At 37.7% G+C, this 144,179-nt stretch overlaps 10 protein-coding genes across 10 annotated transcripts in view; 3 read left to right on the top strand and 7 right to left on the bottom strand.

The window, feature by feature from the left end:
• The window catches only part of LOC134635959 (uncharacterized), a 4,191-nt gene extending 3,480 nt beyond the window's left edge, over positions 1 to 711 (top strand). The window contains exons 5-6 of the mRNA XM_063485664.1: positions 6 to 79; positions 567 to 711. Of these exons, the coding sequence (XP_063341734.1) occupies positions 6 to 79; positions 567 to 632 (140 nt within the window). The 3' untranslated portion in view covers positions 633 to 711. The remainder of the gene's footprint in view (positions 1 to 5; positions 80 to 566) is intronic.
• A 34,905-nt stretch (positions 712 to 35,616) lies between these two features.
• On the bottom strand, positions 35,617 to 41,655 carry LOC134633945 (uncharacterized). Its single transcript, XM_063483046.1, has 5 exons — positions 41,598 to 41,655; positions 36,724 to 37,044; positions 36,275 to 36,634; positions 36,024 to 36,118; positions 35,617 to 35,748 (listed from the first exon to the last, which is right to left on the bottom strand). The coding sequence occupies exons 1-5, from the start codon at positions 41,653 to 41,655 to the stop codon at positions 35,617 to 35,619; spliced, it is 966 nt and encodes a 321-aa protein (XP_063339116.1).
• A 6,403-nt stretch (positions 41,656 to 48,058) lies between these two features.
• On the top strand, positions 48,059 to 50,842 carry LOC134633928 (uncharacterized). Its single transcript, XM_065472123.1, has 3 exons — positions 48,059 to 48,464; positions 48,561 to 48,893; positions 50,811 to 50,842. Exons 1-3 carry the CDS (start codon positions 48,059 to 48,061, stop codon positions 50,840 to 50,842), a joined length of 771 nt encoding a protein of 256 aa, XP_065328195.1.
• Positions 50,843 to 59,726: 8,884 nt separating this feature from the next.
• LOC134633912 (uncharacterized) lies at positions 59,727 to 72,039 on the top strand. The gene is made up of 8 exons (XM_065472122.1): positions 59,727 to 59,808; positions 60,267 to 60,408; positions 64,644 to 64,654; positions 67,773 to 68,111; positions 68,211 to 68,549; positions 70,132 to 70,242; positions 71,424 to 71,497; positions 71,914 to 72,039. Exons 1-8 carry the CDS (start codon positions 59,727 to 59,729, stop codon positions 72,037 to 72,039), a joined length of 1,224 nt encoding a protein of 407 aa, XP_065328194.1.
• Positions 72,040 to 74,023: 1,984 nt separating this feature from the next.
• On the bottom strand, positions 74,024 to 75,731 carry LOC134633896 (signal-regulatory protein beta-2-like). Its single transcript, XM_063483043.1, has 5 exons — positions 75,689 to 75,731; positions 75,216 to 75,536; positions 74,770 to 75,126; positions 74,650 to 74,666; positions 74,024 to 74,122 (listed from the first exon to the last, which is right to left on the bottom strand). Exons 1-5 carry the CDS (start codon positions 75,729 to 75,731, stop codon positions 74,024 to 74,026), a joined length of 837 nt encoding a protein of 278 aa, XP_063339113.1.
• Positions 75,732 to 80,400: 4,669 nt separating this feature from the next.
• On the bottom strand, positions 80,401 to 82,974 carry LOC134633887 (signal-regulatory protein beta-2-like). The gene is made up of 4 exons (XM_065472120.1): positions 82,846 to 82,974; positions 82,247 to 82,520; positions 80,849 to 81,172; positions 80,401 to 80,774 (listed from the first exon to the last, which is right to left on the bottom strand). Exons 1-4 carry the CDS (start codon positions 82,972 to 82,974, stop codon positions 80,401 to 80,403), a joined length of 1,101 nt encoding a protein of 366 aa, XP_065328192.1.
• A 3,273-nt stretch (positions 82,975 to 86,247) lies between these two features.
• Positions 86,248 to 93,974, bottom strand: LOC134633877 (signal-regulatory protein beta-2-like). Its single transcript, XM_063483029.1, has 5 exons — positions 93,827 to 93,974; positions 92,287 to 92,490; positions 88,163 to 88,486; positions 87,746 to 88,087; positions 86,248 to 86,291 (listed from the first exon to the last, which is right to left on the bottom strand). Exons 1-5 carry the CDS (start codon positions 93,972 to 93,974, stop codon positions 86,248 to 86,250), a joined length of 1,062 nt encoding a protein of 353 aa, XP_063339099.1.
• Positions 93,975 to 106,954: 12,980 nt separating this feature from the next.
• Positions 106,955 to 109,282, bottom strand: LOC134633869 (uncharacterized). The gene is made up of 4 exons (XM_063483019.1): positions 109,195 to 109,282; positions 107,740 to 108,084; positions 107,298 to 107,654; positions 106,955 to 106,962 (listed from the first exon to the last, which is right to left on the bottom strand). The coding sequence occupies exons 1-4, from the start codon at positions 109,280 to 109,282 to the stop codon at positions 106,955 to 106,957; spliced, it is 798 nt and encodes a 265-aa protein (XP_063339089.1).
• A 2,553-nt stretch (positions 109,283 to 111,835) lies between these two features.
• Positions 111,836 to 127,674, bottom strand: LOC134633862 (uncharacterized). Its single transcript, XM_065472119.1, has 4 exons — positions 127,632 to 127,674; positions 127,160 to 127,489; positions 126,723 to 127,079; positions 111,836 to 111,942 (listed from the first exon to the last, which is right to left on the bottom strand). The coding sequence occupies exons 1-4, from the start codon at positions 127,672 to 127,674 to the stop codon at positions 111,836 to 111,838; spliced, it is 837 nt and encodes a 278-aa protein (XP_065328191.1).
• Positions 127,675 to 133,807: 6,133 nt separating this feature from the next.
• On the bottom strand, positions 133,808 to 134,791 carry LOC134633855 (signal-regulatory protein beta-2-like). The gene is made up of 3 exons (XM_063482992.1): positions 134,749 to 134,791; positions 134,262 to 134,591; positions 133,808 to 134,181 (listed from the first exon to the last, which is right to left on the bottom strand). The coding sequence occupies exons 1-3, from the start codon at positions 134,789 to 134,791 to the stop codon at positions 133,808 to 133,810; spliced, it is 747 nt and encodes a 248-aa protein (XP_063339062.1).
• Positions 134,792 to 144,179: the final 9,388 nt, after the last annotated feature.

The raw sequence follows: 144,179 nt of genomic DNA, 5'->3' as shown, positions 1-144,179 counted from the left end.
AACAGGAAAAGTTACAGCCTCCAATCAATCTCCAGTCAGCCAACAGGAGAGATCAACTGTGGATCAACTGAATAATGTGGTATATAAAATATTAGATTTTCAGACAAACACAGAACCAGTAAGCTTAAAATTTTCTTTAAGAAAAACACTTTTATCATGTGAAATACAAGCAAATTGTCAAATGAATCTGAAGCTGAAGTGTAAAATTACAGTGTAGTAATCGATCACCACTGGCATCCCAACAAAAGCTGTAAGAGAGGGGGTTGGATTGGACTGATGAGTCAACAAGAATTGAACTTTGACACAGAGAGACACTCGTTAATTTTCAATTTTCAACTATACTCTTTGTTTTTTTTTTTTCATTTTCCATTTTTTAAAATTTAACACTAAAAAAGTACTTTGGTTATTGTTATTAATTTATATGGTTATTCTTATAGGAAGCAGAGTTTGTGAGGTATTTGCAGTTAATTGTGACTATGTTCTGTGTGTTTTTAACCGTATAATGTAAACAGTAACCAGGCTTGAAATTGGTTGTTCAATTACAGTTTGCTCTTACTAATTTGCAGGAGGGTGAAGAAGCGGGAGTAAACTATGCGGCACTTGATTTTCCCTCAAGAACAGCTAAAAGATGAAAGAATAACAGGGAGTTACCGGATGACACAGCATATACTCTGGAATAAGAGACTACTAGTAAATCTCTTTCCCCTTTGAAGAAGATATATATATATATTACATATTTACTGTGTTAATATTGTATGCATGCAATATTGATTAACCACTCAAATGGATAAATACCAATAAATAATCTGCTGTCATTAAAACTCTTATTCCTGTCTATGTTATATGTACCTCATGTGTTCATGATTCATGTATTTGACAAAGACAAGTCACAGTTTATTGTTTTTATTCCTTATTTCAACTTCACAGAAATGATGCTTTAGAGCAGGGGTCTCAAACTCAAATGAGCCGCGGGCCACTTCTGGCACTGTCATCTCATTGGAGGGCCACTTTAAAGTGGCCACTTAAAGGGCCATGCCTGTAACACTCTGCCGTCGTATTAAATCATTTTTCGTATAATAATTAAAAAAAAAATTCTTCACATCAATATGTGGGCCGCAAGTAGAGGTGACGTGGGCCGCAAATGGCACGTGGGCCGCGAGTTTGAGACCCCTGCTTTAGAGTAAAACAAAGCTCATGTTTCCTGAACCTATACTTTTAAATTTAAGTTTACCAATACACATAATACACATAAACACGTAATCATATTACTAATTATATTAAATTATAAAAAAAACAAAACAGAAAGCAGTCACAGGCATGGGATCTGTAACCCAATGTGAGGTTTATTTTAAAATTCAGGACATGCTCAACATTTCCTTTAGCATTCAACTCAACATTTAAGAGAACACACTGTCCTCAGCAAACTCTGCCCTTCTTACTCTTGTTTCTCTAGCAGAAAAATTCAGTGCAGCATAGTTTATATCATCATCAGCTTCAGTCTGTGTAGTAACAAAAAGCATATAAAAAAGTAGTTTAGATGAAGATACAAAAGTCTTTAGACATATTTAAACTAAATTAAAGCATCATTTTCATTACTTACTGGTTGGTGTAAGTTGTCAGTTTGTACTTTCGATACAGCATTTCCTATTCCTGAAATAAAAAAAATATTATCATGATAAATATATGATAGTGAAATACACTTAATGAGACATTTCCTTCTCAATTTACTGCAGTTACTGAAGTTCCACAAAGATATGATACCCACTCTGGAGCATAATCCATTAAAAATTATCATCAGTCTGTTCAATAATTTTTTCCTCATGATTTTAAAGTTGAACTGGTTTTATGTTTTTAAAATACATGAATGTTAAACCACTGTTAACGCTTACCTTTACATTTTTTACATACCCTTCGGTTGCAGATGAAGAAAACGTTTCCAATAACAGAAACGGCCAAACAGGCTATTAATATTGTCATTTGAATAAATACTGGTTGTGTTGTTTGCTCTACAAAACAAACAAAGAAATCAGTTCTTAAAAACATGTTTTGAGTATAACTTCCAGTACGGGAGACAAAATCAGGTACAGGTACCTTGAATATTAAGTATAGTTCCATTTCCAGATATTATTTCCCCACATGTGGCCACAGCACAGTAGTAAGTCCCAGCATCAGAGGAGCTGACATTCTTAGAAAAGCGATAAACACATCTTTTCTGAGGGTTAGATCTGTTCTCATATTCATTATCTCTTTTTCTATCAGTGTAGATGATGTTTGGATGAGATCCCGCTCTGAACCAGAAAACATTATGATCTTCTGGACATGTCTTGTTTTCTGACTCAGAGAAGACTGAACACTCGAGAGTCGCTGTGTCTCCTGAATAGACTGGATTTGATTCCATCTGCTTTTGGACAACGATATAGTTTGATGACATCTGAGTGTTTCCTGTGTAATACAAAACACAAAAACATTATTCAAAACATGCTCAGAGATTTTTAAAATGTTTGTAAAAGTAGAACAGTTGAATACCTTTTACTAACAAATACATCCCACTCCATTCACTACTAACACTACTGCCTTGCTCACAGTGATAGTAGCCCTCATCTTCTTGGACTGTCTTCACAATAGTCAGGTTGCCAAAATTTTTATCAATTTTTGCCTCAAATCTTGATTCAGGAAACTCTGAAGTATACACAGGATGTTGGGTACCATAAAATGTAACACCTAATTTAAGAGTATCTCCGACACTCTGCTTGTACCACTGGACTCTACTGCTGATCTCTTTAGTACTTCTAGCACATGTTAAAGTTGCTGCTTCACCAAGATGAGCGGTTTTCACTGGAACCAGAGAATCTGAGTGAAAACAAAACATAGAAAAATAAAAATCACGAGGGGAAAATATTCCAATATTCCAATGTGTGTTATTACACACACACGCACACACACACACACACACACACAAATCTATTCAACATAAATAATTATATTTCAGACATGTGATCAGAATAAAAAATAAATAAGTCTTTACAGCCTTGATGGAGAAAAACCAAGACCATCCATAATATGACCATCTTGACACTGCTCCTTGTTGAGGCATTTCAGTAGGTTTAAGAGGTGACATGTGCTTGTTTGTTAGACCATCTGATTGGTTGAAGCATCTGATTGGTTAACAGAGAACAGACTTAAAAGTACACTTCCTGTCACACTGATCTTAACATTTTTTGCCTCTTTTTCATCTTCTTCTGCAGTGTTTCAGATGTCTGTCTGATAGTAGTTCATGTCGTCAGATGTTAAGCACAGGAACAGCAAATGGCAATTCTACTCCGGGTTGTAATATGTGCTGCAAGAAATACCTCAAATACATCAAACTCTGCACTACAGAGGAAGTTTACTATCTGTATGTTTCATTGGTGCGGGGCAATAACATTTTGTTCGTCATAAGATCTGAAGAGCAGGATGAACAAATACTAAATGGTTTAGCTTCTTCAAAAAACACAGTTAATGTGCAATTTGTGGACGAATTTACATGAGAAGCAGCAGCAGATATTTTGGTTAATATCATATAAATTATCCCTATGGTGGAGCTATAGGTAAAGCCAGAATCATGCCAAGTGCAAGATCTCAACCATCACATGCCTGGACAACAGCAACACCCATGTTAGGATGCTCTCCCTTTAATACAGTATTGCCACACAGACTGGTTTCAAAGCAGAGCAACCTGGGCCTCAACAGCTCGCTTTGCACTAGGATACCAGACCTCTTTAACAATAGACCCTAGAACATCAGTATGTTCTGGGGTCAGTAGAGATGAAATTAACTTTTCTATTGTCAAAGACAGTTTTTCTTTAATCAGGCTCTGTGCAAATTTTCCGTTAAGTAAGTGACTGACATGCAATTCAATATTACCATAATTTTTTTTTAACCTCATTGACTCCAGCATTTACAAGGTTAATACTGAGGTGGCAAAATATGCATACAGGCTAAAATTCAGTTCAATTCAGTCCAAATTAATGTTATTTATGTAGCACCAACTGACAACAACAGTCCAAAAAAGAGAAAATATCAGTGAGAAATGGTTCTGTGGAGGAAATGACTGACTTGTTTGATTTCAAAGTGGAACTTGCTTTAGGATTTTCATGTAGCAATTTATAATAATGTTGCAGTAGTAAGTAAGTAAGCAAGTAAGCATTAGCAAGGTATTAGTAAGTGCTTATTGATAATTTATAAAGTGTTACTCATCTTTAGTATATAATTTATAACTACAGATATAAATGTTTATTTTTGTTTAACAACCCCATATATAATGTGTTCATAGTATCATTTATAAAGTCTAAATAAGTGATGTATTTATAAGCACATTTATCTATATGATGATTAAGATATAACCTCATTGCTTGTGAGTGTGTTAATAGAGGTTTTATTAATACTTATTTCATAGGGTAAATTATGGTTATTTCAGTCAGTTACTAATTGTTAGTTAAGTATTTCGTGCGAGTTCATATAAAGTGAGGACTGTTTGTCCCTTATAAAGCATTTATTAATGAAAACAAAAGTATCTCAAAAACCAGCTATCTTTACAGCAGAAAAATGATGCAGACAAAACAAACAGAGATACAGAACGTACTAATTTATTACCAGATGTAAACATTAACCACCTGGGTTTTACAGAATACTAACTTTGTAAGAGGGGTTTAAGCAAGTTCACTTATCGAGTTCACTTAATTTTCCTCTTTCCTTTCACTCTTTAACATTTTTAGCTTCTTTATTACACTTTTTGAATTGGTTACATACTGTTTGGTTTACTGCTTTCTCACACTGATTACGTCTATCTTTCAGAGTAGATGGTTCTTGGCTGACATTTATTTGATGTCAATTTTCAGGTTTGAAAAAAAGAACACATTACACTAACCTGGACATGAATTGTTGTGAGAGTTAAAGTGTCTCATGGGAAGATTTGGATTTGATTCTATTGGCTGCTGGAAAGTGTAGTTTGTTGTGCACTTTTTCTTTACACTTTCTGTCATATTGGTCTCATCCTGAGCTTTTTCTGAGTCTGTGTCCAAGTGCGCAATAGTATGGTAATATAAGGATTGTAACCATTGTTACCTATATAATCACAATTCCAAAGTTGGGAAGCAGTGTTAAATATAGATAGGAACAAATGCAAATATTTGCATATCTCAGAATCCCATGTTAAGGTGACAATAAAACAAAGAAAACACAATGGTTGTGCCATTTTAACATATGCTTAAGTTTAGTACATGTTTAATATGATGTCAGCAACACATCTCAAAAAAGTTGGGATAACAGAAGGATAAAACACTAGATGGTACTATAAAGAAACAGCTGGAGGAACATTTAGCAACTAATTACCTTAAATGGCATGAGGGCGACCACACAGTGGATATAAAAAGTACATCAGAGAGGTAGAGCTTCTCAGAAGTAAAGATGAGCAGAGGTTCAATAAACCTGCAAAAAATAAGTAAACGGATAGTGCATTAAAGAAATGAAGACGCGAGTGCAAGCAAGGTGGAGTGAGTGGAGTGGAGTGGAATTGCCACAGAAGGATAGCAGCAAAAGTAAAAGTCAAAGTTTACATGACTGGCAGTGAGCCCTGCTTTAATGTATGGTTTGAGACTTAGTAAGGGAGGCAAACTGATTCACTTGTGGAGAGCAGGGACTGTGCATGTTGTGAAGGAGAGCATGTAGCAGGTTGGTGTGACAAAGGAGGATGCTTAGAATGGGATGAGATAGAGGCAGATGATCACAATCACAAGGTCTTTTTTATTAATTTTAATTAGTGACAACTGACAGACTGACAAATTATTTTTATTGATATTTATACATCATAGAAAGATTTAAGTTAAAAGACGTATCAAAATATAACAACAACAACAATATTAATAATAATAATAATAATAATAGTAATAATAATACATCGTATTATAATTGTAACTTTTTTCTTTAATAATCACTGGGGAATTACATTTAAAGGATTTAATAACTCATCAGCAGGTGGCAACAGAGTATTTTTCATCATATCATTAACATGTGGGGCCTGCAAGGTTCCTGCTCCTCCTATCAGTGCATCTGAAACTAAATGACTTAATCTCAGGCAATAAAACCAGTCATCATTACTTTTATGAATTTTAACTTTAGCACTTCAACAGTTTTTGTAGTACTTGTAGTGCGTGGCTAACTGTGGTGTTACTTTGTGTTCCACCACTCAGTAGAAGATTGTGCAAATTAAATTAGATTTTGTACGTGTTGTCTGTTGACCTTAATAACGTCGACCATTCATAATGAAACAAAGTGCTAAAAAGTTTTGGCTCATGCGTTCTGCTGTCACATCCACTCTCTGATCAGCTTCTTGTAAAAAGTCTTTAGTTCATGTTTCACAAGCAGTGAGAAACGAATGATGCATGGAAAATTCAGCGGTGGTTATCTGGTGTGAATCCACAGGGGGGATTTTTTTTTCTCTCTTGCTTTTTTATTTTTAGTTTCTGTGTAGGGGGCTAATGTATTTCTATCCTTTTTCACAAGGCATGCCAGATAAAAATAAGAAGGTTTTAAACAATAGCAGTTTGCAGCATATCAAGCACTTGATAAGAACTGTTGTTCAATGAGAATTTCCATTTCAACAATGTGGTTTCCTTAATTAGTCACAGGTCTCGCCTTAATGTTTGTAGAAAGTCTCGGGGGCTGAAACAGCTGATCTTCCCCTCACGCACCTCTTTTTCTGACCTTAATGCAGTCTGTGACTCAATATAGTGAGCTCAACACAATAGCTAAAAACATAAGTATGCTTAAGAAAACAAAACAGCATCTGTTGATATTTGGATTTCAACAAAACTACACTGATACAATGCAATGCTTCCAGTGTTGCATTTGTAACTGAATTGTGCCTACCCCAATTAGTTTTTTTCAGAAAGGAAGTCATCAGAGGTGCAAACAGCCAAAGGGAGGATAGCCTCTTAGCCATCGTGTCTGAGCATTCTTTTAATGCACCTTATTCCCCATCCTCGGGGTGCTATTTAGTACTATTTTGTCAAAGATGCTGGTGTGGCTAATTTATGTACGAAGTGTGTTTCTGCTGCAATAAAAAATAAAAGAGGTTAGGCTATCTGTCATGTATAATATCTGTCATGTCTTTCTTTTCAGTCACATGCAAATCACCTGGTGGTCTGCAAACTTCTTTCTGAGATACTGATGACATTTAATTTGACCTTTGATCAAATAAGCCTTAAGTGCTACATATTTAACATCATGAGTGCATGAAAGATTTTACCTGACGAAAGTCGACTATTACATTTTAAAATGTAAGCACAGGTGTGTGGCGTTTGTGTGACTGAAAATAATTACTTTTGTACGACTCTGCATAAAATTGAACGAGACATGGCCATGATCAGGAAGGCAGATCAGAAAACGGTCTTGTTAATGGTTTAAGTTTTAAAAAGCCAGCGAAGGCTTCTTGTGAACCAGCTGCATATTCTGTTGATAACAAAATTCATGAACATTCTGAGTAAACAGGTTTGACGGGATGTCGGAAACAGAGAAGTGGCCAGCCACAGCCTGAATCTCACAGTTCAGCTGCCACATGTGGCTTTCAGTATTCTTTTACAGACACCGTCACCGTACACATACCACAATTCTTTGAAATAAAAAAGTACAAGACTTGTTGATTCAGTCAAACTATTTCTGCGCTGTTGCATGCTCACTAGCCAGTGTTAACTAGTTTACATGCACCTAACTAGTGCAATGCTTATTTTTTTCCACACATAAACAGCTCTTGTTTATGCAGCTGTCGTGGAAATTTGTCAACTCTTAGAAGTCCTTTACAGTCTTGATTAAGCAATGATAACACAAATGGAACAATAGATCCAGATCTGAGTGACTTCCTTTGTCTGTGCAACTGGTTTAGTATTCTTCTAAATGCCATAGTCTGAGTGTGTGGGGGGTGTTTGTCATGAGTTTTCTGGTTGTTAGCTACAGCTAGTTTTTGTTATTGTTTCTTTGGTCTTGCATTGCGATCTCTGTTATTATTGTTTTTCTGTTTAACGATCACTGATGTTTTGGTATTTAGTGGCCTAGTTACCTTCGTGTTTTCTTTAGTTTTCCTTTCCTTATTTCCCTAACTGTGTCCCATTCCCCCGATTGGACTTCAAGGAATTAAACTTCTGCCTCTCCTGCTCCTTTGTCAGATTTTTTGTGTGTGTTTTTTTTCAAGGTGCAGCATTACCAACTCCTCCAGCTCACACAGAGGCATTCTCAATCCAGTCAAAAAAGGCTTTCCAGCATGTTTGAGAGTGGGGCATCCTCCAGGAATATCTCATCAAGAAGGTGCCCAGAGGGGAGTCACGTCAGATGCATGAACCATGTCACATGCCTCCTTTCGACATTAAACAGTAGTGGCTTTAATCCTGAATGACTGAACTCATTACCCAATGTCTAAAGGGGAGCCAGCCAATCTTGAAGTGCTGCTTTTATCTTTGATCTCTTTCTTTCGATCACTACCAAGAACTTGTAACCACATTTGAGCGTAGGATTATAGATCGACAAGTAAATTGACAGCTTCTATTTTACATTCAGCTCTCTCTCAAACTCAGCAGACAGGAAAAATGTCTGCATTGGCCTCAATCCATCTTTGACCATGTCTACAAATTCTGTCCGTCAAAATTGCAGACAGAATCTTTAACAAAGGGGGGAATCCAACAGCCACCAGGAATTCCTTTGACTTTTTTCCAGGAAGGAACACCAAGCTCTGTTTGTGTGTTTACAAGGACCTTCTTCAAGCCTTCTCTCTCTGTAAAATACAGGTTGGCAGACATCTGTGGAATTCTATTTATTCTAAAGGTCACTCGTAAGGAAAAACACAATCATGAGTAAATTGTTTAATTTCTTAGGCATAGGTGTTCATTGCCAATCAGGCAATTACATTCTTCAAACATAAATTCAATAACCCATGCAAATAAAAATGAGCAGTCATGTGTACAAAGAAGCCATAAGACACACTACGGCAGATTCATGCTTTTGGATAATTCTGCTTTCAAAGCAGTGAAAACACAGCAGAAATCCCTAAAAAGTTATAGCGCTGCCAATCAGTAATCTATGTGAATGATGTCATTTCCTTGTTACCCAGAAGCTGAAGCCCTCAGCTACAAATGCTACAGCCAAGCTACCAGTATTACAGCCAGTCTTGAACCACAAATTGCTGAGTATTTTCAGTGTGGCTTCACAAATGATGAAATCCTTGTGTTATTAGCTGAATCACATGGCATTACTATCAGCGAACGTACTCTTGAAAGCACCAATTTGTTGCGATCTGGTTTTGAGTGCGCATTCCTCTGAAAATTATGTCATTCACGTAGATTACTGATTGGCAGAGCTAACTCGAAATTTCGAATTAATTTTCTCATAATTTCTAGTTAATAAGTCAAAATTTTGAGAAAGATAACTTGAAATTTCGAGTTATGGATACTGTTTTTGTGTGGCGGAAAAACGGGCTTCCATAAAATGGTGAAGCCTCTGCACTCCTGTCCCATTATCTGTTTTACACTATCACATATCTTTTATGATAAAAAAAATTATCAGAAACTAAATGGTAGAAACACACATCATTTCTAAGAAAAGGAAATGTAGTTTTGGGATTTTTGTAGTCAAATGTGTAAACTTAATTACTTAATTAGTTAATACAAAATATGAACAAGAAAATAAAGTCATTATACTATATGAGTGGTCACTTTCAAAGCAGCAACGCCACAGGCTATGTGACAGGTTCAGTTTACTGTGTTAACCACTGTTTAAAACTGTATTTATTTATGATTTATTTGTTGTGTTTGCTACACAGCAAACACTTGTTGTTTGCCAAAGCCATCCAATGGGTCATTTAGAGTCTTTCCAGGGTTGGCTTTCCTCCAGGCTTATGTTTGACATCCCTGGCTGGTCGGAAGTGGTGAGGCCTACCCCCCAACTCATATGTTAATTTTTCACTCTGTTTTTCAGAAAGTTTAATCTTTTCTGTTGTTCTGATGTAAAGTGATTGATTTGTACAATGACATTTTTGTATTTAGTCAAAATGAGTTTTTGAATTTTTTAAAAAGTATTTCAACTGTCTCCCTGAAATTTCACACATAGATGCTTTAAATTAAGTTACCTTTTTCTCTTGTAAGCTAAGTCACCTATGACTAATACTGTTTCCGTGTCTGGCTCGTAGACAGTAAATAGCTTTACTGTCTGGGTCAACTTTGCTAGCGAGAGACAGAGAGAGGCGTTGAAAGGCTGCTCCAATGGAACTTTGTTTCAGAGGCGGCTAACGCAGTGTACAGTTGAGTCTTAACAGCTTACTTACAACTGGGCTCGTCAGGCACTCTTTTTGGCTGCAGTGGTTATTATTATATTTACATGCTTTCATCTTCTGTTTCTCATCAGTAGCATCTCATACTTTTTGAATCTCCTTTTTCTCCCTCCCTCCCTCCCGCTCACACACACACACACACACACACACACACACACACACACACACACACACGCACGCACACACACACACACACACACACACACACACAATGGGAGGGGCAGTCCCACATATTCTCCCTGCAGCACAGAATACGCTGCCCATGAGGCTACATTCTTAAAGGGCTATGCCTGTAGCGCTCTGCTCATATTGACTTAATATTAAATCATTTTTTAATAATAATTTTTAAAAATATTTCCTCACTTCAATATGCGGGCCACACATAGAGGTGACGTGGGCCGTGAGTGGTGCGTGGGCCGCGAGTTTGAGACCCCCGATCTAAGTTAAAACAGATTTCTCGAAAATACTGAAAGTGTGCTAAAACATTGCCCCCACCACAACAAAGACTCTTGTTCAATAGGTTTCAGTTCACTACGTATTTGTTTGTGAGTGGGAGTCTGCTAAGCTTTGATTGCGCAACACGTTTGATTTAGTACATCTGGAGTGACGACACAATCTCAAGACCGGTAGTGCAAAACAGTTTAATCCAGTGATTTTTGTTCCCTTTTTTGTGAACATAAACTTTAACATATTAATTTGTGTCAGTGCACATATTTGTATACACTACATTTTTTTCTATCCAGTTGATAGCATGACTAATAAATTACATAAAGAAAGAACGATTAGTTTCTTTGATGTTTCAAAGTACATTGTGTGAGTTTTCTTCTTCCGCACTGTAGGATGTACGATTGTATACAATGTAAAACTGAATATTACAATCTTATGTAATATTTTAGACTGCGTGATGATTATACCTCTTTAAATTGCTTTGTCTTCAATTCAGTTTACTTCAGTTGAATTTTCTTTATACAGCGCCAAATCACACCAACAGTTACCTCAATGCACTTTATTATCTTTATTTTTTCTTCAGCTCTGAGCAAAATGAATGAGGTTCTGTGTTAAATGTCTTCGACTGAGGCTAACCTTAGAGATGGTGTGACTCTATCATGCAATATCTTTAGGGATGATGTGCTGCTTACTGGTGTAAATTGAATCTTGGATATATTACTCAAATAATTGTCTGAGGAAAGTTTGACTAAATATCACTTCAGGGACGGTTTAAAATAAGAAAAAGGTTCAAAGCCACAAAAGTGGGTAAGGTGTATTCTCTTACTACAAGAGATGTAAGCAAAGAAGTTGTTTTCTTGTTGTTCTAATGCCACAGTAAATTATACCCAGATCATTCAAGTTTGATTGATCTTATATAAACTGTTTTCAATTTTTAGCCTACATGAGTTGATGATTTCACAGGTGGCATTTGGCTGAGTCTGTGACATTTGCCCTCTTTGTTCTTTCTCTGTATTTCTGTGTTTTCTTCTCATTTCCTGTGGTGTTCTCTGTTACATAAAGGCACCTGCGTTTCAGCTGCTCACGTTGTCTTATGCAGTTTACATGCTGATTTTTGTTGTGAGGTTGATGGAGAAATATGCCGACTGCAGGCTTTTTGTCATAAGCTGCAGTATGTAGCACAGTTTTTTAAAACTGTTTTGAAGTTGTGCTAAGTAAAAGATTCATGGATCCATAAAAAAATGGCAAATTTTATCACAGAGATATAGCACATCTAGGAGATGGAGTCAGTGAAGTTGTTGCAGTCCTGAATGTTTTCGATTTGAGCTTTTTCTGAAAAGATTCCTTACTTCCTAAGAACAAACTTAAAAATGCTTCTGTACGCTGAAAACTGTCAACATATATGACACTGACATGGTCTGTGCTGGTCAGGCAGACCAGAAATAAATGTCAACACCAATATACTATCATTCAAAAAAGAATCTTTTATTCCCCTTTGTGCTGTATGTGCTGTACGTGGATTTGACCCAGAAGCTGACTCAATAAACAGACTGATTTACTAATCAAGAAAAGTTTATTTAATTTAGGGACATGTGAGTGAGAGTCAGTCAGGTGTTGAAGCCACTGCAAACACAGGGAAAGAGGGGTTAGTGTAAGGCAGAGAGTAACTGACAGGCGATGAATCGTGGCAAAGTGAATGCTTACTTGCCAGGAAGATGGAACCGGTGACAGGAGTTTTTTAATTATTTCAGCTTCACAAATTGTTTACTTTAGAATAAAGCCAAAACTTAGCTACATGGTGTGAATTGTAAGAACTTGTAGGGTGTTACTTGTGGGATTCTCCAGTATGATGATGGCAGATGTTTCATGTCCTGTTTCCACTGTTCTTTCTACTGTCTTGAGTTTCTGAACCTATACTTTGACATTGATTTTGAAGTGCTATTAAATTTAACTCTAAAGTATCCTTACAATGACTTGGAGCTTTGTCACAACATGGAAAAATGGTAACATATTAAGATTTTGTGCTTAGTCTGGTGCAAAGAAGGTTTCAAAACACAAGCAAAATTCAGATTCTGCAGAGTGATTTTTGCGAGGTTCTTAATTATTATTTTGGCAGGATTCTCATTTTCGGTCTTTCTTCTGATTAATAGATAGTGTTATATGCACATGCAGTGCATGTTTGTTGCACAATCTGTTTAGCAATGCACTGTCATTGTAGAACTTATTACGTTTTTCTATTTGTACTCACTACAACTAAATATCTTCTTCTATCTACAGCTAATATCTTGCAGTTCAAGATATTATAAAAAATAAAATAAAAAATAAACTGAATTGAACAACAGGTGAATCCTATACATTCAAACTGCCTGGATTGTTATGATAATTTGGAGGACAAAGTTTTGGATAAAAGTTTTATTATAGTCTCTGTGGAGGTATGGCAATGTTTCTTTTTCAACATTACAAGAATGACTGTGTTTCAGTCTTAAAATAATAAAACACAGCATACAGAACCAGAAAAAAGAAGTTTCTTATAAAAAGAAGTTCTTGGGTCTCTCTTTATGTTTACATTTGCAACTGATCTGCAGAGTGACATTACTCTGCAGTTTTGTTTGTCTGAAACAAGTCCCTCTTGTAAATGAGACACTGAGTCTCAATAGGACTACCTGTATAAAAAAAGGTTAAATTAATAATTAAAAATTGAAAATGCACTTACATTAAGACAATTTCAAAGCAAAATAACTAATATGTTTCCCTTTCCTACACTTTCATACAAATAAACACTAGATCCAATTCCAGTTTAATTTTTTTGTTTTTCTCAGAGTGGGGGGCTGTGGGTGCCAAAGAGTGACAAACAACAGGCCCATAACTTAATTTAAGGTTTATTTTAATATTAAGGAGATGCTCAACAATGTCATATTCATCAGCATTAACTCAACATTTATGAGAAAACAGTGTCCTCGGTATACTCTCTTGTCCTTCTTCCTCGTGTTTTTCTTTCAGAGAAACTGAGTGCAGCGTAGTTTATTTCATCATCAGCTTCAGTCTGTGTAGTAACAGAAAGAGTATACAAAAAGTATACATAAACAGTACACAAACATGTAGAAGATGATGTGGAACTGTGCATACATATTTAACCCAAACAAAATCTGTTTGATTACTTACTGGTTGGTACAAGTTGTCAGTTTGTACTTCTGTTGTATCACTTTTTATTTCTAAGATAAACAAAATAATAACAATAAATATATGATAGTGAAATGCACTTAATGTGACATTTCTCCTCCTCTGATTTTTTTTTTTTTTTTTTACAAAAATCTTACTTACATAAACGTATCATTCAAGTGAAGTGATAAGTTAAGTTAATGAGAAGTTAGATTGTTTAATGAGTTACACAAAGAAATAACAACCATTATGGAGAGCATAAACATTAACAATTTGTACAATGGTTGCCTCCTTACAGTTTTACAGCAAACTTGTTTTTATGATATTACACATAAATGTTAAGCTACTGACAACACTTACCTTTACATTTTTTGCATACTCTTCGGTTGCAGATGAAGAAAAGATTTCCAATGACCGAAATGGCGAAACAGGTTATTAATATTATCATTTGAATAAATACCAGTCGTGTTGTTTTCTCTACAAAACAAACAAAAAAGGTCTTATCACTAATCTTGATATGAGCATGTTTTAAGTACAAACTGAAAAGTACTTTAGACAAAATCAGGCACAGATACCTTGAACATCCAATTTAGTTCCATTTCCAAATAATATCTCCCCACATGTGGCCACAGCACAGTAGTAAGTCCCAGCATCAGATGAGCTGACCTTCTTAGAGAAGCGATAAACACATCCATCCTGAACGTCAGTTCTTTTCTCACATTGATCAGTTTTATTTCCATCAGTGTAGATGATGTTTGGAAGAGATTTATTAGATCCATCTCTGAACCAGAAAACATTATGATGTCCTGAACATGTGTTTTTCTCAGAATTTGTCAAAACTGAACACTGAAGAGTTGCTGTGTCTCCTGGACGGAGTGGATTTGATTCTATTGGCTGCTGTAAAACAATATAGTTTGATGTCCTTTCAGTGTTTCCTGTGTAATACAAAATGTAATACAAATAAATTATTCACCACATTCTCAGAGGCATTTAAAAATTTTGCAAAAGTTAGTCAGTTCATTACCTTTTACTAACAAATATGTCCCACTCCATTCAAATTTAATCCAGGTGTCTATTCCACAGTGATACATTCCCTCATCCTCTTGGACTACATTCCAAATGGTCAGGTTGCTAAAATCTTTACTATTATGTGCAGAAAATCTTGATTCAGGAAACTCTGAAGAAGGTTTTGTAGTTCCATAAAGTGACACTAATAATTGAAGAGTATCCCCGACTCTCTGCTTGTACCACTGAACCTTTCTGCTGCTGAGCTCTTCATTTGGTAAATCACATATTAATGTTGTTGTTTCACCAACATGAACTGTTTTCACTGGAACCAGAGAATCTGCGGTAAAAGAAAACGTTTAGTTTTTATGTCATTATCTCTCTTATTATCTCTATGTCTATCTATATATGAATCTATTCAACATAAACATAAATAATACGTTCATGTTTGGTCAGATAGCCAGATAAAACAAAAAAACAAACAAAAACAAATCCCCCTTACTTCCTTGATGAAGAAAAAGCAATGTAATCCATAAGACGACCATCTTGACACTGCGCATTGGGGTTTTTCAGTTAGTTAACAAGGGGAAATGAGCACACTGGGTTAGACCATAAAATGCATCCGATTGGTTAACACAGAAAAGACTTAAAATACACTTCCTGTCACATTGGTCTCTCTTCAGCATTTTCTAACACATATTATAATTTTTCTCATTATTTACTGTTAATTTTTGACTATTTCTGTCTGATTATAATTCATGTTCTCAAGTGTTCAGAACAGAAAACATAAAAGGCATGACTTCTACGACTGGTTGTGGTGTGTACTGCAAGAAATACCTAAAATACATCAAACTCTGCACTTCAAAAGAAATTTGCAAGCTGTATGTTTCATTGGTGAGGCGCCATGACATTTTGTTCTTCAGAAGAGCTGAAGAGCAGACTGAACAGCAATGCATGGTTTAGCTTCTTGAAAAAACAAAACTAATGTGTAATTTGTGGAGCAAAACCGAACACATTTCTCAAAAAAAAAAAATCATCCCAAAAAGATTTTTTTTAACACTTTCGATTGTCTTATTTAAAATAAACAGGATATTTGATCTCTTGGTTCTGATAGCATCAATATATGGACTCACAAATGTTAGCTGATTCCCTGGAGAAGATTGCCAAAATAATCAAAATGGACGTGAGGAGCAGTTTGCCTCTGAAATACTAAGAATCAAAACCAAAACCAAAAAACTGATTACAACATTGAGTGGGGACCCAGGAGAAACAGAAGTCCATACATTTTATTTGTTACTGTCAGCTGAGATGGAGGTCACCACTTTATGATGCCAGGAGGACCAAATTATCGGCAAAAAAAAAGGGGGGGAACAAAATTAGGTATAATATCATGAATGAGGGAAGCATTGTTGGAGCTCCCAAAATACCAACCAACTTTGATGCAGAGATATAAATGATAGTTAAGGCTCAGTCCACCACCCAAAGGTTTAGAGAAGTATCACCTGTAAAAAATGGCAATCAACAGGGAGGCATGGAAGTATAGGCACAATTTCTTACCCCCTCTCATAGTAGGCAAATCCAATGTGGCAAACAGTTCAGGCCATCTCCAGGAAGTCATGCAATGAGGTGAGTAAGATTGGTAAGGGAATAGCCATTAACTTGATTCTTTCAAACCACAAATTCAAATGGATTTAGTTATCTATAATTGGTTTTGCAGTGCTCTGTTTTGAAGCCTTAACCTTGGCATTTTGTCTTCCACCATGGCAGTCTTCTGGAGCCAGAAGTCACCACATTTGGATGACAGGCTGGATTGCTACAGTAAGTATAGCATACCAATCAGATACTGGGTGGATTTAGTCTACTCAAAGATTGCAATTTTCATATTTCTGTCTTGGTTTCTTTTGTTTAGCCCACTTGACCTAAACATGACTGATTTGATACTTTTATCTACTATTATCTATCTATCTGCAGAACCAATAGTCTAATCAGTTTTCCTTCTTTCTCTCTTCTTTCTCTTTTTTTAATATCAGCAGTATAAAAAGAACTTGAAAGCAAATTAGGACAAATCCCTAAAGCACATTTGGTATTTCTGCATCATGAACTGAATACATCTAGATTTCCATGGCAATTCAACATGTACATTTTACACATTATACAACATTTTGTGTAATGTGTAACTGCATAGGATCATCTTTATTTACTAATGGAAAACATTTTTAAGCTAAAGTAATAGCACAATACACTACAGTCACTGCTCATATTATCAGTTGCACCTGTTTAATTCAAGTTATTGTTAGCGTTTTATATGCATGCGTCCATGCATGTGCATATGTAGCTCCTTAACCGTAGTATCTAGTCAGGAAATCAATGATTAGATACTTTGATTTGAGTATTTCAGGAGCTACTGATTGTTAAGACCCGGCTCTGCTACAGGACAGGGGAGCCCCACACAAGGAGACACAAAGGAGACCAGTTAAGGCACACTTTTATTCACAGAAAAAGAACTTAGAACTAAAAAACCGGCAAATAACCAACACAAAAATAACAATAACATGATACAACATAATAAAAATAACAGGTTCACGTACGAGTAGAAAACAAACAAACAAAAACAATCAAACAAATTCCACACCTCAAATAGAGTTTCACAAGAAAGACAGAAGCATGTGAGGTAAACTGCACACTCAGTTCAAAGCAGCCCCCGAATAAATGTTCAACAGCCATTTGTAGAGCACAGGTGAGTTCAATCAGTGGCTGATTGGTCCCTTTTCCCGGAGATGCCACCAACGGGTCCCCAGCCAGCCAATTTCTGTGGGTCCTGGCACGCTTGGATTTCCTTGAAGGAAGGCCAGCTCACTTCCCCCGAGGCTGTAACATTGATCAACTTGGAGTTTTCCAGTTTAACCATCTCAGCCATGATAATATACATGTACAAATGTTAGATAGTCATACATAATTTAATTCAAATCAATTTTATTTATACAGTGCTAAATAACAACAACAGCTGCCTCAAGGTGCTTGTTGAATTTAAAAGCACTATTTATGATTTTAAAATGAAAAGTAACTTATATGTGTACTACATATGATCCTTGTCTCTAGCCACATACTTAAAACGTGATTAGGAGGAGTGGCAAAGACCATCTCGGCCATTGTATTCATGATGGGGGGCAACATGGTGGTTTCCAGAAATCAACACGTAGTCCTATGGATTTTTAATGTATTCATTCTTAGTTTATAAGAATACAATTTGTTGGAAGACATAATTACACACTGATCAATGTATATTCATAAGTATGATATTCTTTTATTCTTTAAATAACCCAAAACAAATTTGCTTACTGTACTTTTAAGACAGGTTCTGTGCAAACACCAAGTAAGCGACTGAGAAATAATTTAAATTTTCAAACTGCAAACAGTGTAACTGTAAATTATGAGCAGCAGACAATGATTTCTCATGATAATCTATCTATACAGTCACCTCAGTCTGTCAGTTACTAAATTAACAGCTTTGCAAGACAGCTAATTTCCCTCTTCAACATAGCAGTCCAGTAAAGTATACGACTCTACTGCAATCCATTGTTTAGTCTCTCCTCCAGTCTTCCACACACTTGTGAACAAACGGTTCTCCACCTGGAGAATACATTTTTCTCCAACCTGGAGTCAGCATTTGACCCCTTTTCAGCCGAAAAGCAGGGCCTCAAACTTTGGGGTACCAGTTCTTTATGAGTGTTTGGTCAGTTAAAGCAAAGTGCAATCTAAAAATATACACTGATAAAACATATCAAAGTAAACACAATCTCAGAATCTCTACCAGAATGCCTTTCTGTTCTTTAAAGAATTGCATGTAGCCTGTTTGCAACCTTCCTGTATATTACTGACATCTTTTGGTGACAGCTGCTTATTGTCTTTGAAAGTCAGTTTGGCCCCAATCCACTGGAATCTATATTTTCTGAGATTTTAATGGGGATTTTCATGTCTCATTATCAAAGGTTAGAGCTTGGTAAGCTGACAGGCATTTGCACATACATTTTTGATAACACTGTGCATTTTGACATGCGACTGACAAAAGATTCGGGTGGTAGTAAAACTACCTTTTGTCATAAAACAGCTGTGTGCAGGCAGGATAGGACCAAAACTGTGACGGTCCTAGGTTGGTGACCCAGTGTTTTTTGTACTTTTAGTTTTTGATTCCATTATGGTTGATCACGGTGTTTTGGTTTCTTTATCAGTATATCTAGCTCCTTAGCTCTTTAGCATTTCCTTTCATCTCTTTAGCATTTAGCATTTTCTAGTTTTAGGTTTTGTTATGTGGCTTCCCGTGTTCTGTGTTTACTGTTTTACTTTGAAGGTCCATGTCTTGTATTTTGTTTGGCTTCCTCCCTGTCTCGTCATGTTTAATTAGGTTCAGCCGCGTCTCCCTTCTGTGTGCAGTTTCCTCCTGTGCTCGTCGTTGGTCCGTCTGCGTTTCCCTGCTTATCATCCCGTGTTTCCACACGGCTTGCCTCGCAAACAGTGACAAAAACACAGACTTACTGAGGTGAAACAAAAACTCAAAAAACAAAACAAAAAAGCCCACAGCTTTATTTGCTGAACGAATTAACAGTTCAAAACTAAACTGGGAAATCTAAAGAACTGATCACACTAGGAAATAGATGGAGAATCACACACAACTATCAGGGACTGAGGGAGATGCTGACATAAATACACACAAAGATAAGGAGGAAATGAGAACATACGAGGAGCACAGCTGACATGAATAATCATAATGAGACAGGGGGAGCAAAACTAAACAGAACAAACATGGAAACATGAGACCTTCACAGGAAAAAGGATAAAACAGGAAACAGAGGAACATGATGCACGAGTGGAGGAGAGGCAGATGAGAGGGAGTGAGGGAGTACGAGGGAGAGAGCAGGAAACATAGATCAACATGATGGAATAAAACACGGGGGAGGTGAAACAAGGCACAAGAACTCATACAACTGTAAACACAGACACACAGCGGGAGACAGAGGCAGTGGCGTGTCTAGAGAATTTTTGTTGGGGGGGCCGGGTAGGGGCACAGATTTGGAGAAGGGTGGCAGATGTAATTGGCAGATAATGTTAAAAAAAACAACAACCGTTAACCATAATTCAATAACCCTATAAACCTAATAACCGAATGCGCTTTTGACTCTTATTAGAATGAGGTTTTAACCACTACGGTGCAAAGTTTTTAGATATTGCGTTGATGAAGTACAAGAGATACAATCAGTGCTCTGTCAGTGTTTACTCAGCATTCAAGGACAGCAATATTTGCATAGTATTTTTACTGACATATAGTGCACATATGTTTTGGGCAAAAAGATTTTTGAATATTAAAATGCGAACATTTTTAACATACAATTGGCAAATTAGCCAATGCAAAACTCTATCTGCCTATTAAAAAAAGAAGATAATCTTATTACAAACTGGTGTTTGTTTTGAAACAGAAAAAAGGGGGGAAACAAATGAAAAGATTAACATTTGAAGGAAACCTGAAAGCAAGTAAATACTTTCTATGCTGCCTCATGGTAAACTTTGGTAATATTGATGTATAAAGAACAATACTGGCTGATGATGAAATACAGTCAGCTGGCATGGTGACACTGCCAGTATTAACCTGCAGTGCTGGACTGGGACAAAAAATCGGGCATTTTGACTACAGACCGGCCCCCCAGGTATTAAAGCCATAAAGCTTTGAATGAAAACAGACGCTGTTGTGACAGTGATGTACACTGTCTTGTTGGTATATGTGTGATTTCTATACATTTTACGTCAGATAAAAACTTTTTTTTGCAAGATTCAGACAATTATTTAATAAAAGCGAGATATTTTAAATGAGAATAAGTAAGAAAAGTATTTCTTTGTGCCCCCCTTTCCCTGTTAATGTCCTACCCGGCATACTAGAGCCGCCCCTGCACAGTTACCAGCTGTCAGCTACTTAGAAAAGGATCCTGGTGTTATTTGTCTGTCAGAAACAGTTCATAACTTCAGCTCATTCATGTCACCTAAAAGGTAAACCTGTTTCTCCATCACCTGTTCAGCTCTGATGATTCAGTAAGGACATCTCCTGGTTTCATCTGCATGTTTCCCTCTCACCACATATCCAAACCGACATCATGACCAGCAGCTTTACAGCTGTGGCTCCAGCAAACATCAGCTGATACTAGAAATTAATATTAAATAAATTCTAACAACAGCTGATCAAGCTTAAACGTGCTGCTGTTGTTTAGTGCGACATCCGCTGGTTTCCTCTTTCTGGCGCAAAGTGGGAGATGAACAAACAAGAGAGAAAAGCCGATCAGCTGATCATTGATCAGTTTCATGATTGAAGTAGAAACAGGAGAGGGAGGGGAGAGAATGAGAGAAGAAGAGGCAGCTGTGCAGCAAAGACAGAATAACTCCAGCTTTGTGTCTTTTTTTCATTCTAGCTGAAGTCAAACTGCGTCTCTTCTCAGCTCAACACGAAACGCGTAATATTTTCTCTGAATGAGGGACCATTCCATTTTTTTAGGAGCCATTGGCAACTCTACTAACTAACCTTATGAATAAAATAAAGTCCACTATCAGTAACATCATAGCACCCACCCAGCTGTATAGAAACTCCGTCATGCTAGCTAGCACGCAGTACGAGTTATTGTAACTGTCTGTAAAAAGCACAAAGAAAATAAACTCCACCTAAACTTGGTTTATATCTGACCCAGATAGACTGCAGGTCATAAATTCTTACCTGAAGTTCAGTTCACCTGACACTCGGACCGGCAGCCGCCTCGGGTCTCTCCACCTGCCTCCCCTTTCCCTCATCCACCTGCTGGCCTCTGTGGAAGCTCCGCCACAGCCACCACCAAACAACTGACTTATTTTTACACATCGGCCAGCATCTGGCCAATCCACCACCTTTCATTGTTCATGCCGTTACAAAAATTTTTTTTAAAAAAAGTCATCAGCCCACCGGGTAAATGCCTGGTATGCCCGATGGCCAGTCTAGCTATGTTAACCTGTTAATCTTTCTCCGAAAAATTGTTTTCTGCGGTGCCTCTTTCGTGCTTGGCTCTCCTACCTTTGCTAACATGATGCTCATAGCGCAGAAGCCGATGCTGCATTCACGTACACTCGGATATCTGAGCTTCACTGTGAAAACATAATCGTACATTTCATATTTCATTGAATTTTATTGTTTTAGCTTCGGGGTGGCCAGTCTGGTTGTGGGGGTGGCCTGTGCCCCCCCAGGCCACCCCGCTGGACACGCCACAGGACAGAGGGTAAGGACACAAGAGGAAATCTAATAAACAAATCTAAACAGACCAACCCAGGTCTTATAGAATAAACCCCAGACTAACACAGCGGACCTAAACATAAAAAGTAATACAAAATGACAAAAGACACAAGAAAACTCAAAACACTGGGTAAACTGAGCCAGGACTATGACACCTTTGGCTCTGAAAGAGATGACAACGGACTGTTGAACTGCTAAAATCCTATATCGGACAAACAAAGGTCAACATTTTTAAGGCCAGATGTTTACAAACTTAAAAGAACAGGGGATGCTACTCAGTGGTGTATGCATGGCCCTGGGTTTATGAGGTTTGGAAAGCATTGCATGAAGTGTTATTTACATGTTATTTACTTTTTACACAGTGTCCCAATTTTTTCAGAACTGGAAAGACTTTAAGTTTGGAGTTATATTTTGTCCACACATGTGAGTAAATGAATGATTCAGAATGAGGGGTCAAAATTGTCCCTGTACACATGAAGAGGATTTACTGGGACCTGGTGGTTTATCAGACTTGTTGGGTCAAGTCAAATTCTGCAAACATGAACTGGTGTGTACCAGTAGCGGAAGATTTTATCAATTTAATGGGAAAGTGCCGGGTGATATCAAATCAAATAGTTACTTCTGAGCTTAAAATGAGCTAAGAACTATTTTAAGAAGCTTAAAATAAGTCAAGTGAAGTTTCTGTCCATGTCATGGGCAATGTCCTGCAGTATAAAAATGCATTTTCATACTATATAAAGAAACACATGAAATGGGTGACAGAAACAGTTGTGGTACCAAAAGTCTAAAATTTAATCCCATTCAAAACCAGCCCAGAAGATGCACTGTGAAAAACAAGTTAAAAACAACAACAAAATATCAAGATAAAAACCCTAAATTGGCACATTTTTGCTAACATACCTGTGAATGAATAAACAGTAAAGAGAATCTTTTACCCCCTAACGTCTTCCTTTCATTCATTTGTTTAACTGACAGATTGACTCATGAATATTGGTATGGACTTTTTATAGGATATTTGTACAATGTAGAAAGATTAGGTAAAAAATAACTTTTTCAATTTATGCAAAATATAGTAGCATTTGTTTTCTTAAATATTCACTAGGGAATTACATTACATTACATTACCAGCAGGTGGCAACAGAGCCTTTGCCACCACATTCAAACTGTATGGCCTCCAATGCTCCTGCTCCTCTTCTCACTGCAGCTGAAACTAAATGACATAACTCAGTTATGCTGTGAAACAGCACTAACATTCATCATTACTTTAATGTATCCATTTTAATTGTAGAACCAGTTTTTATGGTAATAGCAGGGTTAAGTGTGGGCTCACTATGTGGTTTGGTTTTGACTCTAGAAGACAGACAACAAACATACAAAACCTAACATAGCTTATCTAATAACTTTATAACTTTGACTATTTACAATGTAAACAATTGCTAAACAAATTAGTGTTCAATTACAGTTTGCAGGGGATTGGTGGGTTAACATTTCTGACAAATACTGCGCCACATCCACTGTCTGATTAGCTACCTGTAAAAAAAGGGGAAAAACAGAGTTTTAATTATCTACTTCTTTGTTTACTTCTTTGTTATGATATTACATTAAATGTAATATCATAAATAAGTAACTAATAGACAAGTAATTTATACGTGATGTTTCACAAGCAGTGAGAAACAAACAATGCATGGAAAATTCAGCAGTGATGTGGTTTTCTGGTGTGAATCCATAGAGGGTATTTATTTTTCTCTCTCTGACAATTTTTAGTTCCGTTCATGGGGGGCTTTGCAAACCTTTTCTTGCCAGGAAAGTCAGATGAAAATAAACACTTTAAATACCATACGTTTTCAGTGTATCATGCAAATGCGTGCTCTTTGATACGAAAGCTGTTCTATGAGATTTTCCACTGCTGCATTGTGGTTTCCTTTATTATTTGTTCAGGGAAGGAAAGGTGTTGCTTAGTTACTGGTCTCATCTTAAAAGGTGTAAGGGACTGAAGCAGCTAATCTGCCCCTCACACACCTCTTTTTCTGACATTTATGCATGCTGTCACTAATATGGTAAGCTTAACACAATTGCTGAAAACATTAGTACACTTTGAGAAAAAAAACACTATCTTTTGATGTCAGGATTTTAAAAATCTAAATTGATACAAAGCAATGCTTACATATTCATAACTGAATTGTGCCTGTCCTAATTAATGGTTATAATATGTTATCAGAGAAGAAAACATCAGTAGAAGAGCCATCAGACAGGATAGTTTATTCATCCTTTCTGAACATTCCTTTAATACATCTTATTCTTATCCCTAGGATGCCATATCATTTTGTCAAAGCTACTGGTGTAGATACAAGTTGCATATAAAGTGTCCGTGTGTGCTGTGTGTGGCATGTGATACACCTTTGTAAGGCATAATTCAGTATCTTTTAGTGCACAATCTTTTCTTATCGTCAGCCTGGCTGCAGGTAGTGCCTACACTTATTCAACAAGTCAAAATGAAACATAGTCCTGACAGGGGAAGGCTTCTTGTGAAAAAGCTACAGATCCTGTTGATAGCAAAATTTATGTGCGTAGTGAGTAAACAGGTTTGGCAGGCCACTGCAAGCAGACAAGTATCCAGCCACAGTCTGTATCTCACAGTTCAGTGGCCACATGCGGCTTTGCTTGTTCTTTCACAGTACAAGTTAATTTGGGTAAACTATGATTGCACAGCTCATGTCATCTTGTGCACCTAACAAGTGCAATGTTTTCTTTTCCCCACAGAAACAGTTCTCAAATATATGCAGATGTCAAAATTTATGAATTGTTAGAATTCTTGTAGAGTCTTGATTAAGCAATCCTTGGGTGTCTTGAAAGGTGCTTTCAAATAAAATTATTATTATTATTATTATTATTATTATTATTATTATTATTATTATTGTTGTTGTTGTTGTTGTTGTTATATTAACATTATCTAGTTGTGTCAGTGTATCCATCCCTCCATCCACCCATTTGTCCTGTAAATTACACACCAATGTAGATAGAATATTTAATTTGCTAGTGTTCCCTATGGACTTTATGAGTGGTGCACAATTCTTATACTTCTAAACCTAAAAAAAGACGTAAGAGAAAAGAAGAGAAAAGAATTCTGATATCCCAGAATTAATTAATTTATTTACTGAGTTGCTTGACCTACCCTGCTAATTTGCCCAGGCGTCCTCTCACAGTGACATGTTTTCGGCACTTGCCAGTGACCTGGGCTAGATGCATAAGCACTTTTAGGAGTGCCTTTCTAGGATAGTGCTCTATAACTGTTTAAGTATTATATAGTTAACATAGATAGCACTGTAGATAGATCGATTCCTGTTGTTTGTATTATTATTCACTCAGTTTTATTCATTCATTTATTTATTTTTCTTCATTCACATTTCTAACCAAGCACTCCATCTCACACACAACACACACTGGATTAATCCTAATAAACCAAACCAGTTTGTCTTGTGTCTGTAATAGCTGTGTGTCCAAGACACAATTATTACTATTGTTGTTCAATAAGTTAAAATTAAGTCATGAATGTTGAAATGAATGACACGCGCTGTACTTGATTATTATGTACAGTTTGTCCAAAAGTTTAACAAACTCAGACAGGTCTTGTTTGGTGAAAAAACTAAAGTTGAGATTGTTTGTTTTTCTTTCTTTTTTCCTTTTTCTTCTTCAAAGTCACACAGTACTGAACAAAAGCATCACAGGTGTTGAAAACCTATAAAGTCGTTCTTCAGCTTACATATGTTGGTCACCTCACAGGTGTCATTTTGATGCCTTTGTCAGCTTTGCTATGTTTTTTTTTCTCTATATTTTTCCGTGTGTGTGTTTTCTTCTCATTTCCTGTGGTGCAGTCTGTCACATAGAGGCGCCTGCTTTTCATAGCTGCTCATGTTGTCTTGCACAGTTCAGACGGTGATTTTTCTTGCACCTATATCAGAGATAGTGTGTGGTTGATAGATGTTATCAGTTATCAAGTAAATTGCTATCACAATGTGGCTTATACAGTTTGTGCTACTGCAACTTTACAGCTGGGCTTCAGTCTGTAGTGTTAGTGAGGTACAGCTTAAGAAGTCACACATTTAAAACATATTCCTTCAGTAGATAATATGCCTGGTGCTTAAAGGTTACTGTATTAATATTACTGCTGACCATGTAATGCATTTAGTATGAGTTATGATTTAGTCATGTTAAAGGAGAGCCGCCTTTGTGACGCTGAAAAGTCTGACTTTAAGTTCAACACATCTTATAACAGAACCCATTAATCTTTATTCACAGTATGCCCCTCGGTTGTGTAATGAAGAGAACGTGTGGTTGAGGCTGATGACAAAAAATGCTGTTTGCAGCCATTTCACCATAAGCTGTAGTGTGAGGCAGATTTTCTAATTGTTCTGGAAGTGGTGGAAAGTTAAATTTTAATAGATGCAAAAAATTATGAATGTCTTGAATGATTTTTTCCATCCTGGAAAGTTGAACCTCAGGAATGAACTAAAGAAATCCCAGAGACATTTTCCATTTATTATGATAATGGTGTTTACACTTCTTTGTGAAGCTCTGTGAAATATTCACTGTGATTTTGTGATAACCTTATTTATATTTTATTTTAAATGAAGACGCTTTAGTATACAGTACTAATAATATTCACTATATTACTGTATGTTTTACTGTACTGATTTAACCAACCTTAAAAACTTTTGACTCTGTTCATTCTGCAAACCTCAGGTGGGTTATTTTTGCATCTGCCAATAAATATTTGTAACTGCCTGAATTACCAATTAAATACAAAATGAAATAAGCTCATATCTTAATCACCATATACATAAATGTGCATAAAATACTTTTTTAATTGCTTATTTAGACTTTATAATGGTACCGCAACCTTATTATATATTAGCTCATTAAGGATAAATGTTTATTTTTACATTTATAAATTACATTTTAAGGCAGGTTAGCTTGTTCAATGATGAGGTTTAATGGATATGAATTTCAAATTTCTCTGCGCCATGGGCCATCTGTCCACTCTAACCTCCTCTGGGTGCTCCTGATATGATCTTAAGCTGTCCTTCATGACAAGGGCCATTCAAGAGTAATCCTAGATAGTAAAGGATGAAGCTGTTTGATTAAAAAGTTCCATTTTTGGATGTAATCAGTGATTACTGTTGGCCCAGATGAAATATCCATGAACACACAGTGTGCTCCAACCAACTCATGGCTGTCTTTAATCTGTCTCAAGCACATGCTTCTCTCTTGTGTATTCCACCATGTTGCGCCAACAGGTAGAAACAAGCAACTGAACTGAAAAAGGTGAATCCCATACACATAAAATTGAAAACCATCACAATTTTAAATTCAAGTTTAGACTGAAAGTGAGATGAAAAGAGGCTGCACGTTTTTTAATTGTACTGAATGTTTCTCATTAGAGCTCTGTCACCACTAATGAGCAACAACATACGTAGATATGCACACAGATAGGATGGAGAAGCAATATGTCAAGTCAAGCAACGTTTATTTAAGATTAAAATTAAAGGACCAGAAGATCTGTTGATAGATGACAATGTGTGAAGAACTTACAAAGGGGTCAAGTTTGGTTAACAGGTTTTATCACGCAAGAAAAATAAAATCACTCTTCTATTATGCAACAAGGGCAAACGGTGCCAGACAGTCAGATTTGTGTTCATAAATTTTAATAATTTCAGCATTAATGACAAATGTGCCTTGAGGTGACTGTTGTGATTTGTCCCAAAATAAATAAAATATAATTAAATTGAATAAAGACTGATTACAGTACACATGGAATTTCTTTTTCACAGACATCATTATTATAGTCATAAAACTTTGCAATTTCGTACATAGTATTTATATTATTATAATTATAATTATATTATTATTAATACTTTTTATATTATTATTATAAATTTATGCAGGTATTAAGCATCTAAAGAATAAATATCTCCTCTTAAAATTGTTCTGCATTGCTTCTTTAGGCTGCTGTGGGCATCTGTCAGGTCACATCCATTGTGTGATTTCAGTAATGGCCATTTTCAACATAATTACTTTGATGTGTTTAGAACTTAGAGGATATTTTTGTTTTTCTTGGGCTTCATTAAAGCCAAGACATAAAAATAAGAAATAAGATTTAAAAAATGCAATATTCAGTCAGACATACAGCAATGTTGCAGTTCAGCTCTGATCTACATGGATATGCAAATTTACATACACAACTACAACAAAACTAAAATCTTATTAACTATAAGCAGTCATGCTTTTGATCACCTATTCAAGGCCAAAGGCCTTCACAGCTTTGTAGATCTCATGCTTCTCCACCACCTTTGGCTCTTTCATTTCACATCTGTCAGCTTTCATCGTGGTAAAGACAACAGCAGAAAACATCCATGTGTCCTTATTCTGGGAAATGGGGAAAGAAAAAAAAATATTGGAAAGATATATATATATTATTATATATAATATATTGGATAAAAGATTCATATTTCTGAGAATATTGCTGTCATTAAGTACTTTACCTGTTGTGTTTTCTGACCACAAAAGTTTTTCTGCTGGACAAGTGCTTGATTACAGAATAGACAGATGACAATAAATACAAATGTAAGATTTTTTAACTTTTGATCTATAGCGAACTGTGAGTAACTTTTCTAACTATTATATATTTAACTATTATATATTATATATTTAATATATTTAATTATATATTTTCTTTTAAGTGATTACCTTTGTGATGACCATTGTTGTTTCTTTTGAATGTGTAAATGAAGACAGCTATAACAATCAGAATTATACCCAAAACAGCACACAGCAGAAAAATAACTGTACTTCCTGGCTGTGACGAGGGAGTGTATCCTGAAACAATATTAAAAGTTACAACAAAAAAAAGTTAGAGGTTGCTAAAATAAAAAGATGTTTGATGTTACCTCAAAGTTATAAAAATTGTATTAATTAATTGTCACTGTACATACTGGCACTTAAATATTATATAATTTACATATTATATGGATTAATTTAAAAATCAATGGTACAGGTACCTTGAATATTAAGTATAGTTCCATTTCCAGATATTATTTCCCCACATGTGGCCACAGCACAGTAGTAAGTCCATGCATCAGAGGAGCTGACCTTCTTAGAAAAGCGATAAACACATCTTTTCTGAGGGTTAGATCTGTTCTCATATTCATTATGTCTTTTCCTGTCAGTGTAGATGATGTTTGGATAAGATCCAGCTCTGAACCAGAAAACATTAGGATCTTGTGGACATGTCTTGTTTTCTGACTCAGAGAAGACTGAACACTCGAGAGTCGCTGTGTCTCCTGAATAGACTGGATTTGATTCCATCTGCTTGTGGACAACGATATAGTTTGATGAGCTCTGAGTGTTTCTTGTGTAATAAAAAACACAAAGACATTCTTTAAAACATGCTCAGAGAATTTTAAAATGTTTGTAAAAGTCGAACAGTTGAATACCTTTTACTAACAAATACATCCCACTCCATTCACTACTAACACTACTGCCTTGCTCACAGTGATAGTAGCCCTCATCTTCTTGGACTGTCTTCACAATAGTCAGGTTGCCAAAGTTTTTATCAAGTTTTGCCTCAAATCTCGATTCAGAAAACTCTGAAGTATACACAGGTTGTGGAGTTCCATAAAATGTAACACCTAATTTAAGAGTATCCCCGACACTCTGCTTGTACCACTGGACTCTACTGCTGATCTCTTTAGTACTTCTAGCACATGTTAAAGTTGCTGCTTCACCAAGATGAGCGGTTTTCACTGGAACCAGAGAATCTGAGTTAAAACAAAACATAGAAAAATAAAATCACGAGGTGAAAAAAATTAAAAATTGAAAAATACTCTTGTTATTGTATATAAACACAAATCTGTTCAACATAAATAATTATATTTCAGACATATAATCAAAAAAAAGCGCTTACAGCCTTGATGGAGAAAAACCAATGCCGCCCATAATATGACCATCTTGACACTGCTCTCTGTTGTGGTGTTTCAGCAGGTCTAAGAGGAGAACTGTACATGTTGGGTTAGACTATAAAATGTATTTGATTGGTTAGCACAGAACAGACTTAAAAGCACACTTCCTTTCACTCTGCACTTTAGAGAAAATTTGCAACCTGCATGTTTCATTGGTGCAGGGCCATGACATGTTGTTCTTCAGAAGAGCAGGGTGAACAAATAGTTTAGCTTCTTCAAAGACAGAACTAATGTGTAAGTTGTAGAGCACAGAAAAAGTAATAAATTTCTATCCATCCACATTGGTTACCTCAGCTTTATTAAGAAGAAATGCCAGACATCTTTATCGATAATCTGCAGCATTTCCAGCATTAATACTAAGGTGTGTCTCCTACGTTCAACTCATGCTTCAGTGGGAAATCTATGACATAACGTCCAACATAACCTGAAGTGCACCTGCCAAAAAATGTAACTACAGGTCAATGCAATGTGCAGCTGGACTGTAAACCCCTGTTGATTTTTTCTGTGCATTTCCAGCTAGTTTTTCACTCCATTCTGTGGATTTATCAGTGAAAAAATAACAATCATTCCATCAATACTTGGAATAATAATCATAGCATTAATATAAGGAAAAGGAGGACTAGGACAAATGTCAGCAGACTCCTGAAAGAAGATTGTTGAAATTTTTTGTACCCATAGAGGAAATTTTTGCAGTTTGATGGCAGAGTGTCAGGTCAAATCACCTTCTTTATAACAGTCTTAAAATATTAAGTAATAATAGAGCCATTGCAGGGGGTGGGGGTGTGAAGTAATAAAAAATAAAATAAAATTTAAAAAAAGAACGCGTAGACACTGCTAGCATAATGGACAGGTTTTCGCCGGGGCGCCCACACAAATGCAAAGCAGAGGATGAAGCGTTGCCAAATACTAGAAAATATGGTGAAGCATATCTTGCCTTTGGCTTCATCTGCACAACTGCCAAGGTAGGTCTCCCCGACAGAATTACTTTCCCCTGTGTCGGGAGCGAGACTCCAAATCACGGACAAACAGTATCCCACATTCTTGATTTTTAGTTCACAAACACTTCTTGTAATGACTAACTACTCCTGACACTTTGGAGATGTTAGCTCTTTATACAGTAAAGTTACAGTGGGATACAAATAATATCAGGCTGATCCTGCCACAATTTCTTCCCCTGGTTCAAATCACGGACAAACAGTATCCCACTTTGGCTTTGGGATCTTAGGCGCGTTGCTGCGCACCGTCTGTCCCGTCTGTGAATGCAGAACAAGCGCTCACAAAGCAGCAGTTCGGGGATGACTTCAAACACATGGGTCCTCTGTCAGACTATAGGAAAACCCGGACATTTTCATTAATCTCATCAAAAAATCCTCCTGGACGCTCCGGACAGAACGTGAAAAGTGGACATGTCCGGGGAAAAGAGGACGGTTGGTCACCCTAAATTATGACAACTGCTGCGAGTACATAAACAAGTACATAAACATCTAGAATAAAACCCTAAATTGGCACAATTTTGCTGACAGACCTTAGAATGAATAAACAGTACATAGAATCTGTAAACTCAAAATGTCTTCATTTATTATTCATTCATTGGTTTAACTGATAGAGTGACACATTTGTATGGATGTATATTGTACAATGACTTTAGCTCACTTATGCTGTAAGACAGCACCAAATAAGAGTATTCATCATTTCTTTTATCTATCCATTATAATTGTAGAACCAGTTTTTTTGGTAGTAGCAGGAGTAATGTTAATGAGGTAAAATCATAAACAAGTAACTTATACAAAAGTAATTTATGGCTGATTCCTTGCTTTTTGTTTCACAAGCTGTGCGAAACAAATGATGCGTGGAAAATTCAGCAGTGATGTCGTTACCTGGTTTGAATCCGTACAGGATTTTTTTTCTCTTTTTCTTTCGTATTCATAACTGAACTGTGCCTGCCCAAATTTATTGGTTTGAGAATCTATCAGAGAGGAAGCATTAGTAGAACAGGCATATAAGGTGTCTCATACCTAGGGTGCCATTTAATATCATATTCTAAAAGCTACTGGTGCAGACGTTGCATACAAAGTGTCCTTGTATGCTATGTGTGGCATGTTGCATATGTGCTGTGACACACATTTGTTAAGGCATACGTGAGAGAGGACTGTCCACGTCTTTTGAGTTAAACTATTGTATTTGATCTTTTTGTAACCGCAACCTAGCTGTGGGTAGTGCCTGCACCTAATCAGCAAGTCGAAATGAAAGTCCTAACACTGTGAACAGGCTACACATCCTGTTGATAATATAATACTTGTGTTCGGAGTAAACAGGTTTGCAGAGAAGTAGCTAGCCGCAGCCTGTATCTCACAGTTCAGCTGCCACATGTGGCTTTGCTTGTTCTTTCACAGGCACTAACGGCAAATACCACAGCACTTTGAAATGAAAAAGGATAAGTCGATTCGGTTAAACTACACTTGCACGGTTGTATGTGCACTGGCCATTCTTAGCTTTTTAATGTGCTCCTAACAAGTGCAACATTTGGATCAGACATATGACATATGGTGCTCTCTGTTCTCTTTGTATTATCATAGGGTGCTTACATTAAAATATAAAGTGCATTTAGGCAACTGTTGTTGTGATTTGACACTGTGTTAACAAATCTGAATTGAATTGAATTGAATCAAATTGAATTGAGGCAACCAGATATCCCTGTCTTTCAGCCATCTCCTCCTAGGTCCTTTGGGTTATTCAATGGTTTATTTGTGGCTTGTTCCAGTGCATCCTGCGAACGCTTGAGTCTGAAAGCTGGGCAAAATGTCGTACTCTATCTGAGCTGTCTGCAGTTTTTGTGGCACGAGACGGGTTTTGTTCTTCTACGTGAGGCTGCTGAAATTGGTGACTGACTTTGCCATGAGAGGTTTGCTTGTGCTTTAAAAGTGTTTAGTTGGCTGATACATATCACTGTAATATTTACACAAATGCCTGGACCTGGTTTCAATGTCAGTGGTTTTGATGTTACAGTTAATGAGCGTAAAAGAGGACACCACTTGTGTGGCAGGATCTTTTACCATTTCCTTTCATCATTTTTCACCTCTCAGGAAATTGCTTAGTAAGCTAAGGCTTCTTCTAATGCATGTACTTAACTACAATATCATGTCAGATGAAAACAAAATAAAAAACAAAACCGTCAATTGTTAGTATGAAATTAGTGTCAGACTAATTTCAGCCTTTTAAATCTCGTAAACAGGTAAACAAAAAACAGCTGAGGACAAAAGAGACATAAAAACCACTTTAAAATTATTATTATTGTTGTTGTTATTTATCTTATTTTATGCAGACACTAAAGATTTTTTTTGCTTTTTTGTTTTCTTAGCTTTAGAGCATCCAGAAATTTGGGAACAGAATATCAAAGAATACCTTGTAAAGACCAATCAAGGGCTGTTTTACTGACTTTATAATAGTCATTGTGAAAGTATTCCCCTTCATACTAATATTGACTTTTTCATTAATGGAAAATCCACATGTCTGAGCATAACACATGCTCTGGATGACTCATTTTTTGCAGAGCTCACAAGCTGTAGCTGTGAGACTGACAGAAGAATATCCGTCTCTCTGCAACATCCAAATTGACAAGTTGACTATAATATTTTTTTTTTCATATAACCATTGTGTCATATTGTCAGTATATTAAGTTGTTGTATATTATATTCTGTGCCATAAAAATATGTATATGCCTGTAAACTCTACATGAAGTATAAAAGTCTATTATCAGACATTACTGTTACCTTTATAGTTGTATTTATTGTTATTGTGCTTTTGCACCAGTGTCTATTATTATTGTATATAATATATTAGACAGACTATGTTAACATGACAATGTGTCAAATGTGGAACAAGTGATACCCTGTGAAAACTTTTTGAATGCTGTATATATAATTATTACAACTTACAATTAACACAGGCATAGACAGAGGTGCGAGAAGCATCAGTGTCTGTCTTTATTGTTATTATTATTTATAATAAATTAGACAAACTATGTAGTGCTATGAATCCTTGCCTTGCTGATTGGGGGTGAACACATCCCCCTCCTCCCCCCTGATGCCCCAATTTTAACAACAACAGATAACTAACTGAACATCCCAGCACAATCGGCCAAAAGACAGCTTTGTCAGCACCAATAATGAGCAACAATTTTTAACAATAAAAATTTTCAGAACACTGATGAGATGAAGGACCAATATGGGCTTTGCACACCTTTTAATTAAAAGAAAAAAAACCAGAACTGTTAGAACTGATAGCAGTGTTGGATGAAGCTAAAAAGGGAAGAGTCAAGTTTGGTTAAAAAGTTTTAGCATGCAAGAAAAAGGAAAATGCTTGTCTCTCATCTATCAATAATATGCAGTGTAACACAATCAGATTTTCTTCCAGCAATTTTTATTTCAACATAAACACTGATTACAGTACATAAAGATTGTCTTTAACACAGACACCATGATAAAACGTTACCATTTCATTAATAGTTTTATATTATTACAATCTCTATGCAGGTATTTTAATGTTGTTGGTTTTTTTTCAACAGTGGAAGACTAAATGTGTTTCAATCTCAAAATACCTTTTCTACATAATATTCAAATTCTGTATCCATTGAAGTGTTAACAGATTTCTTCTTTAGGCTGTAAGCTATATGTTTACAACACAGTTGTTTGATTTCAGAAATTTCACACCAATTGTTATGTGGCAAAAGATGAAACGTTTTTATGCAAATCAGAGATAGTCAAGCAGAAAAGTTAAAAAAAAGAGCTGATCTGAGTCAAATTTGAGGGGTGAATCAGAATCAGAATGAGAATACTTTATTAATCCCTAAGGAAATTGTGTGGGCTACTGGCTACAAATTTTCCTGGGTTATGAATATCACCCTAAAAATGTAATAATATTTACATTAATACTTTACAACAACCTTTCAGTAAATTACACAAATGTTAATTAAAAAGAAAATAAAACACTTAGTAATGGGAAATGTGAGGTATGAAGGCAGGGGAATGATGTTGGCACCCATTTAATCACACCCATGGTGAAATTATGTCAATTTTTAACATAATTGCTTTGATGTGTTTAGAAGATTTATTTTTTTATTTATTTGGGCTTCATTAAAGACAGCACATAAGATTGTAAATAAGACAAAGAAAAGCAACTGACATTCTTGATAAGACTACACTAGGAATCTTGCAGCTTAGATGTGTATGCAAATTTATTTGTACAGAACTACAGCAGAATTTCAACATATGAACGCATATTATCTATAAGATGAAAAAATCCCATACTGTAGATTGTTTCATGCCAAGCAACAGTAAGTAGATCTAATCCAGCCCAAAAGCTTTCACAGCTGTGTAGATCTGCTGCTTCTCTGCTGCCTTTGCATCCTTTTTGTTGCAAATATCAGCTTTCATCACGGCAAAGACAACAGCAGAAAACATCTGTGTGTCCTTAATCTGGGAAATGTAAATGGAAAATATTCAAAAATGTCAAAATTCTTAACCTTTAATATTTATTTTTAATTTTCATATTTGTGAGAACAATTGTAGCATTTCATACTTTACCTGTTGTCTTTTCTGATCACTAAGGTTTTTTTGCAGGACAGGAGCTTGATGATAGTACAGAAAGACAACAAGTTAATATCAATTTAAGAATGTTTTATTTTGTTTATAGTGAACTGTGAGTAACTTCAATTACCTTTGTGATCAGTGTTGTTGTTTTTTTTGGTTACGTAAATGAGGGCAGCAGTAACAATGAGATTTATACACATGACAGCACAAAGCACAAAAACAACTGTACTGGCTGTCTGTGATGACGCACTGCTTTCTGGAACAATAGTAAAAGTGAGAAAACAAAATTAGAGTTGCCTAATAGTAAGATTACAGTAGTTATGAAATAAAAATTTGTATTAATTACTGGTACTTAAATATAAATATTATCTGATTCATGTATATTATATGCCGTGGTTTAAAAATCAGATACCTTGAATATGCAATGTAGTTCCATTTCCAAATAATATCTCCCCACATGTGGCCACAGCACAGTAGTAAGTCCCAGCATCAGTGGAGTTGACCTTCTTGGAGAAGCGATAAACACATCCATCCTGAACGTCAGTTCTTTTCTCACATTGATCAGTTTTATTTCCATCAGTGTAGATGATGTTTGGAAGAGATTTATTAGATCCATCTCTGAACCACAAAACATTATGATCTCCTGAACATGTGTTTTTCTCAGAAATTTTCAGAACTGAACAGTGAAGAGTTGCTGTGTCTCCTGGACGGAGTGGATCTGATTCTGTTGGCTGCTGTAAAACAATATAGTTTGATGTCCTTTCAGTGTTTCCTGTGTAATACAAAATGTTATACAAATAAATTATTCACCACATTCTCAGAGGCATTTAAAAATTTTGTAAAAGTTGGTCAGTTTATTACCTTTTACTAACAAATATGTCCCACTCCATTCAAATTTAATCCAGGTGTCTATTCCACAGTGATACATTCCCTCATCCTCTTGGACTACATTCCAAATGGTCAGGTTGCTAAAATCTTTACTATTATGTGCAGAAAATCTTGATTCAGGAAACTCTGAAGAAGGTTTTGTAGTTCCATAAAATGACACTATTAATTTAAGAGTATCCCCGACTCTCTGCTTGTACCACTGAACCTTTCTGCTGCTGAGCTCTTCATTTGGTAAATCACATATTATAGTTGCTGTTTCACCAACATAAACTGTTTTCACTGGAACCAGAGAATCTGTGGTAAAAGAAAACATTTAGTTTTTATGTCATTATCTTTATGTCTACACAATTTATATGAATCTATTCAACATAAATAATGCATTCAGTTTGGTGGGATAGCCAGATAAAACAAAAAACAAACAAACAAAAACAAATCCCCCTTACTTCCTTGATGAAGAAAAAGCAATGTAATCCATAAGACGACCATCTTGACACTGCGCCTTGGGCTTTTCAGTAAGTTAAGAAGGGGAAATGAGCACACTGGGTTAGACCATAAAATGTGTCCGATTGGTTAACACAGAAAAGACTTAAAATACACTTCCTGTGACACTAATTTCATCTTGATCTTTTTCTAAAACATATGATCTTTTTTCATCTCCTGTTACAATGTTTGTTCACTTCCTTTTTTTGACTCTCTATGTATGGTTTAATATGTACTGCAAAAACTGCCTAAAACACCACAAGTTCTGCAGTTTAGGGAAATGATGATTTATTTTCTTCAAAACCAGAACTAATGTGTAATTTGTGGTGCAAATTACGTATGAAAATTACATAGCAAACCAAACTGACTCTGTTCAGACTGTATCTTTTCTTTGCACTACTTCCAAGCACTTTGTAACTTGTTATCAAATGTGTGCCTTTGTGTTTTATTGGTATTTTGCATATATTCCTCTTGATTGTATATATTTCTCCTGTTTGCTATTTATTCCTGTTGTCTACTATTTAGATTTTATTCTGGGACAGCTGGTATGGAGCACCCACAATTTTGTTGTACATGTACAATGACAATAAATGGCTATTCTATTCTATTCTATTCTATTCTATTCTATTCTATTCTATTCTATTTTGTCTTGCGAGAACTAGAGTACAGTGAACACTGAAAAGTTCCTATGTCTCTTGAACAGACAGAATTTGATTCTATCAACTGTTGGATATCAGTGCAGTTTGATGTCACACACACTGACTGTGGCACTGAGATGGACAGCAGAGTGAAGGCAAAAGGACCAACAAGTGCTCAGCATCTCTGGCAACTCCTTCAAGACTGTTGGAAAACCATTTCAGTTGACTACCTTATGAAGCTCATCGAGAGAATGCCAAGCGTGTGCAAAGCAGTAATCAATTCAAAGGGTGGCTAGTTTGAAGAATCTAAAATATAAAACATGTCTTTGATATATTTCACACTTTTTTGTTTACTATGACTATTTACATTTGCAATATAAATACTCATGTAAATAAAATAAAATAAAAAACATTAAATGAGGTGTGTCCAAACTTTTGACTGGGAGTGTATAAGTTTTAATTTAAGTAATCACATTTCTAAAGGTACTACTGATATAGAATTCCCACCAGAGCTCATTAACAACCCATCCAATCCACGCATGCAATGAAAACAAACTATAGATGTATACTAGAAAAAGTTTTATTTCCTGCGAAAATGGTGAGTGAATGCCATGTAGCGGAAATGTCGCTGACATGTAGCTGAAAACAGCTGAAGAAGGAACTATCTGCTGAAAAGAGGTGAAGAAGGTGAACTGTCTGCTAAATACGGCTTTATTTGAAAGGGTACACTGAAGAGAGTCAAGAAAGCAGAGGGAGAGAGAGCAGGGAAGACATGTGGCAATGGCCATGGGTATGATTCGAACCTGCGCCGCCTGCTCTCAGGGTGCCTACTCATCTCAGGAGGCAAACTGGTACTCATCCCAGAGAGAGATATGACGTAATATAAAAAAAGACAAAGTAAAACAGGGAGTAACGGGAACACACACACAGAGGCGCAGACAGACACACCGAGACATGACTGGGGAAATATAGATAACATGACAGGGAACACAGAATGAAACATGTGGGAAGCAAGTCTCAAGAACTCACAACAAAGATAATCACAGCCACACAGAGGGAGACATAGAGGGCAAAGACACAAGGGGGAAATACTAAATAATCAAAATCTAAACAGGAACAACCTAGGCACTAGAAAATCAACTTAAGACTACCAAAGAGGACTTAAACATGAAACATAATACAAAATGACATCAAAACAAGAGAAAATTCAAAACACTGGGTCAAATGACTCGGGATCGTGACATCTGCCACTTGTAAACAAAGCTTCTCTGCCTGGAGAAAAATTCTTCTCCAATCAGCATTCATGACACTTACTTTAAATTTAACTATGCACCTGTCTTTCTCCTTGGAAATGCCTTTGTGCACCCCACCTTCTCCATATTTCCTCCTCTCATCATTCAAGCTCCATTCACGCCACCTTTATCTCCACCACCAGCGTCTCGGCTCGGTCCTGCTCCAATCGCTCTCACAGCTGGGGTTCCGTTCTGCCGAGATGGGCCATCGGAGTCTAAGAGCCAAGCATCTATCAACACTCTGTTCATTAATAAATCATGTTCATTCTTTCCAATGACCTCTCCTTATTGAAATGACAGTTGGCTATTGTCTTTGAAAGCCAGATTGATGCCGAGCCACTGGAATGTATATTTTTTGTATTTTTAATGAGAATTTCCATATTTCATTGCCAAAGGCTGGTGCTTGGCAAGCTGAGAGGATTTTGGAAAACCCTGTGCTCTCTGACAGGAGGCTGACTAAAAACTGGCTCTGAAACATATGACAAAGAAGGCCCAGGACTGTTGAACAGCTATTGGACACTAATGGGGCAACTTTCACCAAGTCCAGCAACTGGTCTCTTCAAATCCCAAACAATTATGAACTGTTGTTAAAAGAAGAGGCGATGCTACTCAGTGGTAAAATGTCCCATACTGTTTTTATATACATTTTACACAGTGTCCCACATTTTTTAAAACTATGGTATACACGTATCAGACTGTGAGACTGAAAACATCAATTTGGATAAATGAAAAACACTACATCCAGATGGACAGAATGCACTTTCTGGCATTACCATTTGTTAAATTTACTTTTAATGTGACATATTTTTATCACTAGAGAATGTAAATAATAATAATAAAGGCAGTTGAATTTCATTTGAGGAGGATGAGATGGTATCGTAGTGATAAGATGGTTATAACCTCAGGGAAGGAACTGATTTAAGATTTAAAGGCTGAAGTCATATATTGTCCACACATGTCAGTAAAAATAGGATTAAAAATTCGTGACCAAAATAGTCGTAGGACACATGGAGAAGAGTGACTGGGGCCTGGTGGTATAGCATATATCATGTTTGGTTCCTTCTGCCCACATAAGTGGGCTTTACAAATTTTACGAATAGGTATGGTATGGTGGTATTTACGAATAGAGGACAATTGTACAATGACAATGACAATGTAGTTGCAGAGTACCAGGTCATCTTTATATTACTATTTTTAATGTAGTGTAAAAATGCATTTACATTTTGCATAGAAAGAAACACAAAAAACAAGAAACAGAAGCAGCGGTGGTCTTTATTTATTAATCATTTACTGGTTTAACTGACAGATTGACAAATGCATGTTTTTTTTTATTTTCATAATCTAATATTTTTTTACAAAGCAGAAAGATTTACATGAAAGTATAATCTTTCATTTTGGCAATATATTTTGTAATAGCAATTGTTTTCTTCAAGAATCACTGTGGAATAACATTAAAAGAATGAAAAACTTACCAGCAGGTGGCAACAGAGCATTTGTCACCTTGCTGGGCCTAGATGCTCCTGCTCTTCTTCTCAATGCAACTGAAAAGTATTTCAACTAATTTATGATTCTTTTAAACAAGCAGCAAATAAGAGCTGTCACTTTTATCTATCATCTATCAGCACTTATAGCTATCCATTTTAATTGTAGCAGCAGTTTTTGTGGTAGTAGTAGGTCTAATTGTGCTGCTACTTTGTATAAAAGATAAGAAAGTGCTGAACAAATTAGTGTTCAGTTGAAAAAGAACTGCAGGGAATTGATAGGGAAACATTTCTGACATCCACCCCCCTGTGGGGGAATGCTGTTTTCTTTGCTTCTTCCTGTCTTGTCTTTCAGGTTCTGGGTGACACAGTTGAGGAGCATTAAGGCACATTAGCCATAGGATCAAAACGGCCGTGTCTGAACCCCACCCGGTGCAAGGCTTGCGCTACGGCGGCTCGAGCAACAGGCTGTTAGCGACGGACGGGCTCTTAAAGGCTAAGAGGATTTTGCGGACCTTTTAGCGACTGTGTGGTTTTTGTGTGATTACGCTCCTTCCCATGCTATTGTGAGTCTCCCCCCCGATTACGTCCTTCTCTTTCCCCTCAGTCTACGTCCATTCTTGTTCATAGTCCCGTTACCTACTGCATTGACTGTTGTAATTCTCTTTTGCATGGTCTGTTACGTTTCCCTAAAAGGGTCCAGGCGATGAAGGTAGAGTAACAAAGAGTGTCCGGGTCAGAAAAAGGAGACAGAGGCAAACTGGTTAAATTAAAGAGTTTTATTAAAGTTTCTATCAAATACTAACTAAAAGAGACGGACAAGCCGCTAACACCATTTAAAGAAACAAACAAAACTCAACAAAACTGAAAAGTAAGCCAGAAAAGGATAAATTGCCAAACACTCCTCTCCACCAAGTAGGAGCAGAAAGCACAGCTCACTAGCTGCAACCACTCACATGGCTCTCTGGCCCAGAGCTCACCTTTCTTCTTTCCATATTCCATAGACTGTAACATGGTCTCTCCCCAAAATCCCTCCATAAGCTTAAACTTGTTTAAAGCTCTGTTGCTTACATTATTACCAAATCACCCCTGTTCTTCAGGAACTTCACTGGTTCCCTGTGGAATTCCAGATAATATACAAAACATCTTCTGCTCACCTTCATGGTCCTTCATAACCTTGCTCCTCCTTACCTTTCTGACCTGTTAAGCACTACCTCTTCTGCCCGCTCACTCTTCTTCTTCTATCCAGCTTGCTGTGTCTTCTTTCCGCCTCACCACCATGGGAAGCAGAGCTTTCAGTTGCTCTGCTCCCAGGCTGTGGAACTCTCTACCCCCAGATATAAGAAACACTGGTTCTCTCCCCCAGTTTAAATCCCAAATCAAAACCCATCTGTTCAAATCCTCATATTCACTGGGAACATATTATTTGTTTATTTTATCTTGTGTTTTTGTGTTTTTTATTGTTTTTAATTTTGTCGTTGTTCTATTATGTGTTTTATTCTATTGTTAAGTGTCCTTGGGTGTCTTGAAAGGTGCTTTTAAATAAAATTTATTATTATTATTAATATTATTATTATTATCCAGCTGTCTGTATGTTTGCATTGACTTTGTTTAATGGTAGTAAAATCATAAACAAGTAACTTATAAATAAGTAATTTATATTTGATTCTCTGGTTGATGTTTCACAAGCAATGAGAAACAAAGCTTCCAGGACATCAGGTAAACACTTGAGCTCATTATTTGTTTAGAGAACAAAATGTCCATTGTGTAAGGGGCTGAAACAGCTTATCTGCCCCTCACAAGCCAATGTTTATGATCTTTATGCATTCTTTTACATAATATAGTAAGCTTAACACAATGGCTGAAAGCAATAGTACACTCACAGAAACAAAACAGTATCTGTGACGCTACTAGTGCTGTATTCATAACTGAATTGTGCCTGCCCTTAATTAGTAGTTTTGAGAAGCCATAAGACAGAGAGCCATTAGTAGTGCAAAAAGCCACCAAGATAGACAGGATAGCCTCTTAATCATTCCTTTAATACACCTTATTCTCATCCCCAGGGTTCCAATCCATAGTTTTGATGTGGCGTCAGAGATACTGGCACATTCTAGGAAAACAGTATTGTATCTTCGAGTTCAACTTAGCCACAATGCCAGATAGCTGCAGATAGCTGAACTCTCCTAACCCTGCTTTATAGACCACATTGCACTAATCCCAGCTTCTCTACAACAATCCAACTGCAGGAATGATTTACCTGACCTTGGAAAACTACTCGGTCAGCTTTATTGTCATGACACAAAATTAATGTGATGCAGTAATTTAATACTACTGGAGCTTTTCAAGCCCTACACTGTAAATGTCCAATTCAACAAAATGTAAGATTTACATGTGTTAGTTTGTTTAAGATAACTATGAAAGCTATAGGTATAGAAACTCATGTTTGCTTTAATGACAACAATTTCTTGCTCTTCACCTCCCACATGGTGGCATTATTTACCCATCGTAAATACATGTATCTGTCCATATTTTGACACATTTTTAAAAGCATAAGGGAGAGAAGTCAGTCACATGTGTTTCCACTGAAACTACAATCTTTTCTCACCCTCAACCTCGTTGTGTGTAGTGCCTTCACCTAACTGACAAGCCAAAGTGAAACCGACCTACCCCTAACCCCAACACCTCTAGTATCCTAATGAGAACTTACCAGGTTGGTTAAAGGTGGCTGTTATCAGTGGAAAATGTAGATCAGACTGGATGATCAGAGCACCAGTGCTAAAGAACACCTTGTACCCATTAGGGACACAGGAGGTGCCTGACAAAGCAGCATTATGCAGTGTGTTTGGATGAGAATGCACTTCCAGTTATTTTCCTAAGATTAATTTAGAGCCTATTTTAAAGGCTCAAAAAGGTTAGCTTAACCTTTAAATATTGTGAGAGTAGTTTATACATACAATGAAGCGTATTGTGTTCAATTGGTTTCACTTAAATTTTGTATGTAAATCAGATACAGTTTATTTTAATCAAATCTATGACTGGTGGGTCTGAAGATTATTTTTTAATCCTAAATCCTCAAAATTTTAACTCACAGAAGTTGACTAAAATGCTTGTACAACTGTAGTTGTAAGGGGGTTGTTTAATTGAAAATATATATTTTTGTACAACTCCATATTAATTTCAACAAAACAAGACTAGCTCCAACATATCCTGATGATAACAAAATTCACGGGGTGGCTGTAGCTCAGGTGGTAGAGCAATTCACCTACTAATCAGAAGGTTGGTAGTTTGATCCCCCTCTGCTCCAGTCTGCATGCCAAATATCCTTGGGCAAGATACTAACCCCTAAGTTGCTCTCTGATGCATCTCTTAGAGTATGAAGATGTTTGTGAATGTTAGAGTTAACGCACTTTTTGGAAACGGGTGAATGAGGCAAGTTGTGTAAAGTGTTTATAGTAGAAAAGCATTATATACTTTAAGAACCAGTCCATTTACCCAATGCATTTTGAGCAAACAGGTTTGGTGGGGTGTCGGAAAGTAAGCTTATTAATGTAAGCTAGTTCATATTGTAACAGTCACAATGGTGTGGTGCCTCTCTAATGTAACATACAGTGGCTTGTATTCGGCCCCCTTGAACTTTCCCACATTTTGTCACATTACAGCCACAAACATGAATCAGTTTTATTGGAATTCCACGTGAAAGACCAATACAAAGTGGTGTACACGTGAGAAGTGGAACAAAAATCATACATGATTCCAAACATTTTTTTACAAATAAATAACTGCAAAGTGGGGTGTGCGTAATTATTCAGCCCCTTTTGGTCTGAGTGCAGTCAGTTGCCCATAGACATTGCCTGATGAGTGCTAATGACTAAATAGAGTGCACCTGTGTGTAATCTAATGTCAGTACAAATACAGCTGCTCTGTGACGGCCTCAGAGGTTGTCTAAGAGAATATTAGGAGTAACAACACCATGAAGTCCAAAGAACACACCAGACAGGTCAGGGATAAAGTTATTGAGAAATTTAAAGCAGGCTTAGGCTACAAAAAGATTTCCCAAGCCTTGAACATCCCACGGAGCACTGTTCAAGCGATCATTCACAAATGGAAGGAGTATGGCACAACTGTGAACCTACCAAGACAAGGTCGTCCACCTAAACTCACAGGCCGAACAAGGAGAGCGCTGATCAGAAATGCAGCCAAGAGGCCCATGGTGACTCTGGACGAGCTGCAGAGATCTACAGCTCAGGTGGGGGAATCTGTCCATAGGACAACTATTAGTCGTGCACTGCACAAAGTTGGCCTTTATGGAAGAGTGGCAAGAAGAAAGCCATTGTTAACAGAAAACCATAAGAAGTCCCGTTTGCAGTTTGCCACAAGCCATGTGGGGGACACAGCAAACATGTGGAAGAAGGTGCTCTGGTCAGATGAGACCAAAAGGGAACTTTTTGGCCAAAATGCAAAACGCTGTGTGTGGCGGAAAACTAACACTGCACATCACTCTGAACACACCATCCCCACTGTCAAATATGGTGGTGGCAGCATCATGCTCTGGGGGTGCTTCTCTTCAGCAGGGACAGGGAAGCTGGTAGGAGTTGATGGGAAGATGGATGGAGCCAAATACAGGGCAATCTTGGAAGAAAACCTCTTGGAGTCTGCAAAAGACTTGAGACTGGGGTGGAGGCTCACCTTCCAGCAGGACAACGACCCTAAACATAAAACCAGGGCAACAATGGAATGGTCTAAAACAAAACATATCCATGTGTTAGAATGGCCCAGTTATACCCTAAAAGACTGGCAGCTGTAATTGCAGCAAAAGGTGGTTCTACAAAGTATTGACTCAGGGGGCTGAATAATTACGCACACCCCACTTTGCAGTTATTTATTTGTAAAAAATGTTTGGAATCATGTATGATTTTCGTTCCACTTCTCACGTGTACACCACTTTGTATTGGTCTTTCACGTGGAATTCCAATAAAATTGATTCATGTTTGTGGCTGTAATGTGACAAAATGTTGAAAAGTTCAAGGGGGCCGAATACTTTTGCAAGCCACTGTAAGTTGTGGGTTTATGATGTCATTAGTATGCGCCACTGCCCTCTCTGTGATTTATGGGAGCAACGTACTTGCACGCGAATACATGGAGAGAGACAGAATTTATATGTTTTACCTCTCCAGAAACCTTTGCAACGTTACAGGTTGTATGAACACTGTCTGTCATGTTTGATAAGCAGCAGCCGTTCAACCGGGCCTTGTAAGGTCGATGAAGAGAATGTGCATTAAAGGATACGCTGTGGAATTCCCAATACCAGTGTGATCGTGTATTCTTCCTATTATCCTGCTAAGGTTTCTGCCGCCTCCTCTAAATCACTGAACACAACCCAACGCTACAACATGCATCTAATGAGTGGGGTGTTCATTGTTTCCACACATAAACAGTTCATGTATGTGCCGCTGTCAAAATTTGAGACTTCTTTGAATTTTTGTAGATTCTTGATTGAGCAATAAAAAAACCCCAAACAAACATATGCAACAATAAGCCAGTGACACCCACGTGTAAGTGATTTTCCTCCCTACCATGTGCTAATCCCTATTTCTAAAAAGTAATTACTGGTTTGGCTTGTAAATAAGTGTAAGTAAGTTTTTATGCCACTTATCCAGGTTTATATTGCATAGAAGAAGTCTAAATAGAGACAAGCAGTCCTCCCTCTCCTCAGCCAAGTCCTCCAGCTCATCAGGAGGACACAGATGCATTCCCAAACCACTTGAAAGAGAAAATCTCTCCAGAGATTCAGAGTCCCGATTCTTGCCCACGGTGTCCTCCCAGTAGGAAATGCCTGAAACATCTCACCCAGGAGGTGTTCAAGAGGGAGTGAAGTCAGATGCCTGAACCACCTCAACAGGCTCTTTTTAGTGTAGAACATTGGCAGCTCTACTCCAAGCCCCTCCTAAATGGTCAAGGTCCTGACCCTGTCTACAATCTCATTCATTTGGAGCTTGCGAACATATATGAGGGCAGCAACATAGACTGACCAGTAAATTTACAGCTTCGCTTTCACACTGAGCTTTGCCTTCACCACAGCAGACCAATAGAGTTTCTGCATCGCTGAATATGTGGCCCTGGTTTATCTCTCAATCTCCTGCTCCATTATCCCTTTACTCATGAACTCAATATTTTAAACTTCCCCACTTGGGGCAGCAACTTGTCTCAGATCCAGAATGGGTTATTTGTGGATCAGGTTTTTTCCAGTGCATCCTGTGAATGCTTGAGTTTGAAGGCTGGGCAAAATGTTTTTGAGCAGTTTTTGTGGTACTGCTAAATAAACTGGGGCTAGTGTATCTTCTAGATGAGGCTGCTGCAATTGTTGACTGCCTTTGCCATGAGGGGTTTGCTTGGGCTACAGCAGTTTTTAGTTGGCTGGTATGTATCACAGTAATATTTCCACTAGTGCAAGGGCCTGGTTTCAGTGTCAGTGGCTTTAATGTTGTGGTTGATGAGTGTAAAAGAGGACACCGCTTGTGTGGCGGGCTCTTATTGAGAATTGCTCAATAAGCTAAGGCTTCTTCTAATGCATGTTCTTGTCTGCAATGTAATGTTAGATGAAAAACAAAACAAAAATATTGTCAGTTGTTTGTCATTGATGTTTTGAGGGTCTCGGATTAATTTCAGCCTTTAAAACCTCTGATCAAAGAATTGATAAAACTTCTTGCTCAACTGTCATTTTCAAGTACTGAATTTGATGTTTGTCTAGATGAGATGGTCTTTAAAAAGACTCAGAATACAAGGTTTTTCTTTATCACTACCAAAATCAAAGTATTCAGATCACTTTTGCAATTTTTAAGAGAGGAAGAAATCAAGAGATTTAGTGGAGAATAGACTATCGTGAAATCATGCATTGCGTTACAATTTTTGGAGTAATTACAATCCTCAATGAAATGTAATACTACAGGCCAAATCTATAACTGTAGGAATTAGTAGCTATTGCTTTGCTTTAATGATAAAACATTAACTAACACAATTTGAAATTGTATCTCAATGTATATATATTTTTAACCTATATCTATGTACAATTTAGGTTTTAAAATACAGATTATGTTGGAGAATGATCAGTGAAAACAAACTGTACAGCCAAGTTTCACTGTAAATGGTTTGTAAAATTTTACAGGAAGTGGATTTTCTGTGTTTCAGCCAATGACTGTAATTTCCACTTTGTACCCCCTGATTATCTTGTGACCAAGTCTTCCTTTGAGTTGGAAGACATCAGTCGTGCAAGAGAAGGCTGAGGTACCACAATGATCAGAAGGCTGGTTTCTTTGATTCTTCTAAGTACATTGTGTGAGTTTACTTCTGCACTGAAACATGTGACACTGTTATATAGAGTTGAGTAATATTTGTTAAATTTAAGGTGCTTTGTCCTGTCATGTTCGAGTCTAACCAATACCATGTTTTTTTTTTTGTTTGTTTGTTTGTTTGTTTTTTAGCTTTGACCCAAGAGAATGAGGGTCCTTTCCAGAGCTCTATAACTGTGGCTAAACTTGGAGATAATGTGACTCTGACATGTAGTATCCCTAGGGATGATGTTGGGTTGTCTTACTGGTATAAGCTGAATTTTGGATACATGATTGAAACAATTGCCTCAGGAAGTTTTGACAAAATATCACTTAAGGGACAATTTACCAACTCAAGATTCAGTGCCACAAAAGTGGGTAGTATGTATTCTCTTACCATAAGAAATGCAAGCAAAGAAGATGAAGCAACATACTTATGCCAAGGAGGAACGGCATACATAATGGAATTTTTTAATAGCACGCTTTTAGTAGTGAATGGTAATGTATTTTAATTTGACTGTTTTTGTCATATCTGCTTCTAAACCCAAATAATTACAGTTAATGCTATTTCGTGTCTTTTTGTGATTCACACAGATACAAAAACGCTGCAGAAATCTGTCACCGTGAAACAAACTTCAGATGTGGAGTCAATACATTTGGGAGATACAATGACTCTGCAGTGTTCACTTTTCTCTGAAAATGACACAGATCAGTGTCCAGGTGAAGACAAAGTGCACTGGTTTAAAGGTGCATCAGAATCCCATCCAGGCATCATTTACCACGGCAGTCTCAGAAATAAAGAGGACAGGAGATGTGACTACAGTCTGTCCAAAACTATAACAAACTCATCTGATGCTGGGATGTACTACTGTGCTGTGGTCACATGTGGACAGATCCTGTTTGGTGAAGGAACTGTGGTGGAGATAGGTATGTATATTTTTTAAAATTACTTTGCCTTATTATATAGAGGTCTTAAATGGTCACGCTTCTAATTGCCTAAAATCTTTTGCTGATTTTTTTCCTACATGTTAATTCACTTGATTGGAACTGTTTTTATGCTTCAGATAATCATTTGACAGGACTTAAAAATATCTGTAATTCTTATATTATGTATTAATGTAAATGTAATATTTGATTTGCTACTGTTATCTGTGGACTTGTGGACTTAAATGGCATACAACTCTTAAACTTCTAAACCTAAAAAAAAAAGCCCAGAATTAATTTCTCAATCCTTTCAAAATCTATCATAAAGCATTTCATGGCTCACAGAGACTGACTTAAAATGTTATTAGTAAGTGAAATCCACTTATGGTAAAAACTATTCAGTGTTTCTTTCATGACATTTGATAATATTTTCTGTTTACAAATTATAAATGAGAATGAAAGAATTTAGTGCATTTTGTTTTCTGATTTTAGGACAAAAGTGGGACCCAGTTGTCATTGTGCTCGGCGTGCTGCTGGCTCTCTGTGTGATTGTGATCACAGTTCTTATTTTATCCAGACACTGAAGGTTTTTGTTGCTTTGCGTTCTTAAATTTAGAACATCCAGGATTTTTGGAACCAGAATATCAAAGAAAACATTGTAGACAACAAATTTTAATCCAAGGGCTGTTGTATTGAATTAATAAAACTGATTATGAAATTATTCCTTTTTATACTAATATTGGCATGCTTTATTAATGAAAACATATAAAAGGCCCATGTTATAGCATAATACATCTGGTGGACTGGTTTTTGTTTACTCACTGTAGCTGTGAGACTAACAGTAGGATATTTGACTAACTGTAACATACAAAATGACAACTCTCGCAAAACACCTTGAATCAGCTGTTGTTTTTTTATTTAGCACCAAAAATTTCAATTAAAATTGAATTGATTTGAATTAATTTGGTCATAAAAAACATTGTATCATATTGTTAATGCATTTAGTTATTCTATGCTATATTCTGTGTTACATCTCCTTTGATGAATAAAGTCTATCCAAATTATAAAAGTCTACCTGTCTGTTCTCATATAACAACACAGTGTGTTTGCACATCTCAAAGTGAATAGTACTATTACCTATATTTTTGTGTTTATTGCTATTGTACTTTTGCACCAATCGCTGTCTTTATTGTTATGAATGTATATGATAGATTATGCAGCAAATTTATTTTCTTCTGCCATGTTGAACACCAGTCTTTACTACTACTACTTACTTTCTACTTACTACTCCTCATACATGTTATATTTCTGTATTTTATTTTTAATAAGTTAGCAAAAATTTCAAGCAAACCTTTTTCATTTTGTCATTATGGGGTGTTGTGTGAAGAAATTTGAGGTGAAAAATGAATTTAATTCATTTTGGAATGAGACCTAACCCTAACATAACAAGTAAAGTGCTGTGAAAATCGAGTTTTATTGTCAACCCATAAATTATATAGTGGGACAAAATATCGTCCTCCTGGATCAAAGGTGAAAACTGTAAAAAAAAAAGAAAAGAAAAAAAAATCAAATATACATATATGCAGAAATAAGATAAACTAAGAAGAATTACAACAGTATTCTACTTGAATAGAAATAGAGTAAGAATAGAAAGGAATGAGAATGAAAATAAATAAATACAGCTCACACAGCACATACAGGGAGCACGTTGTCGTAGTCATTAGCAATGTCACCTCACAGGAACAAATCCACCGACTGTGCTGAATTTGCATGTTATCCCCGTGTTTGCGTGGCTGCTCTCCTGGTACTCCAGCTTCCTCCGACAGTCCAAAGACATGCAGTTAGTGGGGAGAAGTTAATTGATATTTCTAAATTGAATAGGTGTGAATCTGAGTGTGAATGGTTTACTGTCTCTTTTAGAGATGGGCCAGAATCCCTTCCAGGCACTATGACAGTATCAGAAATAAAGAGGAAGAGACATGTGACTACAGTCTTTCCAAATCATCTAATGCTAAAACCATACTACTGTGCTTTGCTCACATATGGAGAAATCCTGTTTGGTGAAAAAAACTGAAGTCGGAATTAATATATTTTTAAATTCATATTTTAATCTTTGTTTATCTGTACTGATTACTGCTGTATTGATTTCTGTGAATAGAGGTCTTCACATGGTAGGTTCAGGCTTTTAAAGGTTATATGAGTTAGATCAGCTTAATGTGTTCACAGCCCGAAGTGTCACAGTGGTTGGAAACTTACATACTAGGTCTGTGAAGGTTCTCAGTCATCCAGGTCATCTAGTCAAAGGAGTTTGCAAAGAAACGCGTCTGGACTTCTTTAAGTTGCTTGAAGACGTTTCACCTCTCATCCGAGAAGCTTCTTCAGTTCTAAGGTCAAATGGCCGAGAGTCCCAGATTTAAACCCAGTGGGAGTATCCCCCCAAAGAGGGACAAAGGACCCCCTGGTGATCCTCTAATCACATGAGCAAAATGTTCACATTTTGGACAGAGAGGACAGATGGTTTGAAAGAGGAGTGAAAGAGGCCATCTATGTCCACTGTGAGCGACCATCTTTGAACAGAGGCGGTGGTTTACGACACCAACTGTCTGCCATCTATAATCCAGTTTTGAGTTCCCTCCCCAGACGCCTTAATGCCCACTCACATCCTGGGCCATCTGACCTCAGGAATTCACATGACAGGGTGGGGCCAGGTTTCACAATGAGCTCACCCAAAACCCTGGCTGATTAGGTCCCACACCCGCTTTCACACCTTGGCTCATGTGATTAGAGGATCACCAGGGGGTCCTTTGTCCCTCTTTGGGGGGATAATCCCACTGGGTTTAAATCTGGGACTCTCGGCCATTTGACCTTAGAACTGAAGAAGCTTCTCGGATGAGAGGTGAAACGTCTTCAAGCAACTTAAAGAAGTCCAGACGCTTTTCTTTGCAAACTCCTTTGACAAACTTACATACTACTTCTTCACTTTACAGACTACAGTTTTTTTGGTTATTTCATATGTGCCTTTTTGCTTCCTCTGTCACCTTTGGTCTGTTTTATCCTCTGTACTTTTCTTTGTTTGTGTTTTCTCCTCATTTCCTGTGGTGTCATGCACCTGCATTTTAGCTGCTCACGTTGTCTTGCACAGCTTAGATGGCAAATGTTGTTGTCACAGATAATGGGTGGCTGATTATGGTTATCAACTTTCTCTGCTAACTCAGACTTTCTGTTTCAAGCTCTGTCACATCATTTAATTCTTGTTATTTATAAAAGAGATTTAGTTGTATTAGAACCAAACATAAAAATGATTTTACTTTTCTGCATCACCAACTGAATACAAACACATTTCAGGCTTAATGTGACACATACAGTTTGTGCTGCTGCACGGCTGGGCTGCAGTCGATAGTGTTAGTAAGGTACAGCTTAATAACTTCAAAATTCATATTCTTTTAGTATGTAATCTTTCTGGCGCTCAAAGATTACTGAATATAAATTAAAATAAACAAATTAATAAATAATATTAAAAATTGATATAACTACTGACTATGTATGGATTTTGATGAGTCACCATGGTCATTTAACCATGTAACAGGAGAGCCACCTTTGTGACACTGAAAACTGTGACTTCAAGCTCAAAATATTTTGTAACATAACTCATTAATCTTTCTTCATATTATGCCCCTCTGTTGTGTAATGAACAAAGTGTAGTTGAGGTTGATTAGAGAAAATGTTCTCAGCAGTCTTTCATCATAAACTGTAGTGTGAGAGAGATTTTTTTTTTAAAATTGTTACTGAAGTGGTGCAAATTCAAATTTAAATAGATGCAAAAAGTTTTTTCTGACCTAAACCTAAACTGGCTGGACACTGAAAACCATTATTTTGAATCAAAGTTGAAAAAAGCTGCTCAGTCTGTAATTAAATGTGTCTTCTTCTATTCAGCATGGAAATAAAAGAATGAGAAATTTTGAAGAGAATTTTAATTAACAGAGAAGTAAACATGATCAGCAGGTAGTCCAGCTGAAACTCCAGGCAACTAACTGAACATCACAGGAAGCACAATCAGCCAACAGGCGGCGTTGCCAGCACCACTAATGATCAACAATTTTTCACAATAAAAGCATTCAGAACGCTGATGGGATGGAGGATAAATATGTTAAGCCAAATGGTGGTTTGTTCACCTTTTTAATCAACAGACAAGGAAAACTGTCGATTTCACAGGTGTCGTACAACATTAAAGAGGGAAGACTCAAGTTTGGTTTACAAGTTTTAGCATAAAAACGCATGATATTCTCTCATCTTGCAAGGATATGCAGTGTAACACAATCAAATTTGCTTCCAACAATTTTTATCCATCCATCCATCCATCCATCCATCCGTCTTCTTCTACTTATCTGGGTCTGGGTCGCTGGGGCAGCAGCCTAAACAGAGACGCCCAAACCTTCCTCTCCTCAGCCACGTCCTCTGTCTTGTCCAGGGGAACACCAAGGCGTTCCCAGACCAGTCGAGAGATATAATCTCTCCAGCTTGAACATAAACACTGATTACAGTACATAAAGAATTTATTCATCACAGACTTCATGATGAAATTCTGTGATTTCAAGCATAGTTTTATATTTTTATAGTCTCTATGCAGGTATTTTAATGTTGTTGTTGTTTTTTTAACCTTGAAAGAATAAATATATTTAAATACCTTTTCTACATAATATTCAGATTCAGAGTCAATACAAGGTTTTAACAGATGTTTTCTTTAGGCTGCTCTTGGTTCTAACACAACACAGAACGCTATGTGTACAAAGTTCAAAAACGTTTATGCAGAGACTATCTGCTACACTATCAGAGACAGTCTAAAAAAATGTGCTGGTCTGAGATGAAATTACCCTTCAATCAAATCTGTGGGGTGAGTTTACTGGTTAAACATTTTCAATGTGAGTTGATATCACCCTGAAAATGGAATATTACTTAAACACTCTGCCTGTACCAGTACCACTGCTCCTTCTTGGGGGTTTTCAGTAAGTTAAGTTGGTGAACTGAGCGTGTTGGGTTAGATCATGAAAGGAATTTGATTGGTTAACACAGAAGACACTCAAAAGTACACTCCCTGTGTACACTCCCTGTGTACACTCCCTGTGTACACTCCCTGTGTACACTCCCTAATCTCATCTGTTTCTAAAGCATATTATCTTTTTATTCTCTTTGTTCACTTTTCATTTTTGATTGTCTATGTCTGGTTTAGTATTGCAAGAAATGCATCAAATACCTCAAGCTCTGCACTTTAGAGGAATGTTGAGTTTAAGGGCCATGGCATTTTGTTCTTTAGCAGTGTTGAGGTGCAGGTTGAACCCATGTTGCATGATTTTGCTTCTTCAAAAACCAGAACTAATGTGTAATTTGGGATGCAAATTACATAGGAAACCAGCAGCAGATTTTCCACTAAAAATAACCCACATCAACCCCATGGTAGAGCTAGAAGAAAACCAAGAATAATGGCAAGTAAAAGATTTTAGCTATGATTGTTTTATTTCGTTCATGAAATGTCTCATCACAAATCTTAAAATGAGAAATAATTTGTGTCATTATGATGATAATCATGAAATTAAGGACAGGATTTCATAACACGCTGCACCAGTGCAAAACTGTGTCAAAAAAATACAATCAGTATTTGCACAGTGTCAAGACTCCGTGTGGAAACTTTCTTTTTCAAAGTTCCTCAGCAGTTGACGGAAACAACTATTTGGGATTTCCTAACCTGGACGTGTGAGCATGCATCAAGACATTTAGTAATGCGTGTACAGTACCGTGCAAAAGTCTTGAGCAGCAGTTCCTGTCTTTATATTTCTCTGGGAAATATAGTACATAAAGCAAAAACAGTTTGGACAATTCTGATGAGCTTGAACATGAATATTTGATATAATCAACTTTATTCTTATATTGTTTTTCTTCTTCTTTCTTGTATATTGCTTTCTTTATTTTCACACCTTTATGGTTTTGCTACCTAATTTCATTGTGCAAGCAACTGTACATTGACAATAAATCATCCATATCTGACAGCCATTTTCTGCAATCATTTAATTTTCTCCAAATTGTCTCCTAATATGGATGAATACTGGCTCTACTCCAAACCCATCCCACATTCCCAAGCTCTTTACCCTATTTCTGAAGCTGACACCAGCTTTAGAAACAGGGTCACTTGCAGGTTCTTTCTGTTGAGCTTCTGATGCAGGTGGAAGGCAACAGAAAATCCAAACTCGCCGCACTGATGACCATTTCTCTGCAGTACATTCTCAGTGTCCAGGTTGAAAAATGCAACATTAGAGGTCTGGGATTGCATAGACATAGGTTATGACACACATTTTAGTTAACAAAATATTTACTTTGCTTTTTTTAACTGCAATGTTTAGATGACAGGTTTTTTTTACATAGGAAATAAGAATGTTTAAATTTGTATCAGATTTATTTATCTTTTGGTTGTTTCAAAAGTCTCAGGAAGCCCCTGCAGCTGGGCAAAAGATCTATTATTCTACATGGGCCCCTGCTCAGCCATTATGTTTTAGAATGAGATGCTGTTAAATTCTATTTGAGGAGGATGAGATGGCGTGCTAGAGATGAGATGGTTGTAACCTCAAGGAAGAAACTGGGAAGTGTTTTTAAAATCTGGAGTTAAATTTGTTAGAAAATGCATTAAAAACAAGTGCAATAAAAATGGCCCCAGCACACATGGAGAGGAGTGGCTGGTGGTTTATTGATTTCACACCGATGTCAAGTAGGCTTCTACATCGTTTCTTTGCCATTGCCATGTAAGATGACATGAGATAACTGCTCCATTAAAAACAGGCAGCAACAAACATCTAGACAAAAACCTTTAATGGACTCAATTTTAGTAGCTGACCTTAGAGTAAATAAACAGTAAAAAGTTAAAAACCACTTACTTCAAAATCTCTGTATTTCCTTTTTATTCAGTCAAAATCTCTTCTTTTATTAGTTACATTTCATTTATATTTCAGTATAGTATATTTAATAGTTTAAAATAATAGCTGTATTGATTTTTTAAATAATACTTGTACAGTGTAGAAATATTTAATTAAATTACCAATAAGTCACCAGCAGATGGCAACAGAGCATTTGTCACAACTTAGTCAACATGTTGGGCCTGCAGTGACTTCAGCTCAGTCATCCTTTAAGACTGCAGCAAATAAGAGCAGTCATCATTACTGTTATACACCCATTTTACTCAATAATGAGAGCTAATGTAACAGCAGTTTTTATTGTAGTAACATGACTAATTATGGCCTTTGATCCCTATCCAGAAGATAGAAATAAAATATATTTAAAATTTAATTCTAAAATAATTTATACAATTGACCTTAATAACTTAAACCATTTATAATGAAAAAAAAAAGGCTAAACAAATATGTGTTCAGTTGAAAAATCAACATTGCAGGGAACTGGTCAGCTAAAATGTCTTATACATATTATGTTGTTGCTTTGAGTGAATTCTGTTGCATCATATCCATATCAGCTTCCTTTTATTAACAAAAAAAGAATACAGAGAGTTTTATTTTCAATCTGACTGTTTGCATTGAGTTCATTTTATGTAAAAAACATAAATAAGTAACTTAGAATAGGTAATTTATTCATAATACTTTAGCTGATGTTTCACAGGCAGTGAGTGGAAAAATCAGCAGTAATGTGGTTGCGTGTTGTGAATCCACAAGGGGTATTTTTTTCTCTCTTGCTTTCTATTTTTAGTTCCTGTGCTGGGGCTAACTTTAAACTTGTTTCCGCAAGGCAACTCAAGTTAAAGCAAATATTTTGTGCACTAGCAACTCGTAGCATATCATGTTAGCACTTGACATGTGATATGACAACTGTTCTGTAAGAATTTCCATTGCAGCAATGTGGTTTCCTTCATAATTTGTTTAGAAAAAGCAATGCACTGCTTAGTCATGCAACATAGTTATGTTGTAAGGTATGTTATGCACAGCGTCCACAAACATTAGTATATTAAATAACTGATTAGTGCCTATCTTGAAGTTTTGAGATGCCAACAGACAGGAAGCCATCAGTTGTGCAAATCGCCATCTGATATTATAGTCCCTTAGTACTAGCTATATCTTATTCTTATCTCTGGGGTGCCAATTAGTATTTGTCAAAGCTACTAGAATGGCTAATTTGCATACAAAGCGTCATGTGGCATGTGTACTGCAAGGCCCATTTGGTATGGCATATGTGAGGGAGGTCAGTTGCACGTGTTTTAACTCAAACTATAATATTTCACTAACTTTAATCTAGCTGCATATAGTGCCTATAATTTATCTGGAACTTGAAGTGAAACACAAATTCTTAACAGAAATAACCCTAACCACCAATGAGGACGTTGCAGGTTTGGTAAATGTGGCTGTTATCAGTGGCCATGACTGGAGGGTCAGAGCACCAGTGCTAAAGAACACATTGCACACAATAGGAAAACACAGCTGGTACCTGACAACATCATATAATCAGTATGAATTTGGAACCAGCTGAATGGCTCAGAAAGTATAGCTTAACCTTTGAACACTGTAGTATTTTCCTTTTCTTAGTATGAATTGGGTTAAAGGTTTTTGCCAAAACCCTTTTGCTTATCAAAACCAAGAATCTACAAGCAGAGTATTTTGATCCCCCTCACCCACCTCATAAGAAACCAGACAACATTCATTGTGGTTTCTAATATCTGTCTTCACTCCTCAATCACACCCAAGTTGCCTGGTGGTCTGCAAATCTCTTCTGACCTTTGATCGATTAAATTTATATGTTACATATTTAACATGATCACATTTTAACTCTCAAAAACCTGACTGAAATTATTTTAATTTCAATCTTTAGCACAGCTGTACTTGTGTGGAGTTTGTGATTGAAAGTAGTTCTTTTTGTACAACTCTGCATTAATGCATTAATTAAACAATGTCCAGTACAGCAGATCTGAAAACTATCAGGTTAACAGTTACAGCTAAAAATAGCTTGCGGAGGCTTGTTTTCAGTGAGCTACATATCCTGTTGATACCAAAATTCATATGCGTTCTGAGTAAACAGGTTTTGGCGGGGTGTCGGAAGCGGAGAAGTAGCCAGCCACAGCCTGCATCGCACAGTTTAGCCGCCACATGTGGCTTTGCTTGTTCTCTGACAGACACTGACGTACCTATACCACAGTGCTTTGAAATGAAAGTACAAGAGCCTTGTTGATTTTGTCAAACTGTATCTGCACAGTTGCATGTGCATTGGTCATCGTTAACTAGTTTACAAACATCAAGTGAGAGCAATGTTCTCCACACATAAAAAAATCCTATTTATGCAGATGTCATGCAAAAATTTGTGAATTCTGCAGAGTCCTGATTAAACAACAATAAAACATATGTAACATCTGAATGATGTCCTTTATCTGTGTAACAGGGTTCACACTCTTCAGAATTGCACGTATACATGTCATAGTGGGTTTTTGTTGGGTTACTTAGAGTTTTATGGATGTTTCTCATTGTTATCTAAAGATATTTTTTAATTGTTTCTATGTTTTTGCATTTCTGTTCTGTTCATATGTTTGTATTCTGCTTTCAGTTAACTCATTTTCCGGTATTTATTAGATCGGCCTGCTTTGTGTTGTCTTATTGTCAAGTCTCTCCTAGATGTTTCCAATTTGAAATACTTCTTGATTTATTTTGTAGTTAAAAGTCTCCTGTGTTTTGCTTTCACTATGTGTCTTTGTCCTTAATTAGTGTCACATATATTTCTCTGTGCATCAGAATGATTGGAGGCAAATTGTGACTGTACAGGTGACTCACCAGCCTGGTTCCTTAACTGAGTGACTGGGTTCTGTGGTTAATCTACCCACTGCACCTTTTGCTTGAAGTCTTCAGTTGTCCTTCAATGTACATATTAAACAAATATGTAGGACTGCTTTCTTTCATATGCACAATATCTCTAAAATAAAAACATTTCCTTTCTCAGAGTGACACTGAAAAAGTAGTTCATGCAAATATTACTTCCAGGCTGGACTCCTGTAATTCATTATTATCGGGAAGTCCTAAAAACTCCCTGAAAAGCCTTCAGTTAATCCAAAATGCTGCAGCAAGAGTACTGACAGGGACTAGAAAGAGAGAGCATATTTCTCCTGCATTGGCTTCCCTTCATTGCTCCCCATTAAATCCAGAATTGAATTCAAAATCCTGCTCCTCACATAAAAGGTCTTAAATAATCAGGCCCCATCTTATCTTAATGACCTCATAGTACCATATCAACCCTATTAGAGCACTTCACACTACAGCACTTTGTTAGTAGACCTCTATGTGTTGAATCATACTTGTTATTAATCTCTGGCTCTCTTCCACAGCATGTCTTTTATCCTGTCTTCCTTCTCTTACCCCAACCTGTCACAGCAGATGGCCACCCCTCCCTGAGCCCCGTTCTGCAGGAGGTTTCTTCCTTCCCACTCCCCAAAGTGCTTGTTCATAGGGGGTCATATGATTGTTGGGTTTTTCTCTGTATGTATTATTATAGGGTCTACCTTACACTATAAAGCACTTTGAGGTGACTGTTGTTGTGATTTGGCGCTATATAAATAAAATTGATTAGTGCGCATGGGTCAACCAGCATGCAGCCTATTGCAGTTGCTCCTGCTTTTTATCTTTAGTTTAGCTTTTTTCTTATTTATTCTTTTTTTCTTTACTTGTATTTTCATCTGTTTTAATAACTTTCCTTCAATTATGTGGATTGAGAGAGTTTTTGTTCTGCTTGTAGCCGTGAAAATGTTACTTTTATTCAGGAATGGGACCATGGCACAACTCCTACATTCTACATGGGCTGTTTACGCGATCGATGCACCAGGATATTCCCGACGACAACGCATCCGTGGAAGGCTTCTCCACTGTTCGGGCGGACAGGGACAGTACCGCAAGCGGTAAGCAGAAAGGAGGGGGACTTGCTGTTCTTGTTAACTACCGGTGGTGTAACCCTGCACACAAGACAATCAAAGAAAGGATTTGCTGCCCGGACATTGAACTGTGCACTGTTGGACTCAGGCCTTATTATTTGCCCAGGGAATTTACTCATCCCCTCCATGAATGCTACCTTATCATGGTGCAGGGGTTTGTGTGTCCCAGGGATCCCAGGGGCTATGTTGTCCCCGGCTACCAAGACTGGCAATTGGGACATGAAACGTCACCTCTCTGGTGGGGAAGGAGCCTGAGTTAGTGTGTGAGGTTGAGAGGTAGCAGCCAGATATAGTTGGGCTCACCTCAATGCACGGCTGGGGCTCTGGAACCAGTCTCCTGGAGAGGGGCTGGACTGTCTCAGAATCTGGGGTGGGTATCCTTGTACCCCCCGTGCTTGCTGCCTGTATTTTGGGGTTTGTCCCAGTCAACGAGTGGGTTTGTTCCCTGCGCCACCGGGTCGGGGAATGGGTGAATGCACCTAGTGGCGGTTCAGAGTACCCAGCCTTCTTGGAGTCCCTCAGTGGGGTACTGGAGGGTGCTCCACCTGAGGACTCTGTTGTCCTACTGTGAGAAAGTTGAAGGCCCTGCCTCCCATACTACTTTTAAATATCTTAGGAACCACAAGTACACCAGCAGTCTAAGAGCGAAGTGCTCTATAGGGGTGATTTGGTACTATAAGGTCATTAAGATAAGATGGGGCCTGATTATTCTAGACCAGGAGTCCCCAACTCCAGGCCTCGAGGGGCGGTGTCCTGCAGTTTTTAGATGTGTCAGTGATCCAACACAGCTGATTCAAATGGCTAAATTACCTCCTCAACATGTCTTGCAGTTCTCCAGAGGCCTGGTAATGAACTAATCATTTGATTCAGGTGTGTAGACCCAGGGTGATATCTAAAACCTGCAGGACACTGGCCCTTGAGGCCAGGAGTTGGGGACCCCTGTTCTAGACCTTGTGTGTGAGGAGACGGATTTTTAAATTCAGTTCTGGATTTAACAGGAAGCCAATGAAGAGAAGCCAGCATAGGAGAAATATGCTTTCTCTTTCTAGTCCCTGTTAGTACTCGCAGAGTTTTTAGAGCATCCTGATAAAAATGAATTAGAATAGTCCAGCCTTGAAGTAATAAATGCATGAACTAGTATTTCAGCATCACGCTAAGACAGAATGTGTGCTGGATGTGTCCTATATATTTGTTTATTATGCACATTAAAGGACATATCATGGTCAAAAACTACCAATAACCTCAGCTTTATCTGAATTTAAAAGCAGAAAATTAGGCATTATCAAGATCTTTATGTCTTGAAGATGTTCCTGCAGTACACTGCAGTTCAACTAATTGGTGTGTGTTATCTGGCTTCATGGATAGATGCATTTGGGTGCTATCTGGGTAACAGTGAATATATATGCTGTCACGATATGGGTGATTGGCTGGAAATTCCCACCAGGTTCCTGAGTTTCCTTGGCAGGACTGTCATCTCTTCAGCAGTTCCACTCACCGGAAGCTGATCTGAGGCAATCAGGCTCGAGAGATTTAAACTCTATGCTGACGTTCCATCACTGGCAGTTTGTCAACTACTCCAAGTTGGTAATCGGCTGTCCATGCTCCATGTTCTCGTTGCCACCTGCTTTACTTACCTTGTTTTCTTGTACCATAGCTCTCCTGGACTCTCCACGACTCTTACATTTGGCTTCAGGCACTCATGGCACTGTTACATTCTATCTCCAATTGTTTCCAGCTACTGTCAAGTTCAACCAGTGCTAGATCAATAAACATTGTTAAACACTCTGCCGCCTCCGCTTTGGGTTTCTGCGTTTGGCTTCAGTTCTGGTAACAGCCTTTTTGGCCATTGTGACATAAGTTATGTCCTCAAATGATACTGAGTCTATTAGATAGATGTGATTCAAACCACATTCAAACTACTGCCATATTGAAGGCCTGTGGTACATAGCTGATAAATAGAGATTGACGCAATGATCAGTGGTGTGACTTCCTTTTGCAGTCTTGTGGGGATGCGGTATAAAAGACTGATGGTTTGGAGGAAGTTAACTCAGAAATTCAGAAACTCAACTGGAGAAAAAGCAAATATCCTAAAGCCTGCTCTTTCAGTCAACTCATTCTCTCTCACTCTGGGTAGCTTCCACATTTTAACCATCGTGTTTTTTTTTCATACATTCAAAATCCATGTATTACTAATACCTGACATTTTCACACCTCAGTACATGTTTAGTTAAATAAAATAGGAATTTGAATTCCGTTGTTGTCATGGTTTGCGGGAGGCAGACCGAATGAAGAATGAGTGGAGGACCCAAGTGCGGACACTGACAAGGAGACGGAATTAACTTTAACGAAAAATGAGCCTTTATTTGGGGCTGATACTTGAGCATACAAAAATAAAGCAAACAGGCGTATGTCTGTGAAGGTTCTCAGTCATCCAGGTCATCGTAGTCTAAGGAGCTTGGAAAGAAAAGCGTCTGGACTTCTTTAAGTTGCTTGAAGATATTTCACCTCTCATCCAAGAAGCTTCTTCAGTTCTAAGGTCAAATGGCCGAGAGTCCCAGATTTAAACCCAGTGGGATTATCCCCCCAAAGAGGGACAAAGGACCCCCTGGTGATCCTCTAATCACATGAGCCAAGGTGTGAAAGCGGGTGTGGGACCTAATCAGCCAGGGTTTCGGGTGAGCTCATTGTGAAAACTGGCCCCACCCTATCATGTGAATTCCTGAGGTCAGATGGCCCAGAATGTGAGTGGGCATTAAGGCATCTGGGAAGGGATCTCAAAACTGGATTATAGATGGCAGACAATTGGTGTCGTAAACCACCGCCTCTGTTCAAAGATGGTCGCTCACAGTGGACATAGATGGCCTCTTTCACTCCTCTTTCAAACCATCTGTCCTCTCTGTCCAAAATGTGAACATTGGCATCCTCGAAGGAGTGACCTTTATCCTTAAGATGCAGATGGACTGCTGAGTCTTGTCCTGTGGAGGTGGCTCTTCTATGTTGTGCCATGCGCTTATGAAGTGGCTGTTTGGTCTCTCCAATGTAGAGGTCTGGGCATTCCTCGCTGCACTGTACAGCATACACCACGTTGTTAAGTCTGTGTTTTGGAGTGTGTTGCTGGGTCTGAAGTACACTGGGATGTCGTGCTTGGAGAAAACTCTCCTGAGTTTCTCTGATACACCGGCTACATAGGGGATGACAATGTTGTTGCGTCTGTCTTTCTTATCCTCCCTCGCTGGTGTCTGATCTCCTTTTCTGTGCATCTTTGCTGACTTCATGAATGCCCAGTTAGGATAACCGCAGTGCTTCCTTTACGTGTGTGTGTTCCTTCTTTTTTCCCTCAGGCTTAGAGGGAACATGTTCTGCCCGGTGGTGTAGGGTCCTGATTACTCCAAGTTTGTGTTCCAGAGGGTGATGGGAGTCAAAGAGGAGGTACTGGTCCGTGTGTGTGGGCTTCCGGTAAACTTCAATGCAAACAGGCTGCGACCAAACTAAGACAACTATGAATAAACTGTGACAAGACTAGAGAGACTATGAAAGCTATGAACACTGATAATACTATGAAACATGAAGGGACACTATGAAGTCTAAAACTAGACATGGGGGAGGGAACACAGACGACACCACACTGAACACAGGAAGATGGAGGGCTTAAATACACACACAAGGTGACCAGGGGAAGTGGAGACACATGAGGAAACAGCTGACTAGAATGAACATAATGACGCCACAGTAGAAGTGAAAACTAAGTACATAGAACATGGACATAAGACTTCCAAATAAACAGGAAACATTGTGAGACACAGACATGACAGAAATTTGACAACAAGCACCACAGAGACATGAAACATGACAGGTAGACATGAAACAGGGAGACTTAGAACAGGGGAGAAGACACAAAAAGATCTACAAAGCAAAGAACTAACACAGCAACCTAGGCATTGTAGCACTTAATAAGGTAAACTAAACTGAAACTAGAACACAAGTGGAAAACAAAATACAATAAAACTCAAACACTGGGTCACATGACCCAATACTGTGACAGTTGTGTGTGAACTCTTCTTTGTCTGCTGCCAGACTGAGCCAAACTATTTACACTTGCATATAACTACAGGGTTTTTATCCTGTATTTATCAAACAAAACAAAACAAAACTTTTTACTGTCCCTTTTCTTGCATTTTAATTATATTGATTTATTCTTATGAAACAAGTTATGTATATTAAAAGGAGATGCCACATCCTCATACAGTGTTGGGAAGGTTACTTTTAAAATGTATTCCACTACAGATTACAGAATACATGCCCCAAAATGTATTTTGTAACGTATTCCGTTACGTTACTCAATGAGTGTAACGTATTCTGAATACTTTGGATTACTTAATATATTATCATGCTTTTTACAACTACATGAATGTACTATTGCTGTGTGATTTATTACTATTACTGAAGGTGTGGCTCCGAACCGTAGTAAAGGGACCTCTGGCTAATATGTCGGGTTCCGTGTCAGGCTCGTAGCTGAAAAATAGCTTTACTTTGTTGTCTGGGTCAACTTTGCTTGCGAGAGACAGAAAGGTGAGAGACAGAGAGAGGCGTTGAAAGGCTGCTCCAACGGAACTTATTGTTTCGGAGGAAAACACGAACACAGTGTACAGTCAAGTCTTAATAGCTTACTTACAACTCAGCTCTTCAGGCACTCTTCTTGGCTGCAGTGGTTATTATTATATTTACATGCTTCCATCTCCTGTTTCTGCTCGGTGACAGCTCTACTTTTCTACTCTCATTTTTCTCCCTCCTTGCGCTCACAGACAAATAAGGGGTATGGCAGTCCCTGCAGCATGGACTACACTGCCCATGAGGCTACATTCTTTAGGGTAGCGTTCTGCCTTTTGCCTTCATATTAAATCATTTTTTAAAATATTTCTTCACGTCATTATGAGACGCGAGACTGAGATACAGGCATTAGGGCCTCTTAATGCGTGTTTTTTGGGGGTTTCCACCGGCGTGGAATTACCAAAAATAGAGAGGGTATAGCCCAACATATGAAACAGGAAAATACCGCCGTGTATTATACATATTGTGGCGAGCTCAGACAAGGAGGAGACAGAGGTGTCATTTAGTCTTGCTTCCCCGAGTTGCCAGGGAGCACAGCCGTTTATTTTCCAACAGAAACGCACTGCCGGTAACCCAACTGCTCGACATAGCTTAGCACAACAACAGCAACAACAACAAGAAGGCGCTCTCTCACCCAGGAAACACACAGTCGCAGAGAGAGAGAGAGAGAGCGCGTCAACCTGTAACCATGGCAACCGTAACGCTGACGCCTGGAACAACAGAACATAGCTGTCAAACAAAACCCAAACAGTCCTGACCCGCCACAATATGAAACAGGAAAATACCGCCGTGTAGTCCATTTATTTCAACAAAGTAACTGTATTCTAAATACCACCTTTTTAAACGGTAACTGTAACGGAATACAGTTACTCATATTTTGTACTTTAAATACGTAACGGCGGTACATGTATTCCGTTACTCCCCATCACTGTCCTCATATTCATTGTGTTTTTTATGTTTTGTTGCTTTGCTGGTCTAAGACAGTCAGCAGGCATATTTTTTATTGCATAATTTTGTTTTGTTCCATACAGTAATAAATAAATAAATAAATAAAGTGTCATAGTTTCATTATTTATGTAACCTGTAGTGTCTCATGTCTCATTTCCTGAGATTAGAGGATTACCATTCTGCTCTGAAGTGGTAAAGCCCACCAACCAGCATGCTTACAGTGAACTTTAATCATCAAAGCATGAGTTTAGCTAATTGATCTCCTTTTGCTGCAAAGAAGAACTTTAATATCATAAGCCACGTTTATTTCTCACTCTTTATTTCAAACGTTTATTTATTTTAAACGTTTATTTCTCACTCTTTATTTCAGTTTCATTCAAAGGTTCATCTTGTATGTATTTCGGCCATAAAGCAAGTGATTTGCACTATGGAAATATTTTAGTCAATATGTGGTGCAGGTTTTGAATTATCCCAAAAGTTTATAAATTAAAATCAAACTAACATCCACACATAGCTTGAAAGGGTAAAAGGTACAAACTTTATTCATTTCGTATACAAAAGCTAAGTTACAAGAGTTAAAACAGGATTCTTGAAAATACTGAAATTGTACCAAAAACCACCCAAAACAAAACAAAAACCAAAGACAAACACCACACCGAAAAGTTTTTTTTCAGTATTTTACTTCATTACATATTTGTTTTTGAGTGGGAGTCCAGTAGCGTCAGTAACCTCAGTAGATAACTACACTGACAACAAAGTCTCAAAGCACTCAGTATTATACAAAATTTAATCCAGTGATTCATGTTCTTGGACAAGAGTTGGCAGTTAAACTGAGTCATGTAAACGATGAATTTTACACCTTCATTTATATTGCTTTAATATTAAGCTTTGCTTTATTTGAGTGGATTTAGAAAAAAATAAATAAAACAAAAGCTGCTTAGAGAAAGATCATAACATGTTGTGTATGTGAAGTTATTTCTTGAGACCGAAGTTAATGGTTAGCTTACTGAATGTATGAAAAAATTACTGTGACATGAATTGCCATGAAACAACGGCAGCATAGAGGGAAATAAAATGTAGGTTTGCTATAATGTTATACTTTCTTTGCACAATTGATAGCAAGATTATTAATTCATGCATATAACGGACAGAAAAAGTTTAGCTGGGCTGTGTGACTGAGACAGAGAGTTGCAGGAAGCAAACAGCCACACTGCAGATAAAAGTTGAGAAAAGTGCCAATGAGTTTTGCTTACACGCATTCTGATCCCCGCAAAAACAAAAAGTAAAGCATTATAGATCTATTGTACTGCTTTACTCAATGAGAGGAGTGCTGTTTTTTTTTCTTATTACAGATAGACAACTCAGGCTTTGCTGTTGTTTCAGATGCTTAAACAAAACATATAAAAAATGACTTAAACAAAGTTAATCTTTTTAGGGAACAAACCTTCTAATAGGGTATTTACATCTTACATGTGTGCAGTATTGTAGCTACATCTGAAAGCAACTATCCAGTTGAGTTTGTCAGTCATAGCGAATGCAAAGAGGATCTGTTGTTGGGCAATGACCAACCTAACTTTGTTTGATTGATCATTATTTATTTAGTTGTGGCTCTCTGCATTTTTTAAGTCTGGATACTAAATTTAAATCCAAAATCTGTAATGTGGGTAAAAGGATGGTTTTACTTGCATGGTTGGTATGTAAATTATGGAAAGTGTAAGGTCAACTTTAGGGTGTGAGATGAGATATAAGACGAAGGGGAAAAAAACTGTCAGTTGTTGTTCATTGGTGTTTGAGGGTGTGAGGATAATCATAGTCTCCTAAATCTTTGTTCAAATGATTGGTAAAACTATCTGCTCAAAATTTTTGTGGTTATCCTATGTGGATTGTACATCATAAACAAACTAAAACACAATTTTGTTTTGAATACAACTGTTTTTCCATGTATATATAATTCAGGTTTTCAAATACAGATTATGTTACTGTTCCTGGAGAATTAGCTTTGAAAACAAACAGTGCAGCCTAGATTCACTGTAAAATATTACAGGAAGTGCATTTTCTGTGTTTCAGCCAATCACTGCGATTTCCACTTTCTAAACCTTGATCATCTTGTGTTTAAATCTTCTTTTGAGTGGGAAGACATCAGTTGTGCAAGAGAAGGTTGAGGTACCACAATGATCGGAAGACTGGTTCCTTTGATTCTTCTAAGTATATTGTGTGAGTTTACTTTTTCTGTACTGTGGGATGTAGCATTGTAAACCATATAAGACAAACTGTACAAGGCTCTGTAATATTTTAGACTACATAATGATTATATATATTTTTAAGTATTTTGTCCTATCATGTTCTAACTGCTACTGTTGGTTTCTTTTCTTCAGCTTTGATTGAAATGAGTGAGATTCCTCAGCAGATGTCTTTACATGTGGCTAAACTTGGAGATAATGTGAATCTGACATGTGTGAAAGATAATGCAGAGTTTTCTTACTGGTATAAGTTGAATTTTGGACATATGCTTGAAACTGTCACTAAAGGAACTTATGAAAAAATATCCCTCAATGGACAATTTAACAACTCAAGATTCAATGCCACAAAAGTAGGTCATGTGCATTCTCTTATCATAAGAAATGTAAGCAAAGAAGATGAAGCAACTTACCTTTGTCAAGCAGGATCGGTATATGAAATGGAATTTATAAATGGCACAATTTTGGCAGTGAATGGTAAAGTATATTTATTTTATTGTTTGTTTTTATATATCTGTGTCAAAATCAAAACAAATAGAGTTAATACCAAGACATGTCTTTTTGTGAATCACACAGATCCTAAAACTCAACATAAATTTGTCACCGTGAAACAAACTCCAGATGTGGAGTCAGTCAAGCTGGGTGATACAATGACTCTGCAGTGTTCACTTCTCTCTAAGACCAAGAATGTCACAGATCAGTGTCCAGGGGAAGACAAAGTGCACTGGTTTAAAGGTGGATCAGAATCCCATCCAGATATCATTTACCACGGCAATGTCAGAAATAAAGAGGATGGGAAATGTGACTACAGTCTGTCCAAAACTATAACAAAGTCATCTGATGCTGGGACGTACTACTGTGCTGTGGTCACATGCAGTGAGATCCTGTTTGGTGAAGGAACAAAAGTGGTGACAAGTATGTTTTTAAAGGCTTACTTAAAATATTATTATTTATAGTGATCACTGTTGCCTGTATTTCTGTGAATATATACTAGAGGTCTTCACATGGTAGTTTAAGGCCTCTAAAACAGTGACTCTACCTAGATTAGCTTGAAATACATTATATAAACATACAATGTTCTTAAAGCTTACAGCCCACAGTGGTTGGAGACCGGTGACCATTTTACAGCCTATTTGTGTTTGTCATATTGCAGGTGCCATTTGGCTGCCTTTGTTGCTTTTTCTGTCTTTGTTCTTTTTCTGTTCTTCTATGTGTATGTTTTCTACTCATTTCCTGCAGTGTTTTCTGTCAGATGAAGGGCCCTGCATTTCAGCTGTCCATATTGTTATATGCATTTAGTTTAGATGGTTGTGTTGTAACTATGTAAAGCTAGTGAACACTTAGAATGCAATACAATCCAAAAATACAATGCTTGATAAGAAAATGCCACCTAAAGAATACAGACAAATTAGTATTAGTGCTTTTTTTTTATAAACCCTATCAGAGAACTGTGAAACCATACCTGGAACAGCTAAATAATAATGTGTTGATCTTCAGTACAGGGTTGCACTATGAAGCAAGTTAACCATAGCCAGGCCTTCTTTGTGATAGCTGGATTTGAGAAAACCTAAAATCTAGTCAGAGATAACAAGTATCATGTTCAGCTTTTTCTGTTAACCTAGATTTAACCTCTGCACAATTACACAAAGGGGACAAAATGAAAAAAAAAAATGAATTTAGCACTACCTACTCCAACATTATTAGACAAATGAGAAAAAAAGGAATGTAATACTTAACAAATGTAAATGATAATTTTCTTTTACCTGAGCTCTATTAGCTCTAATTGCAGTTATGTAAAAACACTTAGAATCAGACAAACGCAAGACAAAACATAAAAATAAGTCAGATATTTTCTGCATCATCAAACAAATGCAAGTGAACTCCGGTGACAATGTCATACATGCAGTACTACTTTAACTTTACAGTTTAGTGGTGTTATTATGATACGGCCTAACAAGGTACATATGAATAAAATGTGTTCTCTCAGTTGATAATCTTTCTTGCTCTTAAAGCTCACTGTAAATAAAATAATTAGCTAAAATATTGGACTTTCAGCTTTGCTTTCAAAATGAAACTAATATAACCTGCTACAGACAAGATTGTGTGTTCATTGTATGTTACCGTGGTGATAAAGTCAAGTCAAAAGACACCTCTCTTTCTGATGCTGAAAAGTCTTACTTTGAGCTCAACATAATTCATTATCCATGACTCTTGGATTGCAATACACTCTGTTGTGTAGTTAAAAAAAAGTGCAGCTGAGGCTGATGAGAAAAAACATTGTCTGTAGGCTTCTTCATAAACTACGAGGAGATAATGATTTTATTTATTCATTGTTATTAACATGGTAATGAGTAAAATATTAGTAATTAATATAAATCAATAAAAGCCATCTACATGAAATTTACTTGGGACTAACAGTGAGTCATGTAGATGTGCGCTATTACACAATTACATAAATGGGATGTAAAGTGTCTGCTGGGATGTTTTCTCGTTCCAGACGAGTTCCCGCTCAGTGCTGTGCTTGTGACACTGCTGATCTTCTCTGTGCTTGTAAATTTTGTTCTGATTCTGTCCAGAAAACAGAAGCCAACTTGCGAACAGTCCAAAGGTACAGTGATGCATGACATTTGCATTACATCACATTTGTGTGTATATACATTAATAGTATAACATTAGTATACAGTAATAGTTACCTTGCTAGTACTGGTTGCCTTTAGAACTGCCTTAATGTTTCACATCACAAATTCAACAAGGTTTTAGACTCAACGTGTGAACAGATGTTCACATGTAAATAAAGGGTAAAATATAATCTGGGGCCTGGAACTTGCCATTTCGATGCAGTCCCCAGCGTCTTGAAGGAAAGCAATACAATACCCAAATACGACCAGCACCCACCATGTAGAACTGCAGTCCTTGCTGTACTCTGGACCCAGTAATGCATGGCGTGATTCATTTCAGTCAGAATTAGAATTATTATCTACTGCATGGATCTATCAGACCTGCCGTGTGAGTCCTTACATACCTGTGTCACCAAACTTTAAGTGGCGACTCTCTGGATGAGTCACAAAAGAAGATGACTCAAAAGTTAATGACTCACAAGTTGTTTCAAACTGCTTTCATTCGCATGACAGTGACTCCAGTAGACTTAAGCAGCCATTTCAGGAGACAGATTTTAATCTAATAGTTTATTTCAGAAGTGTTAAAGCAAGAGTTTAACAGTATGAATCTACAGGTGCAAGCTCAATAAAGAGAGATCACTACAAGGAATTGAAAATGATTTATTGATATGCAGAATTCAGTTAAACTATTTGGCGATTAGACTCTGATGCCCCATTGCAGCAGAATGAAACGCTGGTGGTGGAGATGAAGACAGAGGCTTGGATGAAACCTCAGTAACATGAGAGAGGCAGGGATAGGTAGGAGGTGGGTTGCACAAAGGTGTTTGAAAGACAGATTAACAGTGAGATTTAATGTACGCGGAGTGGAGGCAGAATGGCCTGAAGAAGGCGGACAGAAAGATGATTGGACCAGACCAGTGATGTCAGCATTGGAACAATGGTAGTGTGGGAAAGTAGAAGCGATGTAAAGCATAAATTAGCCAGCAAATACCCAGGAAGCAAACATACGTGTGACTACAGAGCTTCCTTATAAGTTTCTATGAATGAAGCTGTTTTTAGAGCAAATTAATGCCCTATCCAGTATTACTATAATCGTGATAATTAGGTTCTTGGATCTGACCTAAAAGGCTTAAAAAATAAATCACTCTTAATGTTTTCTTTTTATGAACAGGAGGAGAAACCGTCTCCACTCAGCCTCCAATCAATGAACAGGATAGATCAACTGCAGATCAACTGAGTAATGTGGTACATATTGTAAATATTGCAAAAAGCATGACTAGTTGATGATAATAATGTTAGCATCCTACACTGGACAGATGCCATGGGTGACAAAGTCAATGCAGACTCTTAGGACTGAAACACACAGATCAATAAGCTTCTCTATGAGAAAACCAAAACATACTGAGATACAGGCAAAACTACAGGGTAGTAATCAATTTTACCTGACCTCCTTTCAAAAAGTTTTTAAAAGTAAACTGTGGGAGATTTAGTAAAGTTTAGTTATGAAAAAAGTTTGATTGGGCCTCAGTATCACACTTCACTTTCAATTTCAAACTATGACTATGTTCTGTGAGTTTAATATAATTTGTAAAACTGTTTTAAAATGGTTATTAAATTCCAATTCTGTTTTCTATCTTCTAATTTCTGTTAATAATCTGCAGGAGGGTGAAGAAGTAGGAGTAAACTATGCGGCGCTGGACTTCTCCTTAAGAAAAGCTAAAAAATGGAAGAATAAGCGGGAGCAACCAGATGACAGCATATATTCTGGCATGACAGACTACCAGTAGAATGCTCTCCTCATCAAGAATGAATATTTAACAATTTTCGTGCTGATATATTATTGTTAGTAGCACTGCAAAATAGATTAGGCTAGAGATGGGATGTGTTTTGTAATGCTGGCTATTTAAATCAAAAATATATATGTTAAGATTATGTGGATCTTTATATTATGTACTATCAGATTTGAGTTGAGTAACATATCAAACTGAAATAAATATCAATCATAATTTAGTGTCATTAAAGAGTGAATTTTATATTCTTCTGTATGTTTTATGAGACACTTTAAATATACATACCATTGACAAGCACATGACATTCCACAAGAGGGTATGCTTTAGATTAAAACCAAGACTTAGCTAGATGGTGTGACTACTTGTAGGGTGTTACTTACGGGATTCTGCAGGATGATTGTGGCAAATGCTAAAGGTTCTCTTTTCAAATTTATTTTCCCCTGTTATTGAACCTAAACTGTACCTTGACACTGATTATGAAGTGATACTAAATTTAAGTTTGACGTATCCTTAATAGGGATTGCAGCTTCAATGTAAGATGTAAAACATGATAGCTTATTAAGATAAAGTAAAGTTTGTTGTTTCAAAACATAAACAACAATCAGATTCTGCAGACTGATGATTGCTTGGTCTTTATTTAATATTTTGGCAGACTCTGTACTGGTTAACAGATAGCTTTGCTAGCACTATCTAGTGCATGTTGGTTGCAAGGCAAGCAAGCAGATAGCAGTGTGCAAAATGTGCATTTTATCAAACTGTTGATGAAATAGCTTACAACACATTTATAAAATGATAATATAAACAAACACTGAAATGAAGCAACATGTGAATCCCATACACTCGATCATTTTCTAATAGTGGTTTTCATTGTTTTTTCTCAGTCTGTTTCCCCAGGCATGTCTCCATCTGTTTGGTACCTCTGTGCCTTGCCTCTGTAGTCAGTTATGTCTCTGTTTATTCTCTTTTTGTCTTTGTCAAGTCTGTATGTCTCACGCTGTGTTAGTTTCCTATTTTAGTTTGAAAGTCTCTTGTCCTGCATGTGTTACATTTAGTTTTGCTTCCCCTGTCATTAGTCTGACTTCGTTTAGCTGTAATTTGTTTTTCCCAGCTATGTTCCATGTTTGTAATTGCCTCATGTGTGTATTTAAGAACTCCATTTCCCCCTGTTCTTTGTCACGTCATTCAATCAAGGGATGCTGTGTGGCAGGTAGAGAGGGGACCCAAATGCAGAACTTTGCAAACAAACATGAACTTAAAACATAGCACTGGCAAACATAACAAAACATAAAGCACAGTTAACTGGAGTAGGCTGACTGAAATGCTAACATTGACTGATAGAGCATATGCAACATGAAGGATATGATGACGGCATGGTAAATGGTAAATGGCCTGTATTTGTATAGTGCTTTACTACTGCTAGTCCCTATGGACCCCAAAGCGCTTTACACTACATTCAGTCATCCACCCATTCACACGCACATTCACACACGGGACATGACAAAGATCTGAGGAAACTAAGGATACGCTTAACTAAGAACAAGAAAATGCAACTCAAAACAGTCGAGTGAAGATCCAGGACAGTGACAGAAGGTGAAATAAGCACATAGATGTGTATTTATTCTGAAAGAACTCTTGTGCAAAGTAATTAAACATCCCAACACCAGCCCCAGCCCTTAAAATAAAACTGACCACCCCAAATAACACCTGATGCCTGTAGTGTGAACTAAAGTGTCATAGGCACTAAATGTAATCTTTTTCTAACTGTGAAAACCAAGGCAGCCATTTTTCACAGATAAAAAACTACTGATGTCACAAGTACAACAAATACTGACAGCACAAATTGTATTAGTGATGAAGCAAACTTATGACAAAGACTGAAACTAACAATACCAAAAAGTCACAAACATAGACTCTGTAACAGCATGTCAGGTTTATTTTCAAGGACATACTCAATATGTTGATACTTCATCAACATCGGCATTTAGGAGTAGACACTAGTCTCAGTAAACTCCCTCTTCCTTCTTCCTCTGGTTTTTCGTTCAGAGAAATTCAGTGCAGCGTAGTTTATATCAGCTTCAGTCTGTGTTATAATAAGAATACACAAACATAGTTTAGATTGTGATGAGGAACTCTTTAGACATATTTGAACTGAACAGCTGTAATTTCTATTACTTACTGATTGGAACAAATTGTCGGTTTGGACTTCTGTTATAGCACTTTCGTATCCTTAAAATATACATTGTAACAATAAATTATAACAGTGAAATGCACTAAAGGTGATATTACCTTGTGAATTTATTGTTACAAAAATTTCACTCATAGACATAGATACATGCATTAAACAAATTCAGGTACACAAAGTAAAGACAGTCACTGTGGGGAAGGAGGTGTCGTACAGATTCATTAACAATTAATTAACAAAAATTTACCTTATGGTGTTATAGGAGAACTCATTTAAAGATTTTGTTTATAAAATGCATGAATCTTTATCTTCAGATAACACTTACCTTTACTTCTCTTACATACGCTTCGTCTGCAGATGAGGAAAACGTTTCCAATGATTGAAATGGCCAAACAGGTTATTAATATTGCCATTTGAATAAATACGAGTTGTGTTGTTCGCTCTACAAAAAAGAACACAAAAATTACATTCTTAAAAAGTCTTATAACTTATCTTGATATTAACATAGTTTAGTATAAATTCTAGCAAATAAAACAAAATCATACCAAGTTCAACTGTAGTTCCATTTCCCAATAATATCTCCCCACATGTGGCCACAGCACAGTAGTAAGTCCCAGCATCAGAGGAGCTGACATTCTTAGAGAAGCGATAAACACATCTATCCTGATGTTCAGATGTTTTCTCACATTGATCAGTTCTATTTTCATGAGTGTAGAGGATGTTTGGATGAGATGTATTAGATCCAGCTCTGAACCAGAAAACATTATGATCTCCCGGACATGTCTTATTCTCAGAATCAGAGAGAACTGAACACTGAAGAGTCACTGTGTCTCCTGGACGCACTGGATTTGATTCTATCTGCGGTTGTACAACAATATAGTTTGATGTCCTTTGAGTCTTTCCTGCATAATATAAAATGTATTACAATGACATTCTTCAAAAAAATGTCAAAATACATTAAAAAGTTTGTAAAAGTTGTTCTGTTTATTACCTTTAACTAACAAATATGTCCCACTCCATTCAAGATTATGCCATGCTGTCATTCCACAATGATAAATTCCCTCATCCTCTTGGATTGTCTCCAGAATAGTCAGTTTGCTAAAATTGTTGGCATTTTGTGCAGAAAATCTTGATTTCAAAAACGCAGAACCATACACAGGTTCTGTATCTCGATATAGTGTCACAATTAATTCAAGTGTATCCCCAACACTCTGCCTGTACCAGTATACTTTACTCCTGATCTCTTTGGGTATATCACATTTTAAGGTTGCTGGTTCACCAAGTTGAACCATTTTCACTGGAACCAGAGCATCTGAGGTCAAACAAAATGAAGAAAGAAAAAATGTTGTATTAGATAAAAATGTTAAAAAATATTAATAATATAATTATCAATAAATCCTGACAAATCTATTCAACATAAATTATCAAGTTTAAGATTTATGTACAGAATGAATTAGCACTTACTTCCATGATGAAGAAGAAGTAATATCATCCATAACACCACCATCTTGACACTGCTCCTGCTCGGGGTTTTTTAGTAAGTTAAGTTGGTGAAAGGAGCATGTTGGGTTGGACCATAAAAGAAATCTGATTGGTTAACACGGAAGAGACTCAAAAGTAAACTTCCTGTCACTCTGGTCTCATTTTGAGCTTTTTAAAAACACATCTTCTCTTTTCATCTTCTGTTGCAAGGTTTCACATTGTTCACTTTTTATGTTTGACTGTCTCTGTTTGATTTTAATTTTAAATCTTAAGCACAGAAACAGCAAATGGCAATTCTGCTCTTGGTTGCAATATGCACTGCAAGAAATACCTCAAATACATCAAACTCTGCACTTCAGAGGAAATTTGAAAGCAGAATGTTTCATTGCTAAGAGGTCATAACATCTTGTTTTTCAGAAGACGTGAACAGCAACCTGAAACAATGCTGCATGGTTTTACATCTTCGGAAAACAGAACAAATGAGTATTTTATTTATTCACATAGGAAACTACCTAGAAGCAGATATTTCAGCAAAAGTCACCCACATTAACCACATGTCCAGAATAAGAGCAACATTTTAGTTGTGACTGTCAGTGGACTGAAAGTAGTCAAAGTGCAATCAAAGTGCTTTTTTACTGCAAGCCAATCCAAGCCATCCAATCATACACACATTCATACAAGTTCTTTTCTCAACACCTAAGCAGCATGATGAACATTTGTGGACACATTCACATTGGGAGAAACCAGGGGGTCAGTATCTTCATGAAAAATACTTCAACATGCAAAATAGATTAGCTGGGGAATGAATTACTAAGCTTTTGATTGGTAGAAGACTCACTTTTTTTCCTGAGCCACAGCCACCCCAATCTGAGGATTGTCTCATTCAAAATAAGCAGACTTTATTATTTCAAGACAGGGTAGTAATAAGGAAATGTTGCACAAAAATATTAAACATACATCCCAGCATATATCAAGGCTGAGCACTGGGGGTCGGTGTGCATCTGTGATGAGACTCACAAGAGACTGAGATGCTTATAAAGCTGACTCTGACTCTCCTCTCACCACTGTGAAATTACCTATGCTATAGGATCATTATTATATGCATGTGTTTATTATGGGCAAACACAGGCAGCAGAAGTAAGTATAGGAGCAAATTATTCTGCAGTTGATCATCTCAGCACATAGGTTTTCTTCACTAATCACCTTAGGCAGTGTAGAAGATTCAGACTTTAATGTGAATAAAACTTTTATTAAAACATTTATGAAAAGGATTCAAATCATTAAAAGGGGACAGTCAACTCCTACGCTGTCGAGTTTGAAAATAAAACAAAATCAATGTCATCAGTGTCTTGACACAACATTTTCACATTAGTAGATATGAGAAATCACTTGGTTGACCAGATGTTTTAAGTTGAACCAGTTACTTTATAAAATACACCCACTTGATATGAAACTGTTTATTTTAATCTGGTCCAATTGCTTTTTTAAATGTATTAAAAAGTGATTGAGCATCTTTCTCTTTGCCTCTTTGCACTTGGCTACAAACAGCCCCAGTGTGAGCTGGAGGTCACTGCTTGATGAGGACATAAGAAGCCACATCATCTGCAAAAACAAAAACCTTCTTCCTCTTGTCTGCCTTTAGAAATTATGTCCTTAAAATTATGAAAACACTCATTGACAGAAGGGGAGCTGTGAATGATCTGGATCTGGCCTGAAAACTGTCTTGATATCACACATTCTCAATGCACCCAACCCAGGCCAAGTACTATGAAGTCATGTTTAATGAAAGAGTACAGATGAAAGTCAGAACCCACACCCAAAGGTTATAGCATTTAACACAGCTGATCACATGGCAGGTTATCTCAGCTGTATTGAAATTCAAACAAAGTATCATAAAAATGATTTAAATTGCTTTGAATATGGGATGGTTATTGATGCCGCATGGGCTGGTTTGTGTTTTGAAGAAACTGCTGATCTACTAGGATTTTTCCTGCACAACCATGCCTAATATCTAGTGAGAAGCAGTTCTGTGGGAAACAATGCCTTCCTGATGCCACATTGCAATAGATGGGGTACAGCAACAGAATACCACGCTAGGTGCCATTCCTGTCAGGTAAGAACAAGAAAGAGTTTCACAGAATCATCAAAATCTGATGATAACAGATTCGAAAACATTGCCCAGTCAGAGTAATCTCAATTTCCACTTCAACATTCAGCTGGCAGTCTTAATTTGCTGTAAATAACACAAGAGTATTGCTCTATTCTGCCTTGTTTCAACAATCCAGCCTGTTGGTAGTATGTTGATGTGGGGATATTTCCCTGGCAAACTCTAGGGCTTAGTACCAATTAAATATAGTTTGAAATGCCACAGTTCCTTTATGACGACAGCGTTTCCATTTTCTGATGACTACTTTGATTAGGAAGCACACACAATGTCACAAAACTTATATAAACTCTAACTGATTACTGGAATATAAAAAATGAGTTCCCTGCACTCAGTGAAGTCAACCAATTAAACCAGATCTCATTCCAATACAGTACCTTGGGATGTGGTGGAATGGGAGATTTGCATTTAAGCGTTGCAGCTGTTTTTCAGCAACTTCATGATGTTATCATGTTAATATGGACCAAGATCACAGAGGAAAGTTTCCAGCACCTTGTTAAAGCTATGTCCAGTGTTGGGAAGGTCACTTTTAAAATGTATTCCACTACAGATTACACAATACAATGAGAGTAATGTATTATGAATACTTTGGACTACTTATATTATATATTATCATGCATTTTAAAACTACATGAATGTACTATTGCTGTGTGATTTATTACTATTACTGAAAGTTACTCACCATACCAATACCTATTAGATTTTTAAATCTTAATATAAAATGAGTAACAGCACTTTTTGCAGCGATCTCGTATAGAAAGCTATTCCGCGCGTATATAAAACAAGTCCGCGGCTCCGAACTGTAGTAAAGGGACCTCTGGCTAATACGTCGGGTTCCGTGTCGGGCTCATAGCTGAAAACTATAGTTTTTTACTTTGCTGTCAGGGTCAACAGAGACAGAGAGAGGCGTCGAAAGGCTGCTCCAAATTAGTGTTTCGGAGGAACGAACACAGTGTACAGTCGAGTCTTAATAGCTTACTTACAACTGGGCTCGTCAGGCACTCTTTTTGGCTGCAGTGGTTATTATTATATTTACATACTTCTCCCATTTCTGGTCAGTGACAACTCTTACTGAGCCCATGAGGCTACATTCTTTAGGGCTATGCCTGTAACACTCTGCCTATTGCCTTCATATTAAATCATTTTTTCAATAATAATTAAAAAAAATATTTCTTCACGTCATTATGTGGGCCGCAAGTAGAGGTGACATGGGCCGCGAGATTGAGACCCAGGCATTAGAGCCTCCTATTGGCTGTTTTGTTTGGGTTTCCAGAGGGCATAGCCTAACATATAAAACAGGAAAAGACCGCCATGTAATCCATTTACTTCAACAAAGTAACTGTATTCTGAATACCACTTTTTTTAAATGGTAACTGTAACTGAATACAGTCCCCAACACTGGCTATGTCATAATGAATTATTGCATTTGACCCACTACTGGTTAGGTTTATGTAATAAAGTATTTGTTGAGTGTATGCAGATATTTTCTTATGTTTTTATATTCTGTCAAATGTTTCTCAAACATAGTCTCAATTTCCACACACTATCAGAATTTTTAAATTTGCACAAAAAAGAGCTTTAACCTGTTTTTCCTTCTCTTGTTTGAAGTCACAAAATAGCAGAAACAACTAGATACCATTGACCAAACATATAAAACATTGGAGGAATTAAAGCAACATTTATTAATTCAAAATTTCAAAAAGACAAGGACTACATACAGTTTAAAGTTTTGCCCTCAGATATGCAATAAATCTAAGTTACAGGCTTTGAGAGCCCAAATGGTGGAGCAAACAAATTGCCAACAGTTAAGATGTAATGGAAACAAAACTAAACAAAATGCCAAAGTCTTAAATATAAGGTCAATAACAGAATATGAGGTTCCTTTTAAAATTCAGGAAATGCTCAACATTGTCATGAAGTTCAACATTTAACTTGAGAGTAGACGCTGTCCTCAGCAAACTCTCTCTTCCGCCTTCCTCTTGTTTTTCTTTCAGAGAAATTAATTGAGGCGTAGTTTAGTTCTTCATCAGCTTCACCCTGCTTTATAATTAAACCATGAGCAAAAACTGTAATAAAGAACTGTTAAAACAATATATTAACTAACAATATTTGTTATTACTTACAGTTTGGTGCAATTTGTCATTTTGTGCTCCTGACATAGCACTTTCTGTTCCTGTAAATATGACAGTATGTCACAAATGCACTTAATGTGGCATTCGTTTCTGAATTTGTCTGACATGTACATATAGAATATATATTTATTTTCCATTTTCCAAATGCAATGAGATCATTTTTGCCTTTAAGAAAGACTTTAACTTCTATAACACTTACCTTTATATGGTTTCCATAATCTTTGGTAGAAGATGAGGAAAACATTTCCAATGACAGAAATGGACAAGAACACTAATAAGGTCATTTGGATAGATACTGATTGTGTTGTTTGTTCTGGAAAATAAAAACAAATAAATCTTCTTAAAACGTCTTATGCCTCATTTTAGAATAACATGTTATTGTGTAATAATTCCAGTACTTAATTCATAATCATACCAAGTTCCACTGAAGTTCCATTTCCAAATAATATCTCCCCACATGTGGCCACAGCGCAGTAGTAAGTCCCAGCATCAAAAGCGCTGATATTTTTAGAGAAGTGATAAACACAGTTTTTCTGAGTCTCTGATCTTTTCTCACATTCATTTTTTCTATTTCCATCAGAGTAGATGATGTTTGGGTGAGATTTTTGTGATCCTGCTCTGAACCAAAAGACATTATAATCTCCTGGACATGCCTCATTCTGAGACTCAGAGAGGACTGAACACTCAAGAGTCACTGTGTCTCCTGTACGGACCGGTTTTGATGCTGTCGGCTGCTGGACAACAGAGTAGTTTGATGTCCTCTGAATGTTTCCTTTATAATACAAAACACAAACATTCTTCAAAGCATGCTCAGAAAATATTTGATAAATTAGGGTGCAAAATTACCTTTTACTAACAGGTATGTCCCACTCCATTCAGCATTAATCCACTCTGTGATTCCACAGTGATAGATTCCCTCATCCTCTTGGATTGTCTTCAGAATGATCAAGTTGCTAAAATTTTTATCATTATTTACATTAAATCTTGAATTTGAAAATTCAGGACCATATTCCGGTGGTGTATTTTTATACAGTGCCAATATTAATTTAAGAGTTTCTCCAATGTTCTGCTTGTACCAGTAGATTGCTTTGCTGCTCAGCTCTTTCGGTAAAGCACAGGTTAAGGTTGCCGGTTCACCAAGTTGAACTATGTTCACTGGCACCAGAGAGTCTGAGTTAAAACAAAACACAGAAAAGCAAAATTTTGCTTTTTAAATTGTTATCATTTCAAAAATATTATTGTTATTATCTATAACTCTACACATATATATTTTACAATAAAAACATATATCAGATTTATGAACAGAAAAAAGTAGCCCTTACATCCTTGATGAAGAAATAGCCATATCATCCATAACCCCACCATCTTGATACTACTCCTTTTTAGGAACCTCATTGCTATTTCTGTGAGTGAAGGAAGTGAGATGAGTGACTGGGTAAGACCATCTATGCATATGATTGCTCTGATTGGTTAAAACATAATAGATTCAAAAGTACACTTCCTGTCACATTGATCTCAACCAGAGGTTTTTCTTTTTCATCTTCTATTGCAGTTGTTCAGATTGTTCAGTTTTCATATTTATATTCAAGTTTGTGATTGTAAGTCATGTTCGCAAACAATAAGCATGGATACATGGATAATAATTCTTGGTACATACGACAATATATACCTCAGATATGTAACACTTCATAACATTTTGTATTTTTGAGTAAATTTGCAATGTTTCTTTGGTGGGAAGGTCATGAAATTTCTTCCTTGGAAGAGTTGAAAAGCAGACTGAACCAACAGAATAATAAGTGCAAGATTTTATTTGTGATTATTTTTTTGATAATTAAAATATCCAGGCTCTTTTTCTATTAGTTACTTCTAGGTACACCCTTAATCAGAGATCATAGGTATCATGATGGTAGTTATGAAATCAAATTTATTGTCAAAAGGTTTTCTTTTTCATTCCCTGCTCAAACTACCATCAGGTTCCTTACCTCCATTTTTTTCTGGGGGAGTACTGAGGTGTATCTTTAAGACTGACTAAGGCTCACCACAGTCCATTTGTTTGTCTCCTCCACTATTTCTCCACTTCCAAACAAGAGTTGCTCCACCTGAGACAGCAACTCTTCAGAACTTCAGAAGGAGGAAGTCTATGCTACAGCCCATGAGTATCAAAGGGGAGTGCCTGGAAAGGGTGTCCAGTTTCAAGTTCCTGGGTGTGCACATAGACATAGACCTCCAATGGAGCTCAAATACCTTGGCAGTTGTAAAGAACACCCAACAGCTTCTCCACTTTCTGAGAATCCTCAGAAAAATGGACCTGAAGTCGGGGCTGCTGATTGTCTTCTACTGTCGCTCCATTGAAAGTTTGCTGACACACTGCATCTGTGTATGGTTCTCCAGCTGCACCATGGCACACAAAAAGGCACTTCAGAGGGTCATTAATATGGCCCAAAATATCATGGGACACCCTCTTCCCTCCATCAAGGACCTGTACATCACTCACTGTCTCAAGAGGGCACGCAGCATCCTGCAGGATTTCAAACACCCAGGACACCGGGTGTTAAGCTGCTGCTGTCTGGCACGAGATTCAGTTTGCTGAGGTCGCGCATAAACAGACTCAAGGACAGCTTTTACAGGGCAATAGCCCTAATCAATGCTAACAGACACCAAAGCACTCAAAAACAAGAGGAGGGCCTTCCGAGCAGGCAATAGAGAGGAGGTGAGAATGGGTCTATGGCGTTATTAAAGGGAAAGATCAGAGAGGCTAAGGAAAATTACAAGAGAAAGCAGGAGTGAAAACTCCAGCAGGAGAGCATGAGAGTGGTGTGGAGTAGGTAGTTGGGTGCCGTGACCAGTAGCGGTTTTAGATACGGGCGACACGGGCGGTTGCCCGGGGCGGCATCGTGGTGGGGGGCGGCACCACGGCCATCGGCCAAAAAAAAATGCTCGTACTCATGCTCCCCCGACGTCAGCCAGCGCATATTGGGAATGGCATAGGCACTGATCGGTTTTCTATCGCCCATTTGCTGGGAGTAAGGGCGCCCTCCGTTTGCGAGGTGCGCCTGCTGCTTGCGGCGCAGGGAGGAGAGGGCGGGGCGGCGGGGGATTCTCTGGCTGGCTGGAGCAGCATCTAATAACCAACTCGCAAAATAAAACAAAAATAAAACAAACCAACAACACGAAAACACCAGACATCATCATACAGACTTATAATTTGTACCGATGTTTTTTTCGAAATTCTGTACACGAAAAGTGAGCGCGAGAGCCCTCGGTGCGCCTGCTCGCTGCTGAATTCAAAGTAAACTTTATTGTCATCTCCGCTACATACAGTCCAGTATATAGAGAGACGAGACGACGAGGCTTCAGTTACAGCAGTGCAAGTAAACAAACAATATATATAAGAAGAGTAAGAAAATAAATATACACTTTAGGACTCGGGGTAAAGGGATCAATAACAATTTAACATTTATAATTTACAGTTTGATGATTTAAAGTCTCACACACATCCCGTCGAAAGGGGAGGGGGCCTGCTGCTTCCAAATAGAGCACATTTCATTCATAATGTTGTAAATCCAAGCCCATTATGTATTCATGATTTAAATCCTGGGTTGTGTGAAATCTCAGAAATACACCTTAGACAAAGTGAATCTGTGAACGAAGGTGTAGGTCTGTTAGGTTATGTTGTGGTGATCCTCGAGTTGAGAGATGGGTGTTCATACTGGAGTGCAAAATTAAAACCAATGGAAGATGGACAAGAAAAGTTCAAAGCCATCAGGTGCTCAGTTTAGAAAAAAGAGAAAAGAAGAGGAGGAGAAACAAGCAAAAGATACAGGTAAGCAGATGTGTCATTGGATAATGGCAGGTTAACCTGAAACAATCAGAATCAGAATACTTTATTAATCCCTAAGGAAATTATGTGGGTTACAGTTACTCCAAGAAGAAATAGTAAAAATAGCAACAGTAACAGACTAAACTCCAAACAATACTTTATGTTACAGATTTTAATATTAATTAGTCAGTGTCAATTGTTGATTTGTCCTGTTCTCATTGTATGACGAATTATGATGGCTGTTTGGTAGCCGTTTGCATACCATGCATACTCTCTCTCTCGTCATATGTGTGTGTGTGTGTACAACAGTTTTTTCTTAATGTACAATCCTTAATATGTTTTGTGTGTGTGTGTGTGTGTGGGGGGGGGGGGGGGGGGGGGGCGCGTCAGAGGGAGTGTTCGCCCAGGGCGCCAAACAGGCTAGGACCGCCACTGGCCGTGACACCCCTCCCCCAACTATTTCTTTTACTCACGACCAGATGCAAAGACAAATGAGAAGACTCCACTCAGGCAAGTCTGCTGGACCGTACAGGATGTGTCCTCAAGGCCTGTGCAGCCCAGCCTTATGGAGTCTTTAATAAACTGTTCAAGTTGAGTCTGAGTCTGCAGAGGGTCCCATTACAGTGGAAGACATCATGCCTCGTTCCTGTACCAAAGATGCCACGTCCCAGTGGCTCCAGCGTTTGAAGCCTGTCGCACTGACTTTCCACGTCATGAAGACCCTGGAAAGAGTCATCCTTGACCAGCTTCCAACCTATTGTCAGGCCGCATCAGTATCCCCTTCAGTTTGATTACCAGCTTACCAGAGCTGAGGACGCCATCGTCTACCTGGTCAGTTGTGTCTATGCCCATCTGGACCAGCCAGCGAGTACAGTGAGGGTCATGTTTTCAATAACATCAGGCTGACCCTCCTGGGTGATAAGCCCACAGCAATGCAGGTGGATGCCTCTCTGGTGTCCTGGGTTGTTGATTACCTCACAGGAAGACCACAATATGTGCGTCTTCAACATTGTGTGTCTGACAAGGTTATCAGCAACACAGGCGCACCACAAGGGACCGTCCTCCCCCTTTCTTCTTCAACCTCTACACCACAGACTTCAGCCACTGCACAGAGACCTGCCATCCTCAGAAGTTTTCTGATGACTCTGTGGTGGTTGGATGCATCAGTGAGGGTGATGAGATGGAGTACCTGGCTGCGGTTGAGGCCTTTGTAAATGGTGCAAGCAAAATCATCTGCAGCTCAACGTGATAAAGACCAAAGAATTGAAATTGGACTTTAAGAGGACCAAACCTGTGATGCCTGTTTCAATCCAGTGAGTCAATGTTGACACTGTGGTGGACTACAAATACCGCGGAGTACACATGACAATGCCCAATATTTTTTATGAGTCTGTTGTGGCTATTCCCATCCTCTATGCTGTTGCATCCTGGGGTAGCAGGTTGAGTCAATAAACTGATCTACAAGGCCAGTAATGTTGTGAGGACGGAGCTGGACTCCCCTAAGGTGGTGTAGGAGAGGCGGATGTAGTCCGAAAAAAGAACAATGCTGGACAATACCTCCCACCCACTCCATTACGTGCTGGTAGGTCACAGGAGTACGTTCAGTGAGAGACTGAGATTAACCAAATGCACCACTAATCTCTCTGTACAACTCCTCCATCTAATGCACAGTACACCGTGCAATAGTTACACATTTTTGGACATGCTCTGTAGTAAAATTAACAAAGTTTTACAGTTGTCAACCATATATATTTCACCTCTATAATATACTGGATATTTATGATTGAGCTATTTTTATATATTAGAGTTATTTCTTATATTTCTTAACTTTGTAAATATTGTGTTATTTAATCTAATCCAGTCTGTTACAGCTATTGTCTTGGAGCAACTGTAACCACATAATTTTCTTTGGGATTAATAAAGTATTCTGATTCTGATGATGATATACATTGTGAATAAACATGCTCCCTGTGGGGACACTGAAGAGAGATTAGACTGGTAGTCAAGCTGCCTCTGGCTCTGCTTTCACTGCTCTCAATATCAATTACGATATTGTTAAATTGTTATAGACATTTCCAGATGTCTGTATAAACACAGGCAGTGAAATAGAGCAGGTAAGTTTTCCCTCACTAATCAGCTTAGCTAACATGTAGAGGAGTGCAGTGTAAATAAACTTTTAATAACTTTTCTAGGACATTTCTAGTACATTAACAATGAAAGCTTTAATGAAGAGAGGGACACATTTTAAAACTGGACAAAGATAACCAGAGTAAATACAAACTTTTTAATCATGATTTTATTTATTGAAGGAAAAAAATCTATCCAAACCTACCAGGCCCAAAGTAACTGCCCCCTAAACCTATTAAATGGTATGTTTAGGTTGGCTTAACAGCAAGAATTAAAATCAAACATTTGCTTGTATTAATCACACAATCTGCTGCAGGGGCAGGTCCTCCTCTGGTTGCCACCCTGCAGTTCAGCACACAATGTTGTAATTAACTCACGTGTTGATAGTCATGTGATCAGCCTGTCTGTTATTTAAACATTTTTTTTTAAGTAATGCCATAATTACTTTTCCTAGTAATTAATTAATTTACAGTTACTTTTTTCAAGAAGTAACTAGTAACTATAACTGATTAATTTTTCAAAGTAACTTGCCCAATCATTATGTTATATGTTAAATTACAAGCCAAAGCTTGCAAGCTTACTTAGTAAGGATTTTATGAGTTCATAGCACACAATGCTTGTGTCAGTGTTGGAATTGTTATGAAGAAAAGTGAATGTATTACACATTTCCTACTACTTTTCTTAAAAGTAATATAGTATGTTACTTAATTAGTCATTGAAGAAAGTAATTCATTACATCTAAATAGTCTCCTGGTCACAAATGACCTGAAACCAGTTTAATAGTGAGTCACTGCATTATACCTTTTAAAGGTATCATTAAATAAACATAAAAAGCATCAGGAGTATTAAATGTAATATTGTTTTATTGTAGAAAGGATGACAAGTTCATACAGTTCAATCAGGGATGACATAAAATGCAACAAAACTATGTTACGGGCTTTGAGAGTCCAAATATAATAAGTAAAAAACAGACCTTTCAGTTAAAAAGAGTAAAATCAAAGAGTTTCAAACAGGTTCTGTAACAGGATGTCAGGCTCACTTGAAATTTCAGTTCTATCATTTAACTTGAGAGTAGACGCTCTCCTCAGCGGTCTCTCGCTTCTTTCTTCCTCGCGTTTTTCTTTCAGAGAAATTTAGTGCAGCATAGTTTAGTTCTTCATCAGCTTTGCTCTGCATTGTAATTACAACAGACAAAACAAATTTTTCTTAATCTGGTTTAGATCATTATACTAACTTTTCAGACATTTTATTATCAGACATTACTTACCAGTTGGCGTAAGGCATCATTTTGTGCTTCAGTTATTGCACTTTCAGCTATAAGTATGAGATTATAGTAACAAATACATATTATTAAAATGCACTTAATATGCAGTTTACTTCTGAATTTGTTATAACCATAAAATTCATGGATAGAAATATATTTTTCCAATAATTAACATAGGAATAATAACCACTATGGAGTGGTAATAATATTTGCAGTGTATACAATGACTGTCTCCCCCATGGATTTATTTTACATAAATGATTAGTCTTTAAATTATTTAAGTGTAATGGGATAATTTTGTTCTCATAATTTTAGCTACCTGTAGCTCTTACCTTTAATTGCTGTACATAATCTTCGTTTGCAAATGAGGAAAATATTCCCAATGACAGAAATGGCCAAACAGACTATTAAGGCTATTTGAAGAAACTCCAATTTTTCGGCTTGCTCTATAAAAAACAAACTCAGAATGTCTCATCACTCATATTTTAACATATTTGAAGTATAAAAACCAGTAGTGAACACAAAATCATACCAAGTTCGAGTGTCGTTCCATTTCCAAATAATATCTCCCCACATCTGGCCACAGCACAGTAGTAAGTCCCAGCATCAGAGGAGCTGACGTTCTTAGAGAAGTGATAAACACATGCCTTCTGAGTATCAGATCTTTTCTCACATTCATTATGTGTATTTACATTGGCGTAAATGACTGGATGAGATTCATGAGATCTGTCTCTGAACCAAAGAACTCTGAGACCTCCTGGACACTTGTTGACAGAGTCAGAGACTGAACACTGGAGAGTCACTGTGTCTCCTGGATGGAGTGGATTTGATCCTATCAGCTGTTGAACAACAACTGATTGTTTCTGATTGTTTCCTGTGGAATAAAAATTCAAACACATTACGCTGTCATAGTAGCTCAAAAAAATTGTAAATGAGGATGTACACTTACCTTGTACAAACAAATATGTGCCACTCCAGTTAGTCCTAATCCACTCTGTGAGCCCACAGTGATAGATTCCCTCGTCCTCTTGGACTGTCTTCAAAATGGTCACATTGCTGAAATTATTATCATTATCTACCTTAAATCTTGATTTAGAATATTCAGGACCATACTCTGGTGGTGTAGATTTAAACAATGTCATAATTAACTTTAGGGTATCCCCGTGATTCTGCTTGTACCAGTGGACTTCTCCACTCTGGAGCCCTTTGGGTAAAGCACATGTTAAGGTCACTGGTTCACCAATGTGAACTGTTTTCACTGAAACCAAAGAATCTGAAAGAAGAAAAAAATATATGAAAATGGAAAAAGCTTTTTTTTCATGTAACAATGTACACAAATTATTCCATATAACAAAAAAACCCTTACATACTTGACGAAGAACAAACAATGTCATCCATAAGACGATCATCTTGACACTGCCCCTCGTTCAGGACTTCACTGGTGTTTTAGTGACTGAAAGAGGCGGCATGATTGTATTAGGTCAGACGGTAAAATGTATCTGATTGGTTAACACTGAAAAGACTGAAAAATACACTTCCTGTCACACTGGTCTCATCCTGGGCTGTGTAAAGCATATCACCTCGCTTTCAACTGTTCAGATGTACAGAAATGCATTGCATTTTACATTTCAGATTATATTTTGCATTACAAAAAAGAGATAAAGAACAAGCAGAGCCGATGTCCTTTTTTCCAACTAATATGTAATTTTTGTAGCAAAGTTCATGGCAAACGATTCAGCAGTCGCATTAAATATCACCCAGGTTTACCCCATGGTGGAGCTAGAGGTAAAAACAGTATAATGGCAACTGCAAGATTTTAGCTGTGATTATCCTTGCTCAGTTAAATTAGAAAGACTTCTTTCACATCAGCTGGATCCAGAAAACCTAAAAGCCAATGGCACTGTTCTATCATGTGTCATGATAGTAGCCATGAAATCAAATTATTAGAATAGAATAGAATAGAATAGAATAGAATAGAATAGAATAATCCTTTAATTGTCCCACAAGGGGAAATTTGGTTGTATCAGCAGCAAAAACACACATATACAAACAGAGCAGGACACAGAACAGAAGCACAATTTTTACATATTTACATCATGGACAATAGTTACCAGAGCAGAGTACTGTACAGTTGTTTAAATTAGCGTACACATAGTGTGCAAACGGAGCAGGATACTGAAAGATGTTTAAATAGTTAAGAATATTTAGAATAATTAGAAAAGTGCAGATTGTTTATTGTACCTGTGCATTAAAAAGTAGACATGTAACTTCCAATAAGTTGTATATATAAGCTGAGAAAAGTAATGTGCAAGTTATAACAGTAGAAGTTGTTATTATTTGTCAAGACAGTTTTTCTTAATAGGGCACTGACCAAACCCTCTTTCAAAAGTGCACCATATGGACTTCCTCTGAACTGAAATACGGGGATAGAGGTCAGAGGCCATAGAGAGAAATGGGAAATTGGAAAAAAAGAAAAAAACACAAGCAGAAAGGATTTCTGAATCTTTTAATCTTTAGTTTTTAAATGTATTTAATACACTCTAAATGCCCATAATTTATTTTTAACTTGCAAAATGCTTTGAGATCTCAAATTTTAAAGTTTCTTAATTTTCTTAAATTTCTTAACCTATTTTCTACAATGTTCCCAAAACACCTCACTGAAAAGGTGTCAAAGGTGCATCAGTGTCAGGTACCCGCAACTTCAGCTGTTTCCTTTGATTCTGAACTTTTTAAAAAATTGATCAAAGTGTGTTTGAGGTTTAACAAAGTTGCTATCAGCAAAGGCCTACCAGCAAACCTCCCACAGAGCCTTTCCTCCTTGTTATCTATGCAAAGTGCAACAAGAAGCACAGAAGTTAAGCTGGCTCATAACTCAAGCATAAAATAAGAAAATGCATATTTAATTTTAATGAATATGCTCCCTATCTTTTAAATCCCAACTTTTGTAATAAAGTTATACTTTTCACCAGTAGTTTTTGTTCCTATGACCTGCATGATGCAACATCACTTCCACTTTCCCATGCTGCCGAGCTCATTGCTGAAATCACTGGTCTAGTCCAATCATCTTTCTCCCACCTTCGAGTTTTCACTGCTGGGATCGCCAAATACCTGGGTTGACTGAGTACTGTACTCTCTATGATAAATGCTTCAATTTCACATGATTTATTGAGATAGAGAAATTAATGTATCTATTTTTGCTGATTACACTCTGATGACTCATCACAGCAGAACGAAATTCCAGCGGCAATAACATTTAGTACAGGACCCACTAGATGTTAGTGGTGGTGTAGTTAAAGATGGAGGTTCGGATGGAACTTTGAGTGAGATGGGTGAGGTGGGTTGCACAAATGAGAGTCTTAGAGGGAGAATGACCACTACTGGTGTGCGGATCGATATTGAAATATCGATTCTTCCGATACCAGTAATTTATGTTCTAGAATCAATTCTCATATTAAAAAATTGATATTTTAGTACTTTGGGGTAAATTTGTAGTTTATCATTAACAGCAACACAGTGGAAAGAAACTATCATTCGGATCGTCTAAATTGGAAGGAACTACTTCCTCTTCTGCCTTTCACAGTCTTATGCGAAATATGGCCGTATAAATGCGTCGCAGCCCCTGGCGTGCGCAATCACAACAATGGCTGAGCGTAAACGGAGTCATGTGTGGACGTATTTTACCTCCACAAACAGCCAAGACACGGTTTGCGATACATGTGGCAAGACAGTGAGGTGTTGTGGCAACACCACTAACTTCGTCAAACACCTCACAGTAAATCATATCACAGAATATGATGAGCTTATGTTGAGGCAAACTGAAGAGGAGGAGAGGGACAGCTGCTGCTAGGGTGAGACAGATGACTCTCGCGGAGTCCTTTAGTGCTGCAGGCAGGCAACATGCTCAAATAGTGCACAACTTCAGGTTTTTTATTTCTATATGATAATTCTGCATTATTAAGCAATGAGAACAAGTAGTCTGATGTCCTGTAATCATTATGAAGCTTTATTATTATATTATTACAATTTCATAATACAATTACATATTGTATTATGAAATACAATGAAACATCAAGTTTTTGTACAGAGTATCATATCGGATCAGTATCATCAATACCACCCTAAATTTTACTTAGTATAGGATTGGAAAGGAAATCAGTGGTATTGCACATCACTAATGACCACAGTTTAAAGGATGCAAAGTGGCTGATTGGCTCAAAGAAGGCCAACAAGAAGATGATTGGACTAGCGTAATGATGTCACTATTGATTTTGACACTGTGGGAAAGTAGAGATGTAAAGAACAGACTACCAACTGAATACTGAGGAAACAGGCAGATGAGTGATTACAGATTGTCCTTATTAAACTAAGAACAAACTTAATCAATAGACTAACAAATTTTCTAATTTCATGATCTGCAGAACCAGCATTCTCCCCTATCTGTTGGATATTGCCTGCTAAATTCTTTTTATACCTGGTAGAGATAAAAATGTACTTCGCTGTCTGATTTTAAGTGCTTAATCTTGACAGTTTACAGCAGCGGTCCCCAACCTTTTTTGCGCCACGGACCGGTTTATGCCCAACAATATTTTCATGGACCGGCCTTTAAGGTGTCACGGATAAATACAACAAAATAAAACTAGTACCGGTACCGAAAAAAAGAAGATTTATTCATAACACACATGAAAAGACCCAGGAAAACCGAGTTAACGATAAAAACGATAACAAAATAACGCTGAAAACCGATAAAAACCCTGAAAACCATACATTTCACACCTGAGTCTCAACTCTCGCGGCCCGGTACCAAACGACTCACGGACCGGTACCGGTCCGAGGCCCGGGGGTTGTGGACCGCTGGTTTACAGCACAATCGACAATGAAATCAGAAATGGACTTTCTCTTTCAACAATCATGATTCTGTTAAAGATGATATTTTATAGCGGGATGATCTGGATGCATCCTATTTCCAACACTTCATTAAGCACAACTATTTCAGTGTGAAAACAATCAGCTAGAAATGTTCATCCTCTTGGACTGTCTTCAAAATGGTCAGATTGCTAAAAGTTTTTGTATTACATGCGTCATATCTTGATCTGAATATTTCTTGACCATACTGAGGTGGTGTAGTTCCATACAGTGTTGAAATCAATTTAAGCTCATCCCCGATACTCTGCTTGTACCAGTGGACTTCCAAAGTGCTGAGCTCTTTATTGCTGGGTAAAGCACATGTTAATGTTGCTGGTTCACCAAGCTGAACGATTTTCATTGGAACCAGAGAATCTGAATTAAGAGAAAACAAAAAAAGAATGATGTGAAAATGTTCAAATGCAAAATAATTTATTTTATCTTCAGCGTATCTATTTCACATATAATTTCTCTACATAGAACATTTTTGGACGAAACTAAAGAGCACTTACATCCCTGGTGAAGAAAAAGCAACGTAATCCATAGCACCTTCATTTTGACACTGCTCGTTGTTGAGAACTTTGCAGGCATTTTAGTGTGTGGAGGCAAGATGATCATGTTAAGTAAGACTGTAAAATGATTCTGATTGGTTAACACAGAATAGAGTCAAAAGTCTGCCTCCTCCTGAACTAGCTTCATCTTTGTGACAATAAAACATTTCACCTTTCTTTTTGTTGTAGAGACCAGGTTGTTCACTTTTTACCTTTGTCTTTTTAATATTTTTCAGTCTCTACTTCATCGTTTACCTTGTCCTTGGATTTCAAGAACATAAACAGCAAGTGTCAGTCACTACTGTTCGTGGAATGTACTGCAAGAAATATCCTAAATACATAATGTTGCATTCCAGATAAAATTTTGCATTTTGTTAAAAAAAAACAAGTTGAACCCATGGCCAGAGGAGTTGGTTCAGCTTTTTCAACAATCAGAACTAATGTGCAATTTTTGTTGTAATGTTCATGTCAAACCAATCAGCAGTTGTACTAAATGTCACCTGAATTGACCCGATGGTGGAGCTAGAGGCAAAGGCAGAATAATGCCATCAGAATTAGTTGTCATTTTCTTCCTGCAGCTGAGGTGGTGCGACATCTTACATTGATGCATCTTTGACACCTCGTACTGTAGATAACATCAAGACCCATCGAGTTTTGGGCATATCAGTGTATCTGGAAAGTATTCACAGTGCTTTTCATGTTACAGCCCTATTGTAATTCTACACATCTATTCTGGACTGATATCTCAGATGTTGTTCCTGTCATTTAGTATACCTACATCTATCACTACAGCCATCACCTCCTTCCGCTTAGTGTACAGTCTCAAGGTACTAGATTTATGCTAGATTTAAGGTGAAATCCTCGATGCATAGTCAGGAGCTTCCTAGTCTTGATATCAGTGGCTTCTATCTCCTTCTTCGGCCAGCTGATTAGCAAGGTACCTGATCACTGTCAGGGCGTAGGTGTTGTTAGCCCGGATGTTGTTCTTGCAATTCAGCCAACTCCTCGGGACTTGCATGACCTTCTGCAGGTATTTAGTGGTTGCTGTTTTCCTTGCAGCCTCTTCATGGTTTCCATTTGGCTGTGGGATCCCCAGCTACTTGTAGCTGTCCTCAGTGTCTGCAATGTTGCCTTCTGGTAGTACGATCTCCTCTGACTACCTTCCCTCTTTGTTACTATCTGACTACACTTCTCCAGTCTGCATGACATTCCAGTGTCATTGCTGTAGATCTTGATGGTGTGGATCAGTGAACTGATGTCTCGTTCGCTTTTGGCATCCATGCAGAGCAGTTGGCTAACTTGCTCCATTCCGTAGTTTGTTCTGTAGCCAGTCTTGTTAATGATCTTACTGAGGGGGTTAAGGCCTGTGCATAACAGCACTGGGGACAAGGCTTCTCCTTGGTAATTCCAGCACTTGATGGTAACCTGTTCTGTTGGTTTTAAGTTAGTCTTTAGTGTTGTTCGCCACATCCATCCCACAAGGCTGAAAACGAAAGGTGACAGAGCTTTATAAACTGTGGCCCCATGGCTCTGGAGCTCTCTCCCTTTGAGCTTGAGATCTTTGGACTCAAGGGTCTCTTTTAAACAACAGCTAAAAACTCATCTTTTTAAACTTTCTTTTGGTTAATTTTTGTTTTTATGTTTTAGTTTCTGTGAAGCACTTTGAGATTTTTATCTTAATAAGTGCTATATAAATAAAATTGTAATTGTACTTTTTTATTTACCTATCCCAATTGAGCTCCTGATGAAGGCTCTTAGGTTCCTGTTGAACTTGTATAGTTCTGGGCATTCAGGTGTGGGGTATTGAGTCATAGGCTTCCTTGTAGTCAATCCAGGCAGTGCACAAGTTGGTCAGTCTGGTCTTGCAGTCTCAGGCGACAGCTCGGTCTACCAGTAGCTGGTGTTTCAGTCCTCTGGTATTCCTGCCAATTCCTTTCTGTGCCCCACTCATGTACTGAGCCATGTGCCTGTTTCTCTTATGCCCTATGATGCCTGACAGGAGCTTCCATGTGGTACTGAGGCAGGTTACTGACCAGTAGTTGGATGGGACCAGTCCCTTCTGTGGGTCCTTAGGGATCAGGAGTGCCTGCCTTCAGCTAGCCCAGGGGTCTGCAACTTTCATCCTTATAGCTCCGTGTGGATGGGAAAATAAATTATAAGTATTTAATTGAAGTGTATTTTATTTGCAGTTCTAACTTGGAAGATTATTGTGATCTTGAAAAATTAAAATAAAATTATATTTTATTAATTTCATCGCTCAAAATAAGTGTGACACTCACGGAAGCCAGTATAACCGCCAAAAAGCCATGCATTTATCGAGACTTTCAACCCCGAGTAGGCCAAGTATAAGGAAATGTAAGAAAAGAAAAATATCTTAAGAAAAAAGAACATTTAATGATGCCTGGGCAGAAGGCTGATCTGAGACAAAATCAATTCAAGAAGTGGATAGAGTCAAATTCAACAACATATGCAAGTTTTGTGGTAGCTCAGGAAATAGTCAGGCACAGGAAGCTGTTCATGGATGGAGAATATATGAAAGAATCACTCATTAAGATTTCAGAACTCCTAATCGCGGACTTTAAAAACAAAAATTGTGCAGAAAATCCGACAGATGCCTCTCTCTGCAACGACTGTCAAAGACAGAACCACAAAAGTGGCAGAAAATATCACAAGACAGCAAATTATTAAAGACATCAATTCAGCTCAATCACCTGGAATGAGTCGAAAGACAAAAGTGACATTGAACAAATAGTGCTGTTTTGCCGATATGTGAAGAAATTATTGAGCTGATACCGCTAAAATGCCAGACACGGGGGGAGGAAATCTGTGAGGCTGCGCTTGATTGCTTAAGAACCAAAGAAATAAAAACAGCTCACCTAGTGTCGGTGGCTACTGTTGGGGTACCAAGTATGACGCACACAGGTGCTTTGTGGCCTTGCTGCAGAAGTCACTGGATAGAAAGCTGCTGACATTTCACTGCATCCTGCACCAAGAGGCATTGTGTGCGTAAACCTTTCCTCCAGAATGCACAGAGGTCATGAATGTTGTCATTCAGATTATCAATAAAATAATGGCAAAAGGTTTAAATAGTTGTCAGTTCCGTTCGTTGCTGGATTAGGTGGAGAACATGTACTCTGATCTCCTGCTGTATAACAGATTCTGGTGGCTCTCCAGAGGAGAGATGCTGAAATGCTTTGCTGCTTTGCTGCATGTCTGGGAGAGGTGAAAACTTTCATGAGCAGCAAAGGGCTCACCTTTTCTGAGCTGGAACAGCCAGAATGGCTGGAAAAGCTGCACTTCATGGTGGACATGATAATGTTAGCCTTTGAGCGCAAACTGACAGTTTTAGCCAGAGATTTACAGAGAGGCACACTTTCTCACTTCCCCTCTGTAAGGGAGTTTAAACAAGCTCATGAGTTGATACATTCTGAGTATTAGCAGTCTGCAATCACCACAATGCAAGCATTGTTTGGGAAATGATTCCGTGAGTTCAGAGAGGAAAAAACCACATTATCCTTCCCGATCACTCCCCTGACCATCGATCCATCCCTGTTAAATGTGACTGCAGGTGTAAGTCAACCTGATCCGGAGATCGAGCTGGCTGACATACCTGACCAAGGTATGTGGGTGTCCAAATTCAGACGCTTGACAGACGATGCTGAAGATGTTGCCCATCTGTTAAGAGATTTTGTGATGTTTTTCCTTATAATGTTTCATTTACTCATATGCTTATGTTAAGAAAGGCCTGAAAAGCACATAGTGTTCACATATCTTTATGTTTTGTCTTTGCTTCTTCTCACACACATACACATGAGCCCTGCAGTAATCGCTGACTCCTGTAAAAGTATCTTGCAGACACCCTTGGAAACAGGACCCAACTGGCTTCTGTTTTCCTCGAGATAGACAATACACTCACACACACACACACACTGTGTCCTATACATGCCCAGATTGTCTGTTAAAGCCTGAAAAAACAGGGAATGTTGCGATGTATAAATAAAGCTGACTGCAAAGCCTCGGTGTGAGTATCACCCGATCACTCACCCGTGCGCACGTAGTTCTCTGAACAAAACTCTGACTGTTTCTGTATTCTTTCAATGTTTAAAAATGTCTTGCCACTGACATTTAATTGGTCCTTCGAGCCGGATGGTTTATTGATATTATTGTATCATCTAACTATTCACAGACGGAGCCACCGGATCCTGACGTCGTGAGTACCTGCACTGCAACCACCGTTTCTAGCGAAGCGAGGAAAAGCCCAGGGTCGTACATTCGCCTACTGGCCAGTGTCTTATACAGGTCCACGACGCCAGGTTCTCGGTGACGCCGGGAAAAAGAACACAGCGCAACATTGAAGGTGAATATAAAGCAGCCAGAAACACTTTGCGTTGAATAATCGATTTTTAGCTTGACACTGCTCAAAGTAGAAGGGTCCTGTGTGGACCAAAAGGACAGACGTGTCCTATTGTAAAACGTCCTGTGTGGACCGGGCCCTGTGTGGACCCGCACGTAAACGCTCGCCTGTGTAAGACGGGATAATTCGCCCTGTGTGGGCCCATTCCGCAACAAAAGAGAGGTTGGTAGCTCGTGGTTTCATTTCACTCCGGGAGTGAAAGGTAACGAGAGTGTCAAATAAAAATAGGATTTTTCTAAGCGCGCTGAATGTTTGTTGAGGAGTAAGTGCTTCATTGAATAGGAGCTCTAGGCTCCTGCACTACTCCTAGTGTTTTCCTGTGAGTACTGAATGGTGAGGAAGAGAAAGGTTGCGCATCAACGCGTAAAATTAAGTCCGCCCTGAATTTAGTTCAGGGTAGAAGGCTGACTTGATAAACCTCCTCTGACTCTAGTACCAGAACGTCTCACAGTGTGTGCTGGCAGTATTAATAAATCAATAAAATATAAATATTGTATCGACTAAATAAAATTAAAATGGGTAACGAAGCTTCAAAACTCACTGCTGACGAGCAGTGGTTAGAGAAAGAATGTCCAGGCGCCGGACAAATTAGTGCATGTAGATGGAGAAATCCAAAAGAAAACTAAATGTCCTACATGGGAGGGACAATGTAGCCCCTCCGCATTGACTAAATTAAAAGAAACCCTCCAAGCGGAAATAAATACTGAAAATAATCCTAAAAGAAACCAAAGAGTACATAAGAGCTGTAATATTTTAAAGCATGGAAAGAGGAATGAAGTGGAATAAACAAAAGGTTAAATTAAAATAGAGTTTATCTAATGTATTCAAATTAATAATAGGAAGGATAACAACCTGTGTACTGGTATTAACAATGAAATATAGTTGGCATGACGAACGTGCCTAGAATGAATAGAATGCATAAATCCAGATAATTCACACGAAAGTATATCAAATGAAAAAGAAAAATCCATAAGGTATATTATGGCTGTGTCATTGTTCAGCCAAGGAAAGTGTGTCTCCAGCTTGGGTGGGGGTGAAACTGCAGATCACCCCCAGCCCTCGATGGATACATAATAAAATATATATATGAAATATTATAATAGACGATTGTATATTTGTAGTATAGTAGTATATTGTAATATACTATTGTTAAAAGTAGTCTGAATCAAGCTTAAGGTTTGCTCAAACTCAGTATAATGATATATGAGATGAAGAAAATAAGGAAAATACCAAATCTAATCAAGTGCATAGAGACGCTTGACCTGCTTGTAAACCTGTCATCTTAGATGAGTTTTTGTTAAGATGAAGAGCAAACCTATACTAACAACTAATAAGCCAAACCCTGTATACAACAGCTAAAGCTACAGGTTTGAGAAGTTGAATTAAATATATGGTCACTGCTAAGCTGATGAGTAGGTTACACATTTTTTAGAGCAGGGGCTGCATAAGAACACATCAGAGGGAGGGAAACAGAGCTATTAAAGCTCAAACATGAAGCTGTCTGTGAGCTCAGTTTTTCCCCCATGCTTCTGATTTGTCTTTGGCAGCAGCCTTTTTGCATCCTGACTCGTGTGTAAAGCGTTCAAGCCATCAGTCATTGTTTTTGTTTTGTTTTGTTTTTTGTTTTGTTGGGTTGAAAAATGAATAAATCAGTGATCATACTTGTGGATCACAGTGGCACATAATGATTAGGCATATGATTTACTAATGCAGATGTAATAACTTTATTCTAAAATTCAAGGAGAACAAACAAGAACAACATCTTCAGTTGTGTCTTGTTGTCGTTCTCTGTGTAGTGCGCTGAATTTTGTTTGTTGTTTCTTTTGTTTTTTGAAATGTTGCCTGAGTGATGAGTACTGTAACTTCTGAAGTAGCTCTCACCATGCGTCCTTGATGATGATAAGCCCAGAGCCAGCTGAGAGCTGGGTTGTCTGTTTTTTGTTTGAAATGTAATTTTGTGTTTCTCAGCAAGGAACAACTACAATTGCATTTTCTGTTTTTGAGAAAGGAGAATTTAAAATAATAATAATAATAATAAAACAAAGAGTGATGTTTTGTTTAAGTGGTGAAAACAGCTAATACTGCAAAATACCATTTAGTGCATGATCTGCGAGCAATAAATGAAATCATCTTATTTATTTTTAAATAAACTCCAATCATGGAGACCTGAAGTCACATGCTTAGGGCACACCCTCTCAGGTGAAGGCAGAAAGCTACTAAACAAAAGAAAAGAAGCCGTACATAATGCGCCACAGCCACAAAACTAAGCATTCACATTTTTTCTGACTCTTTGTGAGCCTGAGTTATGACCTTGGCTCCCTGTTTTTCTGCCTCCACCAAAGGTGGGGGTGACACTCCCGTGGCATGTGCTCTGTTCTTTTTACTATCACAAAGGAAAGAAAAAAGGGAGGCCCCTACTCTCTGAACACAATACTCTTTTCATAACTCAGCGTTATGAAATGTCATGAAACAGTGTAACTCACTCACAGTAAATCAGCAGTATAGGATAATACAAACCTATCTAATAGATCTGGTGATTTTCACATTCTTTCAATTGGGAGGTGTGATGCAAACTGAAACTAAATACTGATTAAACAAGAAGTATGATGTGGCCTACAGCAGTATCATGATTCACTCATTTTGTTTACAGGTATAATGTAATGTAATCTCACAACTACTACAAGCACTTTTGCCTTTCTTAGCACACGCGAGTGAAGGGCAACTGTTAGAGACATGCCTTGTTTGAGGAAAAGTTAAAATTAACCTGCCTACAAACGCAATGAAAACACAGCTTACACTCATGAACACGTGAAGATTTTCCAGCAAGGTTAAAGCAGCAAGAATTAATATACACCTGTTGTTAAATGATGAAGTTTATCTATTACTAACAAATAAACCCTCTGGGTTGCAGGACAACAATTTAACTTCTTCAAAAAGAAAATACAGAGACTGGTATGACCAACCAGTGATTAAACAACAATTTTACTGGTTAAAAGACAAATTGTGAGATGTTTTCTGCTGATTGAACGACACATGTGATTACTGACGGAAGGAAAATTCCTTTTTGTGCTTTTAAACATGATCTTAAGAATTTAAATATCTACCGGCCCTGAAAGCCGAGGCTGACCTGGACTCCTGCTCTCCCCTCTACCACCTTCGACGTGACCCTGACCAAATGTTGCAGCAGCTGGACTTACAACAACAATTTCCTGAAAATGTCAACAGGGCTGCGATCTTATGCAGCGGAGACGGAGAGCGTTAAAACCAAGGCCCGTTTCACTACACGGGGGAAAATTCCCAGACAGCTTCAGCTGACAGAGCTGAGACGAGACGCCTGCCAAGCCGAATGACAAGTAAGGCCGAGCAAAAGAATGCTGACCTTAACAATTCTGCATTAACACTGTGCAGGACAGTGATGGACCAACACGGCAGCAAAAAGGGCGTGCCAGAGACAGGAGGAGCAACTGAGGTCGAATGGACAAAACACAGAAGAAGATGCAGTTTTCACCTGCGGTGAGCATGGACACTGGAGAAAAGGACTGTCCCAATTGAGGTCAGAACCAGGACAGACTGAACTTTGGACAGCAGCAATGGTGGCAAGCGGACTGAAAAGGAGGAGGGCAGGACCCCAGAGCACGCTTCAGGCTGTGGTTTACCCAGAACACCAGAACAGGAAAGTGATGAACACACACACATCTACATACACCGATTCAGAATGAAGTGAAACACACACATGCACACATGTGCACTCGTTGATAGAGGGAGAAATGGCACACACACACGCTTGTGCAATGAAGAATGCTTTGCTCGCAAATGCTTATGCTGATATGCAAAATGCTGCACACAAACATCCCAATACATAATTTTTTATGAGAAGCAATTGATTACTTAAAATGTGTTTTATGTCACCCAGAGGATATTTATGTAGATTTAAGGAACAAGGTCTAAAATTGTCTGGTTATGAAAACAATGTCTGTGCGTGAGGTCTGTTTATGGCTCAAGGTCTTGATTGAATTGTCTATTGTGCTACACACTTCGTAAATGAAGTAATATCAAAAGTCTCTGAAGCACTGGGCTTCAGTATAAAACATCACTTCTCATATCACCCGCAGAGTACCTATTACAAGTGAACCGATAGACAAATCCATAAGAGAAACAACACTAGCAGAATGGATGACAAAACTGTTAGAAAACAAAGAAATAGTTTTGAACAATCAACTGCCAGATGATTCTCTTCCAGTCTCTTCCAGGTTGAAACCAGGAGATTGGATCCTGATAAAAGTGCTCCAGAGGAAAAAGTGGAGCTCCCCGAGGTGGGAAGGACCCTACCAAGTCCTCCTGGCCACACCAACAGCCTGCAAAATTGCTGAACGCCCCTCCTGGATTCATCAGAGCCACTGTAAAAAAGTGAGCGACAGTCCACACTAAGACGCCAGCACCCCTGCCTGTTAGTGATCTGGGAGGTGGAGAGAGGGCTGTTTGGGTAAATCCCGCCCTTGTTCTTCTCGCCCCTAGTCTACTCACTCACAGGACCAGGTGTGTTCGGTCATCATGAAGACCCTACTCGTTCTGGTGGCCAGTGTCACAATTCTGTTGGGACTGCTGTCACTGATTTCAGAAGAAGAAGGACAAGATTGACACATGACACAATACATCCAGACGACATGACACAAGATCACAACCACCCATGGATGAACAATGCCTGGTACCGTTATATGTACAACTCCACAAGAGACAGAAACTATTACATCTGTTCGCACATGCCTCTTAATGCAAAACACCTGATAATGTGCATTCCACCAACATGTCTGACGCACTGAACACGCTACGAGTACAGCAGCAAGATTACACACACAACACCGAGGACTGGCTCACATGGCTGTTTAGCAGGTCGTGGAAGTCATTGCTCACTAAAGGACTAACATTCGTTGGAATGCTCCTTATGCTACTTTGCTTATTTTCCACATGTGTACTGCCTTGTATTCGGAGTATGATAAGCAAAATGTTTACTGTAAGATTGCAAGCTTATGTTGCATTATCTCAAAATGAACAAGCTCAAGAAGAGGTACAAGTTGAAGAAGATGATTTTTAATCACTAACTGTGTAAACCCAATAAAGCTGATCATGTACGTTTTCACAAAATGATACTCTAGTTGAAAATGCTTCTGCAAGTAACTAGTAGTTGAAGTACATAAATATATATGAACAACAGCAGGGAATGTTAAGAGATTTTGTGATGTTTTTCCTTATAATGTTTCATTTACTCATATGCTTATGTTAAGAAAGGCCTGAAAAGCACATAGTGTTCACATATCTTTATGTTTTGTCTTTGCTTCTTCTCACACACATACACATGAGCCCTGCAGTAATCGCTGACTCCTGTAAAAGTATCTTGCAGACACCCTTGGAAACAGGACCCAACTGGCTTCTGTTTTCCTCGAGATAGACAATACACTCACACACACACACACACTGTGTCCTATACATGCCCAGATTGTCTGTTAAAGCCTGAAAAAACAGGGAATGTTGCGATTTATAAATAAAGCTGACTGCAAAGCCTCGGTGTGAGTATCACCCGATCACTCACCCGTGCGCACGTAGTTCTCTGAACAAAACTCTGACTGTTTCTGTATTCTTTCAATGTTTAAAAATGTCTTGCCACTGACACCATCAAAAGGCCAATAAGTTCAGAATCACAAACACATGTTTGTAACATGGAATGCCGTCCCCGACACCTACATAAACAAGAAGAAATATGCATTTGGAGTCCTGTTGATCTTTGGATCCGCACACATATGTGACTAGCTATTCTCCATCATGAACTATGTTAAAAACAAAAACCACTCATGCCTCACAGATGACAGTTTACAGTCCTGCGTAAAGATGAAAGTGGCTTCGTACAGTCCCAATTTGCAGATGCTGTGCGCAGAGGTTGAGGAACAGAAGTCCCATTAACCAGTCAAAATAAATATTTATATAGATATTTTGCAAATATTTGTTTTTCATTGTTTACTGACATATTGTTTTTTTTCCAATTTATTTTTTAAATTCAGGTCAAGGCTCTGGTATATGCTCCAAAAGCCCAAAGGCGAGATAAGGATGACCCCTCACAATATTTTTTGTTTGCTACATGGATAATTTAAGTTCAGCTTTTTAATTCATTTGAAAGACACCTTCAACTCAGCGTGTTTCTCTTTTGTTATTATTTTTTTAAGAGTTCAAAATGTTCAAAATGTGCTCATTACATAAATAAAATGTAACTTTCTCTGTAGCACTTCATGGATTTCATAAGCAACACATTATAATTGATCATACAAAGCATAAAGGTAAAAAAAAAGAAATATATATATATAGTGTTATTTTCATTTTAGTTGTCAAAAAGTATTTGCGGCTCCCAATGTATTCTTTTACATGGAAACCGGGTCCAAATGGCTCTTTGGGTGTTAAAGGTTGCCGACCCCTGAGCTAGCCATTCTGTGTGTCTCATTGACTAGCAGCTGGTTCATTTGTGCTGCCAGAGGCTGATGGAGTCAGTCAGCTTCTTCAGCCAGTCGGTGTGAATCATGTCAGGGCCTGGTCCTGTCCAGGTCTTTATACTGGAAACGCTTCCTTCTTAAATGTCTGGTACTGTGATGGTCACTGGACCCTGTTCAGGATCGTTACTGTGGTCTGCTCTTAGATCCACTAGCCACTGAGCATTGTTTGTGGGTTGTGTCCTTCTAGTATTGCTCTGGAAGGACACAGCCTTGATGGTGCTGTTTATATATTATTCCCCTGCCACTCAGAGTATACCTTTGATGATTCCATGAAGTAAAGCTGGTATATCGTTTCGAGATGCTGGTCAATGCTGTGAGTCTTTGCTTGGAAGTTTCCAAGGCCTCAGGTACAATGTAGATCGACAGTAAATTGACAAACTTTACTTTTATGGTTTGCTTGGTCTCTGACTACTGGCTTACTTACTTACCTAAAAGTAGAATGGGAATCAGCCTTCAGCTTTCATGCCCTTTTTTTGTTAAATAAGCCTCCTGATTCAGGAGACAGACATGCACTCTTCTTTCAAGATATAACTAAAAGTAAATAGTTAGGACTGGATTGTGTAACTCTGAGTCCTCCCTTGATTACATTACAATGGTCTTAGGCTGCTGGGGCCTCCCATGACGCAAAGAGTATTTCTTCTTCACTTACCCTATTTACTCACTATGTAAGTATTTAACCAACATTTTGCATTAATCATTAGTTATTATTAAACTATTGCTCTCTTCCACAGTATCTTCTTTATTCTGTCTTTAGATGAAAGAATTTCTGGTTCTGCTGAAGGTTTGTTCTGTTAAAAGGGAGTTTTCCCTTCCCTCTGTCACCAAGTGCTTGCTCAAAAAGGGAAGGTTGATTGTTGGGGTTAAGTCTCTATTATTGTAGGGTCTTCACGTTACAATACATATTGCCTTGAGGTGACTGTTATTGTAATTTGATGCTAAATAAATACAAATAAATTGAATTGATTTGTCAGCTATCTTTTAAACACAACAGACCGGTAGAGTGTTGCATCACTACAGCCATCTCAGACTTGGAAGCACTCGATCCCAATCAACAACAAACCTTCCCAAGAAGAATCAGTGGGCACTTGTTGAAGCCAGAAAGCCCACATAAAATATAAATTAAAAAGAAAAATATTCCCATGATCTCTGAACTGGAAACCTTTGACAATTTGACTGTGCCTAAAAATTATATCCTTAAAAGTTATGGATATAATTATAAACAAAACAATTAACAAAAAGCACCACTTGTGTAGCCCAAGACCTACTAGCAACTAGTGTAATAACATGTTCATAGTACAATTTAGAAAGTCTATGTGATTAACAAGGTATTTAGATGTACATTTGTACATGTAAGATATGAGTTCATTGTTTGAGAGTGTGGTAGTCAAGATTTTATCGGTTGTATACTAATTCCATGTTTTATGTTTATTTGGGGCAGTTTTTATTTGTTAAGTATTTTGCATGACTTCATCGAAAGTAAAGACTGCTTTTGCTGTATAAAGCATTTAAAATAGAAACTGAAATGTAATAAAATGACACAGACAAGGCACAAAGACATATAAAACATACAAATATTCATCCCCAGATGCAAACATAAACTGGACCCAAACGCAGACAATGGAGATGAATGTGGATCTTTAACAAAAACAAGCCTTTATTCTTGACTGCACAAAAAGCTACAAAACAAAAGGCGACGGAGGAACTGAGAAAAAAACAAACAAAAATCTAAACTGGGAAAAGCTAAACTGAAGAACACGAAGAACATAGAAAACATTACCAAAAACCTGAAACTGGAAACGCGGAACCTAAGACATGGAAACCTTGAGGAGGAAATGCAGGATGAAACACGGGGGATGACAAACAGGAGAAAACTCAGTCAATCTGACAGAGGCAAGCACACACTATATATTACACACAGGGAAATGAGGAAATGGCAGACAGGCAGGGAACACAGCTCACAATAATCAGACGAGATGAGACCAGGTGGAAGCAAAACAGAATACACTGATGCACAGGACTTTCCAAAGTAAAACAGGAAACGGGAACATAGAACCAAGAAGACTAGACACAACACAAGGAACACAAGGGAGGCACAGAGAACACCTAAACACTGGAAATAATAACAAATAACTAGAAAACTAACAAAATCAATGAATATTAATAAACATAAATCGGGAGTCACTAGACTCCGGACCCTCAAAGCAAGTCATATTCATCATAATACATGTCTATTATTGTTATTATTATTGCTGTTGTTGTTATGATTATTAGCACAGATGATGCATTGCAAGGCAGCCCGTGCAGCTGTGTATGATATAACACTAACATGTAAACTAACATGGGACTAGGTAACCTAGCATAAAAACAAACAAAGCTATAATTCACATTGAAATTTCCATTCAATTATTTAAGGTAGAAACAAACTACATTATCTAATCTTAAAAAAATTAAAAGCAGCAAATATATTGTAAAGTCAAGCTCACCTAACAGGAAAGGCAAACAGACAACACAACGCTACTGCAGTAACAAACAACATGGCTGCAAGGCTCGGTTCAGCTAAACTCACCAAACAGTTTCAACACAGTTGATCCTGACTCTCACATTCCTGAATTTATACTGTCAGTCTGCACAAGTGTTTTCTCACACTACAGTTATCTCCAACCAACACAATTTGTTTTTACAAAAAAGCTTCTAATTCAGCAGCACTCAACTTAATTTCTCTTACAAAGGTCAGAAAGCTACCTATGGAATGAGCGGGACTAAAGTTTCCTCTCCAAAAGGAGTGTGAATTCACTGATTAAGTAAATGGCATAGTGGGTTGAGGATTTTTTTTTCTTTTCTTTTGCAAAATTTAAAGTTGATGTGTTGATTTTTCTTTTCTTTTCTTTGATATTTTTTCCATTTTTTCAATAAATACAGAACAAAACACACAAAACTCAATTTTGGTATTGAAATCAGGATTTAACTTGAGAGTAGACACTGTCCTCAGCAAAGTCTTTCTTCCTTGTGCTTCTCGATTTTCTTTCACTGAAGTTCAGTGCAACATAGCTTACATGGCCATCAGTTTCAGCCTGTGTAATAAAGATATGCAATAATAACAACCAATTTAAATAATGTTAATGAGCTTTTCAGTCATTTTTTAATTGAATAACAAGTATTTTCATTACTTACTGGTTGGTGTGAGGTGTCAGTGTGGTCTTCTGATATAGCATTTTCTATTCATAAAAAATAATACAATTATTATATCAAATAAAAAATAGTAAAATGCATTTGATGTGGCAACTACTTCAAAATTCAAAAATGTATTGCCTAACTCATATAAGTATATAACACAAATTTTAAAAACCTGGTAAACAAAGAGACACGAAACATTTTTATATACATTCATATTTATATTTAAACAATGGAAACGCCACTTGAATGATAGAACAATCTTTTAGCTTCATACAACACTTACCTTTATTTTGTACTCTTCTTTTGCAGATGAGGAAAACATTTCCAGTGACAGAAATGACCAAACACACTATTATTAAGGCCAGTTGAATAAATACCGACTGTGTTTTTTGCACTACAAAACAAACAACCAGAAAGATATATCAAATTTAAAAAAAAAAACAAGTCACTTATATTGCTGCCAACACATCTTGAGTATAACTTCCAGTAGTAAACAAAAAATCATACCAGGTTTCAGATTGGTTCCATTTCCAAATAATATCTCCCCACATGTGGCCACAGCACAATAGTAAGTCCCTTCATCAGAGGAGCTAATGTTCTTAGAGAAGCGATAAACACATCTATTCTGAAGGTCAGATGGTTTTTCACATTCATTACTTCTCTTTCTGCTAGTGTAGATGATGCTAGGATGATATTTGTCTGAACCAGCTCTGAACCAGAACACATCATGATCCCCTGCATATGTGTTGTTGTCAGAGTCAGAGAAGACTGAGCACTGGAGAGCTGTTGTGTCTGCTGGATTGACTGGATCTGATACAGCTGGCCACTGAACAATAGTATAGTTTGATGCCCTCTGAGTGTTTCCTGTTTAATAAAAAAATATGAAGACAATCTTCAAAACATGCTCCAACACACTAACACATTTTTTGAAAGCATGCCAGTTTATTACCTTTTACTAACAAATATGTCCCACTCCATTCAATTCCCTTAAGCCATTCAATGATTCCACAGTGATAGATTCCTTCATCCTCTTGGACTGTCTTCCAAATGGTCAGATTGCTAAAAGTTTTTGTAAAAGTTTTTGTAATACATGCGCCATATCTTGATCTAAATATTTCTTGACCATACTGAGGTGCTGTAGTTCCATACAGTGTCGAAATCAATTTGAGCTCATCCCCGATACTCTGCTTGTACCAGTGGACTTCCAAAGTGCTGAGCTCTTTATTGCTGGGTAAAGCACATGTTAACGTTGCTGGTTCACCAAGCTGAATGATTTTCATTGAAACCAGAGAATCTGATTTAGGAGAACACAAAGAAAAAATAATGATGTTGAAATTTTTGAAATGCAAATAATTTATTTTATTTTCAACACATATTTTCTATTTCACATATAATTTCTCTTCATATAATAGTTGTGGAGAAAATTAAAGAGCACTTACATCCCTGGTGAAAAAAAAGCAAAGTAATCCATAGCACCTTCATTTTGACACTGCTCGTTGTTGAGAACTTTGCAGGCATTTTAGTGTGTGAAGGAGGCAAGATGATCATGTTAAGTAAGACTGTAAAATGATTCTGATTGGTTAACACAGAATAGAGTCAAAAGTCTGCCTCCTCCTGAACTAGCTTCATCTTGGGGACAATAAAAGATTTCACCTTTCTTTTTGTTCTAGAGTCCAGGTTATTCACCTTTTACCTTTGTCTTTTTTTATTTTTCAGTCTCTACGTCAAAATTTACCCTGTCCTTGGATTTCAAGCACATAAACAGCAAGTATCAGTTACTACTGTTTGTGGAATGTACTGCAAGAAATATCCAAAATACATAATGTTGCATTCCAGATAAAATTTTACATTTTGTTAAAAAAAAAACAAGTTGAACCCATGGCCAGAGGAGTTGGTTGAGCTTTTTCAACAATCAGAATTAATGTGCAACTTTTGTAGTAAATGTCATGTCAAACCAATCAGCAGTTGTACTAAATGTCACCTGAATTGACCCGATGGTGGAGCTAGAGGCAAAGGCAGGATAATGCCATCAGAATTAGTTGTCATTTTCTTCCTGTAGCTGAGGTAGTGCGAGATCTTAAATTGATGCATCTTTGACACCTCATACTGTAGATAACCTCAGGGCACCTCGAGTTTTGGGCATATCAGTGCATCTGGAAAGTATTTACTGTGCTTTTCATGTTACAGCCCTATTGTAATTCTACACATCTATTCTGGACTGAGATCTCAGATGTTGTTCCTGTCATTTAGTATACCTACATCTATCACTACAGCCATCACCCCCTTCCTTCCGCTTAGTGTACAGTCTCAAGGTGCTAGATTTGGGGTGAAACCCTCGATGCATAGTCAGGAGCTTCCGAGTCTTGATGTCAGTGGCTTCTATCTCCTCCTTTGGCCAGCTTACTAGCAAGGTGCCTGATCACTGGCAGGGCGTAGGTGCTGATAGCCCGGATTTTGTTCTTGCAGTTCAGCCAACTCCTCGGGACTTGCATGACCTTCTGCAGGTAGTGGCAGTGGGGACAGAGGATCTCCTTGGTAATTCCAGCACTTGATGGTAACCTGTTCTATTGGTTTGAAGTCAGTCTTTAGTGTTGTTCGCCACATCCATCACACAAGGCTGAAAACGAAAGGTGACAGAGCTTTATAAACTGTGGTCCCGAGACTCTGGAGCTCTCTGCCTTTGAGCTTGAGATCTGTGGACTCAAGGGTCTCTTTTAAACAACAGCTAAAAACTCATCTTTTTAAACTTGCTTTTGGTTAAGTTTTGTTTTTATGTTTTAGCTTCTGTGAAGCACTTTGAGATTTTTATCTTGATAGGTGCTATATAAATAAAATTGTACTTACTTTTTTACTTACCTATCCCAGTTGAGCTCCTGATGAAGGGTCTTAGGTTCCTGTTGAACTTGTATAGTTCTAGGCATTCAGGTGTGGGGTTCAACTACATATGCAAGTTTTGTGGCAGCTCAGTGTAGGAATGTTTAGCTTATTTTAGAGTTTAGGAATGTGTTAGATAGAATGTAGAATTATTGTAAAGACACTGACACTGCCCTCAATGTAATAAAGGCCTGAGTGTGTCATGAAGTGAGAAGTAGATTTTTAGGATACCCTCCCCCAGTTGAACTGTGAAGTAAGACAAAGAGGAGTTAATGTTAAGTGGAAATTCCTCAGTGCATACTTAGGTGGGGGTTTTAACATTTGTAACTTGATAACTGTGGTCTGGAACGGAGATGGGTTTTTATGACCTCCGGGGAGTCACTACATAGAGTCACACACCTACAGTGTTTTGATTCTTACGCACCCACACCCACATGCACACTCACTCACGTGAACACACATACACACAGGTATGCGCACATAGTCACTCACGAGCACTCACATAGACACGCGGGAACGCGCACATGTAGGCATTCACGTGCTCGCACACACACAAACATGTAAACATAGTGCTTAGTTTTATGGCACCTCGTAGAGGGATTAGAAGGGGGGTCACTTATACAAAACTGCATGTAACAGACAAAGGAGTTGAGATCTGCAGAGAAAAGTCCGGGGTTCTGTACATCTCCCTTCTAGAAGGTATAATCAATAAGTGTGTATTAATAAAAGTATTGTTAATTGACTACTGAGTCCCGGTGTTCTTTCTGGAGGCCTGACTACTATACGGACCGGGGTGGAACTGCTTTTTGTAACATCAGGAAATAGTCAGGCATGGGAAGCTGTTCATGGATGGAAAATATATGAAGGAATCATTCATTAAGATTTCAGAACACCTAATTGCGGACTTTAAAAACAAGAGTGAATTTGTGCAGAAAACCAGAGAGATGCCTCTCTCTGCAACGACTGTCAAAGACAGAATCACAAAAATGGCAGAATATATCACAAGGCAGCAAATTAAAGACATCAATTCAGCTCAATCACCTGGAATGAGTCCAAAGACAAAAGTGACATTGAACAAATAGTGCTGTTTTGCCAATAAATAAAGAAATGATTGAGCTGATACCACTAAAAAGCCCAGACATGGGGGGAGGACATCTGTGAGGCTGCGCTTGATTGTTTAAGAACCAAAGAAATAAAAACAACCGACCTAGTGTCAGTGGCTACTGTTGGGGTACCAAGTATGATCATTGACTGTAGAAAAGATGGACGACGCGACCCCGCTTCCTACCATTGTGCAAAAATGAAGCCAAAATATCCCGCTTGTGGAGGCTGCCATCTTGCAAATTTGGAGCCAGAGTCTGCGCAGTAGTGACTTGAGGTGGAGCGACTGTGTAACGCTCCCGCCCACACACCCGCTGGACGTGACCGCAAACACGCCCCCCTACACTTTTTACGTTAGCCCAGCTGCTCGAGTTTTTTTGCTGGTTTACCGCGACTGACGACTCCTTTAATTAAGGTAAATACAACCATGTCACTGTTATAAAAAAAGACACACAGCTTATCATCTTATAGTTCTAAAATCACTCTGTTGTTAATTCGTTTGCTAGATTAGCCGCTAGCATACGCACTGTGTTGGAGGCTTGTTGCTAGCTAGTTAGCGATGCTACACACCTAATACTCTAATAGTCTGTTATTGAAGGATTCAGCACTTCTTATGTTTTTTTTATCCATTTTTAGACAGCGATGAGATCATCTGCACACTCTACAGAAGCCCAGAGTTACTGTTAATATCAAAAATATAATACTGTCCTTTGAGATTTTAACATAAGACTGTGAGTGTAATGGATCTAAAACTGTTTAAATCTTCAGAGCCCTCTACAACCTGGTAACATGGAAACTTTTAAAACATCAGCAGAACGTTTCAGTAGTGTAGTCTAATTTGTTCTTTTTATTTAATAATAGAGTCCATATTATATCAACAGCTACATTCACCCTGGAGAGAAACTAGTGAGGGAGACCATCAGGACCAAGCTGGGTTTCCTGGGTGCAGAGGTTTGGAGAAACTTCTTCCTTTTCTTTCATCACAGCTGTCCTGTGCCAGATGTTCTGTTGACCCACTGAGAGAGGCATCATTTAAGAAACACCAGGAAGACTGAAGCTCATCGCATTGATCAAGCAGGACTCATGATCTTCACCAGCAGCTCCCTCACAGGGAAATCTTCAGCACTCCTCCGTAGGCCCGATCCAGGAGACGGATAAACCCAGCATTTCATGAACACTGTGCAGGGCTCGCAAAATTTCAAAATCCCTGGTAGCCCTTCGGGCAGGGACTCTTCAGTTTTTGGTAGCCCAAAATAAATTTAAGTAGCCCGAATAAAAAAGGGAGCAATTTTTTTTATGTTTTGTTTCCTGTTTTGTTTCCGTTACAATATTATACATCGTAACGGAAACAAAACATTAATCAAAAAATTGTTGAAACACAAATTACAATATTGTATAAAAATTACAATCATCAACTCAAATACTTGGTTGTAATTGAACAGAAATTTCTATGAACTTGTAAGAACTGTACAACAGGAATCAGTCTGTGTCAGATCCTGAATTTGAAATTTCCACTGAAATCACAGGTAAGAGGCAAGTGGAACCAAGATCTAGGCCATTTGCTTTTTGAAGTTTGCAAAGACTGCTAAATTTTGCCAGTGGTAGTTCACTCTTTGCAACATAGTAGGCTGTTCTAAACAGATTTTTCAGGTTGATTTTTAGTATGTTATTTACAGACTGAGCAATAATCCATTTCTTGCATTTCTCATGGGCTCTAATGGGGGCCTTTCTTAAAATTACTGGTCCCAGTAACAAAGGCACTTGTCGACTCAGAAATGGAGGGAAAACAACAAAACCCCCGGCAGAACATTATGTTATTTACACGGGTGCACATAAGTGGTCCGCATGCGCGCATTCGGTGTCAAAATAAAAGACGCGCACCAGATAAGAAGTTGCAACGCGTTTGCATACATATAAAAGGCACTGTTTTTGTCCGCTAGAGTGGGATTTTCATGGCACATTCTGCACCACATCTCTATGCGTTCATCATTTGTTTAAAGCCAGCTCACCTCCTGCAACCACTTTTCCTAGAATACGCGCTTCTTTTGTGGTTCGGACTCCATCTGACATTTCTTTGGAGGTGGAGGAACACCAAAGTAATTGCTTAAAGGAGCTTCTTCGACATCTTTAAGAGTTCTAAACAAATGTCTGTCCTCCTCCAGAAAATCTTATGGACGCAAACACGCGTTGCAACTTCTTATCCTGTGCGCGTATTTTATTTTGACAGCGAATGCGCACCTGCGGACCACTTATGTGCACCCCTGGTTATTTAGCTTGTCATATTCCAGCCACAGAAATTCTTTTGTCCATGAAACCATAAAGCTGCACTTTCTTTTTGCCTTATATTCTGATTTGTCATAACTTTTCCGTTTTGTGGTAAGCTTTTCTTTGGCTGTCACTTCTTCACCCTGACCGGTCTTATTTGGCTCAGCAGAACTAAAATATATATCCTGCTGCCTTTACACACGCACTCACATAACGCTCAGCGATTCTCTGCGCGATCAACCTCTCACATGTTTAAGCTTCCTGCGGGAGATTTCACTTGTCATGTTTGCATAGTAAACTAACGATTGATAAGACGATGTCAGAGGAATTGGTGCGCAAATTATCGTCACTCACCAATCAGTACTGTCGCTCTCTATACACAGTTCGCGCGATTGCAAAGTGAAAGCAAAAAACAAGCGCAAATTCAAATGCGATTTCAATATGTCACATATAGGGCTGCTCGATTATGGCAAAAATGATAATCACGATTATTTTCACTGAAATTGAGATCTCGATTATTTGATGATATTTATTTAACAATAACAATGTATTGAATAATGGCTTTAAAGATTGTCAAAAATAGTATAAAATAGTGTGCAAATACTGATAACAGTGCAAATGTTTGCAATATAAAAAATAAAATGTAAACATCTATGTTTAGTGAACTTTGCCATGTCGCTCTGTGGTGCAGCTACGACACCAAAGTTTACACACTATTGTCTACTTGATCCACGTCTGACTCCGCGAACCCATAATGTTTCCACACCACTGAAGGGTTTTTTTACCTCTCTTTTCAGCCAACGGCAGTCACTCTCCTCTCCAAATAACCTCTGCTTAGCTTTCCGAGCTTCCCTCTGTTAGCTCCTCTTAATTGTTGTGACGCGTGTTCGAAACGCAGAGAGGTGCGCTCGATTTGCCACACGGAGCAGCGCAAGAGTAAAGCACTTGGGAGGTGCTAATAATCGGCTCAGTCATTTTTAATGATCGTTGAAAGCCCAGATCGTAATTTAGATTAAAATTCGATTAATTGAGCAGCCCTAGTCACATATTGACAGTGGCTCACCGATGCCAATGACATATTTACCCAGCTACATTTCCGAAGGAATGCAAAAGCATTGACATATATTTTTCCTTCCTATGATAGCCCGACGGGCAGGGCAGGGATAGATTCTGGTAGCCCGACTGGAAAAATCGCTAGCCCCGGGACGTCGGGCTAGCGATTTTGCGAGCCCTGCTGTGATTGAGACTTTTGGTTTGTGTAATGTTATAAATACTCGGATACTCCCCAGAGGCTCCGGACATTTACATAAAGATATTATATTCAGTCCTGTAAGTTATATATTTAAAAATATATGATCCTCTCTGGTTACTCTGGTATGAATAACTCTGAATCACTTTATGGTAAATAACACACTATCTGCAAAAAACTGTGAAAGAATTCCAGATCACAAGTTTGTAGTTCAACATACAAGTGACGACCTTTGACCTTCATCAGGTTTTATTTAATTGTGTTAGAGAAAATCTCATGTGCTCTTCATGCAGCTGAGTACATCAAGTGTTTAAAACAGAAGCTGTGCTGGTCTGAGATCAGCAGCTTTGTGAAACACCAAACTGAGGTCCTGTTAATGCTGATATATAGTGACACAGTTACATGAGTGATTAATACTTTTGTTTTTTTGTCTTTAACTTTATCAATAAAGCTGCAGCTTTCACTACAGCACGTGTGGTACTTTAACCTTTGCACTGTTTTCATCAGTTCATTTTGCAGTTAACATGTGAACATGTTGGATGATCTGTCTGCTGTCACTGGGTGGTGCTGAGGTCTGAATCTGAGGGCAGCTCCTGTAATCACAAAGAGAACAGAACCATCAAACTCATATATAAATTTTATCCCTCAAAATTGAAATAAAGCTGATTCTTCTGTCCTCGCACACTCAGGATTTGAAGTTCTTGGCCCTACACATGTAAAGGGTCACACATTGGACCTTGTTTTCTCATTGGGTTTAAATATAAATGACATTCGTGTGGAAAATGTCCATGTGAGTGACCATAGCTGCATATATTTTAACTTGTCATTTTATTTGGATCCCCCGGCTCCCAAAATAACGATTGAAAGGCGAATCATAAACCAGAACGCCAGCAAAAGGTTCTCTGCCATGTTCGACGCTGAAATGACTTACAATGATTTGGACTCTCTTGTCTCATCCTTTAATAACCAGTGTAATTCTATTTTAGACATAGTGGCACCTCTGAAAAAAAGTACTGTCCTATGTTTGAAATCTCGTCCTTGGTTAAATGAAAACATTCGTAATTTCAGGAGATACTGTCGCAAGCTAGAACGTTTGTGGAAGGCTTCCAAGCTTGAGGTTTATAAGTTACACCTTAAAGAATCTATCCTCTTGCTAAATGACGTGGAAAAATGGTAGAACAGAGTATTTTTCACACCTCATAGCTTCAAAAAAGAAAGATCCTAAATTCTTGTTTAAAACAATTAAAAGTATTGTTTCTCCTGATGCTCCTTGTGCACCAGTTCACTCAACGTCCGAATGAAATGAGTTTATGAACTATTTCAGAAATAAGGCCATTGCCATCAGGTCTAATATCTCTCCATCTTCTCAATATCAAACTTTCAACTTGCTCTCCTCTGATACCTGGTCCTCTTTTACTCCTGTTACATTACAAGACATCAGAGGGCTGCTTTGTCATATAAAACAGACTTCAAGCCCCCTTGATGTCCTTCCATCTTCATTTTTCACTAGTGTGTTTGATTCAGTTGGCCCCTGTATTGTGGAAATGATAAATACTTCTCTTCATACTGGCTCAGTCCCCAGCTTCTTTAAACAAGCTATTGTTGAGCCAATATTAAAGAAACCCCAGCTGGATCCATCTCTTCCTAACAGTTATAGGCCAATATCCAAATTGCCTTTTATATCGAAAATTTTAGAAAAAGTAGTACTAGAACAACTTAACTATTTCCTGGATAAAAATGCTGCTATGGACACTTTCCAGTCTGGTTTTCGTAAATTGCATTCCACCGAAACGGCCTTACTTAGAGTATCTAGTGATATCTTGATGGCAGCAGACTCTGGAGAATACACAGTGCTGGTCCTGTTGGATCTCAGCTCTGCTTTTGACACTGTAGATCACAGTATCATGATAAACAGACTCGAGAACTTGTTTGGGATTACTGGTGTTGTTTTAAAATGGTTTATATCATATCTGTCTGAGAGATCTTTTACTGTTTGCATGAATCATGTCACATCAGAATCAACAGTTTTGCCGTGTGGGGTACCTCAGGGATCTGTCCTGGGTCCAATTCTCTTTTTACTTTATGTATTTCCCCTAGGCCAAATTATTAAGCGCTATAAATATATCTCCTATCATCTCTATGCTGACGACATCCAACTATACTGTTCCTTCAAAATGTCTGAGTTTTATAAATTGTCTAATTTAAGTAATTGCCTGACAGAAATTAACAAATGGTTATATGACAATTTTCTCCAACTAAACTCTGATAAAACAGAAACTCTAATTATTGCTCCAGACCACATGGTCCCGGAAATTAGACAGCATATCAGCTTCTTAGAACCTTATGTAAAATCAAGCCTTAAAAATCTCGGTGTCATATTTGACAGCTCAATGTCGCTCGAGCAGCATTCTAAGCAGCTGGTCCGAAACTGTTTTTATCATTTACGGAATATTTCTAAACTCAGACTAATGGTGTCAAAGCCTGAACTTGAGATGATTATTCATGCTTTTATTTCTTCTCGTTTAGACTATTGTAATGGCCTTTTTACTTGTTTTAACAAATTAGCCTTAAATCGTCTTCAGACTGTGCAGAATGCTGCAGCACGACTCTTAACAGGCACCAAGAGAAGATCGCATATCACTCCAGTCTTGGCCTCCCTTCACTGGTTGCCTGTAAATTTTAGGTTTCATTTTAAAATTTTAGTTCTAACATTTAGGGCCCTACATGGTCAGGCTCCTCAATATTTATCTGACCTGCTGAAACCACATACATCTTCTCGGGCTTTAAGGTCACTAGATCAGAGACTGCTGGTGGTACCGCGCACTCGCTTTAAAACTCGTGGTGATCGGGCCTTTCAGACTGTGGCACCACGGTTGTGGAATTCTCTCCCACTGTCTCTTCGCTGCATGGACTCCATTGATTCTTTTAAGAAACAGCTGAAGACATTTTTATTTAGAAAAGCATTTGATTAATTTCTTCTTATGCTGTTTTATAGTTTTATTGTTTTACATTGTTTTATTTACTGTTATATTGTTTTTATATTCCCATTTCCTGTGTTGTAAAGCACTTTGTGATTTTTATCTGTGAAAAGCGCTATATAAATAAATTTTACTTACTTACTTACTTACTTCTCTTACATTTTTTTCAGTATTACACTACAGTACTTTAATCCATAGTTCCTGATTAATGAGGAGTTACTGTAGTACAAGCTTTTAAAAAAGATGTTACTGTCTTTACAGATGTGGCAAGAGACTGAAAACATGCTGTTGTTTGCACATATTTAATATTCAGCGCTGCACAGGAGCTGAAGGAGGGTGCAGCCTGTTGCTTTTACAGTATAATACTTGTAATAAAAGTACAGTAACAGTAATTAGTGACTGAGTAGCCCGGGGCGTTTCTCTTGATTTCTTTAGTAAATTAATTCACCTGCACAGATTAGCTAAACGAACCCTGACAGCCGAGTGCTCATTTTAGCTAGCTAGGTCTCAGGACCTAGCTAAGGACGGTAGTTACGGATTAGCTTACAAACACGTTTAACTTACCGAAAAAGTGCAGCAGGGCCTCGGGTCCTTCTGTCGGGTAGTCCAGTTTACTGAAGATCACCTCAGGCTGTCAGGTTAAAACAGTCGGTCCTGTTTTCGTAGCGTAAACGCTGGCCCTCCTTTCAGAGCCTACGCTCTATCTGCTATTCCCGAACAGAGATACGCAAGTTTCTCCGTGACTGCAGCTGTCAAAGCTGTTATGATGACGTTTCACCCCAATTTAACATCACCGTGGTAGGAATTAGAATCAAACTTATGGGAAAGGAGACCCCTTGGACATCAATCAGCATGATGAGAACTATAACAAAAGAAAGAATCTTTGGAAAAAAATTATCTAAGGAGAATAAATTTATTTTAGTTTTTAGTCTGACCCCAGTCCCGTCCGCTAACATGGAGGAGGCGGGGTTTATGACCTATACTAGAGACGTTTTGGCTTCATTTTTGGGGTGCTGTCGCGTCGTCCATGTTTTCTACAGTCAATGAGTATGATGCACACAGGTGCTTTGGGCCTTGCTGCAGAAGTCACTGGATAGAAAGCTGCTGAAATTTCACTGCATCCCGCACCAAGAGGCATTGTGTGCAAAATCTTTTCCTCCAGAATGCACAGAGGTCATGAATGTTCTCATTGAGATTATAAATTTCTTGGAGTGATAATTGATGATAAGCTGAGCTGGAAGTCTCATATAAACCATGTGAAAACAAAAATGTCAAAAACCATTGCTATTCTCTACAAAACAAAGCATGTCCTGAACAAAAAATTATTATACACACTTTATTGTACTCTGTTGCTTCCATATATGACTTATTGTCTGGAGATATGGGGTAATGCATATAAAACAAATACTCTTCCTATTTTCAAGTTACAAAAAAGAGCTATAAGAATTATAAATCAATCAAACTACATAGAACCAACTAACATTTTGTTTATTAATCTGAATACCCTAAAATTTTATGATTTAGTTGAATATAAAATGGCACAGATAATGTATAAAGCACAAAATAACTTGCTTTGCCGCAGTACTCAGAAGCTGTTTAAAGTCAGAGAGAGTCATTATGACTTAAGGGGAACAGATGTCTTTAAAAAAACAAGATAAGGACAAACATAAAGCAGAGATGTGTTTCTGTTAGAGGAGTTAACCTGTGGAATAGTTATGACAGTGATTTAAAAAGGTGTAGTTCATTTTCCTTGTTTAAAAACATGTTTAAAAATAGAGTATTAGAAAAATATATAAATCAAGAATGAAAAGAGCAAAAATAACAATTCTGAAACTCTTGATTGTTTTGCTTTGATGTAGTTATCTAAGGTGGAAAGTTTTTTTGTTTGTTTGTTTGTTTGTTTGTTTTTGCTTTGCTTTGTTTTATTCTTTGCTTCGAGCCCTGTGTACAGGAGCTGCATGCAAAAGATTTTTTGTTAAAAGGGTTGGCGTAATAAGCAAATGCTTCAGCCAATACCTTTTGATTAGCCTTGTCTCATGATTTTTTTTTTTGCTTTGTGGTAATCTTTATTCTGTATTCACTGAGATATTTGAATGCTAATCAATAAATCAAATCAAATAAAATAACAGATTCTGGTGGCTGTCCAGAGGAGAGGTGCTGAAACGCTTTGCTGCATGTCTGTGAGAGGTGAAAATGTTCATGAGCAGCAAAGGGCTCACCTTTTCTGAGCTGGAACAGCCAAAGTGGCTGGAAAAGCTGCACTTCATGGTGGACATGATAATATTAGTATTTGAGCGCAAACTGACAGTTTTAGCCAGAGATTTACAGAGAGGCACACTTTCTCATTTCCCTCTGTAAGGGAGTTCAAACAGCTTCATGAGTTGATACATTCTGAGTATTAGCAGTCTGCAATCACCACAATGCAAGCATCGTTTGGGAAATGATTCCGTGAGTTCAGAGAGGAAAAAACCACATTATCCTTCCCTGTCAATCCATCCCTGTTAAATGTGACTGCAGGTGTAAGTCAACCTGATCCGGAGATTGAGCTGGCTGACATACCTGACAAAGATATGTGGGTGTCCAAATTCAAACACTTGACAGAGGATGTTGAAGATGTTGCCCATCAGAAGGCCAATAAGTTCAGAATCACGAACTCGTGTTGGAAACATGGAATGCCATCCCCGACACTACATAAACATGAACAAATATGCAAATATGTAGTCCTATTGATCTTCGGATCCGCATACGTATGTGACTAGCTATTCTCCATCATGAACTATGTTAAAAACAAAAACCACTCATGCCTCAGAGATGACAGTTTACAGTCCTGCGTAAAGATGAAAGTGGCTTTGTACAGTCCCAATTTGCAGATGCTGTGCACAGAGGTTGAGGAACAGAAGTCCCATTAACCAGTCAAAATAAATATTTATATAGATATTTTGCAAATATTTGTTTTTCATTGTTTACTGACATATTGGTTTTTTTCTAATTTATTTTTTTAATTTTTGGAGTGGTACACGCTCCAAAAGCCCAAAGGTGATATAAGGATGACCCCTCACAATATTTTTTGTTTGCTACATGAATAATTTCAGTTCAGCTTTTTAATTCATTTGAAAGACACCTTCAATTCAGTGTGTTCCTCTTTTGTTATTATTTTTTTAAGAGTTCAAAATGTTCAAAATGTGTTCATTACATAAATAAAATGTAATTTTCTCTGTAGCACTTCATGGATTTCATAAGCAACACATTATAATTGATCATACAAAGCATAAAGGTAAAAAAAAAAATACAACAACAATATTTAGAGTGTTATCTTCATTTTAGATGTCAAAAAGTATTTGCGGCTCCCAGTGTATTCTTTTACATGGAAACCGGGTCCAAATGGCTCTTTGGGTGTTAAAGGTTGCCGACCCCTGAGCTAGCCATTCTGTGTGTGTCTCATTGACTAGCAGCTGGTTCATTTGTGCTGCCAGATGCTCATGGAGTGCAGTCAGCTTCTTCAGCCAGTAGGTGTGAATCATGTCAGGGCCTGGTCCTGTCCAGGTCTTTATACTGGAAACGCTTCCTTCTTAAATGTCTGGCACTGTGATGCTTCGCTACTGTGGTCTGCTCTTAGATCCACTAGCCACTGAGCATTGCCTTTGTGGGTTGTGTCCTTCTAGTATTGCTCTGGAAGGACACAGCCTTGGTGGTGCTGTTCATATATTGTTACCCTGCCACTGAGAGTATACCTTTGATGATTCCATGAAGTAAAGCTGCTATATCGCTTTAAGATGCTGGTCAATGCTGTGAGTCTTTGCTTGGAAGTTTCCAAGGTGTTGCACCCTCAGAGAGACATGACTCCATTTTCCTTTTTGCAGCTTTATTCTCCTCAGTTCAGGTTTGGAGTTTACAGGCAGCATAGCGTATCATCAGCAAAACATTGCTCTCACATCTCAGACACTGTTTTTTTTCCTTTCTTTCTGTGCTTACTGATGACCAGAGGCGGAGGCAGACATTTGATACACCCGGGGCTTAGCCCTAAAGGGTAGTATGCATGTGGGATTGGGGGGGGGGGGGGGGGGGGGTGTTAGAAATGACTGAAAGATTAATAGGCTGTGTTTTGAGTTTTGTTAAAAAAAGAATGACTTCATATAGGGAAAAATATATATCACATATGCAGGACACTTTAAACTAGTTTTTTAATTAAGCAGCAAGGCAGAACAAAGTCGGGGCTGTATCAAGACACGAGGACTAAACCCCAATTCAACCAGACCCAGAACTGATCTGGAATTAAAACAGGACTACAACAGTTCAAAATCAGGACTACTTAGGACTTAACCAAGACAGAACCAGAATCAGAACTAGATGATCGTAGCACTAAAAATCATCATAGACCTGCACTACACTTATTTTTTAATTCTACCAAAGTGCACTATTTAGATTCAGAAAAGTTTAGATAATTATTTAGCCTTGTTGTGCAAACAAGCCTGCATAACTTAATAAATACAGAATTTGAAAACTAACAAGCCTAAAAAGAAACACTATGTACGAGATACATGAGTACCTATGATACGGTGATACTTTTGGTAAACAACCATTTGACTAACATGTGTGTCTCACCTGGCTCTTGTTCCATCTCTGTTCTGTCCTCATTCTCCATCTCCTCTCCCTTTCTGCTCCTCTCTGCTCCTCTTTCTCCCTCTTTGCGCTGACAATCAAGCCGAACACCAACATCATCAAATATACAGTGGAAACCAGATATTTACATACTCTTCAGATAAAAACACAAACACTTTTTTAATTGTAACATCAAATCAGACTAAATGTTTATTTTTTTAGATTGATAAATATAAAAAACATATTTGTTAACTTTAAGAGTAAAGAGAGAAACTATCTGTATTTCTTAATTGTAAATGGCACCAAATTGTATTCAAAATTGAGCCACACTTATGGAGCTCCACAATTCTTTTCCTGGTGTTTTGTTGACATCTCTTGATTTTCCCATTTCAAAGAAACAGGCTCTGTGTTTTGCCTTATATGCATCCACAGGTGTGCCACCAATTTACTCACATGGACTCTACTAACCTATCAGAAGCTTCTTCAGCTCAGAATGGAATTGTCTGGAGTTTTCTTATTAATTAACAATAAACTTAGTGTATATGTACTCCTAAATTTGATGAAAGTGATAGACAGCTCTGTCTCTCTTTATTCTGACATTTAACTAATTCAAAAGATATTTCAATATTTATTTATCCAAAACAAAACAAGTTTACTCTAAATTGATGTTGTACAGTAAAAAATGTTCTTGTCTTTTCCATAAAGTGTATGTAAATATCTGGTTTAGACTGTGAATATACTGCTGTGTATTGAAATTCCTCTTGTTTTGCATAGAAATATACTGAACAATATACAAAGCACAATATATAAAATAACATCTACCAGAGTTTTTTCTTTGAAAGAAGCCCCTTATGTCCATTCTTGCATATCAGTACATTACTGAAACTGATTTATTTAGCCGTGGAGGGTAACAACTGAAAATATGAAATAAACACACATGTAAGGTAAGACTCTCTAAAGAAACAGCATTGTTGTTCGGCTTTTCATTTCGCCATTTGTTGATTCACTTGAAGAGCAAGTAACGTAATACGGGTCAAGTGATCAGTTTGACATCAATCTTTCGTGATACACCGTCATATTGATATTATTTGTACAGTACGAATGATTTGCTTTGGTACCTGGTCAAACTTAAGCTCTCCTCTGTCTGCCTGGCTGCGTTTCTCCAACAGCGCACTCACAGGCAGCAGCTGCCCCGCCCCCTCGCTCAGTCGCTTAGTGCCTGAGCTCGGATCATACCAATATTAGGGGGGATTTACGCACAGTCGTAAATTCCCACAGTGTGCACTATGTGCTTCGAATATTGTGTGTAGTTTTTGTTTTATACAGTTGTCAGCCAGGCATCTAACTATGAAAAAATTACACTCCAAAAGACCCCAGGCTTCTGAACAAACAACCCGGGCTTAAGCCCAGTAAGCCACCCCCCCCCGCTCCGCCACTGCTGATGACATCACTCGTCTAAACTCTAACCTCCTGGAGCTAGTGAACTACAAAAATTAACTAGAAACGTGTCCAAAAATAAAACAATATTAAATAAGAATAGTCTTTAGAAATTTTTCCAATGATTCAGAAAATGTAAGTTTTATAACTACTTATAGAGCGCAACAAAGGCCTCAGGTACAGTGTAGATTGACAGTAAATTGACAAACTTAACTTTTATGGTTTGCTTGGTCTCTGACTGCTGGCTTACTTACTTACCTAAAAGTAGAATGGGAATCAGCCTTTAGCTTTCATGCCCTTTTTTTTTTGTTAAACAAGCCTCCTGATTCAGGAGACAGACATGCACTCTTCTTTCAAGATATAACTAAAAGTAAATAGTTAGGACTGGATCATGTAACCCTGAGTCCTTCCTTAGTTACATTACAATGGTCTTAGGCTGCTGGGGCCTTCACATGACGCAAAGAGTATTTCTTCTTCACTTACCCTATTTACTCACTATGTAAGTATTTAACCAACATTTTGCATTTAATCATTAGTTATTATTAAACTATTGCTCTCTTCCACAGTATCTTCTTTATTCTTTCTTTAGATGAAAGAATATCTGGTTCTGCTGAAGGTTTCTTCTGTAAAAAGGGAGTTTTCCCTTCCCTCTGTCACCAAGTGCTTGCTCAAAAAGGGAAGGTTGATTGTTGGGTTTATCTCTCTATTATTGTAGGGTCTTCACGTTACAATACATATTGCCTTGAGGTGACTGTTATTGTAATTTGATGCTAAATAAATACAAATAAATTGAATTGATTTGTCAGCTATCTTTTAAACACAACAGACCGGTAGAGTGTTGCATCACTGTAAATGCTGCACCAATACAGCCATCTCAAACTTGGAAGCACTAGATCCCAATTAACAACAAACTTTCCCAGCACGAATCAATGGGCACTTGTTGAAGCCAGAAAGCCCACATAAAATATAAATTAAAAAGAAAAATATTCCCATGATCTCTGAACTGGAAACCTTTGACAATTTGACTGTGCCTAAAAATTATACCCTTAAAAGTTATGGATATAATTATAAACAAAACAATTAACAAAAAGCACCACTTGTGTAGCCCAAGACCTACTAACAACTAGTGTAATAACATGTTCATAGTACAATTTAGAAAGTCTATGTGATTAACAAGGTATTTAGATGTACATTTGTACATGTAAGATATGAGTTCATTGTTTGAGAGTGTGGTAGTTGAGATTTTATCAGTTTATTATTTATTATTATACAGATTATTATTTATTATTTATTATTATTATTTAGATTAGTTTATTTAGTGACTTAATCGAAAGTAAGGACTATTTTGGACTAATGCTTTATAAAGCATTTAAAAAAGAAACTAAAATGTAATGAAATGACACAGACAAGGCCACAAAGACATATACAACATACAAATATTCATCCCCAGATGCAAACATAAACTGGACCCAAACGGAGACAATGGAGATGAAGGTGGATCTTTATCACAAATGAGCCTTTATTTTTGACTGCACAAAAAGCTACAACACAAAAGGCAACGGAGGAAAAAAACAAAACAAAACAAAAATCTACACTGGGAAAAGCTAAACTAAAGAACATGAGGAACATAGAAAACATTACCAACAATTGCACACACTATATATCACACACAGGAAACAAGGAAATGGCCGACAGGCAGGGAACGTAGCTCACAATAATCAGACAAGATGAGACCAGGTGGAAGCAAAACAGAATACACTGATGCACAGGACTTTCCAAAGTAAAACAGGAAACATGAACACAGAACCAAGAACACTAGACACAACACAAGGAACACAAGGGAGGCACCGAGAACACCTAAACACTGGAAATAATAACAAATAACTAGAAAGCTAACTAAATCAATGAATATTAATAAACATAAACTGGTAGTCACTAGACTCCGGACCCTCAAAGCAAGTCATATTCATCATAATACATGTCATTATTATTGTTATTATTATTGCTGTTGTTGTTATGATTATTAGCACAGATGATGCATTGCAAGGCAGCCCGTGTAGCTGTACATGATATAACACTAACATGGGACTAGGTAACCTAGCATAAAAACAAACAAAGCTATAATTCACATTGAAATTTCCATTCAATTATTTAAGGTAGAAACAAACTACATTATCTAATCTTAAAAAAATTAAAAGCAGCAAATATATTGTAAAGTCAAGCTCACCTAACAGGAAAGGCAAACAGACAACACAACGCTACTGCAGTAACAAACAACATGGCTGCAAGGCTCGGTTCAGCTAAACTCACCAAACAGTTTCAACACAGTTGATCCTGACTCTCACATTCCTGAATTTATACTGTCAGTCTGCACAAGTGTTTTCTCACACTACAGTTATCTCCAACCAACACAATTTGTTTTTACGAAAAAGCTTCTAATTCAGCAGCACTCAACTTAATTTCTCTTACAAAGGTCAGAAAGCTACCTATGGAATGAGCGGGACTAAAGTTTCCTCTCCAAAAGGAGTGTGAATTCACTGATTAAGTAAATGGCACAGTAGGTTGAGGATTTTTTTTTTGTTTTCTTTTGCAAAATTTAAAGTTCATGTGTTGATTTTTCTTTTCTTTTCTCTGATATTTTTTTTTCCATATTTTCAATAAATACAGAACAAAACACACAAAACTCAATTTTGGTATTGAAATCAGGATTTAACTTGAGAGTAGACACTGTCCTCAGCAAAGTCTCTCTTCCTTGTGCTTCTCGATTTTCTTTCACTGAAGTTCAGTGCAACATAGCTTACATGGCCATCAGTTTCAGCCTGTGTAATAAAGATATGAAATAATAACAACCAATTTAAATAATGTTAATGAGCTTTTCAGTCATTTTTTAATTGAATAACAAGTATTTTCATTACTTACTGGTTGGTGTGAGGTGTCAGTGTGGTCTTCTGATATAGCATTTTCTATTCATAAAAAATAATACAATTATTATATCAAATAAAAAATAGTAAAATGCATTTGATTTGGCAACTACTTCAAAATTCAAAAATGTATTGCCTAACTCATATAAATATATAACACAAATTTTAAAAACCTTTTAAACAAAGAGACACGAAACATTTTTATATATATTCATATTCATATTTAAACAATGGAAATGCCACTTGAATGATAGAACAATCTTTTAGCTTCATACAACACTTACCTTTATTTTGTACTCTTCTTTTGCAGATGAGGAAAACATTTCCAGTGACAGAAATGACCAAACACACTATTATTAAGGCCAGTTGAATAAATACCGACTGTGTTTTTTGCACTACAAAACAAACAACCAGAAAGATATATCAAATTAAAAAAAAAAAACAAGTCACTTATATTGCTGCCAACACATCTTGAGTATAACTTCCAGTAGTAAACAAAAAATCATACCAGGTTTCAGATCAGTTCCATTTCCAAATAATATCTCCCCACATGTGGCCACAGCACAATAGTAAGTCCCTTCATCAGAGGAGCTAATGTTCTTAGAGAAGCGATAAACACATCTATTCTGAAGGTCAGATGGTTTTTCACATTTATTACTTCTCTTTCTGCCAGTGTAGATGATGCTAGGATGATATTTGTCTGAACCAGCTCTGAACCAGAACACATCATGATCCCCTGCATATGTGTTGTTGTCGGAGTCAGCAAATACTGAACACTGGAGAGCTGTTGTGTCTGCTGGATTGACTGGATCTGATACAGCTGGCCACTGAACAACAGTATAGTTTGATGCCCTCTGAGTGTTTCCTGCTTAATAAAAATATAAAGAAAATCGTCAAAACATGCTCCAACACACTAACACAATTTTTTGAAAGTATGCCAGTTACCTTTCACTAACAAATATGTCCCACTCCATTCAGGATCAAGCCATTCAATGATTCCACAGTGATAGATTCCTTCATCCTCTTGGACTGTCTTCCAAATGGTCAGATTGCTAAAAGTTTTTGTATTACAAGCGTTATATCTTGATCTAAATATTTCTTGACCATACTGAGGTGGTGTAGTTCCATACAGTGTTGAAATCAATTTAAGCTCATCCCCGATACTCTGCTTGTACCAGTGGACTTCCAAAGTGCTGAGGTCTTTATTGCTGGGTAAAGCACATGTTAACGTTGCTGGTTCACCAAGCTGAACGATTTTCATTGGAACCAGAGAATCTGAATTAGGAGAATACAGAAAAATAATGATGTGAAAATGTTCAAATGCAAAATAATTCATTTTATTTTCAACACATATTTTCTATTTGACATGTAATTTATCTTCATAGAATAGTTGTGGAGAAAATTAAAGAGCACTTACATCCTTGATGAAGAAAGAGCAAAGTAATCCATAGCACCATCATCATGACACTGCTCGTTGTTGAGAACATGGTCTTTCAGTGAGTGAAGGAGGCAAGATGATCATGTTAGGTAAGGCTGAAAAATGATTCTGATTGGTTAACACATATAGATTCAAAAGTACCCTTCATGTTACACTGGTCCCCTCCTGGGCTCTGTAAATCATTTCACCCCTCTTTGAAATTCTGTTGCAATTAACCATTTGGGAAATTTTTACTTCTCTCTTGGTGGTTATTAGTTATTCTATTCCTTCCTTTTCTTTTCAGCTGAAGGATATAAACAGTGGAACAGTCACCACTGCTGTTTGTGGTATGTAGTGCAAGAAATAACCCCAAAACATAACATGTTGAATTTCTGATGAAATTTGACATCTTGACTTGGAGAAAAGCTGGCGCACAGGATGAAGCGAAGCCTTTTGCCCAACTAATGTGCAACTTTATTTATTTATATGTTTTTGCTTTTTTCATAACAAACCAATCAGCACTTGCATTAAATGTCACCCATGTTAACCCCATGGTGGAGCTAGAGGTAAAGACAGAATAATGTTACCTCCAAGACCTTAGCTGGTATACACTGTTTAACTTTCTCAATCAAAATGGCATGTCTTCTTTAGATCAGCTGGCTGTATAAAGAATATCAAAACCTCTATACAAAGATAGAGATAGAGATAAAGATAAAGATAACAAATTTCCCACGTGTGGGACTAATAAAGGTTATCTTATCTTATCTTATCTTATCTTATATGGTATATGATGACCTAAGTCATGAAATCAAATCATTATGTTCTAAGACAGTTTTCCTTTATTAGCCTGAGCAAACTCTGCACAGCATGGACTGATTTCATGTCCCCTATTTCAGATTGCAGATAATCCTCAACAATTGTACACTGCTCAAAAACTTCAGAGAGGCACTTTGAAAACATATCAGACCTCAATGGGAAAAAAGTCCTGAGGTATCTCCTCCCAGATCAGGATCAGGGCATCACTGAGCTCCTGAGCAGTCTGAGGTGCAACCTGCTGGTGTCAGATGGACTGAAACATAATGTCCCAGAGTTGTTCTAATGAGTGTAGATGACTTGAGCATGGGGCCCATTAAGTTCCTTTATCCTCCAGGACTTGCCTGCATACTCTTGCAACATGAGGCCATGTATTATCATACACCATGAGGAACCCACAACCCACTGCACCAGAATAGAGTCTGTCAGTGGATCCAAGGACATCTAATTGCAGTAAGGGTACTGTTGCCTATCACTTTGAGGTCTGTGAATTTTTCCACGGATTTCCTTCCTCAGACCACCAGTGACCCAACAACAAACTGGTCATGCTAAATGATATTACAGGAATGTTTTCCATGGCTTCTCCAGACCCTTTTGCATCTCTTACATGTGCTCAGGGTGAACCTGCTCTCACATGTAAAAAGCACAGGTCACCAGTGGTGGATCCTGTTCGTCCTTGCACAAAAGAGTAGATACCAGTCCTGCTGATGGATAAGGACCTTCTATAACCCTGCCCAGCTCTCCTAGATTAACTGCCTGTCTCCTAGAATCAATGTAATTCAATTCGGTTAGGTTGAGAGAGGAAGACAAGATAAAAGACATGCTGTGGAAGAGAGCTTCAGCGCTCCTATTGAGGTCGAGTCTACGGTAGTGCAAAGTCTACGGTGACCGTAGACACTGTAGACTCTGTAGACCGTAGACACTGTAGACTCTGGCCCAATAGGAGCGCTGAATCCCACTATAGACTACCAATCGTCAGTTGATGAAAGCTGCGACACCAAAACAACAACACACAGCGGGACAGTGAAGCGGCGGGCAACTCCGCTATTTTTATGGAAACTGGCATTTCTTTTATGTTTACGGTAAGTTATGGACTAAGACGATCCTGGATTTAGCTGAAATTGCACAAGGCTGAATAGCTCATTTAACGCTTTTACTTTATGGAAACATCTAATGTATTTCTAGTCTTTTCAGTGGCTACAACTGATGATGGCCACACCAGCAATTTGTGTTAGAAATCCAGATGCCCCTGCACATCGTCAGCAGGCCGGGTAAAAAGTATGGTCTTCACCAAACCTCCACAGGAGCTGCTCAGCCGAGTCGCTGCCTTCACTCACACACAGACGGTTCTTTGAGCAGAGGGTATAGTCACAAGACAAAGATAATCTCTCATAGCAACTTTGCACTGATTTTCCGACTCTTTTCCCTTTGACAAGTGGACCCTAACATGGCAAAAGTGCAACGATGTCTCTCCGTGTAGGGGGTCAAGAGTTCAGGGTATGCCTTTATTTTCTTGCCTGTATGTAAATGACATTGCAATGGTATGAATAATTCTTCACATTTTACCAGTTTAGAAGTAAAACAATTATCATCGTGGCAACCTAAAAGACTCCTCTCATGGCTAGTCTTTGCACATCATAATAACACATAAGAAAAGAAAGCAATTCATTCTCAATTTCTGTTAATTTCAGGGGATTTTCCAACCTGTTTTTGTTCAAAAGAGCCAAAAGAAAATCTTCATCAATGCTGGATGCTTTTATTGTAATATACACTGATAACACTTACTGTTGTGTCATTATAAACCAGTAAAAATAAATAAATAACACATTGGGATCATGCTGAAGACCACAGACAGCAGTCCAGGCATCAGGTGGGATAAAGGAGCTGGAAACATTACCTGATAAAGAAAAAAAAGACAACGGATCGAATGAAAAACAGAAGTCTCCTTCACTGCACATTTTTGACCAATGAGAAGTCCCCTTCTTTCCCCTTCTTCCAATCTAGACTTTTGACCAATCACCGATCAGGACGAATTGCACTACTGTATGGTCCATCCTCTTTTCTATATGTTGATGTGCTATTCTTGAGGACTTGGACTACCTGTGTAATACCTGTAGTGTCCAGTAGTAATTGAAAAATTGTGCTATCAGTTATAATTGATTTGATGCCATATTCTGATTGAAAGGTGTTTCTTTTTTATTATTATTATTTGTTTTTCTTTGTTTTTTTTAGCAATGTATGTAGGTAAAAATTATTTGAATGTGGAGAAAACTGTTTATTGAATGGATAAATCTAGAAGGTCTTCGCAAAAGCCCATTCTTAAATTTATTGAAAATTTGTAGACAGTGAAAAGTCATGACAGTGCAAGGAAACCAGTCAATTTAAGTCAGCGCTACCAATTATGCCAAGAGGAATGATCCAGTATCCATTCAGGGTACCCAAAAGCATCTGGGGGCATAAAACCAAATATCATTGGAGGTGTATACATATATCTAAGCCCATTTATAAACGTTTGACTCTGTGTAGGTAGAAGAGAATGCAAAAAATACATTAAAACTTATAAGCCCTATTATTCTAGGTATTTTTGTATTTATGCTATGTAATCATTCTACCTTGGTAAAAGAACAGTTAAAAGAAATCATTAAAAGCTCCAAATTGCCATGACATTCGTGCCTATGATGAGTGTAAATGCGTCCAGAACGGTATATCACCTAAATAAACTATTTCTATGCTGTTCTCATTATACAGTCCTTATCTAAAGTTTAAGACCACTTGAAAAATGGCAAAAAATTGCATTTTGCAGGGTTAGATCTTAATAAGGTTCCAAGTAGAGCTTCAACATGCGACAAGAAGAAATGGTAGAGGGGCAAAATATTTGTTTAGAGCATGCAATATATTGAGAACAATGCTTAAAATGAAACAGGCTGTTTTACAACTGACCTAAATATTATGACCAAATCTGTGCAAAAATGTGGATTCATTGTCATTTTCTGTCAAGTTGTCGCACTGTCATGACGTTCTGATGGCAAAGGCCAAAAAATGTTTCCTTTTTGAATGTGTTCAGGTTATTAAACTGCATAAGCAGGGTCTCTTGGAGCACGCAATCACTGCTGAGGTGGGATGTAGTAAGACAGTGCTGGTGAGATTTTTTGGGGTTGGAGGATCCCGTTGGCTGTCCATCAAGAAACTGGATGATCCTGGACCCAAATTAAGGTTGTTACTGGTGCCAACTGCAGCCCCATAACCATCAGATGGCATCTGAGACTGAAGGGATTCAAAAACAAAAAACGCCTCGTCTCCTTGAACAGCACAAAGCTGACCTTTTGGACGTTGCAAGAGAGCACCAAACATGGGACATTGAAAGGTCAAAGAAGGTTTTATTCTCTAATGGATATGTCCAGATGTTGCCGAGAGAATCCCTCATGACTGAGGGCCCTCGTCTTTGTGGTAACGACTGGGTTCTTCAACAGGACAACGCTATATTACACAATGCCTGCAGGATAAGGAACTTCTTCCAGAAGAATAACATCACTATTTTGGCCGGTCCTGCATGTTGCCCTGATCCAATTGAAAACCTCTGGGGATGGATGGCAAGGAAAGTTTAAAAAAAAAAAAAATAAGAACAACAGTTCCAGACAGTAGATGCCCTTTGTGCGGCCATCTTCACCACTTGGAGAAATGTTCCCACTCACCATGGAAACGCTTGCATCAAACATGCTGCAACAAATTTTTGAACTGATTTTAAGCTAGACTGGTTCAGAGGAGCCTTAATTTAAGGTTAAATCAAAAGTAAATTAAAAAAAATCTACTGAAGTTCAAAATACAAATTCATGTGTGTCTTTTTTTAAAAAAAAATGCCTGTCCACATTTATCATTACATTTGATTTTAGTGTTCCATCAACTGTCAAATTTACACTCAAATTAGTGGGAGCAAAGCCTATTCTAGTCTATTAATGTGTTCTCTGAGATGAAAACCAACAGACTAATCATTCTTCTAATCTGTGTTTTTTTTAGCTACAGTTCCATTTGTATAAAGTAAATGAAGCACAAACACACACACGGCTTCATTCTCTAACATTAATAAGGTATAACTCAAAAAGGTTTGCATATATATAGTATAAATTATTTACCGCAGTTTACAATCAACCACTGAAAAAAAATGGCTGTGCCCATATTGCTTACATATCAAACAGACATGGGATAATAAAATAATTTCTCTCCTTTAACATGAAACAAGACACACTATTAGCAAAATCACCCAAAATCTAAAAAACTGACCAGTTCTTTTCCCTGTAGTATCTTGCCCTAAACATAAAAAAGAATCCAAAATACTGAATGAAATAGTTTTTAATCAACGAAAGCAAGGAAACAGGTTTATACAGATAAACAATTCAGGGATTTCAAAAATGTGACAAGACTTTGCTTTAGTTTGAGAGGCCAAACTTGTCAGCGATGAGGCAAATAAACTGCTCACAGTTAGTATTTAATCAGGGCAGCAAAATAACAAGACCTGTCACAAATAATAAGATCTGCAATCAGGTTTCAGGTTCAATTTAATTTTTAATGGGCTCTTCACCACTGATATCAGCATCAGCATTTAACTTGAGAGTAGACACTGTCCTCAGTAATGTCTCTTTTCCTTCTTCCTCTTGTTTTCCTTTCAGAGAAATTCAGTGCAGCATAGTTTAGCTGGTCATCGGCTTCAATCTGTTAATTAAATATTAGAAGAAAAATATTGATGCTGAGCTTTCCAGGTAGATAATATTTTAACTAAATAACATTTATTTTCATCACTTACTGGTTGGTTCAACTTGTCAGTTTGTGATTCTGATATAGCACTTTCTTTTCCTAAAGATAACAAACTATTATAACAAATATATAATAGTGAAGTGCGCTTTTTTATTTTAGATTGTATGATCCTTAATAAAAATCCTGCTGATAGGAATGTATTATTCAAAAAAATAAGCTGGTACACTAAGCAGCGACAGCCACTATGGGGACCTCATTGTAAGCAGGTTTATTAACAACGGTGTAATTTTCTCCTTGTGATTTTACAGAATAACTTATTATATGATTTTGTACCTCAAATCCATGAATGATTGGTCTTTCCATTATTTAAGTCTAATGAGATCATTTATGACTTTTAAACAATTGTAATGTTTTATAACACTTACCTTTAAATGGTTTACATACTCTTGAGTTGAATATGAGGAACACATTTCCAATGACCGAAATAGCCAAACAAACTATTAATATTAGCATTTGAGTGAATACTGATTGTGCCGGTTGCACTACAAAAACACAAAGAAAAAATTTTAGCACTCAAATCAGTATAAAAATATCTTGTGTGTTGTTTAAAACAGTTAATGAAAAATCATACCAAGTTTCAATGCAGTTCCATTTCCAAATAATATCTCCCCACATATGTCCACAGCACAGTAGTAAGTCCCAGCATCAGAGGAGCTGATGTTCTTAGAGAAGTGATAAAAACATCTCTTCTGAGCCTCAGATCGATTCTCACATTTATCATGTGTATTTCCATCAGTATAGATGATGTTTGGATGAGATTTATTTGATCCGGCTCTGAACCAAAAGACACTAAGATCTTCTGGACATGTTGCTTTGTCAAAAACAGAGATGATTGAACATTGTAGAGTCACTGATTCTCCTGGATAGAGTGGGTCTAATACTGTTGGCCACTGAACAACAGTATAGTTTGATCTCATCTGAGTATTTCCTGTGTATTACAAAAGATACAAAGATGCTTTAAAGCTTATAGTAGAAACTTTAAAGTTTGTAAAAATAGCTCAGTCTTACCTTTTACTGACAAATACGTCTCACTCCACTGAATGGGATACATCCACTCAGCTATTCCACAGTGATAGATTCCCTCATCCTCTTGGACTGTCTTCAGAATGGTCAGGTTGCAAAAATTATTAGCATTTTCCACATTAAATCTCTTTCTAGAAAATTCAGGACTATATTCAGGTGGTGCTGATTTTGACATTGTCACAATTAATTTAAGACCATCTCCAGGACTCTGCTTGTACCAGTGGACTGTTATACTGCCGAATTCTTTAATGGGTAAAGCACATGTTAATGTTGCTGCTTCACCAAGCTGAACAGTTTTTACTGGGACCAGAGAATCTGAATTGAAAGAAAACAGAAAAATAAAATGATGTGGAAAATTTTTAATGCAAAATTATATTTATTTGGTTTCTGTTCCTGCAGGTCACAATATAAATCATCATGACAAGTTTTTCACTAAGAATAATTTTGGACAAAAGAAGAAAAAAGTACTTACATCCTTGATGAAGAAAGAACATTGTAATCCACATCACAATCATCTTTACACTGATCTATGTTAAGGACTTTGTTGGTATTTCAGTGAAAAGGAGGTGAGATGATTACATTAAGTCAGACTGTAATGTGCACCTGATTGGTTAACTCTAAAAAGATTCAAATCTACACTTCCTGTCACATTTACCTCCTCCTGGGCATAGTAAAAATACGGCCACCTCTCTTTTATCTAGTGTTAAAGTAATCCTTTTTTAGCTATTGTTTTTTACAATTTCGTCTATCCCTGGATATTTATTATTTTTGTCAGTGAATCTTAAACATGTGTGCCATATAGTCTTAGAAATATATTAGTTCATCATGGTCTGCATTTCAGAGGAAATTTCCTGGTTGGCTGTTTTGCTAGCAATTACGGTTTACTCCTGAGAAGCACTGAAGAACTGACTAAACCAGCACACCCTCCTTAAAGAAGATGGTATAACCTCTTCAAAAACAGAACTGCCATATTTGCAGCAAAATTCATTGTGAATCAACCAACATTACTGAAGTAGTTTAATAACGATCACACATGTTAACCCCATGGTGGAGCTAGAGGTAAATCCAGAATGATGCTAAACTTATACTGCAGCATTTTACTGACTAAATCAAAATAGAAAGCTTTTCTTTACATCAGCTGGATTGACAAAACCTACAACCTCAGTCAGAGACAATGGGCAACATGATAATAATTATGAAATCAAGCCTTTATTTGTAAATGTAGGCGTCTTTATCTGCCTCTTTGAAAACTCATTGTTTTATGCATCATTAAAAGTTTCTTCTGGGCAATATGAATCAACTACATGCCCCCTATTTCAGTCAAGAACAGGTAATACAGAACAATGACACACATTTCAAAAGTATTTCAGCACAAAGTAGCAAGAGAAAAATTATGAACATATTTGATGATCATGTCAGTAAAATCTATTTTTACCTTTATGCCTTCTCAATACCTGCTTTTCATTTTGCAATATACATTCATTTTTAGGATGTTTTTTACTTAAATTGCTTTAGAAGATGTCATTTTAATCATACATTTATATAGCATTTTATTCTATACACTTAAAGTACTTTATTTGCCAATTTAGAATTACCAATTCAACTAACTTGGATGTCTTTTGATTGCAGGAGGAAGTTGGCGTACTTGGAGGAAACCCATGCATGCAAAGAGAGATCATGGATACACCACACAGAAAGGCCTCAGCAAGGACTTGAACTATAAGCCATCTTGCTGTGAGGAAACAGTGCTAACCAATCCATCAGTGGACCAACTATTTGCAACTTGTGTGTAGGGATGGGTATCGAAAACCGGTTCTTGTTGAGAACCGGTTCCCACTGTTTTAATTCCTTGGAATTGTTTGCCATTTTTGCAAATGATTCCCTTATCGATTCCAGTCGCCCCGAATGACGTCACCACGTTGCAGAGCGTCATTTACCTGGCAGGAAACATGGCGGCTCAAACGCTCAAAAGTTTGGTCATACTACATACAGAACGGATGACAACAGGGCAACTTGCAATACTTGCAAAGTAGATATTCCATTTAGGGGTGGAAACACTACGAATATGCAAAAGCATTTGCTCACAAAACACGCGATAACCTTAAATGAATGTCGTGTTTTTAATTCCGCTCCGGACTCGTGAATCTCAACCCAGCAGCAGCGGTAACGTTTGCACGTCCTCTCCCGTTAATGCGGCAGGTAAATAATCAACTAACAGTGCATATTATGTTAGCGCGATCTGCCTTATTACAAAACCTGCCATTACTGTGCATTTAGGTGACCATAATGAGAGAGACAGACAGAGTCCGGCTGGCAGTTCTTGCTGCAGTCTGCGTCTCCTTTCAGGCCAGGATAGACGAATGTCACCGAGCAGTGACTAAGTTTGTGGTAAAAGGCTTGCACCCATTTGCCACAGCAGATGCCCCCAATTTTCGGTAAGTGAATGTGTTTAATTGTAGGCAGGGACATTACTGGATATTCTTGTGTAATTGCTACAGAATAATTTATGTTATACTTTGTTATTGCTACAGAAGAATATTTATTTTATTATTTTACATTTACAATTTTTTTCCCCGGGGACCCTGTGACACCCCATTGAAGAGCCGTAGGCTGTGGATCTCTTAAGATCTCACTGTTGGGTTTGTAAGGCCATGTTACTCCTAAATTTCTAACTTGTTCAAAGAGAAGATATAAAACAAAGTTCTAAGCTAATCGACCTTAGTGTTCTCCTTTTTAAAAAAAAAAGAATCGATAAGAGAATCGATAAAGAATCGAATTGTTAAACAGAATCGAAAATGGAATCGGAATCGTGAAAATCTTATCAATACCCATCCCTACTTGTGTGCTCCAAAGAGCTCTTAAAGTATAAACCCTCGAACCATTTGTCAGTTTTCTTCCTTTTATTTGGATCTGAGTGTCAAGACAAACAGTCTACACAGGGATGTCAAATTGTAAGTGTCCTTTCAATAGGATCTGCCTGAAACACCTCATGTGACATCCTAAACAGATGCCCAAACCTTCTCTAGTCTATCTTTATCATCCTCATTTCATTTAAATTAATCAATATCCCTGAGTCATACTAACAGAATCCTTAACGCAACATGCCAAGGAGGAGTGGCAACAATCTTCCACCCCACCAATCAACCAAAGACCCAGACAGAGTTTTAATTCATTTGAAAGCCTAACTCTCAGCCCTGTCCATCCTAAATGGAAAACTCAAAAAACACTTTTATTTGTTGTTATGTATCATCCCTCTGGCTCTTACTCAAAGCTTCTCTCTGATTTATCTGATATTTTTATCTAATTTAGTACTCAGTTCATAAAAGTAATTATTGTGAGTGATTTTAATATCCATATAGATACCAAAAATGGCAGCTTCGACACAGCATTTCATCTAATTTTGGGCTCAAACGGCTCCTTTCAAAGTGTAAAAGAGCTTACCCACATTTTAATCTTACTCTGGATCTTGTTCACTTGCTTTTACAGTGAACAATTAATAGTGTTCCCTGAAACCCCTCTTATGTCTAATCATTTTAACAAATTTTATAGACAATTTTATAATTTTAGATGTTTTTTGGTTTCTGAAAGTAATGTAACTAAATTCAGAATGTATGTGCTCTACTGTTACTTCCTTCAGTACCATGTGCCAACACAGTGTAAAGCAGCTGTCTAAACTCTACAGGGTGGGCCATTTATATGGATACACCGTAATAAAATGGGAATGGTTGATTATATTAAAGTCCTGTTTGTGGCACATTAGTATATGTGAGGGGGCAAACTCCTCAAGATGGGTGGTGACCATGGTGGCCATTTAGAAGTCGGCCATCTTGGATACAACTTTTGTTTTTTCAATAGGAAGAGGGCCATGTGACACATCAAACTTATTGGTAATGTCACAAGAAAAACAATGGTGTGCTTGGTTTCAACATAACTTTATTCTTTCATGAGTTATTTACAAGTTTCTCACCACTTATAAAATGTGTTCAATGTGCTGCCCATTGTGTTGGATTGTCAGTGCAACCCTCTTCTCCCACTCTTCACACACTGATAGCAACACCGCAGGAGAAATGCCAGCACAGGCATCCAGTAGCCGTAGTTTCAGGTGCTGCACATCTCGTATCTTCACACCATAGACAATTGCCTTCAGATGACCCCAAAGATAAAAGTCTAAAGGGGTCAGATCGGGAGACCTTGGGGGCCATTCAACTGGCCCACGAGGACCAATCCACTTTCCAGGAAACTGTTCATCTAGGAATGCTCGGACCTGGCACCCATAATGTGGTGGTGCACCATCTTGCTGGAAAAACTCAGGGAACGTGCCAGCTTCAGTGCATAAACACATCATCATGTAGCAATTTCAAATATCCAGTGGCCTTGAGGTTTCCATTGATGAAGAATGGACCCACTATCGTTGTACCCCATATACCACACCAAACCATCACTTTTGTTGTTCCAACAGTCTTGGAGGGATCCATCCAATGTGGGTTAGTGTCAGACCAATAGCGGTGGTTTTGTGTCACGGTCTGCGGAGACAGGCCGTGTGGTGGTGTGTGTGATGGACCCAGGTGCGTACACAAGAGAGTAGACGGGAGTGAACTTAACAGAAGGCGAGCCTTTATTATGGCTGAAGACAGAGTGTACAAACAAAGCAGGGATAGCGTGGCTAAACTAGACTATAACTAAACTGGGAAAACCAGTACTGTGACAAACTAAGAAGACTCAGGGACTATGGTGATAACTGCAAAGACTGACCGTGAAAACATGGAGGTGGGAACACAGACGACGCGACACAGACTGCATGAAACACCGAGACTAAATACACATGAGGGATGATCAGGGGAAGTGGCCACACATGGGAGCACAGCTGACACACATGAACCTAACGACAGGACAGGAGAGGCGAAACTAAATACACTGACATTGAATACAGACTTTCAAAGTAAAACAGGAAACATGGAGACTAGGCATGACATGAACTAAACATAACCACACAGACATGACGCATGACAGGTAGACGCACGAACCAGGGAGACTGAGTACGGGGGGAGATGACATAAACAACTAAGAAACAGGACTACAGGGTAATCTAGAAATTAACAAGGTGAACTAAGCTAAGGCACAAATGAATACAAAAGACACATAAACTCAAACACTGGGTCGCTCGACCCAGGACCATGACATTTTGTTTGTTAACTTCACCATTCACATAAGAGTTTGCCTCATCACTGAACAAAATCTTCTGCGTGAACTGAGGGTCCTGTTCCAATTTTTGTTTTGCCCATTCTGCAAATTCTGTGCGCCGATCTGGGTCATCCTCGTTGAGATGCTGCAGTAGCTGGAGTTTGTAAGGGTGCCATTTGTGAGTAGCTAATATCCGCCGAAGGGATGTAAGACTAATGCCACTCTCCAGTGACATGCGGCGAGTGCTACGCTATGGGCTCTTGCTGAATGAAGCTAGGACAGCCACTGATGTTTCTTCATTAGTGACAGTTTTCTTGCGTCCACATTTTGGCAAATCCAAAACTGAACCAGTTTTACGACACTTAGCAAGCAGTTTGCTAACTGTAGCATGGGAGATGGGTGGTCTCGTAGGGTGTCTTGCATTGAAATCTGCTGCAATGACCCGGTTACTGCGTTCACCAGATATCAACACAATTTCGATCCGCTCCTCACGTGTTAACCTCTTTGACATGTCAATGGCTGTGAACAAAGAGAAACTTGTAAATAACTCATGAAAGAATAAAGTTATGTTGAAACCAAGCACACCATTGTTTTTCTTGTGACATTACCAATAAGTTTGATGTGTCACATGGCCCTCTTCCTATTGAAAAAACAAAAGTTTTATCCAAGATGGCCGACTTCTAGATGGCCACCATGGTCACCACCCATCTTGAGGAGTTTGCCCCCTCACATATACTAATGTCCCACAAACAGGACTTTAATATCACCAACCATTCCCATTTTATTACAGTGTATCCATATAAATGGCCCACCCTGTACTTTCACAGAAGTCAGTTATCTCATTAATATCCCCGCTGCATACAACTCTGGAGACTTTGGCTTCTTTGGAAAAACAAAACAAAATGCATCAAATCAGAAGTACTTGACGCCGGTTTAGCTGCTGGGATAATCGGGTGACCATGTGTCACATGGCTGGGACTGGCCGGCCTGGGTTTGACTTGACCTGCAGCCCAATACTCCATGTCTCCCTTTGCTTTCCTGTCAGTTTTCACTTTCCCTGTCAAATAAAGCCATGAAAAGGCCAACAATATATTATATATTATATATATAATGTTCTTCCTCTACCCCCCCCCCCCCTCCCCCACCCCCATTTTGCACAAGTCAAGGAGCGTGTCAGGTTACATTTCACTGTGTGTTATACTTGTATAACTATGCATGTGACAAATAAAGAACCTTGAACCTGAACAAAAATATATTACAAAAGAAGTACTTTACTCTTTCGTATAACTCATAACTTTGAGAGGAAATGGCATCTCACTAATTTGGAACATAGTTTGTTGCTTTATAAAAAAAACAACTGTCCATAATGCTTGAACATCTTACTATTTATCACCGATTGAAGAAAATAGGAGCAACCCTAGGTTTCTCTTCAGCACCCATGGCCAGGCTGACAAAAAGTCAGAGCTCTGTTGAGCCAAGTATTTCTTTAACAGACATGCTAATGGTTTAGAGCAAGTTAATAAAGTTAGACTCCAGTCCTAAAAGACTACTGAATAATAGTATCTTGTTTTTTACAGGCATACAATAAATAGTCACAACTGGCATGATACCACATTTACGTGACGCTTCGTACCAATGTATTTACGAACTGTTATCTGACCACAAGGTGCAGGAAAGAAACTCTCGTCGATAAGATCTCAACTCAGAGCCACTGAACTATGGGAATACAGTGGTCCCTATAACTCGGTTCACCTTTCGCATCCTCGCTTTTTCACAGATTTTTTTTGGTGCAATTTTGTATGCTTTTTTTTTTTTAACAGAGCATTGTGTTCTTCGTCCTGATTGGCTGTAGACCATTGTCAATCAATCTCCTACGTGCCGTCTCCTGTACACTACAGAATGTGTTCAGCTTGTCAAATTTACATAAATCTTTGATTGCTAGCAGTGTGACTCTGAAGTGCTGTACTGTATGTTTGTAAGTTTTCTCCCCAACAAACACAACAATGTCGACGAAATGTTTTGCACCATGAAAGGCACATGCGGTAGCACCCAAAAGGCAGAGGAAGATGCTAACCATCGCACAAAAAGTTGGACTTCTGGGCATGCTAAAGAAAGGTATAGTTACCGCATTTTTCGGACCATAAGGCACATTAAGCGAAACAAAACAGTCAGATAAGTCAAACTTTACTCAACTCATTCTTTTTGCTTCCTCCACTTCTGTACCATTGATTCATTAAAGTAGAATTCTCTCGCAGCTGCACTGTTTCCATGTTCTGGACCTAAAAACAGGGTTTGATCTTTGGTTTCATTCTATAATACTGGACTTATTGTTTTTTTTGTCTTATTTGTTTTTTTCAAAGGTTTGAACTTTGAGATTGTTTAAACAAGAGAGAAAAATGTGCAAATGTTCATCCCTGTCTGAGAAAAGTGTAAAAAGTGTGTAGTGATGGTTTAACAACCTTAAAACATCTATAATAATTGTAAAAAAAATAAAGCTGGCTACTTCACGGATTTCACCTATCGCGGGTTATTTTTAGAATGTAACTCCCGCGATAAACGAGGGACCAAAGTACAAGTATACATGCTTTTGCTTGATGCCTCTCACTCAGGGCAGCTGTGAATTGAAGTGAGCCCAATTATATCTGGCCAATGTCTTTCAACCAAAATCTCAGGTCCTTTTCCCTGTCAGAGAAGCATTGTTTCAAGTTGCTAAAATGAGTTTTGGAAATCAGATATGACCTTCACTTGATTCACAAAGCATTGAATACTTACCACACCTGCAAGTGATAGGCAGTCGTGGACAGTCATTATTTGGTTCTGTTTTACCATGGCTTCTCAGGCCTGTCCCACTACCAGGGTGCTTGCCTATGAGCTGCTCCTGCAGAATCACTTTTGAATTCAGCCTCAAGTTGAGAGTAAAAACATTTTATTTCTTCACTTCGGCCACGGAGGTTGCAGCTTGTGCACAAAACCATATTCAGGTCTCACATACTGAAGTACACATTTAAATTAGTTTAGTTTTTTTTAGTAGTTATCACATATTCTCTGGAATAAATATCAATAAATGAATAATTTTTCCAAGTTCGTGTTGTATTATTCCTGTTATGATTCTGGATCTTCGACCAATTCATTTGAGTTTGTACTGTCAAGTTCTGTTGTTTAGTATTTCCATTTATCGTTTACAGCACTTTAAGGTTTGTATTCTTATCTCTTAGCAGATATCTCCTGGTTCATGTTCTTATCTTATATTCTCTGGTCTTCTTAGACTTAGTTTTGCTTCTAAAATCTGTTGTAGTTTGCTTGTAATCCTAATTTTACTTTACACTGTCTCTCCTGTGTTCCCTGTGACTAGTTAAGTCTCTGTCACCCTGTTAGTGTTGATTCTGATACCCATGTGTCCTTTGCCTTGTTCTTAGTTTACTCCATGCCTTGTTTAGATTTACTTCACCTGTGTATAGTTACCATTGTGTCTCCACTCTCCCCTTACCTCCTCTTGTGTTTTTATTATCTCAGTTTGTTTCAGTTCCTTATCATGTCATTCTGTTACCATTTCATGTTTACTGTTTGTTTGCCTATGAGCTTTCCCCCTGTTTGGATCTATGGCAGGGGTATCAAACCCCAGTCCTCGAGGGCCGGTATCCTTACTCTCTTACATGTGTCTCTGCTGCAACACACCTGTATAAAATTAGTAGGTAATTAGCAAGATTCTATAGAACTTGACTGCATAACTGTACTCAAGTAAATTTAAATAAATGTAAGTGTTGGGAAAAATGTGTATTCTTCTAGTAAATAAACTCTTCAAACTTGTTTAGTGAAATCCGCCTTTTGAGTCCACTCACCTGGCGTCTGATGTGACAAAACTGCATTGTAATATTGTTTCTAAAATCAATACCAACCATATTTCTATAAGCAAAGTTATTGCTTACATAATCGCATTTTCTTTTGCATTAAAGGCTTTCTAAATTGTTATTTTAAAGATGTAGATGAGATATAACAATAAATATTGTATAGAATTTGTCCAAATACAGAAAATATAGGAAAATAAGCACTAAAATGTTTGTTTTGGATTGTTCCTTTTAGAAATAAAATATCTTGGAAGCAAAACAACTCCAAATCTCAAAAATTATCACTTTATAAAATAATGTATTTTTTCTTGTAATGTCTTGCATTAAAAAGAGAAAAAATGCATCTGAGACCTCAAAAATATATTTTTAATTACAAAAAGTAGGACAATCATTGAATACAGTTTAAAATCAGGGATTCAAGAAATGTGACAAAACTAAATTTCTGGCTTTGAGAGCCAGTCAGTAATGAAGCAAATAAACTGTTAACAGTTAATATTTAGTGAAGAGAAGAAAAAAAAAATAGCATGACTAAAGGGTCATAAATATAGAATCTATTTCAATATCAAACATCAGTTTTAATTTAAATTTCAGGGGATTGTCGTGGAAATTTTAAATAAACCCGCAAACACCTTGGTGAGCATGATTTGAAGTGAGTTTAATAACATATTGCAATATGGAGAGACTGGTCAAACACCTAAGCAGACTCTGGCCAAAATAACATCTCTGATGGACAGACCCTCCCACCCCATGTATGTAAATGTTGCTGAACTGCAGAGCTCCTTCAGTGACAGACTGCTGCATCATAGATGCATGAAGGAGCGTTTCCGCAGGTCCTTCCTCCCTGCAGCTGTCAGACTGTACAATCAGAACTGCTCCC

Source organism: Pelmatolapia mariae, linkage group LG2 (genome assembly GCF_036321145.2).
Source record: "Pelmatolapia mariae isolate MD_Pm_ZW linkage group LG2, Pm_UMD_F_2, whole genome shotgun sequence".
Taxonomy (NCBI): Eukaryota; Metazoa; Chordata; class Actinopteri; order Cichliformes; family Cichlidae; genus Pelmatolapia; species Pelmatolapia mariae.
Note: the sequence above shows the minus strand (reverse complement) of the source record. Positions and strands in the feature narration are given on the sequence as shown.

Coding starts and splice junctions, on each gene's coding strand:
- LOC134633896 (XM_063483043.1), bottom strand. CDS start 75,731: ATGGTGGTGTTATGGATGATATTACTTCTTCTTCATCATGGAA. Junction 75,537..75,688: donor ACTTCTTCTTCATCATGGAA/GTAAGTGCTAAT, acceptor GTTTGACCTCAG/ATGCTCTGGTTCCAGTGAAA. Junction 75,127..75,215: donor GACATATTTGTTAGTTAAAG/GTAATAAACAGA, acceptor TATATTATGCAG/GAAAGACTCAAAGGACATCA.
- LOC134633912 (XM_065472122.1), top strand. CDS start 59,727: ATGCACCAGGATATTCCCGACGACAACGCATCCGTGGAAGGCTTCTCC. Junction 59,809..60,266: donor CAGGGACAGTACCGCAAGCG/GTAAGCAGAAAG, acceptor GGTTTGTCCCAG/TCAACGAGTGGGTTTGTTCC. Junction 68,550..70,131: donor AGGAACAAAAGTGGTGACAA/GTATGTTTTTAA, acceptor TTCTCGTTCCAG/ACGAGTTCCCGCTCAGTGCT.
- LOC134633862 (XM_065472119.1), bottom strand. CDS start 127,674: ATGATGGTGCTATGGATTACTTTGCTCTTTCTTCATCAAGGAT. Junction 127,490..127,631: donor GCTCTTTCTTCATCAAGGAT/GTAAGTGCTCTT, acceptor CTCCTAATTCAG/ATTCTCTGGTTCCAATGAAA. Junction 127,080..127,159: donor GACATATTTGTTAGTGAAAG/GTAACTGGCATA, acceptor TTTATTAAGCAG/GAAACACTCAGAGGGCATCA.
- LOC134633945 (XM_063483046.1), bottom strand. CDS start 41,655: ATGTTACAGTCTATGGAATATGGAAAGAAGAAAGGTGAGCTCTGGGCC. Junction 36,635..36,723: donor GACATATTTGTTAGTAAAAG/GTAATAAACTGA, acceptor TGTATTACACAG/GAAACACTGAAAGGACATCA. Junction 36,119..36,274: donor AACTACATTGCATATTCAAG/GTATCTGATTTT, acceptor CTATTGTTCCAG/AAAGCAGTGCGTCATCACAG.
- LOC134633887 (XM_065472120.1), bottom strand. CDS start 82,974: ATGCGCTGGCTGACGTCGGGGGAGCATGAGTACGAGCATTTTTTTTTG. Junction 82,521..82,845: donor CGTATCTAAAACCGCTACTG/GTCACGGCACCC, acceptor GAAATCCTGCAG/GATGCTGCGTGCCCTCTTGA. Junction 80,775..80,848: donor GACATACCTGTTAGTAAAAG/GTAATTTTGCAC, acceptor TGTATTATAAAG/GAAACATTCAGAGGACATCA.
- LOC134633855 (XM_063482992.1), bottom strand. CDS start 134,791: ATGATTGTGATGTGGATTACAATGTTCTTTCTTCATCAAGGAT. Junction 134,592..134,748: donor GTTCTTTCTTCATCAAGGAT/GTAAGTACTTTT, acceptor CTTTCAATTCAG/ATTCTCTGGTCCCAGTAAAA. Junction 134,182..134,261: donor GACGTATTTGTCAGTAAAAG/GTAAGACTGAGC, acceptor TGTAATACACAG/GAAATACTCAGATGAGATCA.
- LOC134633869 (XM_063483019.1), bottom strand. CDS start 109,282: ATGCAAGTCCCGAGGAGTTGGCTGAACTGCAAGAACAAAATCCGGGCT. Junction 108,085..109,194: donor AGTGATCAGGCACCTTGCTA/GTAAGCTGGCCA, acceptor CTCCTAAATCAG/ATTCTCTGGTTTCAATGAAA. Junction 107,655..107,739: donor GACATATTTGTTAGTAAAAG/GTAATAAACTGG, acceptor TTTATTAAACAG/GAAACACTCAGAGGGCATCA.
- LOC134633928 (XM_065472123.1), top strand. CDS start 48,059: ATGTTCGAGTCTAACCAATACCATGTTTTTTTTTTTGTTTGTTTGTTT. Junction 48,465..48,560: donor CACGCTTTTAGTAGTGAATG/GTAATGTATTTT, acceptor TGATTCACACAG/ATACAAAAACGCTGCAGAAA. Junction 48,894..50,810: donor AGGAACTGTGGTGGAGATAG/GTATGTATATTT, acceptor TGTCTCTTTTAG/AGATGGGCCAGAATCCCTTC.
- LOC134633877 (XM_063483029.1), bottom strand. CDS start 93,974: ATGGAGCAAGTTAGCCAACTGCTCTGCATGGATGCCAAAAGCGAACGA. Junction 92,491..93,826: donor GATAGTAACAAAGAGGGAAG/GTAGTCAGAGGA, acceptor CTCTTAATTCAG/ATTCTCTGGTTCCAATGAAA. Junction 88,487..92,286: donor CAGATCAAGATATGACGCAT/GTAATACAAAAA, acceptor TTCTTCTTTCAG/ATTCTTTGGTTTCAGTGAAA.